The sequence below is a fragment of the Phoenix dactylifera genome, chromosome 8 (assembly GCF_051530095.1).
Source record: "Phoenix dactylifera cultivar Ajwa chromosome 8, Ajwa_hap1_PhDact_Kaust_v1.1, whole genome shotgun sequence".
In the NCBI taxonomy this organism is placed as follows: domain Eukaryota; kingdom Viridiplantae; phylum Streptophyta; class Magnoliopsida; order Arecales; family Arecaceae; genus Phoenix; species Phoenix dactylifera.
The window spans coordinates 24,806,044-24,948,703 of NC_143197.1; the positions used below are offsets into that span (position 1 = coordinate 24,806,044).

The 142,660-nt window shown below is 38.9% G+C and overlaps 10 protein-coding genes, 1 non-coding gene and 2 pseudogenes across 32 annotated transcripts; 7 read left to right on the forward strand and 6 right to left on the reverse strand.

Annotated features, from left to right (window-relative positions):
* Window positions 1-6,100: 6,100 nt before the first annotated feature.
* Window positions 6,101-8,570, forward strand: LOC103706294 (basic leucine zipper 23 pseudogene; annotated as a pseudogene). 3 transcript variants are annotated; one of them, XR_015968238.2, is made up of 2 exons: window positions 6,101-7,126; window positions 7,307-8,570. The product of XR_015968238.2 is annotated as a basic leucine zipper 23 pseudogene, transcript variant X1 (transcript). The 3 variants fall into 3 exon arrangements; XR_015968239.2 differs by having other exon boundaries at window positions 6,101-6,965; XR_016396251.1 differs by having other exon boundaries at window positions 6,101-6,732.
* Window positions 8,571-15,680: 7,110 nt separating this feature from the next.
* PPH (pheophytinase) lies at window positions 15,681-22,526 on the forward strand. 2 transcript variants are annotated; one of them, XM_008790358.5, is made up of 6 exons: window positions 15,681-15,846; window positions 16,252-17,051; window positions 17,550-17,776; window positions 18,446-18,637; window positions 18,781-18,937; window positions 22,039-22,526. In XM_008790358.5, the coding sequence occupies exons 2-6, from the start codon at window positions 16,290-16,292 to the stop codon at window positions 22,279-22,281; spliced, it is 1,581 nt and encodes a 526-aa protein (XP_008788580.3). In that variant the 5' UTR covers window positions 15,681-15,846; window positions 16,252-16,289; the 3' UTR covers window positions 22,282-22,526. The 2 variants fall into 2 exon arrangements, with proteins under 2 accessions (XP_008788580.3, XP_008788579.3); XM_008790357.5 differs by having other exon boundaries at window positions 16,271-17,051.
* A 153-nt stretch (window positions 22,527-22,679) lies between these two features.
* On the forward strand, window positions 22,680-28,605 carry LOC103706331 (uncharacterized). 2 transcript variants are annotated; one of them, XM_039124720.3, is made up of 3 exons: window positions 22,680-25,035; window positions 27,963-28,118; window positions 28,208-28,605. In XM_039124720.3, the coding sequence occupies exon 1, from the start codon at window positions 23,542-23,544 to the stop codon at window positions 24,694-24,696; it is 1,155 nt and encodes a 384-aa protein (XP_038980648.3). In that variant the 5' UTR covers window positions 22,680-23,541; the 3' UTR covers window positions 24,697-25,035; window positions 27,963-28,118; window positions 28,208-28,605. The 2 variants fall into 2 exon arrangements, with proteins under 2 accessions (XP_038980648.3, XP_089781130.1); XM_089925004.1 differs by having other exon boundaries at window positions 22,680-28,118.
* A 1,145-nt stretch (window positions 28,606-29,750) lies between these two features.
* LOC103706291 (putative E3 ubiquitin-protein ligase RHC1A) lies at window positions 29,751-34,517 on the forward strand. Of its 11 annotated transcripts, none has more exons than XM_089925009.1 (3): window positions 29,788-30,015; window positions 31,192-32,225; window positions 32,926-33,320. In XM_089925009.1, exon 2 carries the CDS (start codon window positions 31,221-31,223, stop codon window positions 32,199-32,201), a length of 981 nt encoding a protein of 326 aa, XP_089781135.1. In that variant the 5' UTR covers window positions 29,788-30,015; window positions 31,192-31,220; the 3' UTR covers window positions 32,202-32,225; window positions 32,926-33,320. The 11 variants fall into 11 exon arrangements, with proteins under 11 accessions (XP_088559304.2, XP_008788577.3, XP_008788578.3 ...); XM_089925005.1 differs by lacking the exon at window positions 32,926-33,320 and adding an exon at window positions 34,123-34,517 and having other exon boundaries at window positions 29,793-30,015; window positions 31,126-32,225; XM_089925008.1 differs by lacking the exon at window positions 32,926-33,320 and adding an exon at window positions 34,123-34,517 and having other exon boundaries at window positions 29,793-29,969; window positions 31,126-32,225.
* A 1,152-nt stretch (window positions 34,518-35,669) lies between these two features.
* GTB1 (global transcription factor group B1) lies at window positions 35,670-50,337 on the reverse strand. Its single transcript, XM_008790352.6, has 17 exons — window positions 49,866-50,337; window positions 49,678-49,770; window positions 49,432-49,564; window positions 49,242-49,332; window positions 48,918-49,071; window positions 48,703-48,841; window positions 48,337-48,598; window positions 48,033-48,221; window positions 47,818-47,928; window positions 47,318-47,704; window positions 46,957-47,067; window positions 45,990-46,769; window positions 44,249-44,390; window positions 42,995-44,172; window positions 42,666-42,875; window positions 40,925-41,411; window positions 35,670-36,791 (listed from the first exon to the last, which is right to left on the reverse strand). The coding sequence occupies exons 1-17, from the start codon at window positions 49,897-49,899 to the stop codon at window positions 35,989-35,991; spliced, it is 5,304 nt and encodes a 1,767-aa protein (XP_008788574.3). The 5' UTR covers window positions 49,900-50,337; the 3' UTR covers window positions 35,670-35,988.
* A 3,852-nt stretch (window positions 50,338-54,189) lies between these two features.
* Window positions 54,190-64,764, forward strand: CDPMEK (4-(cytidine 5'-phospho)-2-C-methyl-D-erithritol kinase). 3 transcript variants are annotated; one of them, XM_008790351.6, is made up of 11 exons: window positions 54,190-54,640; window positions 54,738-54,833; window positions 54,914-54,982; window positions 55,583-55,687; window positions 55,863-55,919; window positions 56,012-56,212; window positions 57,469-57,561; window positions 57,656-57,755; window positions 57,864-57,963; window positions 64,086-64,171; window positions 64,445-64,764. In XM_008790351.6, the coding sequence occupies exons 1-11, from the start codon at window positions 54,458-54,460 to the stop codon at window positions 64,549-64,551; spliced, it is 1,197 nt and encodes a 398-aa protein (XP_008788573.3). In that variant the 5' UTR covers window positions 54,190-54,457; the 3' UTR covers window positions 64,552-64,764. The 3 variants fall into 3 exon arrangements, with proteins under 3 accessions (XP_008788573.3, XP_089781136.1, XP_088559307.2); XM_089925010.1 differs by lacking the exon at window positions 54,738-54,833 and having other exon boundaries at window positions 54,324-54,640; XM_088703181.2 differs by lacking the exons at window positions 54,738-54,833; window positions 54,914-54,982 and having other exon boundaries at window positions 54,324-54,640.
* Window positions 64,765-71,101: 6,337 nt separating this feature from the next.
* LOC103706288 (uncharacterized) lies at window positions 71,102-72,424 on the reverse strand. Its single transcript, XM_008790350.6, has one exon. It carries the CDS (start codon window positions 72,355-72,357, stop codon window positions 71,752-71,754), a length of 606 nt encoding a protein of 201 aa, XP_008788572.1. The 5' UTR covers window positions 72,358-72,424; the 3' UTR covers window positions 71,102-71,751.
* Window positions 72,425-73,691: 1,267 nt separating this feature from the next.
* Window positions 73,692-76,886, reverse strand: LOC103706330 (putative auxin efflux carrier component 9). The gene is made up of 5 exons (XM_088703182.2): window positions 76,150-76,886; window positions 75,953-76,038; window positions 75,341-75,498; window positions 74,912-74,988; window positions 73,692-74,825 (listed from the first exon to the last, which is right to left on the reverse strand). Exons 1-5 carry the CDS (start codon window positions 76,884-76,886, stop codon window positions 74,753-74,755), a joined length of 1,131 nt encoding a protein of 376 aa, XP_088559308.1. The 3' UTR covers window positions 73,692-74,752.
* Window positions 76,887-78,512: 1,626 nt separating this feature from the next.
* LOC103706287 (uncharacterized) lies at window positions 78,513-101,948 on the reverse strand. Its single transcript, XM_089925011.1, has 8 exons — window positions 101,820-101,948; window positions 87,318-87,401; window positions 84,293-84,358; window positions 83,988-84,026; window positions 82,739-82,838; window positions 81,726-81,887; window positions 81,453-81,570; window positions 78,513-81,358 (listed from the first exon to the last, which is right to left on the reverse strand). Exons 2-7 carry the CDS (start codon window positions 87,336-87,338, stop codon window positions 81,557-81,559), a joined length of 402 nt encoding a protein of 133 aa, XP_089781137.1. The 5' UTR covers window positions 87,339-87,401; window positions 101,820-101,948; the 3' UTR covers window positions 78,513-81,358; window positions 81,453-81,556.
* A 3,823-nt stretch (window positions 101,949-105,771) lies between these two features.
* LOC103706286 (putative sugar phosphate/phosphate translocator At5g25400 pseudogene) lies at window positions 105,772-107,553 on the reverse strand (annotated as a pseudogene). Its single transcript, XR_015968241.2, has one exon. The product of XR_015968241.2 is annotated as a putative sugar phosphate/phosphate translocator At5g25400 pseudogene (transcript).
* Window positions 107,554-115,092: 7,539 nt separating this feature from the next.
* Window positions 115,093-115,164, forward strand: TRNAG-UCC (transfer RNA glycine (anticodon UCC)). Its single transcript has one exon. It is a non-coding gene; the product is annotated as a tRNA-Gly (tRNA).
* A 2,846-nt stretch (window positions 115,165-118,010) lies between these two features.
* LOC103706285 (cysteine proteinase inhibitor A-like) lies at window positions 118,011-122,130 on the forward strand. The gene is made up of 3 exons (XM_008790344.4): window positions 118,011-120,168; window positions 120,727-120,934; window positions 121,836-122,130. The coding sequence occupies exons 1-3, from the start codon at window positions 120,067-120,069 to the stop codon at window positions 121,841-121,843; spliced, it is 318 nt and encodes a 105-aa protein (XP_008788566.1). The 5' UTR covers window positions 118,011-120,066; the 3' UTR covers window positions 121,844-122,130.
* Window positions 122,131-131,277: 9,147 nt separating this feature from the next.
* Window positions 131,278-140,593, reverse strand: LOC103706283 (uncharacterized). 4 transcript variants are annotated; one of them, XM_088703200.2, is made up of 7 exons: window positions 140,218-140,593; window positions 139,259-139,374; window positions 136,599-136,671; window positions 136,094-136,187; window positions 132,539-132,652; window positions 132,377-132,428; window positions 131,278-132,141 (listed from the first exon to the last, which is right to left on the reverse strand). In XM_088703200.2, the coding sequence occupies exons 2-7, from the start codon at window positions 139,259-139,261 to the stop codon at window positions 131,638-131,640; spliced, it is 840 nt and encodes a 279-aa protein (XP_088559326.2). In that variant the 5' UTR covers window positions 139,262-139,374; window positions 140,218-140,593; the 3' UTR covers window positions 131,278-131,637. The 4 variants fall into 4 exon arrangements, with proteins under 4 accessions (XP_088559326.2, XP_088559327.2, XP_008788562.3 ...); XM_088703201.2 differs by having other exon boundaries at window positions 131,278-132,138; window positions 140,218-140,490; XM_008790340.5 differs by lacking the exon at window positions 139,259-139,374 and having other exon boundaries at window positions 140,218-140,496.
* Between the last annotated feature and the right edge of the window lie 2,067 nt (window positions 140,594-142,660).

Genomic DNA, 142,660 nt, shown 5'->3' on the forward strand with positions numbered 1-142,660 from the left:
ATTGCACTACTAATAAAGGTGAGACAAATGGTGTGAGGATTCTCCTGATAGAGCTCTCTCTTATTTGTGGTGATGTGGATTGTTGATTGGAGTGTGACGTTCATTGAGTAATTCATTCTTTCATGGTCATGGTCAATATCTTGCTTTCGGTGATTTGAGCCTGTCTGAATTTGTGATGTTGAATTCGATTTTGTGCTTGGTACGGATGTTGGACTACAACAAAATTTAAGCCAACGTTCATGTTCTGCTTTATCATATGCTTGGTGCGGATGTTGGACTACAACAAAATTTAAGGCAACGTTCATGTTCTGTTTTATCATATTTTCAATTTATGAATTATTTGGTTGGATTTACCTGAATTTTGTCTGGATCTCGCAATTTGTTTTTATATATTAGAGATAAAAGATGTTGGTTGCTTTTCTTCTATTGTCCACGTCAGATTTTTCTGGCATCATTCTTTGTGTTACCAGTTCTAAAAGTGTAGGTTAATAGTGGGTAGTTTTTCACAGACGTTGAAAAGAACGTTTGACTTAGGCGTCATCCTGCTTTTATGCGTACTGTTTCAATGTTTTTTATGGCTACTGGACATTTATTTATGTGCTATAGTTTTGTATGTCTTTAATGTACGTTATTTTTATAGCTTAACACTGCCAATGCCGGTCCCCAGCCCGGATGACAAAAAGTGGAGGGGGCTAATGATAATTTGTTTAAGTCTAATATTAGTTATTGAAGTTTGATAGCAATAATTTGTCATATTTTAGTTTTAATAGAATTTTTGTGGTGTTTTGCATCATTGGTCCCTCATAAAAATAATTTTGCAGCTTTTGTTGGACACTAAATGAAATACTTGAGTTATTAAAGTCTGATATTAGTAATATCTGTCACTGATAATTTATGCATCTCAAGCTTTGAATTTTTAAGCATTAGATTTGCAAACAAGAGGGTCGCATTTGATTCAAGATTTCTTGGCTGAACTGAAATATGCACCATTCAAAGTTCAAAACTGTCTTGTTAGATCTTGAAGGAATTATTCTGTAGCAACCATTCACATCTCTCTTTCCATGCTGATGCTATGGAGAGGTATTTTAATGTATTTGGTGAATCCGCCGTTTCGGCTATCAGAATTTCTATGTTGACCACCAACCATTGTTGTGTGATTCAAGTTGATAATGTCAAATTTGTTATTTTTGGTTCTTTGATGCTTTTGTGCGACGGTTAAAAGGTTGTCTCTCGTCTTGGATGTAGGTGAGAAGGGATGGAGAAGATAACATTTATAAAAAAAAATCATGCTAAAATATTATTATTCAAAATATGTTATAATCAAAATAAATACGAAATGAGAGCCATCTTTTCTGTTTTTCTGTTAAATTGTTGCGTGCTATTCCAGAGGCACAGTTTCTTTCAAGATAGACTAAGGCTTGGACTGCATGAATTGTGATTTCACATGAGCTAAAATAATATGTGATAGGAGGCAAAATGGATCGTCCTACTCCAGCATTGAGCTACATAATTTCGGCCGAGCAGAATTCAGAGCCGAGTAGACTAGATCTCGGTCCCGCTAAGAGTCCGGGCAACTTCGCCCTCGCCAAAGGCCGAGCTGATCTCGGTCCTGCCAACCTTGACCCTGTTGAAGATTCTGTAGATCCCCAGAACAAAAGCAATGGTTCCTCCCCAAGGCCTTGTATAGCCTGTCTCAACCGCTCTGATCGGCCTGCTCAGATGGCCGAGCGGCTAGATCATGCCACGTGGGAGATCTAGAAGTTTCTTCAGCAGATTTTTTTGGATCGCGGTGTTAAAGGCCCATCATTATGATGATGGCCGCCTCGGAGGGCGGGGCATTGATGATTGGCTCCTCGCGTACCATCAGATAACGCCTCAAGAGGGAACGTGTCCGCAACGCATTGAAGAGCTCCCTCAACCACTTTCACTTGGAATGACGTGATGGATCTTCAGAATAAATCTGAAAAAATATCTCTCGTATCCTCCGCCCGCGAGATGGATTTCCATGATTCATGCCGCTAGTTGATCATAAATCGGCCCGAGACTTTAGGTAACGGCCGAGATCCTCATCCTATAAAAAGAGGATAGGAAAAGGTCCTCGGTAAGCCATTAGAAGAAATTCAAAATACTTAAAAACCTCTCCAAAAATTTGGCTAATTTAATCATCGAAGGATCTTCATCGAAATCTCCGGCCAAGGCCTTGTGAAAACATTTCATTGTACACCCTTCGATTTTATGTTGTTATGTTCGGTAAAATTTTTAGGTCTCGTGTGAAACAAATGCACTGCAAATTTGCCCGGTCTAGGTTGTTACCCTACCTTGGTCTTTCAAATTGATTTTGAATCGTTAGATATCTTACTCAATATTTAAATTTATAGTTTTATTAATTTCTGTAAGATCCTGTTTAAGGCTTGCTTGGGACTTGTGTATGGCGTCGAAAACTTTGTGCGAATGTTAGGCCATCATATTATAGGCTTATGCTTGCGCTAGTGATCTTGACTTGCCTGTTGCTTCACTTTCTACCCCTATGCTACAAGTCTCAGCGAGCAATCACACCACATAAGAATACAAGAAAGAAAAGAATCGGCAGTATATTGATGAAGAGACATAAATTTTAGATGAGGTAGCAACTTTAATATAAAACTCTACTACTTTGTGACTCTGATGAATAATAAATATTGATATAATGGAAAATGTACAAAATTTTGAAGGGTTTGGTTTGCAATTAATGTTGACATAATAATAAGCTTACATAAATCTTTAGCATGTGCAAGATTTTGAAGGGTTTGGTTTTTCTGTTCTATTATTTATCCAATCACCTGTGAATTGAGTGGAGATCTGGATAATAATCTTTAGCAATTTTTCTTTACCAAAATGATAAATTAAGCTGGTAATTTTCTCTCCTCCTCAGTCCACAAAGATCTTCCTATGTACCATATCAATTTCTGACTGTCACATCGGTGGAGTACTTGACGCTATGCATAAGAAAATTGTACAGCTTAACTAGAACAGAAAAACCATTAGCATGCCCCAACCAACCAAGTGATTTATTCCTATACGTTCGTTTGGTTGAAGATAATCTAATTAAAAAAAAATAAATTTTATATTAGATTATTATATTTGGTACGAAAAGAGGATGGGTAAAATGGTAAAATAAATGATAGATTCTATGAAGTTTAATATTACTAGAAGGATAGTATTTTTGTTTCCACATTAAATTATTGAGTGAAGATAATCGGAAATCGTTGTTGCTTGATGGAAATATTTCCACTCTTTTCATATCTTAATGTACAAATATGCTAAATCCAAATTTTTGTTTCTTATATAATAATTTAATTTCCTCCAAACTAATCAATTAATGGTGTCATTGTGTTTAAATATATTTACTTAACAAGAAATTGAGACTATTACAATTTATTTATAATAAAAAATATATGTTCTAATAATTTATTTAAAAGTAATTTATTAATTTATATAAATATATTTTGCTATACTGATAGCTTTTATGTAAGTGGGTCATAAATGACTAACGAATGGATAAAAAAAATATAATTATTTGAATTATTTATTTAAAATATTGCTGAAAATTTGACAATATTTTATTTTAAGTTATTGGAATGGACAACTCATACAAATCTAGTATGGATACATCCAATATTGTCAGAATACATAGAACCCTGTAATTGCACTAGAATAGTCCTCTTGATCACCCATCCAATATTTTCTGTGTGTTCTGCCCTAAATGAAGTTGCTTAATCAGTTGCGTTGTTCGTTTTCCGGTAAACATGGACTGTTTGGAAGCTGTCAAAATTTTTAATCATCCTCCATATGTCTCCGGCTTAGACACCCATCCAATAACAGGGAATGAATTTCCCTCTAGAATGAGTCCCGAAGTATTGTCATGGCAAACCTCAAGTCCTTCGAGGCTCCTCTCAACTCTTCCCCAAGGACTAAGACATCGTACAGGTGGCAGCTACGTGCACCGATGAATTCCAAGCCTCTAATGACAAAAGCTACTCCTCCTTTTGCTCCTTTGTTCTTCACACTATGATCAAAATTGATCTTAAGCAAAAATTCATCATGGAATTCTTTTCCTTTGCATCATTTCCGACCAATGGCCCTTTATCCACTGAGTCATACAGGCACATACTTTGCATCGCAAAGTGCGCTTTGGTCAACCAGCCTCTGAGCACCAGGGAAACTACCTAGAGGTTATTGTAGACCTTAAGCCATTATATTTATGCAAGGACCGTCCATCTCTATGAGGTCGGTTAATGGTCCAACGAGCACAGTAAGTCACCATGGGGCCCCTTCCGAAGTCTTCAGACATCCTGGGCTCTGATCCTAGTGCTGAATGTTGAATATTTCTATCATGGACAGGTCTACATCATCTTTCTGGATGTTGACTGTTGGATATTTTCAAAATAAAAGAACAAAATAAAAGGAATAATTATTTTAAACCATCGACGTACAGCCAACCGTTGTGAGCATTTTTTTTTCGAAAACTTTAAAAAAAAATGTTTAAATTTTAAAATTTAAAACTTAATTTATTTTTACTTTTAAAGTCTTAAAAAAAGTGGCAGTGCCACGTGTTTTGAAACAAAAAATTTTAATTTAATTTTTTCTTGATTCTATGTGGGTTCAACGCCATGATTCACATCTAGGTTGAGGAGTCACGAACATAACCAAGATGTTCTGATTATTGTATCAAAATTGAAATCAATGGTTTAAGAAACTAAAAATGAGATATTAAAAGTTTTGACCCTTTTTTTTTTAGCAAAATATCTCATGGTATCAGTTAAAACTTGATCAGTATATTAGTTCGGACCTTTCTTCTTTCTTTTACAATCTTAACTGAGCTTTTTACTAACTGATTTAAAATTAGTAAATAATAGTAACTAATATTGGTTTTAATATTTATGTGTCTATTCTTTTCTAACTTCTACGTCTTTCTACCCATATAAGTCTAGATCTTTGTTCATCTTGACATCTATCACCAACCTAAATGACTAATATTTCAGTTTTAATAATTCTTGTGAAAAGAAAAGGAAAGAATAGAAGTTTCATTCATTCTAATATCGTATCCATGGATATCTCAAGTTAATATTATTCTGTCTCAACCAACATAACTAAAAACAACATTTTATACAAGTACCAATCATAGTATTCATAATATTTTATACAAATACTGATCATAATATTCCTTTGATGTAAGACTAGGATCGTGCATTCTAACATATATAATGTGTAATTTGTTTTCGGACAATTTTGATGTTTATGCAAGAATTTTCCAAAATGCATTATTTTTGTCTGTAAACATTTTAAACTATATAGATCATATTCAACAATCGAGATCTCATTTCCATCCAAAGAAAAAAAAAAAGAAAACAAAAAAAGATTTCATTTTGCTACTCTAGTTAATGAATTTGACAATTAATGCAAAGCCTTTTCTTTATACTCCAATCATGTTATTTAATTACTAAAGTATATAATTGAAAACTAAAAATATACTTTGTTAATTATAATCTACTAGTTCTAAAAACATTAAATTTGAAATCAGCAGATTTTGTTAGTAGATCCTAGCAAAGTAAAAGATTTTCTAAGAGAAAGCAAGGAGACCATCCCATACTTTAATTACCCAAGTCCAAATACTTGGGGAATTAAGATTCGAACCCAAAATATATGGTTGCAAAGAAAAGAGGTGCCATCACTAAGACAAGAACAAACTTATCTAGCAAAGTATAAGATTAAATTAAAAACTCTCTTTTTTTGGCAGCCATTTTATACAATTTCATGACCACCAAAGCATTTTATAATTTTATTTGTAGATTTTTTGGTTGTCTAAATCATATTTAACAGTTTAGACTTGCATTTTGAATAGTCCACCATTAATTTGAATACTTAAACCTTTATTAAAAACTTGATGTTAGGGTTTGTTTGGTATTGCTCATTTATTTTTAGTCTTTATTTTTAAAAAATAAATCACAAAATTAAATTTTATTTAGAGCTATTATCTTTATTTTCTATTTTTAACAATTCTTTCTATAAAATATAAAAAATTCTGTCACTATTTTCAAAAATAATAAACTCATATTTTTACGACCGTCTCCTTCTATCGTCGCCGCCATTTCCACATCCACCGTCGACATGGCAACGCCATTGCTGTCAATATTTACAAAGGGGATTAGTTTCAATCTGGAATTTTTACATATGATACATGGCCATAAATTTTTTTCTTGTTTCCACTTCTCAAAAAAAGAAATCTTTTCTTGGTTGCAGGTTTTGACCTCAACTCGAAAGCATTTTCCAATAGCTTCCGATGGGGGTAACTGTTGCTATTCCAACCATCGGTCTTCCTCAACCAAAACACTTTGTAAAAGAGGGGGGAAAAAAAAGCAGCAATGGAAAGCTGCAAATTGGCCAACTTTTCGGGGTCAGCCTTCTGAGCTACTACTATAGTATAGCCCTTTTGATGATCCCAATACTTAGAGAAGCAAACTGACCTTTTTATCCTTCACCACCTCTTAGTCCATGGCAATTGGCATTGGGCATGTTGGTCATTTTATCGCTTTCATAATGCTAGAAAGGGAATTAGATGCAAAAGCTTTGACGTGTATGCAATCTAAACAGCGATAATATAAATTACAAAATCCGACCTAATGATACTAGATTTAGTACAGACATGTTTGCTTGAAATCTATCCCTAAGAAGCTACAAATATAGTATTGACAGGTGCGGAACTTCATCTCCTCCGAATCCTCCTTTCCCTTTTCCACTTCAATCAAATCAAGCCTCCGACCTCCACCTCTCATCTCCTCTTTAACAGATTCTGTTCCCTAAGAGCAATAGAAAGACAGATGAGGAGAAAAAGTTGACTCTTTTGTCTCCTCTGTGATATTGCCCTCCACTTGGAAGCTCTTGATGGTGCCCCTATTCTGAGCCAGTCGATAAATTTTTGCGCCAAGGTCTCATTTTGATACTTGATTTCGTCTCTTCAGGGAGAATCCCCATCTGATTATCTCTCCAATCTCACAGATCCATTATTTTCGTTTAGATGTTGTGGAACCAGTAATACTGTGATGAAATTAGGGTTCTGTTCCTCTGGTTGCAGTTTGTTTTAATCCTAGTGAGTAGACCTTTCTATCTATTTTTGGATTAAGGCCTAGTTGGAGTTGAGTTGAGTCGGACCAACTTTTCTATCTATTTGTTTCTGAATCTATAGTTCTGAATTCCATAAATTTGGTATTTGTAGTTGTGAAGCTGGGTTTTAGTTAGGCCTCTAATTTGGATGAATTAATAATGACAGGAAAGGGATCGTCTTGCGGGACTTCTTGATTGATACGAGACTCTTTCGTTTGCACTTTGATTTAATATTTGTGGTTTCATGGAGATATTTCGTTTGGATTTTCATAGTTTTCTCATACGGTGAATCTCTGTTTGAGAAAAGGTGGGTTTTTTTGGGGGGGGTTCTGGGCTCACTTAAATTTGCAAGGCAACTGTTTGGTATAATTCTTCAAAAAAAGAGTGGAAAGAGTTGCCAAGATAAATTTAGTTTTCTTTTCAATCAAGCAACATATGCAGTAAGGATGGATGATGGAGAAGTAGACCTTTCAAGCCACCTCCTGTTGCCAAACCCTGAGATGACTAACAGCTTTGACGAGTACTTGAGGAACAGTAGGACATGCACCCACACCCACACCTGTAACCCTCCAGGACCTGCAGCTGCCATGCATACCCATACATGCTACCACACGCATATGCAGGTTTTTGCCACCACTGATGGAGAGAGGGGAGGAGAAGAAGAGCTGAAGACATCACGGAAGCCATTGGGGAACAGAGAGGCTGTTCGGAAGTATCGGGAAAAGAAGAAGGCCCAAGCAGCTTATTTGGAGGAGGAGGTTAAGAAATTGCGCCATGCGAACCAGCAACTCTTGAGGAGATTGCAGGGGCAAGCAGCGCTTGAGGCTGAAGTGGTTAGATTGAGAAGCCTTCTCGTGGATCTCCGAGCAAAGATTGATGCTGAATTGGGTACCTTCCCTTTCCAGAAGCAATGCAGTGGTGTTGATTTAAGGTGCAATAATGCCGCACGATGTTTTGGTGGGAATGGGGAGGTGGCTGGTTGGGAAGGGAGCTGCGGACCTGCAGTTGTGGATTGTCAGATCAATCCAAATGGGGATATCAGGCAGAACTTGGAGATTTCTGAAGCTGTGAATTCGATGGGTGTTGTGGGGAGTTTGGTATCATCTGCTTCCCAATCTGAGTGAATTGCTTAGCTGAACTTGCAAGGTTTGAGCTCCTCAGCATCTTGTTATTTCCTTGGTTCTCATATAATTTCTGAGCTATCTTTTGAACTGCTTTGTCACTGGTGTTAATAGCATCCGGAGTGAAGATTTTTCGATACTAAGTATAAGAAATGATGACAGACTTGTTATAAGAATAATGTTCCACAGAAGGCGCATGCTTCCTGCCTGTAATGTGAATTGGAAGCTTTCTATGTACATAATAATCTAATGTCTTTTTTTGGGATCGATGTACATGGTAGTCGTGTAATAAAATCTGTTTTTTAGAAATTCTGATTGCCTGAGTTGTTCAGTGGTATTATCATATGTTTAACTTTTTTGGACTTTTTAGTTCTTCAAATATAAATTGCCAACTTGTTATATCTTATAGAACTGTATTGATATTTTCTATTATCTTAGAGGCTATATGAGATATTATTTTTCATTTCAAGTGGCGGAAATCCCTATTATGTTTATCAACTACAGGGGAAATACTGAGACATAATATTGGATCTGTTTAATATCTGAGCTATATATTATGCAATCCTCTTTTGTAGCTAGAAATCTCTGTTCATAATTTTGGCTTGCAAAAGACATCCCTGTATGTCCCAAGATGATTGCTTCTAACATAATACAATATTTTGCTTTGAAGAACTTTTCCAACTTATAGGTCATATAGAATCCAAGATTGGGATCTAATTCTATAGATTTTCCCCCCTTTTGGAAGAGAATAACATGCTTTTTAGTTGAAGTCTCTAGTGTTAGGCGATGTCTGGGAACGTAACTTACACCATGGAGTTTACAATGGTTGTATGTCATTTGTTTGGCAGAATCTTCAAATGCTTTTCAGGGCACACTCTTGGCTTAACTAGATGGCGTGGAGGTTGCTGAAGGGGTTATTAACTTGAAACAATAATTTAAGTCATCCTGTGAGCAAGCTATTAAATACTTTAGAAATTCTTTCTCAAGCGTTATTTTAGAATTATGTTATTATATTGTCTTATGCAATAATTTAGGTCATCATGGGAGCAAGCTATTAAATACTTCAGAATTTTTTTTCTCCAGCATTATTTAGAATTGTGTTACTGCTCTATCCTGGTAGGCAAGGAAGGAAACAGAATATCTTTTGGTTTCCAGATGGTTAGTGTGTGGTGTAGGTTAATTTACTGTTCCAGGTTCTAGGAATCACCTTGAACTGAAGCAAAGTCCCTTTCATGGGTATTAAGTGCTAAAAGCACTCGAGGAGGGGGAGTGGGTATTGAACTAGAAGCAAGTGATCATGCAAACTCTGCTTAAAAGATGTTTCAAAGCAACACAGAATATTTGGATTAATTTGGCAACAAACAGCTTTTTTTTGTTACCATAAATCGACTAAAGATTTGTCCAAAGATTTGTACTAATATACGGCAATCTGTTGTGGAAGATCTGGTAGTAATAGACAGAGACTGGAGGATGTTAGATTTATTCTTGACATCACAAGTGGGCTTATTGGTAAGAATTGAACGATTTCGTGGCTGGATTTGTGACCATGATCTCTCAACCTTTTCAACAACAGAGTGCAGAGTACTAGAACAGAAGAATGGAAGAAAAAGGAAATATCAGCTCTAATTCTTTTCAATAATAGTTTTTTTGTCTGTAAAAATTGATACAAGCTTATAAGCATGCTCAATAAAAGTGGCCCAAGATTTAGCATTGCTCATGGACTATAGTGAAATTATATTTGCTCTTGCTATCACTGTAAGATTATTATATATCTATAGGAATGTTCAAGATGTATTTCCCCTAAGCATTGGGAGGTATTGGTCAATTAGTCAATTGTCAGGGTTCCCTATATGTATGAGATCCTGAATTGTAATAAAAGAACACTTCCAGGACTGCTCTCGTTCAGTTCCTCATATTTGGAGACATCCAATCTGACAATTTTTGTTGTCAAATCAGTATTACTATGCAAATAGTTATTATTGTTCGCATTTTACTCACTGGTAAGTTATATAAATTAGAATGTATGCTAGACCAAGCTAAGACTGTGAATTTATCTAAATCAATAGTACCATCAAAAATAATTTGATCTGATACTGTCACAAACTATACGGTTACTATTATATAAAGAATATCCGTTACCCTGTGTCTGTATAAAACATTAAATTATCTGTATATGGAAACTGAATTCAGGCAAAAGAAATTGATCAGATTCTCTTCATGATAGAAGTGTCAATCTGCTGTATCTTTGTTCTTTTTTTTTCTTTTTTTTGTTACATCAATCTGCTATATCTTTGTTCAGGTAGCAAGAGGAAACTATGTAAAGGTAATATGTGCTAAAGTGAATAAACAATTTAACTTTATTTGTTTTGTTGTGAATATTTAATACCATAATGCCAATCAAATATGCATAAAAGTATGTATATGCCATTGATATAACCAGAGAAATGAGGCCAGACCGTGTAGTTGTAATGTGATGGAAGTAATAGTTTCTTCTGTTAAAAAAGATAAATAGACTGATTGAATATTAGGTAACCCTTTAGTTCTGAGAGATCTTGTCTGCTGACAAACAACAACAGGCATATCTAAGCCACTTGCACATTTTTATAACACTCCATGTCACTTAAATTACAAGATACCGCAACTTGGCTCTGCAATGTCACACTTCACATTGTCCTTGTACTAACTTGCACAGTTTGGAGCTTCAACTGACTGAACTAATACCTAATGATGATTTAAAGGATATAGAAGCTCTACTTTCTTGGTCAGATCCCATTAAATATATAACATATTATGTTTATTTATGGATCCTGGTGAGCTGCATGCCTTGATTACAACTTGTGAAGAAGCCCAGTTTATGATTACTGCTGACAAATTCTCTTTATGAGCGCAAACCGCTTTCGCATATCATTTCAGATCTTCCATTTCTTCGCTCTGTTTGAGTTCAACTAATTTCCCCTCATCTCACTATGTCTCCATAGTTCCTTTTTTTTGAAAACATCCGGACTACGATTCTTGTATAGAAAATGAATCTTGATGGTATATGGTAGTTCGAGTACTATTTTCATCTATTCATATGTTTTTTTGTTCCTGGCATCGATATGATTATGTTGTAACACAAGCAGTTGTAGGCATGCCTTTGATTCTGTGAATGGTAGCATCTCATCTCATCCCTTGTCATCTGATGCTGAAAAATATGTAACGATGCTGGAGAAAGAACTAGTTTGTTTCTGTCAAAGCCAGCCACCACCGTCGCCACTTAACCTCCACCTCCCTTGGCGTAGAAACTGAAAGTAGCAAGAGGAATAACATACTTACATACATATTCAAAATCCTATAATAAAATACGATCGGTGACTTAAAATAATACAATTAACGTATGGGTGTTTAAAGCGGTTATAATAAAAATAACACAAACATTGTATGTTCAAAGTGTTTTATTAATGAAGTATCATGTTTGACTTGATATAACACAATTACTATATAGATGTTTAAAGTGGTTATGATAAAAATAAGGCTTAATTACTGAAAAAAATTCTATACTTAAGCATCTGTTTCAATTTTCAATTTTTGCAATTGAGTATGGGTACTTTATAAAGTGTTGCAATATTAGCTTGCCATCAACTGGCATCTCATTTTGCTATTAAAGTGCCTCCGTGGAAATGGCATGTAAAATAACAATAATGAGATGGAAATGATGTGGAATAAAGAATTGGAAATGAAAGGCTTTTGTCCACCATCTTCCTCCTACCCAAACCCCTCCCCTCCTCCTCGTCCCTCCCCTCCCAACTCCCTCTAACTCCACCTTCCCTTTTCTTTACATTCCTCCTCGTCTCCTCTCCCCAGCTGCCGACTCCCACCCTGCTCTCAGACTCCACCCACACCTCTTTGATTTTAAAAATAATCACATATTTAGAACATATTTGGATATTTGATTTGACTTAAATTAAGCATATTTTTTTCAATTTAATTATTATTTTTAGATGGTTAACTATAAAGTGGTTATTGTTGATGATTTAATCTTTTGGAGGAGCATGTAAATTAGTATTTCATTTGTAAACTTTTCAATGCAAATAAGATTTTAAAATCTAAACTAGCATTGAATATAAGATGCCTAACTAAGAACAACTAGTAACTTTCTCATCCTACTACTGCCAACTTGCCAAGGGCTCTATCAACTGACATCTTCGAGAAGTTCCATAGGACTCTACAAGCTCTATCAAGGCTTGCATAGAATTCACCTAGTTAAAAAAAAAAAGAGCAATCACGAGTTAATATGTAATGAAGAGAGAAAAGCTTTCATAGATTGTGTAAATATGAGACCATGGGGTGCTCAAGCTCGGCTATTCTCTACTTCGAATATGACATAGGGTTCTAAGGCACTTGCAACTTACTCAAATATAAAAGAAAATAACAATTATACTTTAATACTTAGGAGTTTGAATACGATTTGTATTTTGAAAATAGAAGAAATTTGAAATAGCTAGGAATTCGAAAGAGGCTAAAGTTAAAAGAATTTATTAATCAAATAAGAATAGTAAATTGTAAACTATTTGAGACTCAAATTTTAAGCGTAGCACGCATGCATCACAAGTTTTGACTATGAAAGAACTTACTCTAATACCATACTAACGCAAGCAGTGTTAGGGCGGCACCGCTAAGCGGCACCTTAGCGGATGATTGGCAAAACCAAAATAGTTCTAACTAGACCAGAAGATATAGATATTTAGGATTAAAAGAAAGAAAATAAAATTTCAAAATCTAAACTAGATATGAGATGCCTAAGTTAAGGATAACTAGTTGCTTTATAGTATCACTACTAAAGGGCCTCTTTATTACCAATGATTCTACCAGCTAATACCTTGGAGGCTCGAGGGACTCCAACTAGCTATATTGTTACTCCCTAGAATCCACTTGAGCTTGTGCAAGATCCACGACACAAAACAAAAAAGAAAAAAATGGAGCAACTATAATTTAACATGTACTCAAGAGAGAAAAGATTTCATTGGTTGTATGAAACTGCGTATATAAAGGGGGTATTTGTAGATTCCAGGGCTTTATACTAAATAAAAGTTAGGATTTCTCAAAACTCAATTCAAACTCGACGAACTTGTGAAGCAAAGTTTCTACGGCTAAATCTTACCTTAAGAGCATTAACTAGGACTCTAACAAGTATTTATAGAAGAAAGACATAAAAATTTGACTATAAATATTAGAAAATTCATCGCTAAAATAATATATTGTGCTATGATATTCTTATAATTGTCTTAAAATGTATCAGCAATCATGATAGGTCTCTTGTAAAATGACCATAACTTCTTTATTTGAGCTCTTATTAAGGTGATTCAAGGTGTATTGTGGGATAACTCGATGATGAACATGAAAGTCATTTGAGCTTCATATTAAATCTGTGCTAACCAAGATAAAAATATCTTTTGGTTAATGTGTATATATCTATATCTAGTACTACGACTTAACTTAGTATTGCCCAATTTTTATAAAAGTTATCCATATCAGACACTTCTGAGTCAAGTTTCACCTAGTGTACTTCCTCTTTCAAGAATTGGATAGGTTCGGAGGTCATCCAAGGATTCTTGTCGGTCTTGCTCCAACATAATTCTCGATGCCTCCATAGTATCTCTCTCCTTCTTGATGATAGCTGACCTATCTCTAATAAAGCCAATCGTCACTGAATTTGGTATGATATGGTTCAATATCAAGATACCACAGGGTAGTGCGTTCTTGGCTTGCATTCCTACTTATCTTGACATACTCAAACCCAAGCCAAAGACATGAATGATCTTGTGATATTTTATTACTTGAATCCTGACATGACTTGATCCTTCAATGGTTTGGTCTGAAACAAAATTTAGACCCAAAATGTTAGTAGATCTAGATATAAGTTTATTATAATCTTGATTAAACCTAATCTGATAACAGGCCCTGTGCCCTAGTTGTCATACTGCCCTGGTTAGCAACCAAAAGTTGCAGGTTTTCCTCTTTTTTTCTTAAATAAAAGATTAATTAATGTAATCATTTTTCATGCTTGATCTTTTCTTCCTTCAATATATATAAATATTAGTATATCAATATTATTCATTTTTTCTTGTTTATATGTTAGCATTATTTTCAATATATTATTGTACACTAATATTGGATGAACGAACTTGTCAATTTCTAGAAAAACCATCTTTTTATGTATTATACTCATACAATATTCTAACAACATTTTTATCCTTAGATGGCATCAAAATAGCATAACAGCAAAACCACAATTATTATTTGAGATAACTGTATTTATTTGAAAAAAAAAGATGCTATTCAAACTAAATTTACCAAATATTAATATTACTTTCAAATAACTATCCAAATAATTAAACTCACCTAATATAAGCCTACTCACCTCCGAAAACACTAATTAAATGTTTTGCATAAAATGGAGCAGTGAAGTCTAACTTTTTCTAGAAAATAAAAATAAATACTAAGATTTTGAACAGTATGGTTTACATTGCTCTTATTCAAATAAATTTTTTTTAGTAAAGAATTTTTTTTTTTGGCATGAATACCCACCTAATCTCTAATTTTGCATGAATATCCTTCCGAAATTGATATTTGCATATATACCCTTATAAAATACTTGTTTTACTATTCTATTTTTTTTATTCTTGTTTTTGCATATGTATTCACACCATCCAACGTCGTTAAAAAATTAACGATTTCAAATTAAAATGATTAAAATATTTTTAATGAGTAGATATGCAAAAAAAAAAAATATTTATAAGGCGATCATGATGGAAAACAAAAGTAATTTTAAAGTTCTATTTATTTTTAATAAAATAAATATTTTTTATTAACGGTATTAGAAGAATCGTTATATTAGGGATATTTGTATAAAAAACAATATTTTATAAGATTACAAAAATAAATATAAATTTTAAGAGAGTATTCACATAAATTTAAATTTTTTAAAAAAATATTTATGCAAAAAAAATCCAAAAAAATAACTCCAGATGCTAATTATCCAGATCCAATTTTTTTAGGAACCTACGACCCAATAGCTAGAGAAATGTGGACGCTAAGATTCGGTTGAGTATTTAATTTAAATATTACAGAGCCGGGCCCAGTCCCTGGCCGACCATTCCGCCAAAGCCTGTTCGCAAACAGACAAATGGGCGCGGGAAAAAATCAACCGCTCGCGGGTGCACGCAAAGAAATCTCCCTCCTCCCGTTGTCTTGGCTGCACGCAACGTGCACGATTAAAACTGCCCCACCTGTTCTCAGCCGCATGTAATGGTTAAAACAGCAAACATACTATCAGACAAATCAGAAGCCTCTGACATGTGGGTCCCACTGAAACTACACCTCTCTCTATCTCTCTAGCCGCTTCCTCGCTCTCCACAACGTTCCATCATGTTTTGTATATGTTTTTCTTTTTTTTTATTCTCTTTAAATTCTCCGAGCTGCTCTTGTCCCCTCGGGGGTGGCTTTTCCCTCTTTCTTTGGAAGCGAAGGTGGAAACTTTAGAAGGAGGAGAAGAAGATTAACGAATAAATCGAGTTTGATCGATCCGTCGACCTAAGAACTAGAGGTATAACTGAAACCCTCTTTTAAATTCGTTCCAAAATAATTTCTTACTACCTAGTGGTTGTTTAAGGAAAAAAAGTTCGTGTTTTTCTTTTTTTTTCCTTTTTTTTTTTGGACGACATGCTCAAAATCCGTTTTTTTCCAACAAGTTCTTATCTTTTTCTTGTATTCTAAAGTTCTAATTAGAATTCCAAGGAGCCGTGTTACTATTACTCAAGAATCGGGCATATATTTTATTCTTCTGAGGCTTTAGATTTGTTTGTATTGTTTCGGGCTTAGTGGATTCATACGACTAACTTGCCTTTTCTGTAAATTTTAAGATCCTATTTGCGGCACATAGTTCTTTGATTCTATTTGCCAGTTTAATCATCTTAGTTTAATATGAGTTTGGGTCCTTGTTGGTTGAAAGGGTAAGTTGATTCTGGCAGGGCAAGTAGCCTTCGAGAGATGGAATTGCTTTCTATTAGCTGCACCTCTGTGCCGTGCCATCACTCTGCTACTCTGAACTGGAAAGTTGTAGATAATAGCCGAAGTTTGAAGAATTCCAAGCTCTTTCCCCATAGAAAAACTGGAATTTTCTGTGTTGCAACCAAACGCTCTTGGGGTTTAGGGAGTTCTCACAAGGACAGTAATAAGGTTGAGAATCTCTATCAAAAAGAAGAGACTAGATTGTTAAGTCTGCTCGAAGGCCTCCGGAATTGTGCCGTTGCTGAGAATACAACTGAAACTTATAATTATTATGTGACGGATGGAAAAGTTGGTCTGAGGGACATTCCCAGGAAGGTCGACGAGGTCAAGAAGGTTTTAATTCCAAGTTTACCTGATGAATCTGAGGGCAATCCTGGTTCTCCAATCAGTAGTTGTTTTTGGGAATGGAAGCCAAAATTATCGGTGCATTATGAGAAATCTGGGTTGGAGAATGTTAATGCGCCAAACGTGCTCTTTCTTCCTGGTTTTGGGGTTGGGTCTTTTCACTATGAGAAGCAGTTGAGAGATCTGGGCCGTGATTATAGAGTGTGGGCATTGGATTTCCTAGGACAAGGCCTGTCATTGCCGACCGAAGATCCAGCTCCTTCTGACAAGCCAAGAGAGAATTCTGAAGAGAGCAATGCAGTGTGGGGTTTTGGAGAGGCTTCCAAGCCTTGGGCGCAAAACCTAGTCTACTCTGTTGATCTTTGGCAAGACCAAGTTAAGCATTTCATTGAACAGGTATACTTGCTAGACTCTCTATTTATGCAGGTTCTAAATTTTTTATTTAACTTACTTAGAACAAACTATTTTGAGGGTCTTTTCTTTAGTTAAAAAAGCTCTTAGCTAGATCGTGCCAGATGATCTTTAACTTTTCTCGATAAATGCATAAGGAATTGTTACTTAACTTGCTAGCTCTCATTCCTCCATTAATTAAGAGCTAATATTAGAAAATTCAAGAACTTTTTTTTAGAATATTTATTTAACCTTTTATATCTTCACGTCCGCAAATACCTAGTTTGCAAAGTAACCAATTTCGCCATCATGAAAGCTCTATACTGTACCACTGAACTCATTATCTTTGGTCCTTACATGTCTGGTTAGTGGAGTTGCATACTGATATTAAACGTGCAATAACACGGACTTGAAGCCACTTATAACTGATTCTGTATCACTCATATATGTAGTTAATCGACTTCATGGTTGAAATCAAGCTTTATATTTGATATCATTTTACAGGTTATTGGTGAACCAGTTTATGTTGTTGGGAACTCTCTAGGAGGCTTTGTTGCTATGTACTTTGCAGCAAACAACCCAGAGCTAGTAAGAGGAGTTACATTGCTCAATGCAACACCATTTTGGGGATTCCTCCCTAACCCCACTAGATCACCTAGGCTGTCCAAATTGTTTCCATGGGCTGGGACATTTCCTCTACCTTCAAGTGTGAGAAAGCTCACTGAGTTCGTGTAGGTATTAGTAACTTACTATGATCTTTTCATCATTTTATGACTGCAAATCATTGCAAGTTTCTGTTTTTTCTGCATATGTATGTATCAACATGAGTTGATTTCTCCACAGATGGTTGTGGTCAGTTCCATATTAGAATAATTTTCTAATGAAGTATATAACATAAATTTTTTGAACAATTTATTATGCTCTGGGTTCTCTAATGACTCAGGTTTGACCAGGGATTTTTTTTCCTGCCTGACTTGCTTAAGAAACAATTCTGGAAAATGGTCTCAATCATTTGTAGTATGGATTAAGTTGGTCAAGTCAATTAGAGGAACCATTTGGTGTACTCCAGCTATCTGGGCCCCAAGTGGGTCATCTTGACATCGTTCCTGATTCCATGGATGGTTTGATAATAGATCCATATCCAACCATTGGATCAGCACACCATTTTGGGTCTATATTTTTCTGGACTCCGGTGGAAACCCAAATATTTTGCAACTTTTGCAATCTTACAAATATGATTACTGTCAGTTTAGGGTAAAAGCAAAATTCATTTTCTATGCTTTTATTTGATGTTTTCTAATCATCAAGTCATATACATAGGAGAACTTATAAGCTTAAATATTTCCATTCTTTTTATATTTAAATAAGAATGAGGTGAGATGGTCTTTTCTATGATTTAGATGGCAGAAGATAAGTGAACCCAGTAGCATACTGGAGCTAATAAAGCAAGTTTACGTTGACCGTTCTACAAAGGTCGACAAAGTCTTCTCTCGCATAGTTGAAACAACACAACATCCTGCAGCAGCTGCATCATTTGCCTCAATAATGTTTGCTCCCAAGGGACAGCTATCCTTCCAGGAGGCCTTGTCGAGGTATCAGTGGAACCAAACTATTAGATGCAAGTCAAAATCTTCCATATCCATGCAGAAGAATTGTTCAAAGCTTGTAACCTTTATGCCCTTAACATACACAAGTTGCTTACTGTTTTGTCTCTAATTTTTTCTTCTGAATGTAGGTGCCAAATGCAAGACATTCCCATCTGTCTCATGTATGGCAAAGAAGACCCCTGGGTTAGGCCTGTTTGGGGCCTTAAAGTGAAAAAACAATTGCCAGAAGTACCATATTATGAGATTAGCCCGGCAGGTCACTGCCCCCATGACGAGGTTCCTGAGGTATGTACCATTTATCATTTTTGATTTTAGATCTGGAACTTTTTAATTTGGGTTGACTGCACAGAAATTTGTAATTTGATTGATTATCTTGCGAATTTGATATGCTTCTTGAGTGACAAATGGCAAAGGTTAGTCCAAAAAACTACCTTATACCTTCAAAGTCACATTGCTAAACCTGCAACATTTTCTGGATCCTGCTGAATACGTGTTACAGTAATAGCCCATAGCTAGCCACTATTTAACACCTGAAATCAACTAAATCTAGCTAGAATTATTGGATACCCCACTAAATCAAAATTCAACTGAAGGAAGCGTGATGTTTAGAGAGATTTCATAATTCATCTTTTTACAAGTTTAGGAACATTGCAGTAGCAAGTCAGCCCCCAATTCTACTGTTCTATCTGGATGTCTGGTTTAAATACTTTTGATAATGAATAAAAACTTTATGTGGTGTAACCTAACCATAATTTATTTGACTGAGAAAGTGATCTGCTATGCCTTGTAAGAAGATTTTTCTTTAGCTAGTAGTCAAACGGAGCACAAGAACTGAAGTCCTGCAAGAATGTCCTAGGATATTATTATTTTAGTACTATTACAACTTGCACTAATCTTCTAGTGATTTCCAAATAGATTGGGGTTGTTATTTTTGTGATTTGCGATGTGATTTTATTGTTGGCATTGGTGACAACATGATTTGAACCGTCTTTTTCTTTCTATTGTTTCCAATGTTGTTACACATTCACTGATGTTGGAGAGTATGTTAGTATATAATATTGGTCGCAGTTAAAACTATTGTTACTCATTTGGTGAAAGTCCAGTTTCATCCTTGGTGTTCTTTTTGTTGCCATAACATCTTACTCTTCTGAAGCAGTAGGAAACTAAGGGGCATGCAAGAAGTATAGAATAGAGAAATTTCAAAGAAAAAAAGAAATGAGAAACAAGGGATTACATTTACAACAAATTAGATAGATTCTATATGTTATTGAAAGTTCATCTGGATAGCAGATTGTCAACAATTCAAATACAGAAGTTGTTGATTCAGACTGGAAATCTACTTAGGACTACTGTTATAGATGAAAGCCTACATCACATTTCCATTCGTGTACTTAGAAATCATAAGTTTTCATTTTCAATAATATCTTATAAGTAGCAATCTTTTTAGACTCATAAATACATGCATCTGGCACTCCAGTGATCTGAAACAAATCCTCTGAGTGTACAAGATAACATTCATCAAGATTAGAATGACAAGCTAAATTTTCTATGCTCTTGTCTGTAGTATGTAGCCAAAACATGTCCAATAGACCTACAATCTGATAGGCACCAGGAATGTTCTACGCTGAGCTCCTTGTCAGGAAAATAACTTGTCTTCCATGATTCCATCTTAACGGTAACTTAAGCTCTTCTTCATCTTGGGGGGGTTTGCAGTTTTTTTTTTTTGATGGGTAATGAAAGATGAAAATGCTTTGCATATCACCACATGTGCTCCTAATGTCCCCCTTTCTTATGCAACATGTTTTTTGGTAGCAATCATAAAAGAACATGATGAGAAGGAGAATTTGGTGAAAATGCTGGAAGATGTTTGTTATGCAAACTCATGTGTCACAAAGGTTGACAATCTTCTCCTATATGCTGCTGCCAATTTAAATCAGAAGCTTTGATCAATGTTTCCAAAATTTAGTGAACTTCAATTTGAAGGTTAGATAAAAAACAGTTGGAATCCATTGTAGGACCTTTTCTTTTTTTTGTGTGTGTGTGTGAGAGAGAGAGAGAGAGGGTTTATCTAGGCTTGGTGAAGCTGTTTGTTGCACTGTGTGCATGCTATATCAGACTGGTCCATGATAACTACTGGGAGCCGGTTATAGACAGGCTGTCATCTTGTTCATGAGAAGCAAAGAAATAAAACAATCACCAACTCTCATAACTGCAGTACAGTTGGGCTTTATTCTTGAAATTTTTTTGGTATTGCTAATGAAATCATCGGATAAACCCGACAAGCACATTCAAGCTGCATTTCTGGGCATATCTAACAGTTACATGAGAGTTCTTATCGAAAAACATTCACAGTTATGGCCTACCGATTAACTTACTAGTGTACTCTTGCTCTGCCATCAGATAGGGCCTTGAAAATGGATATTGACCGTAGCTGCTAGGTAGTAGGGTATTATTTACCGCAAGAGACTCTTATGCTGCACATATGCGTACTCAGTAGATTGAATGATCACAGCATTGGAGTTCTCATGATGAAGTCATTGTTATGTGGATTGGAAAAGATATTGCATATTTTGTTTAAAGATTGGTAAGCAAACCTGTTCTTACCTTCGCATTGTAATGCTCTCATTTAACAAAAAATATAGTTGTTGAAGATTCATAATACATATTGCAGGAACATGATTTGTAGTAAGTAACAGCTGGAGCACTAAAAGTTCACTTGCACAAAGCTAATTTCTAATAAATTAGCATATGAAGGCGCTCACTACGAAGACGTAAGTTCTACTATCTAGGACATTAGACTTCCATGACATTTTTAGGTTGTCCGACCTGTATTACACTAACCGACCTGTATCAACAGATGTAAGTTCTACTATCTAGGACATTAGACTTCTATGACATTTTTAGGTTGTCCGACCTATACTACCCTAACCGACCTGTATCACCTTGTACCAACCTTGTACTGCCCAGTATTACTTGGTAAACTTTTTCTTTTTTTTTTTTTTGACTTATTTGAACTGGCAGGTGCTGACCTGTGCCAATCCTTACCATCTCCATATTGTGTGTGTTGTACAATCTGATGACTTGTGTCCATAATTTGATTTTTAGTCCTTGACGTCACTACATAAACTTTACTTTGAGCACCACTCTCTCTAAATTGAAATTACTTCTATTTGTTCACATCCAATAAATGCTAGAATATCTGCTCTTTCTTTATGCCTGGTTCTGCCAAATGAGCTGAAAGTGCTCATCTACTTTGGTATTTTTGCATTTGTGCAATAACGTAGTTTCAGTGTACTCAAGTGTTTATTCGATACTTTATAAACTTGAGTATCTAATTCATGGGAAAGAAGATGGTATGAGGAGGATGATTCTTTTGTGGCCAACAGGTTGTAAACTTTTTGTTGCGTGGGTGGATTAAGAACCTCGAGTCCCAAGGCTCTATTGCATTGCCTCTTCTTGAAGAACCTGATTATGTTCAAGATGGTATCTCTGGAGAACTGGAGTATGTCAGAGAAGGATCACGACGATCAGTTCAAGTACGGTTTTTTGGATCAAAAATTTCTGTTTGGAACCTGATAGGCTCTTTTCTGAAGTCCAGTGTTGCAAATTTTCAAATCAATCCCAGATAGAACATCTCATCATGCTCTTTAAGCCACTGAAAATTTTCTTCCTGATTGTGTATTGTTTATTCTTGATGAAGCAAAATTAGTAGGTGCGTTACATGCCTAAAATTACGGGCATGACATCAATACCTTGTTGTCTCACTGCAGTCCTCAACTGCTGTATGGATAGAGATGCACATCACCAAGAACACATTCTGCTTGCAATGCATGTTTTATCAGCTCTTCCATATTCTAAGAGTTGCTGAGAAAAAGTTTCTGCTGTGAAAATGGAATATTTGTTTAGCAACGTACTATTATTAATCTTGAATAATCCTTGATTTACTTGATAAACCAATGCAATCACTGAAAGGAGCATTCAGAAAACAGTAATTGTGAAACCATCATCTTGTAAAGCAGATATTTAGATCATGATACTTCCAAATTGCATGTAGAACTATGTCGCCCTACCGACCGTTTGAAGATCTTAAAGGTTTCCAAGTTTTATGTTAGTGAGATATCTAACCTTGAAACCCAGCTACCAGGTTTTGGGTCCACAATAACATAAAGCAAACAATGTTCATAAGGAATTATAAAATCATATTTAATGGTGAATTGTATTCTACCATGGCTATTTTTGTTATAAGTAATATTAGTAGATTAATATACATCCTTGGTGCAGCACATCATAAAGAATTTAGAAAAATTGAAAACAAAAGGTGCTGCATGTCTTTAGCATCTATAATTTATATGGATGGGGGTCTCTTTTTTTAAATAAAAATACAAGTGTGTCACGCATGCCACACTCCAAATTCTCCTAATTGAAGGGGTGAGCAAGGCTTGAGAGAAGATCTTATCAAATAAAGTGGGTGGAGGACACAATTTATTTTCATATATCGTTCGGCATTGAAGTTGTACTGATAAAATAAATAAGAGATAAAATAAAATTTCCACCCAACAAATTATGTCGTTTCTAAATTTACTTATGATATGATCTAAATAATGATGACTTTCATGGGTCATGATTTGTAAATCATGACATTTGGGTTGAGTTGGGCTGGACTAGATTATGGAATCATCTTAATATTTTGACTAATTTTTGACCTTGTTAGTCTACGGATTGGGTTCAAATAGCTCCATTTCAGACCCAACCCAACCCAATCCTCATATCCAAATTAAAAACAGACCCATTTGGATACTTAAATTCTTCCCTGAGCCTCCCACTTCGCACTGAGAATCCTCAAAACACCCTTCTTCTCCTCCTCCTTTTCTATATCTCCCATTTCTCAGATGTCTTCTCTCTTCTTCAAACGAATCCTCTCCTTCCATTACTCCGCTCCAACCATATTCTCCAGATTCTTCAGCAAATCTCTCTCCACCGACCCTCCCCCTTCCCCCTCCTCCTTCACCGTCCAATTCCTGGTCTCCTCCTGCGGCCTCTCCTTAACCTCCGCCCTCTCCGCCGCCCGCCGCCTCCACCTCGATCCTTCCTCCGCCGCCAACTCCCTCGCAGTCCTCTCCCTCCTCCGCTCCCACGGCCTCTCCCCCTCCCACATCGCCCGCATCGTCTCCGTCCGCCCCTCCCTCCTCCGATCCCGTCCCGACCTCACCCTCTCCCCCAAGCTCTCCTTCCTCTCCTCCTCCCTCCCCCCCTCCCATCTACCCCTCCTCCTCTCCTCCTCTCCCTCCCTCCTCTCCTGCAGCCTCCAATCCCACATCATCCCCGCCTTCTCCCTCCTCCGCCTCTTCCTCCCCTCCCCCGACTCCCTCCTCCTCGCCGTCCGCCGCTTCCCCCGCCTCCTCTCCTCCAACTTCCCCTCCACCGTCGCCCCCAACGTCGACCTCCTCCTCTCCCGCGGCGTCCCCGCCCCCCACATCTCCGCCCTCCTCGCCGCCCAACCCCGCGCCCTCACCCTCCCCCCTGCCCGCTTCGCCGCCGCCGTCGACTCCGCTGCCCGCTTCGGCGTCCGCCCCGAGACCGCCATGTTCGTCCACGCCGTCCGCGCGCTCAATGCCATGCGGCATTCCACCTGGGACGCCCGGCTCGCCTTCCTCCGCCGCTCCCTCGCCTGGTCCGACAAGGAGATCGCCATCGCGTTCCGCCGCGCCCCGCTGTTCGTGCTCGTGTCGCAGGAGAAGATGAGAAAGATGGTGAGGTTCTTTGTGAACGAGGTCGGGTTGACGCCCAAGGTTCTCGCCCGGCAACCGAAGCTGCTGATGTATGGGCTGGAGAAAAGGCTCTTGCCGAGGTTCAGGGTATATCGTCTGCTGGAATCCAAGGGACTGCTTAAGAAAGATGGGAATAGTAAGAGGAATAAGTTGGGGCCATGGTTGTTTGCTTGTAACGAGAACGAGTTCTTGGAGAAGTATGTGATCAGATACAGCAGAGAGGCTCCGGAAGTGAGGGATGTATACTGCAGCAAGATCGGAGTTGAGGAATCGTAGATGAAAACTTCTAAAAAAAAATGTCGAACATCTTGGATTGATTAACGCGACTTTGGAAATAAGTTCTGAAGCAAGCTGCTGGCGCAATTTTTTGCTCATGAGGGTCCCTCTTTTTTTTGTCTCTGGATTGGTTATTTGAAGATTCTTTAGTAATCCCAAATGATCATTCTAAGAAGATAAAAAGGATGCATTGAAGAAAAAATTCTATCCGAAGGGGAAAAAAGTTGTTTTTGTTTTGCTCGATTCATGGATGAAGTTCATGGGGACATGTGAGTTGTAATTCAGAAAGAGAAGGGGAACAATCGCCATCGGTTGCGAGCCTCTAGCCGGAGCCATATGGTATGTTGAGGTTCGAGATGTCAAAAGTTATTATGTCAAACACCTTCTGATTTCGTACATCATTTCCAGGAACTTCATTATGGTTTGCATTTCTCATGCTGTTTCACTCGTTTATAAACTTCTCAATAACTCTTCTTCCTTAACTTTAATCATTCTCACTTACTGTCCTATATTCTGGACATTCTTTCTTTTTATGCACTGAATTTCTTTGAAGCACAATGTACTTTGATAATTTGTGACTCATTTCATGCTTCTATTGTGAATGCATGCGCTGCTGAATTTTCTTCATAAAGATAATGATTGAGTTATGTGAGATCAGAACTAAAACTTTCATTGACTCTCCATATTCTTTTTATATGGTCAAAAAACATGCAAACAGGGAGGGAAGATAAATGTTAAGCATTAACTGGAGTATCCTTAAGTATCATTATGAAAATTGAGCTACTAACCTGTATATTCGTATTGAATTTTATCATCCTCCAAGAACAAATCTAGAACTGATTTCAAAAACTTTGTTCAGGCAGTTATTAATAGAAGCTAGACTGAATCTGTAACATGATTCATGCAGAAGATCTGAGAACTAAGCTAATGAAAGCTCAGGCCTAATAAGCTTACTATCCCTTTTTCTAATGAAGTTGGTCCATCTATTTATTGATAATTTGACTTTTAATATTATTTAGCTGACCATTATTATATGTCTAATATGTTGGTCAGTACTGGTTCATGTAGATCAACATTGGTCCATGCCAGTTTTTACTCTCGAATTCTTCCAACCAAGACACTTCCTACACATGAAGAGGTATATTTGCAAATGATCAAAAGTAATAACAATTTGTGTAGTTACCATTCAATTTTCCTTCCACCAACTCTTTCTGTCAAAATCATTTCTAGAGCATTGGAAATGGGAACTTCTGTCCTCATCAGGAAGGATTTTCTCAAGGTCATTTTTATGAGAAAAATCAACCTGCTACTGTTTGTGGGAAGCAACAGTATACTTTCTCACAGTCAGCAATATGCATGTTAAGCAACTAATATTTATAAAATGGCTCCGCTTGCATGGGAAGACTTCATCCAACTTCTCTTTCAATCTCATTAATAGTGCTCACATCTTTATTTTGATACGCTTGATTGAGTATATTGATAGCTTTTCTTTTTATATTTATTAATCCACCTTTCTTAATTATGGTTCTGCATATATGAGCATGATGGTGGCACTGTGGAAGGAGTGCACAAAACACAGTAAAAGAAGACATAACAATGATATTTGCCATTGTGTACATGGAATATAGAAAACTTCAAAGATTTTCATTGAGTTTTGCAGAGTTGAACAGTCAATTTAAGTTGTAACTAACACAATTGCTAAAAAAATAGAAAAAGTGTCACAAGAACTTACTCAAAGATTCACATCTATTCTTCATCAACGTCTTCATAAAACATATCAATCTTACTTAAATGGTTCGAGCTCCAATTTTTGGTTGTTGCTTATGTAGGGTGTGACTGGCCAAGGATAGGAAGGTTTTTCCAGCAGGAAGATTTGGGATGATAATAAAACACAGGAAGAGTTTATTGGGAAGAGCGTAGGAGTAATGTCAAGATAGGGAGACTATGCTTACAATTTAATTGGTATTCCCGCCATCAAGGCTAACTCAAGTCCAATACTGATGCATCATTAAATAGTCTCAGTTGGAGAATGAATGGCCTACCAGCAAAAGTGTGAACTACTGGTACAGGGATTTGTGATCATCTGGGAAGCATTGATGAGGGCCAAATAACTGGACATAAAAGGGACTATGAATATACAACAGAATCAGGCTTGGAGGTTGTCATTTTCTTATCCATCTTATAGAAGTAGAGGACAAAAGTGTGAACTACTGGTACAGGGATTTGTGATCATCTGGGAAGCATTGATGAGGGCCAAATAACTGGACATAAAAGGGACTGTGAATATACAGCAGAATCAGGCTTGGAGGTTGTCATTTTCTTATCCATCTTATAGAAGTAGAGGACATTTCCATATTTGGTCTTTTGCTATAATAGTTACAAGTCCGTTGAATTTGCCAGGGGCTTGTGATAGGAATCTTTTAAGATACCTATGCAAGTAGCTCCAAGTTTAATTAGGATGCAAAACTTTGATGTCAGGCTGCGAAACCAACTTGCTCATCTGAACTAACCGACATCAGAACATCATTAACCAATAACCCATGATACCTGAGCCACATTTAGCTGATGGATAATTCACAAAATATGTAAGTTTTTGGATATTGGTGATTAATTAGGTCAATTATTTTTTATTTGGTTTGACTAACGAAAGATAAGATAATTTATAATTTTTTAATCTGTCAATTATTTGGATTGTGGATGGATCCATTACTTTTATTTTTTTGATTAGAGGTGGAGTCATTACTTGGTTGACTATGTTGTTTGCAACCTTGTACAATCTTCTAATCATGATCACCACTAATCATGTGTTCAGAGAAATTCCTGAATTGTGCATTTCGTCATGTTGAGAAGTAACATGCACGCACACATTCAAGCCACTTCCTGTACTACCCATGTTTGTTATGTAATATCTTTAGATGCCACTAGTTGGCATATGGTTGCAACCAACTTTCTTCTCTTATTGTAAGCTATAAGTTCACTTTTGGATAAGGTAATGTTATGAGTACAATGATGTTTGACCAATTGAGTAGTTCACAATGGAATGGAAGATGGAAGTAGGACGGTTCAAGAACACCGTCCTGGAGCTTTGTTTTATTAACTGGCAATAATTATTTTTTAAAAAGGAAATCGATAAGTAATATCAGCAGGTAGCAGCAAGAAGAGCATTGCTGTAATGATAGTTGAGCTATGACTTCTACTTCTTTTTGGTTAAAAGATGAGCTTCTCTCTTCAAATTATTGTAACACCCTCGCATATGTGACTTTCAGAAAATTCCTGTACACCAAAGCAATTTGCAGACTCACAGGAGTTGCTAGGAAAATTGGCTCTTTAGAAATATGGAAATCATGCATGTGGAGCTTCTCATGTCATTCATACCTCTGCCTGTCATAGATCCAACATTGCTGATCCTAAATCTTTTCAAGGTAACAATGATATGAAAAGTTAATCATCCAATTCTTCACATCATTCTGCTGAAATTTAAGAATTTACAGATTTCAAATGGCTCTTACAGGTACGTTATACATGCGAATATCAATGATATCTACTGTGTGATAAATATGCCGTCTCCCCGTATATACTGATAGATAGAAGGCCCTTCAATGTCCATCTCAGCATTGGATTAGATTTGTTGCCGGCAGGGGGACTGTTGAGCCATACGAGCTCTCCGTGGTGGCTAACGAAGTGAAACCGCCCCTTGTAGTGGTATGGCACACTGATGGATAAGCTTGCAAAGACAGATTCTGCCCAAATTTCAGGCCTTAATTTTGGATTGGAGCCTTTAATCAGCCAAATGAAAAGATATAATAATCTAATTTGCCAACAACATATGCAAATTGTAAATTAGTTCAAACCAAATCAATTCATAAGTTTTACTGTAATACGAAAAGATAACCAAATAAAAAAAAATATCTGAAGAAGTTTCTGCATTATTTGTTATTTTGTATTTGAAATGGTATTGATGCAAAATATAAATTTATAGAGATAGAGATGCAAAATCGGAGACCGTAAGTGCCTGTATTGAAAAACTGGGCAAGGTTGCATGTCCGGTGTCCCACATGCCATGGCCTTATAAAATATACAAGGCCTCTCAATCTATACAACCACCTAACAAAATCGAACATAATGTAAAGCAAAGTATTTTTTTCTCTTTAGAATAAGATAACAAGAAAAGGTCTTTAACGTAAGGCAATAAGTCTTCATCTTAACCTAATTCAAACACAACCACCATCCACATCCAAAATAGACAGCTTGCCAAAGTATAAATATTTAACTGCATCATAAATGTACCAAATTCTAGAAATATCTAATAAAATCTAGAAATCCACTAGAACTCAAATGCAAGACTTCTTCCTATCGTAGGCGGTCCGAGCATGCACATCACTAAGTATCCCATGATAAATATGAACTCAGAATCCCTTCAACATACACACCTACAAAATATTTTGAATAAATGATAGCATGAATCTAATAACTATACAAGCACATAACCAATAGAAGAAAAGGTAATAAGCAGCAACAATCCACCATACAATCGTATAAACAGATAGATATAAGCGACATTGCATGAAGTTGCATAATTATACCAATAGAAGAACAGACAAGATGGATCCTTTAGAAACATTGTAGCAAATGTTATTTCAAATAGTACTTGAGATTACGAGTAAGAGCGAGATAATTGGAACACTTGGATAAAATGAGAAAGATTCTACACTTTTCATAATTTCTGATGAAAGGCAAAAATTAATTACCATATCAACAGAATTAGGAATATAATTTTATATCAAAAAAAATTATATGAATTCTAAGACAATCAATTAGGAACTCTGCATCCTTACATTGATACCATATCGGCTACGATATTGTATTAGTTTGTATCGGTACCGGACACTCACCTGTGTGGTATAGCTATGGATAAGATTTATTTCTTTAATAAAAATTAAATGAGAAAACTGAGATGTTCCACCGGATCAGACGGTCATTAATTGATCGAGGGCGACACTGCACTCCACAGAGGGAGACAAAAAGGGGCCCAGCGGGTCAGCACAGTGTGTCCACAGGTGGACACTGGAGAGCAAAAAGGTCTCGTAGTCCTTCTCGATGCTTCGTCTCAATTCCCATCTGACCATCCCCAACCTCATTATTATTCTTTCTTCCCCCAATTTCCACCCCTTTATCTCCTCCCAACCCTAATCCAAACCCTTTGATAGGGTTTGGAGCCGCGCTCCTCTACCCCGATCCTCCACGGCTCCCCGTGGAAGCGGGTCTTTTGGGTGGTAAAACGCCTTCCTTGTGCACTGATCTTTGAGAATTTAGCACTGGGTGCGTGCTTTCTAAGTGTGGTCTCAGTGAATTTCTCTATCCGTTGAGTACATTTTATGTGGTATTGATTCCTTTTTTCTCGAGTTTCTGAAGGTCTTGATGCTCTTGTTTCTCATTTCTGATGAATTTATCTTGGATTTTTGGGTAAGTAGGTGAGACAGCATGTGTGAATTTTGGGGTTTCTTTCTCGGTTGTGGATTCCTGATTCTTGAGATGCTGAATCCGTTAGCGTCTTTGCGAACTAGTTCTATATTTTATTTCTGTTGTTCTGAAACATATGAATTTGGTTTTTGCAGTAGCAGTATAAAAGAATGGGTTGTACTAGCTAGGAGGAACAAGATTAAACATAAAAGTTTCAGATTTCATTTCTGGATACAGAAGATGGTAGCATTGGCATTTTGAGTCTTGATAACATCATCCTTCACGTTTACAAAAAACGCAAAATTGATGTCTGTGTTGCCTTTTAGCTGCTAAGTTCTAATGCTTACAGTCTTGCAAATGTGCTAAATTGCAACTTGTAGTCGGGCTCCTTGTGAACTTGCACAATTTTCCGTTACTAGATATTGTTGTTATAGTCGAATGTGTGGGTTTGTTGTATTTTCCCTGTAAGCTGGTGAGAGATTATATTTGTGTTTTTGGCAGAGGTGTTGGTTGAATTTGTGCTTTCATTTTCTTTGTTCTTTTAAGATGATATTTAATTGAATTTGGACTAGGGAAATTCTTTTTCTCATGCAGAAGCCTAAATACATGTTCGGAACAGTCTTCCACCTTTTAATCTTTTGGCTCTAAATTGCTTATTCCTTTCTCTTAAAATCCTTGTGCCTTCTTGATAAGTGGTTCTGTAATAAGGCTGAGCATGTTTCTTAATCCAAAACTGCATCCATGTACCTCATCTGTCTGCATTTTTGACACAGTCCAGTCCAGTCAATATCTAAGATGTCCTATCATGCAGACTGCTTGATGCTTGTGGTCAGCTAAAAACATAATACTATACAATTGATTTTGGGCATTTTCTTTATCATGCTGCAAATGTTAATTGATAGTCTAATACTGACTTCGCCCCTCTAGTTACTCATTGTGGGATTTTTAAAAATTACCTTGTTGCTGCAGAATTTTTGTTTGGAAGGAGCAGGAGACGAAATTTGACTGGAGAACTTTGTTTTGGGGGCTCTGCAGGGTGAGCGTTGACAAAGAGAACGTGGAAAATGTCAAGTGGAAACACACATTGGTGTTATGCTTGCAGGCAAGCAGTCCGTCCTTATGGGCAGGACATGATTTGCCCTTACTGTGATGGAGGCTTTGTGCAGGAGCTGAATGATATAGATGGGGGTGTCCCCAGCCCTTTTGATTTCTTTGGACTGGAAACCAATGAACACCATGGCCGTCAGTTTGGAATTATGGAGGTCCTGTCTAACTTGATGAGGCAACGGATGTCATCAAGGAATGGTGGCGTTGATGTTCGTGGTAGGCCTGGTACGATTGCAGAACATGGGATGAGATTTGGCTCAGGTCCCTGGCTGATCTTCCATGGCCAGCTTCCTGTTCGTGTTTCTGAGAATGGAGGTATTGAGGTCCTCCTTAATGGGGCCCCAGCGATTGGGTTGAGGCGTGCCAATATGGGGGATTACTTTGTTGGTGCAGGTCTGGATGAGCTGATTGAACAGCTTGCTCGGAATGATCGGCATGGCCCGCCACCTGCTTCACAGTCAGCAATTGATGCCATGCCTACTGTGAAGATAAACCAGAGGCATCTTCGTGGTGATTCACACTGTCCAGTATGTAAGGACATATTTGAGTTGGGATCTGAAGTAAGGGAAATGCCATGTCAGCATTTATATCACTCAGATTGCATCGTTCCGTGGTTGATCCAGCACAATTCCTGCCCTGTTTGTCGCCATGAGTTGCCACCACAGGGCTCTGGTGGTAACATTCACCGTCGTTCAAGCAGTCAAAATCAAAATCCAAGCACTGGTGCTAGAGACATTGAGAATAACAGTTATTCTGCAAGTAGGGAGAATGGTGGAGAAAGTCAAGGGAGGCGAAACCCGTTCTCCTTTCTGTGGCCTTTTCGCTACTCGAACTCTAGTTCTAGTTCTCACCGGAATGAATCAGGAGGAAGCAGTTCTGCTTCTGTTCATGAAGATGTTAACCAGATGAGTTATTCTGGGTGGCCCTTTGATTATTGAAATCTATCTTCAGCTGGTTTTATGGTAATTGTCCTGTCAACGATCATAGTATACTTCTGCAGTTTCATGGTCTGTTTTCAGCTAGATTCTACTATTTTCACTGTGACATGGAATTGACGTTTTCATATGAAACCCTTGTTCTATGGTAATGAAAAACTTTAAAGGTCTTTGATGGCATATCTGTCTTAAGTGTAAATGGTGGCTTTGTTTTTCTCTTCTGCATTTGCTTCTTATTGCCTTGGTTCCATGAAATGTGGTGCATAAGTATACCTTTGTTTACCTTATTTTCCTTTTGGATGTCTAGTTGGTTCATGAGAGCCTTAGCTATGATGTTTATACATGTAACAAGGAAAAAGCCTAATAATCTTCTTATGTTTAGTTGTTGCTTCTCTGTGTGTACCTGTAGTGATTTTTCCTGGAGGAGTTGCAAAAGAAGGTATTCTTGTTTGTGCCATTCATTATTGCTCCTTTTCTTCCTTTGTTTTTGATGCAATGCAAACAGGTGTTGTATCTTGCCCACGTATTTGTGCTTTTTTTTCATCAATAAGCGCTTGTGGCCCATTACAAGTCCAGGCAAATTGAAAGACTGAGATTTGCATTATCAACACAGTGCATATTAGGACTAGATGCAGCATATTTTGCAGACTCCAATATATGGGTTAACCAGTGCCTTTCTACTACTTATTGAATTATGATTTTTTTTTTTTTTTTTGGTTAAAAATAGGAGGGGAGGAGGAGGGACCAGCCCACCCGCGTAGCAGCCCCATTACTGAGCCCCCCTTCCACTAGGAAATGTTCGATACAGGTCGCAGGTTTCGCGTGCCTTCCCCGACCCGTGGGCTCACCCCACTGGATTCACCGCCTCACGTGTGGGTACGTCACCCCAGTGCCACCTTGGTACAAGTGGAAGGAAAGCATAACCGCCAACAAGCCAGCCGAGCGTGGGGCATCCGGTCCCCTAATTTAATCGACGCCCGTGCGTTTCGAACCCGGGCAACTTGGGCGGAATTATGATTTTTTCAATCATGAATAGGAAGCTAATTTATAATATTTAGAGTGCTTTCAAGTTAAAGATGGATTTTCTTAATGAATTAAGGCTTCTTTCTGAAATGATTTTTGCAATATGTTCCTTTCACAAGTGATTGGTTCTGCCAGATGATCTTGCTGGACTTTGCTATCCCTTGTGGAAGTCTAAAAGCCAGTGAAAGATGCATTCCTTGGCTTTTTAACATAGTTTTATTATGAGATTAGTTCAAGTGATTCTTCCTATTCTCGTTTTTCTCTCATTCCTAGTCCACTGTGCTGAGACAGCCCGCTTGATGCAACAAATAATAGGTTTGAATGTTCTGCATCTTCCAGATTGCTTGTTCTCTAATAAGAATTTGCGGAGCCAGTAAAGACCATAACAAAGAGGGGATCAATATCAATAATGACGGCTAACAAGCCTTCACCTTTCTAGTTTGTGGATGTATTAATTAGTTCTCTGGATGCTTCTTTATACCAAGGCCTTTGTCTTTGCCACTGGGGCTAACCCTTCTCCAAAGAACAAGTAGATCTTTTTATTTTGGTTGTGGGGTTTCCGATGCCTTTCACTATTTTGGTCGGCTGCAGACGGGTCACTTAGGTTGCAATTTACCTCTTTTATTTTCTGCACAAGTATGGTGGATTCATGCCAGCATTCGTACGCATACAAATTTATTTGGTTTATCTTCCCATATGGCATTCCAATACAGTGAGTGTACAGCTTTTGCATTAAAATGAAGATTCTATGCAAAATCTCTCATCTTTCATTTCTATTTCTTTCATAAACTTTGATGGATTTTATCAAACTTGATTCTGTGATCCAACCCTTATAGCTTTATAGTCTAGCAAATGAATGTTTACCACTCAGGAATAATTTGAATTTACCGTTATTCTACAGGTGATTAGAGCAGTGATTCCATTTCAATCGTGTGCCAACATGGGTTATTTTTGACTGCAAATCTTGTACAACCTTGGCTGTAGGAAATTTATATTTTTTATAATTCATGTATGTGGCAGTTCTTTATTTTGTGTGACTTGGCTTGTCTCTGATACAATTGGGTGATGGGCTGCGGATGTTTGTCAGGCCTATCAAAATCTGCCACATACCCAAGTTCTGGCAATTTTCATTCTAACATCTTGTGTTCTGGTGGATTTGCTACAGCTCTTGTTGATGCAAGAACTGGCTAGTTGGAGTTTCCCAAGTCTCTCCTTTATGCTATTTAAGCTGTTTAAAAAGTTAAAATCCTCCACATAACATTTGATTTATGGTTCGACTAGAATCTCAATTTCTCATAATGGTTGTTAATGCATGTTATGACCCTGAACATTCTTTCATTCTTTTTGAATGATTCGTCATCCCATGTCATTGCGGATATGGTAAAGATGCAGGTTGATCATGCTCACCATCTCAATCATATATTCTGGATGGAGAATGGGAGCACATCTTAGGTGGATGATAGGCTTTCCCTTTTACCTACAATTAAAGTTGTTTCTTATTCATGGTTGGTTTGACCTAAATGTGATGATAACTCTGCAATAAGCTATGTTTGTGTCCTTCTTGCCGATGTTTTTTTTTGTCCAATTGTGAGCTACTGATTTAACAGAAGTACAGATTTGTGTTGCTGTGGTATATTTTGCTCTTTGAGGCTCTGCACCAGGTTTTGCCCTTGGTGCATGAACAAAAATCTTGCGGGGAGGTCAATTCCTTGTGCTGTGACTAGGCATCCGATTTGTTTGCTCTTCCAAGCTCTCACAGCTTTGGTTATTCATCTGTGAGTTGCTATGAAGCTGCAAAGCTTGAGAGGAAAGTGCGACTGGTTTTGGGTCTTTATAACCCCCTCGTTTCATGGTTCTCTATTGCACCATTCCCAAATGCCGAATAAGAACTGCAAAGCAAAAAATAGGAATTGAAGAGTGATGTGTAGTAATATTACTAAAAGATGACCTTTTTTAAGAGTAATTACGGTCCATCCACCCCTCAAATTGACTGCTATTGATTTGTTAATAGAACATATTAACCATTTTATATAAAAAAATGTTTCAAGGCATGAAAATGCAAGATTGTTTGTGCGCGTCATCCCTCGCTGGTGCACACGGTGTAAACTGTTAAGCGTGCATGACAAAGTATAATTCTATGCTTAGTTATATACCAGAAACAGGCCAAACTTGTGAGAAATTAAACATAAAATGCATCCCAACATCCAAACCCTGGATATGTGCATGCGCATGTAACTTGGCATTGCAAAGATACGGCTGCCTCAAAGTCTACTCGATTCAGATATTAATTTTCAGAATCCCAAAAGTACAGCAAGTTTCTTCAAACGCGTGCATGGTGCAGCAATCCCATCACACGTCTTTTCTGTGCTGCTATTTATTACTTCCACTTCCAGAGCTTATGCAGTGAAATTGAAACTGAAAACCACACTGAACACCATTGCTGGTATATTGCTGTTGGGTTAATAACTTGCTCCATAAGAATACTCTTGCCATGTATCTGGTTCGAAATACAGGTGGACATTCTGGACAAGACAAATGTTCTAACCAAGTTATCTACCTCTATAGGTAATATCCAGTTTCAACAAGAAACTGATAATAGGCATACAACCCCAGTTAGACTATACAAACCCAAAAATTAGAGGACAAATGGAGTGCAAGGATAAAAAGGGCATGTAGAACAAGGCAGCTTTTTTCTGCATCCACAACAGCCAGATTATAAAAATGGAGAAGGAGCCTAATCTTCCTTTCTCGCTCCATAGATGCTCCCTTACCAGCCCCCGCTCCCCCCGGACCACCCACTTGTAGCATCTGCCTGTGGAGGAACCACTCTTTTCGAGTCACCCCCACCAAAACCAGAGTCTGACCCACCTGGACCTTTAGAGGCTGCTGCATCACCACCCCAGCCACCTCTCCCACTGGCACCACTACCGCCACCACCACTAAAACTGCCACTACCACCAGAACCCCACCCAGCACCGCCGCCACCGCCACCACTGCTATTCCCAGATGTCGCCCAGCTGCCACCGCCACCACTGCCACCATTCCCAGCAGCACCCCAGCCATTGCTGGGGCTGCCACCACTATTGCCACTACCACCACCACGGCCGCCTCCTCCCCAGACACTGCCTCCACCGCTGCCAGTGTTCCCACCCTCACTCCATTCTCCACCACCGCTACCAACCCCACCCCAACCACCAGTGCCACCATCTCTTCCACCACCATTCCACCCACTACCTCCACCACTACCAGCGCCGCTATTGCTTCCCCACCCATCAGCATCGCTACCAGTGCGGTTATTACCGCCCCATCCACCTGAACCACCACTGCCTCCACCTCCCCAACCGCCAGGGAACCTTTCCCTCCCAGGTGAATTTTGAACTTTGGCACCAGGAAAGCTGTTCAAGCCATCATCTTCATCCTTTGAACCTGAGCCCCATTTTGCAGAACCAAAATCAGAACTGCCAGCAAAATTGTTACCTCTTCCACGCCCACGGCCACGCCCTGGCCGAGGAAGCCCACTAGGATGGCCATCTCGAACACCACTATTGTTTCTGGAATCAAACCTGCCACCTTTTTTGAGATAAAGAAAATATAATTAGACATCTAATTGCATGTTGAGCCACTTTTGAGGAAAAGAAATATAGACATTTGCATTGTTGAACCACTATGCAATCATATGATCACTGTCATGAAAAAAAAACCTTTATGCTAGTAAAACCCATAGAAGCTACAGCAGATAATTCGCACTACCAGTAAAGTTCTACAGAATGAAAGACAGATACAGCGGAATTTACAACATCATCCTATTCTACCACACTTTTGTGCAAAACCAAAGCTTGGACAACATCCTTCGATGAACGATATGCCTAAAAGGATCTCAAGGTAGGTCCTCTAAAACTCAGAAATGAGTTCACCTACCAAATTCCTCAATCAGTATTATATCATTGACAATTGAGTCAACATTAAAAAGATAAAGCAACATAGCGGTCAAAGAACTCCAGCTAAAATTCTATTTAGAGACTGCTTAGCAAGCATCACTAAATAGAAGGTATAATGCAACTCGGTATCTGAATTTGCTGAAACCCAAACCTCTCTCTCTCTCTGTGTCTGTGTGTGTGTAAGAGAGAGAGAGAGAGAGAGAGAGAGAGAGAGAGAGTTTTCCTTTTTCCTTTTTTTTTAAAAGGGGGAGGGGCAAGGGGAGATGGTAGAGATTAGTAGATTGAAGTTCATAATCTAGGCATTGCCAAAGTTATTGTCAAAAGTGAGAACACTCCAAATAATCTTATTTATAGTTGCTAGTCATTACCACTGTTTACAAATTTATAAACCATTATCTGTTGTAGCTCTCTAATCTAGCAAAAACCACAGCTTTGGTCTCGAGTCAAACCAGTTGTTATATCACAATGCAACAAAAATAGGATCCCTCATCCTTCCATTGGTGCCTAACTCTTAGTAGCAGAAATCTTCTACCCAGGGCCATGCATCTGGTTCAGAATCTTGAAAAAGAATTACTACTCTGGAAGGGTACAACTGACACATTGTTGGAAGAGTTCAACTCTCATCAATCTTCAAAAATGGCTACCAAAAAACTTCCAAGCATCCAAGTATCCAACGCATATTCAATTGAGATACGTATCCAACACAGATTAGAGCTAGACATGAGTGTCCAAGTAACATTAGAACAGGCACCTGTTTCCTAAACGCTTCCTTACTAAAAGTGCTTCTAAAACATCCACTTCCCTGCCCCCTCACCTCCAGTCGATTCTGCAACTAAGGTCTATCCTTTCCAAACTAGCTATTCATCAAAATGCATAATTTTTTGATCATCCATGTCATCTTTCTTGAACTTCATGGTTAAGTGTAGTCCATTTACATTTTGTCCCCTTTTCTGCAACAGGACAGAATTCAACAGAGTATTTTTCACACTGGGAATTTAGGTCGCTCATGACTTTGCAAAGCCATCTGCATCACCTTAGTGATTCACTTAAGCATGTCTTTCATGATGAAGATCCATTGAGAATGGATCAAGATAAAAGATTAAACTACTAATCAACATACAACAAGTGGTTAGATAAGTTACTACAACAAGGTATGCAAATGAGAGGGCCGGGCTCAGTCATGATGGCACCAGCCATTTTAAGATTGGAAAGGGCATAGGGTAGACATGCTTAGCAGGTTAAGGTACCCCATTATGATGATTGTGACGGTTGCAATGCTGCAGTAAATTCCGCATTTGACCTTGACGTGCATAACTACAAGACAACTTAGGCTTAAAGACATTGATAATGGATGGGAACAAATGGCTCATTTGGACAAGCAGATTGAGAGGTACAAATACATGAGGTCAATTGAGGAATAGCTCATAACAATGTTCAAAAACATGGTTTAGCTTTCAATTTCGATTGGGTTCGTGGAGTGTTGGTTTCAGCAATTTTGACGGTTTCAGAAGTTTTGCTCCTAGTTTCAGAGTCTTCATTTTTTAAAGTTTTAAAAAAAGGAAAAGAATAAAAAAAACCAAGAAAAATTAATGCACAACATTTAAGTATTCTTTATTTGTGTAGTTTTGCCAATTTTAAGCTAAAGCTAGTATTACCTATAAGTGAGATGGTGCCATCTAGTGCACTTGGTAAGTCTTAGGAGGTTGGCACCAAGGACCTGGGTTCAAGTCCTACCCTCACCCTGATTTCGGCCAGAAGCTTTTCCATCCTATTTCACAATATATATATACATGTAGATAATATGCATTACTTATAAGTGAATTCATTAAATATGCTGTATTCTGTACTGTGAATAATTATCATTTGCTTCTTGAACTTTAATTGTTCAAAAAATATTACTTATGAAGCTTTTCACTTTCTTCACCTAAAAAAAATTCACAAGTATATTAAACTTTGATATTTCTTGCATATTTTTTAGGTTAAGTGGCTACTTAATCAAATGCATGTAATTATAGTGTTTTTTTCTTTTATATAAAAAATATATTATGGCTATGAAACATCTTGCATTTAGTTCTCTATTATTTATAAAGTAATATATTAAGGGGCCTTCTCAGAGGTATCAACCCATCAAGGATTATGTTCTCCATCTTTGAAATCATTGAAAGTTGATATTTAATGGTCTATGTACTAAAATATTTTAAAAACCCACCAGAACATAACATTAGGCACCAAAAAAATGACCAGGAAACACATTTATGGGCTGTTTTGGTGAATTTCAGCTCAAACGAGTGGAAAACACCAAAACTAGTCAGTTTCAGACTTTCCGTCAAAACATGACTGGCACCCGAAACTGGGGTTCACTTTCGGTTCAGTCTCGGCCGAGCCAAAAGTCAAATTTGGCTTATAAAAATAAGCTCGTAAATTTCATGCCAAAATACTAACTATGAAAATTCTGTCAGTTGAGCTTCAATAAGTTTATTCTGGCAATTATAAGAAAGAACATAGGCATCAGCTCGATATAGTATATTTGTCTCATAATGACATGATAATATTAATCATTGCTTAGATTTTGTTAAGCTGCATCACTAGTATAGTCCTTAGCAATGCACTTCTCACATGAGAATGATATTCAAATTTTTGTGATGTATCCTACATTCTGAGTATGTTTATAGAAGAGTAACAACCAGCATGTTCTAACTTGAAATCCGCTAGATAGATTACCATTATTGTGTTTTATATATAATAGTAAACAGTTGATAGCAACAGATAGTTTAACAGATAATAGTTGCTTGATAGTTGACACTGACTGTTTAGTATTATGGCAGTGATTTAGAGGCAACTAACTACGAAGGTTCCACGATACGCCAGAAACCAAAAGAAACCTATATGGTGAAAGCTACTTAGGTTGGATTAACTCAAACCGGTATTTTGGACTGGGTTACGCCAACAGATACCTAACTTAAGTTGGACTTGGGTGCAATAATGTCAACCAAATCTCAAGTCTAGTCAGGTTTAGGTTGAGAGCATCGGTGAACTGACAACACCCAACCAAACCCAAGTTTCTAATGGTAGCACACCATGCCCAAGTCTGACTCTACGTAAAGCTCCTGACCTGATCAAAAAAAACAAACTTCACTAATATTTCTACAACTAAAGTCCCAACCAGCTCAAAATTTTCTTGGGTGGACTGACTCAACTTGACCCAGCCTATATTGTATTTGGGTCGAAAATTTTAGAGTACGGTAGGCTTCGAAATGTCAACCAAATGTCAAGAAGTGCTGGATTCAAATTGCAAGTCAGGTGATTTGTTACACCCAAACTGGATAAAAACTTTTTGAATGATAGCACATCATACCTGTGCCTAACTCATATCCTATGTAGGATTGAATACTCTCATAATCATGAGACCTCCATGGATGGAAAAAATTTGGGCACTCATATAAGTAGTTGGCAGACACCATACAAAGAACCAAAGCAAGAATCATAATTAATCGAAACTATGCTGATAATTTCAGGTAACAAACATCAAATTATTTTACACTTGAAATCAGATATCAGTGATCATGCATAAACCCAAGAGCATTAAAATTCACCAGGTTGAAAATTTAGTTTCTGGGATGAGACAGACTTCCACAGGGATGCCACTCAATCATGCATACAGAACTAGCCATCAGAGCATTACATTTTTCAAGTATCAATGCATAAATAGCTTCCTTTGTTACTTTCATGAAAGTTAATATGCACCAAATCATGGTTTCTACTCACCTATTCTTGTTCCTGGGTTAGAAGACCTTTCCCTGTCTGAACTTGTTTGGCCTCTCCAGCCATCATTACTGCCTGCTGAACCACTCCCTGCAGATCCACTTCCAACCCAGGAAGGGCTTTTCATTGGTACCATTGCAGCAACTGTTCGGAGAGACAGTCCAGCATCAGGTGGTGGTTTGTCTATGTTTTTCTGGAAATATGCCACTAGGCGATCAATGTCATCGAAATCTCTCTTCCGAAACCTAAAGCCCTTGGGATACAACCCAATATATTCATGATGTGGATTTGAACTCCTTATGTAGGACAAAATAAAAGTTCCTGGATGCTCATGAGAAATGCCAAAACAATAAACAATCCTCATTGGGTTCTCTGCTTTTTCTGCCTTTAGCAGCTCATCAATTTCTGCTTTTGTGCCCCTCCTGAATTTGCGATATGCAAGCATATTTTTCAAGTGATTTACCAATGGATCAACATATCTATCCATCACCTGGAAACAGATCAGCAATCAAATGTAAGAAAAAGAACAGATGAATCTAACAGATAAAATGCATCTACACCCACAACACAGATGAAAAAAAATAAAGGAACAAATGATCAACTATAAAAAGCAAGTATAATAACTTTCCATCTATACTCAAAGCTGAAGAGTCATTAATTAAGAAAATAGAACAGGCATTAAAAGCACTAGGACCACTACAGAAAGAAGGTATCCAAGATTTGCCTCACCTCATGTCTCAGAGGAGGAAATTCAGAGCACCTTGACACTTGCAGCCAAATTTCCACAAACAAAATACGTCTTGGATGATGACACAGTTTGCACATTATGTTATCCCTCTTATGGGAATTAAAGACATTAGAATCCAATATTTTCCACTTTTAACAGGAGAAGACTGGTCTAGACTATAGTTTCACATGATGTATATACACCCAAATGTTAAGCTTAGGTGTGGTAGTATCTGCCACTGCCACAGTATAATATTTACCTCAACATCAGTAAAGTAGGTCACTTCAGTAATTTTCTTTAAGATGTACACTTTTGATGCACGCAATGACGGTTTCTTGCCAGCATTTATATTTTTCCCCCTTATCAGAAGATTCAAATGAAATATTCACTTATCCTTGCTTAATTATTTTTTTTCCAGTATCTCATATATTTCCAGTGTAAAAAAGGAAAAATAATGAAGTTGTTCCCTTGGCATCAAGAGTTCAATTGCCTCTACTTCTTAAATGGTGACCAGGAACAAATAAAGGAATGTCTATCAACCACCGAAACCATGCTGTTACAATAAGCCACATTATATTTTTTTTCTCTTAACCTGTCTCAATCTTAATGATGCTAATGATGCAGTTTCTTAGGTTCCATTTAAGAATATAGCTAGCCTTCTGCAACTGCAGTGCATAAAGCCAGCATTTTTCTCCATGCAAGTCCAACTGACATTTATATATGTCAACAAAACATCATCTTTAAGAAAAATAAAGTTGGTCCAATCATGCAATTCAAAACAAAATATTACAGATTTGGAATTTTCTATCAAAAATAAAATGGTTGCTTAATCTACTGGTGGCAGAATTCAACTTTCATAGCAAAAAAGGAAATCTAATAAACTTAAGACAAATCTGTACTAACCAAGATAACTAGCCTTCTTATTCAATTATCCATAGATGGTATTAACTTAAAAATCAGGTTTCACAATCTTAGTATAGCATTACTGGAGTAATCTCTAGTCCATGTCATACTAACCTCATCAAGATCTTCAAAAGTGTCTTTATCAATCGTTAACGTTTTCCCCAAACGAAGCAAGCTTGTGATGTCCTTGTGATCTTTTCCACCTTCAACAATATCTTTGTGAGCATAGACTCCATCAAATATTTTCAAAGTCAAAGTCAAAAATGATGGCCCTTTAGAGCTTGGGCGGATAATGCCCTCGCCAGCTTCCTTGTCAGAGAGATACTGTTCCAATGCATAATTGAGTGCTTAGCTTTGGTAACGTATTACAGCACATTACATGTGACATATAAAAACATAAAGTGATACATGGAATTACATATCTAATGGCATAACAAACATACCTCCATTGCTTCATCAGCTGTCAAATTTTGAAAACGGGGATGAACAATCATTCTTGGCTTAAAATGCTTCTTCGCAAGTTCCTTTTCCTTGCGGGCCTTGTCTTGGTCGCTACGTAAACTAATCTCATCTTCATAATAATAAGGATCACGGTTACGTATAAAGTACAGTCTTTTCCGTAGCTCACTGGATTTGCAGGTCAAGTATACCACAAATCTATTTTTGTTTACATTCTTAATCTTGCAGGTAAGTATGTCACCTTCCTGTATTTGCAACCTCTCAGGATCATATCCATCATCAGAGATGTCATCTGCCATAATCAACCCTTTCAAACCAGAATCAAATGCACAAATAATCCGGTTGTCTTGTATATGGCGAATGGTTACCTGAACAATTCTTCCTTCTGAAATTGTATCTTCTGTTTCACCAGAAAGCATGGTAAACTCCTCCTCAGGATTTGGATCCGTGTAAGGCATCCGCCAGTCTTGAAATCCATTTAGCAACTCCATCTTTATATCATAAAGGGTTTCTCTTTTCCTAGTACCATACTGCCTGAAAAAGCTATTCGCATATTCATCAATGTCAAGCACTTTAAGCATATGTGGCCTTTCCCTTACATGTTCAATTGCCATCTCCTGTACATCATCATCCATCTCATGTGGTTCCTGCGGAGCATCCTCAGCATAAACATCCTTAGCCAAATTTTTTGCCAGATCATATGACTCTGGATGAATTCTAGTGTCATCCAAGAGGTCCATAATATGACTACTAGCAGCAGCTGCCCCACTCCGGCGTACACGCAAAAATCCTACAGCATTAATGAAAACCTTCTTTCTCAGGATTTTCCCCATTGGAATCTCTTTGCGGTTGAAAATGGACCCAGCCCTTACAAATGCTCTCTGTAGAGCAGAAGCTTTCCGTGGTCCAAGGCCAGAAACAAATTGTAGAGGAGCAAAAAGCCATTCATGGCTTGCAGCTAAATTTACATCAATACCCACTTGGTTGGTTGCATCTACCATTACCTGTTCAACCACCTCATACTTCTCATCAGAAGTAAGAAAATGTTCTAGCAGACAAAGTTTCCATGACAAAATCTCTTTTCCTGGTCCACAAAGCGTTGCAACCATTGCCAAAGGATTTTGAAGGTAACGCCCAAGAGCCACAGCACGTTTCACAATACCTGAAAGAATATAGGTATATATTAGGAAAAAGAAAAATGTCACTGAATCAACAATTCATGATAGAGCTGATCTTACCTGGCTGCCCAGGTAGTTGATCTGAAGAAACCCGAGAGTTCTCATATAGGCGAGGCAGAGATTCATCACCAAAAACAATATGAAAATTTTCTATTTCTCCACTAACATCCCTCGGATGATCTTCCACTATTTTGAAAATAACCTAATTGGCAAACCATAAAACACGTAAACGATAAGTGCTAGCAAATATAGAAGAATCATCTAGAGTCTAGACACTGTTGAAATGATAATCTAAACCCATAATAATAAATATAACAGGCATTGACTAACTTTGGATTTCATATTAACTCCAGAATATGTTGACTGTGAACATAGATGTCCTCAACATAAAAAATAATACAACATCAAGCAAAGTTTACCGTCTCGATGCCGGACCTCATATCGGTACCATTCTATTACAATGTCGGTACGTAGTTAGGTACAGTACAGTTCAGCGTACCAAATATCAGTACATGATGGTAAAGCATACTGGTTCGATACCGGTACGATATGATATGTTTGGTACAGTATGATACTGACCGGTACAACAAACCTTGGCATCAAGTAACAAATTAACCTGATTCAATTGGAGGTAGCGAAGAAGAACCACATTGTATGCCTTACAGTAAGGAAAAAGTGTTTCTTTTGACAAAATTTCCGTAGCATTTATATTAATATAAGTCAGACAATGGTAACATACGGTTACCAAGATTCTAAGAACATAATTCTTCCAAAATAGCAGAATAATACAACCTATTCTCACAGTCCATTCTCTTTAACTAATCCATCATCCCCACATAGTTTTAGGCATATAATTATCCAATTAGCATAGACCCACCAGTCTGCAGGTAAATTCACAAAGTACAGTTGAAAAGTTAAGGAACAAATGCAAAGACAATAATGCCTAGCAAACCAACTTTGATACGATCTAGTTAACTGAAACTGATCAACAAGTTACTTCATGCAAGTATAGCAATGCCACCATTTTATCAGACCTGACAACTACTCATGAGATGTAACCAACCAGTTCATGATCATCGGAGCAAAATGTTCCAATTGGAGAACATGATGCACTTCTTGCAGTCCATTCAACTGAAAAACTAAACTCAGAGAAGTCATCCCAAGATCTTCATCAGCTCCACAGGTGAAGCCAACAAAAAACCTAACCCTAATCCCAACACACACCATTTAAATAAGACAGGTAAAGTAGTCGATGCAGATTTTTTTTGGTCACTACAACGGATAAGCAAATAACGAAATGGTTGATGCATCCAATATAATTATGCATTTAAAAATTATATTTGAAATCCAAACAGCACTAATGCAGGAGTAGTGCCAATTTTGGGTGGTAAAACCTCCATTATTGGCAATTTTAAACTACTGAGCTTGGAACCGATTCAGCATCTACTATAGAATTGATCTATTGAGGACTTCCCAACTTAAATAATTAGTCTCGTGAAGAAACTCTAGCTACCTCGTTAACCATAATAAGCAGTTAACCATAGAAGAACCTCAAACATGTAACAAAATTATTCTCTTATTAAGAAAAAAAATCATAGGAGCTCATGTGACAAAAAATTTAAAAAAAAAAAACAGGATTGGTATGTTAGTAGGCTACGCTAAAAAGCAACAGAGTTCTATACGCGGACACCAACATAGAGTATATATTCGCAGCAGAGTATAGAATCCATATACCAACGCAATAATCAACTCAACAGGAAACTGCTTCAGATAGGAACTAAACCAGTTATATCTAGAGTACCTCGTAGATGTCATCCTTAAGCTGCCTACAGGACAAGTTTGCCGCTCCAACACAGACAGCATGAGGCTGGTGGTCAGTCATAAACTTCAAGACTCGTTGCTGGTCATTTTTCTTGCGTTGTTGCTCAGCGACCGCCTGGGACCGAGAACTAATGGAACCAGCATATAGCACATCCACCATTTCTCCTGCTGAATCCAACATAACAAAAGTAGTTGCTGGTTTTCCAGGCCCCCAACAGCAAGCCATAACTCTTAACTCAGATTCATCCTCAGAATCATTGTCAGCATCCTTGCGCTTAAAAGGTGCAACAGAGACTTTATTCCACAATTGCTTTCCATATTCCATAAGAAGCCAATTCTTAGCTCTTGCAGCCAGCAATGATCTAGCTTCCTTTTCCAGTGAAGGAAGAATATAGGTAAAGAATGAGTCTTCCAAAATCATTTTGCGTTGCTCATTCCAAAGCTGAGCAGACCTGCTGACACATTCACTTAGATAAACTTCTTTAGCATCATTCAATAATTTTTTCTGTACATCTTCTGATAATTTTATTGTAACTTGAAGGAGCTTCTCTTCTTCAGCTTTCTGAATAAGAAGCCACTGTGCATCCACAAACTTTGATAATGGCTTGTTTCGCAGCCACTTTACACCTGAAAGTTGGTGATAGGGATCGATAGTGACATTTCCTTCAGGTGTAGGGCTTGTTGAGACAACAGCCTTATCCATAAAAGTAGTGCGGACATGCTTCCTCACGATAGGTTCACAGCTAATCTCAACTGCTGCCTGCATAAATATATATATATAAATATATATATATATTATAATAATAATAAAAGAAATTAGTGAAGAAAAGCAAGCTCAAAAGCCATCATCCAGGGAAAACAAATAATTTGCAGAATATGGATCACGATGTATATCTATGTAGAAAGGGGGGCATCTTAACTCTAAGAACATAAAAACAGATGCATACCATGTGCCTTGCACCTTTCAGTACATCTTGTGGAGTTTCAAACATTGCACATGTAAAATTTGCAGCTATCTCTTCAGGAGTTTGCTTTCCATCTTCCAGTTCTGGTAAGCCCTACAGCAAAGAGAAAATATACATAAAATTACTTATCATTAAATAAGAACATATATATATTCAGGACATGCTGCAGTTACAGGATTGGAAGATCGCACACAGGCCCCAGTGATACACAGTGTCAGTAATATAGCAAGAGGTAGAGTGCATGCCTAAAGAATCTATAGACAATTTTGGAAAAGCACATCACCACCCCTTTATATCCCTTATACAGTCTATCCAAAAACAGTCAAAGAAAAAAAATACAAACCACTTCTTCTCGTGACAGAAGCAATCCAAACTGCTCGGATTTAACACCAAACTTGTTTGCGACCTCCCAGAGGCCAGCCTTATAACAAATGCTATATAAAGATTTCCTTTTTGGCCTTTTAAATTGTCCTTCCTCAATATCAACTTCCCCAGGAGGAAAATGCAAATTAAACTTTGCATCAACATCATCAACCTCTCTCTCCGATTGTGCATCATTAAGCGCGTCAGTGACTGATTTATAAAGTTGATCATTCAATTCCAGCCTCGTCATATCATAAACTCTTCTTTTTTCCTCTTCAAAGCGTTTACTATAATATGTCTGAAGAGCACTCTTCCGCTTCTGAAGAAGTAACCACTTTTTGTCCAAGTTATGAACAGCCCAGAGAACCTGAAAATGAAATGGAAGGGCCCCTTTAGCAACTTGATATAGAAGCAAGCCGCTGATGATGTTCATTCAAATATTCAATTATTGAGTTTGCCCATGAATAGATATCTGACTACCTTATGCCACCTCATTCTGTGTGGTGCTTCTTCACCATCTTGCGTGTTTGCATCAGAATCTTTCAATAGACTACCACATAACTCCTTCCGGTACATAGCAATGAAAGGAATCTGAACCAGCAATTGCAGAAATTTTGGTAATCAGATGCCCTTCAAGAATTTACATTCAATTGCCATATTAATGGATTTGTATTATATGCTATAGAGATTCTTACATCAAGTTTTTGCACGTGCATCATTGTCAAGACATTCCCAATGTCCTCCTTAGAAATTTCCTTGACTACTTGATCCTCCCCAGCTAATTGTGAAATACCATCACCAGTAAGCTGGTTATATATCCAGGCACTCTCTTCCTCTATACTCTTATCATCTGTAGGAGGCGGCCCTGTAATATCCTCAGATAGCTGAAAGAGAAAAGCACCCCGCAACATTAAGTTCTATTCTAAAATCAACCAAGAGGTTTGTGGCATGTTTTGCCAAATCAAATTCTGCAGATGAAAGCAGGCAATCTATCGTTACCTGAATCCTCTCAGGAATGTCAGTTTCTCGTATAATGTCATCCTTTGCTGTCATATATTTTTCTGAAATAATAAATGGCTCAAATTCATCTTCTAACCTCTTTTCACCCCACCCAGCAGACTCACCAGCACCCCTTGCAAGGCCTTGTTTTCGAAGCATCAACAGCTCATCAACATCCCCAAATATCTCATGAGCTTCCTGTAAAGCAGATGATGAAACACCCAATGCCTGTCTCGGCCTCTTTTTCTTCAGCTGCTTCCTTCTACAAGAAACACATTACCATTACTAATGGAAAATAGAGGATGAGGAATTGATGAAACTGCCAAGAAAACCAAAATTACAGATGTAAAAGAGACAATAGCATACTTTACAGGGGCACCAGTCTCATCAACTTCATCCTCATCGACAATGAAATCAGCCATTTCATCTTCCTCACCAATGACATCTGCATCTTCCTCCTCTTCCGGTTGCTCCTCTTCTTCCACAATATCCTCCAGGCGTGCCGCTGGAAAAATTCCAGTTAAAACTTAGTGACTGATGTTATATCCAAGGTCCTGATTGAGAAGAAACGAGATACTTACCATCATCATCACCAAACAATTTCTGCTTAAGTTTTTCCTCAGCAGTCCGGCCGCCTCGACTATTTCTATCAGATTCTTCTTCATCCGAAAACCCAGACAGCTCCTCCACCTTGGTATCCCTTCCTGCCTTCCTTAAGCGCCTATATGATGTATCCTGATAATGTTTTCAAGCAGTGAAAAAGCATGAGGAAAGAAACCCATAATCAATCGCAAGTATCAGAACTGCAATTCAAGTGCGCAACTAGCAAAAGTTCGACTTATTTTCCATCAAAATAAGTGGGGAAAAACTATGAATAGAGGGAACAGCAAGCTCAGAAAGCATACAGGCTTGGGCCGACGGAAGCCAGTGATGTTACTTTCCTGAATCAACTCGTAGTCATCCTCATCAAGCACATAGCCTCCTCTCTCTGACTCTCTGAATTGCAAATAGGACACATTCAAAACCTCAAGTTTTCTGCAAAAACTCGTAATTTTTTACAATACAATAACAGGAAAAAGATTAATCTGTGTTTACCTTCTCTTCCTCTTTTTCTTCTTCCTGTGCCTTTCCTCATCACTCTCTTGCTTCTCTTCCTCTTCTTCTTCCTCCTCCTCCTCGGCATCATCCACTATGAAACCATCTTTCTCGTACTCATCCTGACCCTCTTCTGCTCACAATAGGATGCCATTGGACCCAATAAAACAGCAGTAACTATCTCGCCCTAGAGTACCAAACCATAAAACCTTAATGTCACGCAAACAAACTTAGCGGAAACCCTACCTTCCTCCTCTTCCTCATCGTCGTCGTCCCTCTCATTGATACCATCGTCATCCCTGTCCAAAGCTCGTGAATCCTCTTCCTCTTCGACCTCCTCTACAAAAATTCAGAAAATGAGAAATTATTTGAAAAGAAGAGAACAAACTTCAAATCGAGAGGAAAAATAAACAAAACGAGCAAAAATTCGCAACCTTCGTCGTCGGAGACGATCGCTCTTCCACCCATCTCGAAGAGGAGCTGCAAAAAAAGAAGAAACTTTGATCTGAATCCCTAACCCTAGGCCACGAGAACAACGAAGGCGTATCAGGAAGTCGTGCCGAAGAGCCCAGGGATTATATAGAACAACCCCCACCCCCACGGTTCCCTAGATTTTGCGAGCGAGGAGGAACGGATTTAGGGTCTCTGGAGACCGGAAAACGAGAAAAATCGCAGCCCTAAGACCCGGCGGCGAGCGGCGAAATCGGCAGCGCGGAAACCAGGAAGCAAACCCTAACCCCAGATTCTTCGAGAACGAAACGATAGGTTTCGGTTTTCGGGGGAGGAAAAGAGGAGAAAACCCCTAACCCTAGATCTCCGAGACGCAACAATGGCGAAGGATCGAAACGAAAGGGCTGGAAACCAACATTAGAAGACGGCGGTGAGCGATACTGTAACTTCAGAGAAGAAATGGTAACGTATGAAATCATCGGATGTATATATTGAAAATAGTAACTACCATCTATACCCCCACAATCATCCGTTGTTTTACATAAGTGCCTCTACGCGATTGCTGAGGGGGTCCTCGTTTGTTTCGGTAGAGCTTTAGGACGTGGGTAGAGATGTAAATATGGATAAGGAAGCGGGATTGTTAAGGAAAACAGGAGGTTATTTAGAGCGACAGGGTGGAATCTTTTACACCGGAACCGTTTGGTTCGCGAGGAAAAGAGGAAAAAAAAGTGTGGTCAATAAAAAAATAATAAAATATTTTTTTGTTTAATTGAAGTTTTTAAAAAAAAAAAGTAACGAAAAAGTTGTATTTTCATGAGAATATAATTCCTATATTTCATTGGAAAGTCTTTTCCATGAGAAACATGGGAAAGTTACTTTTCCATGAGACAGAAATCACTCTATTTTTATTTTTTCCCAAAAAAGTCCTTCAGCATTAAAGAAGCATTAAAAAGACATTAAAAACCTAATTTTTATTAAGGGCATAATAGAAATTATACATAACTTTTCTAGAAAAGTGGATGGCCAACCAAACATAAGCACTTTCGAAATTTATCACTTTTCCATAGTCAACCAAACATGCCAAAAGTACTTTCCTAAACATTCTTTTTCTAGGAGGGAAAATGCTTCCCGTGAAATAAACGAGCCCATAGTATTTGGACTGAAGGATGAGCCGGTTCAGGGAGTGAGAATTAGAGCGGACCTGGAAGTGCGAACCAGATTGGGTCAGGTCAAGCCGATGGTAGATTGGGTGGTTCGGACCATTTTTGGAACCCACATGTAAAGGTGGTGTGAGCTAGTCTCGACTCTCGGGTCTCATGAGCTAAATCCATATTAGTGAAGGCTTTCTTCGCTTGGCCTCCACTTGCCACAAAAATATTAGGCTTGCCTATCTTCCAAAAACTTTAATGGTTGAATTGAAAACTTAATATTCTATCTCAAACAGGAGAAGCAGCAAAGGGTGGAGTATGTTCTTTTTCTTTTGGGAGAAAAAAGTGATTTCTCCCGCTTCATTTACTGAAAAATTAAAATGGACAAGGTAGTTACATAATATCAAACTCATCACTGGTGATTCATAGGTCATGATAAATATTAAGGGCAGGAGCTTTTAGAAACTTAGGTGATGACCCTTTTTTAAATTTAATTTTGGGAAACTATTGAAGATATAACATTTTTGCATCTGGCCCAATTTTCAGTCAAACAAGCTCCAATCCTGAAAAGCCAATACCTGCGCATGATCTGCCAATATAATATTCCAAATTTTTTGGATATATGGTGACATTTAAGCCTTCCACGCTGTTTCGCATGATTATAGTAACACTGGGTTCATTGGTCTCTTCAAATATAGCATAATTAACATTTACTATAAATTGAATTTGGGTTTTGCTGCTATCCTTTTTAAGTTTCCCTATAAACACACAATCTTGATCATAGATTCAAGAACGAAGGGTCTAAAATGGATGACTAGATAACAACCTATAGTATAGGTGACCAAAATCAGGGGTTTTGTAATTAAACCAAATTTATCTCTTCTCTGACCCCTCCGCTCTATTATGCCTCCGATCGTGCCAATGGACGCACCACCGCTGGTCATCTGTCCAAGAAGTCTATCACAGTGCCCACCATTGATTCAAAAGGATGGCAAGGTCTTTATGGTAGGACACCATGAATTGCTAGAATCCGACAAAATTCCATCTACCGGCAATACCGGTGAAGAATTCCCTGGAGGTCGTCGGGGGGTCGGGAGGCCTAGCATCAGGTGTCTCAATGTCGACAAAGATGGCGTCTTTGTGCTCCTGGATGAAGGACTAAGAAAGCTACCATAAAGGAAGTTACGTTGCCGCCGCCGCCATTGCTGAATTCTCCTTCCACCATCACCACCTTAGTCTAGCCTTACTTCTCAAACTTCCACCACCGCAGCTAGTGAAAAGGGGACAGAGCAGTAATGCACTAGGGCATGACTGGTTGCCACTTTGCCTTGCAATATACCCTTTATCAATCACTAGTTAGGATCCTTACTTAATTTCTATTAAAAAATAATATAAAAGCACCATGGCAAAACTCAGTGAATTTGTTTTGAAGGATGCTATGCCAGGCTGTGGATAATAGACAGAAAGTTGTAAAGAAAAGAACCAATACACCAAGTAAGCTCTATGAGACCTCTTGACACACAATAAACATATCTAATCACATGGATTCAGTTTGCCTGAGCCATGGAAGACTTCTAAAAACATGCATAAATAATTATATAGCCTTTCTAAGTGGGGCTAGGCTACTAAACTTAAAAAATTGTCTGCTTAAGTCTGGCCAATAATCAAGCTCTATGTTAGCTTAAGCATATAATTACTCGGCAACCCCAATAAAATGCTAGCTCTCAAGCAAGCATGGACTTGACAACCAGAAGGGCACCCTTCGTTGTACATAACTCAGCCGTATGCATTATTAATAATTGCATGTATTATAGGACTTTTGAATTTGTTGTTTCAACTTTTATTATTGCTTATAATTTTTTTTCTTAGGGAATTGGCTGCTCACACTACCCTAGCACAAGCACAGCTAGCTACATCAGAATCAAGTAAGCAACGCAAAGCAAAAGAAATATATGACTGCTGAGTCTAAAAAAACTTCCGAAGTGGTGCGCAGTGAAGGAGGCAATCCAGTCAGTAGCTTGGTTCGCCTTCCGAAGAACTTGTATGGCATTGGTATTGTTTTCTATTTTTTATTTTCAAAAATCCAAGAAGAAAATAAACTAGGTTAAACAATATGTACGACGAAACAATCCTGTTTTTCAAATTGCCTGTACAATCTATAAAGTTTCTGATAGCAACAAAAAGAGCAAAAATAAAAGAAAGGAATAACAAATATTTTTGTATGAGTGCAATCTTTAACGTCAATCTACATGTAGTATTTCACTAAGGCGACAATGTCAAACATGCCTCGGTGACTTTAACTTAAATTGCCCAAGCACGTATACTTAGAGCAACTTGATCTACTACAGTAGTTAACATCATTCTCCTCACTACTTACCCTCTATTTCTCCTTGTCATTGATCATTATACAACGATGATAATTGATAATGGTAGTCAATTATATAAATTACAATGATAAAAATTATCTAGATTTAAAACCTATTTTACAATATAATACCGATCTCTGTGATATACCCTTGCATGAGGTGTACATATAAAGTATGCATGCTCGTCAAAGTTTTAAGCATTTTTTATTTTCTCTGCATTTCAACAATTTTTGTTTCAATTCAAGCTCTTTCTATAACACTTGTCATTATTTTTGTTAAAATATTTTTAAAAAATAATTATATTTATTATATCTTAGAATATTTATTATTTATCTTTCAGTAAACAAACATATGTAATGCACATGGTAGAATATAACCATTTGAATCACTGTAAAATAACATTAATATTTCCAGGAACTACAATCTGCCAAAATTTTCAACTATTTATTGAAAATTATTCTTGCTGTCACAAAATTTGATTTTTAAAATATTTTTTATTGAATGTCCATAATTGATATATAATAGCATAATAAATCCTTTTCCAGATTATTATAATATTGTTTTTTTTTAGGTACAATAGCGGCTCATATATGAATGCGGCCTAAAAAATCAAAAAATAAAAAAAAGCACATAATAGCTCAGGCATGGAAGCATGATCCAACCATATAAATCTCGCAAAGTGATGGACAGTAAAAAAAGATATTTCAGTCGACAATACCATTTATCTTTATGTACAACTTAGCAGCGTATTTTTAATTTTATATTTATTCGGCTACCGTAGCTGAATTTCTCTCGAGACGAATGCGGTCCGTTTTCATGCAGCTCTGACGAAATTCGCCGACAGGATTGTTTCAAAACATGCTACGGTAGACCGGGCAGGGTAGTCAGCTACCGTCTGTAAAATAATATATATATTTTCCCCACACTCAAAGAAGGAAGTTTTTTCAAAGGATGCGTCTGAATTTGGACACCCCAGCCTTCTAATTCCCAAGCCCTTCCTCCGCGCACCCCCATGCTTCCATCTGCTTCCGTTCCAAAGACCCCAACAACTCCTCTTTTCCAATGATGGCTTCTTCCCACCTCCTCGCCCACCATTTCTGGCTCTCTCACGCCAATGGATTTAAACCCCCAAAACTCTCCAAGAACGGGCCATGCTACTTCCACCCAAAGACCGCCTTCAGGGGAAGCCCATCATCTCATAGAATCAAGGCTTCGGGTCCAACATCTGGCAGGAGACAAATGGAGGTAACAAAATTAATAGCTGTCCTCCAAGTTTTCTTCATCATTTTTTTTTCTCGTTTAATCGGTGTAGTATTTTTTCGGTGGGTTGTTTGGATTTTAGATTGTATATGATCCTGATGAGAGGGTAAATAAATTGGCCGATGAGGTGGATAAGAACGCCGGCCTCTCAAGGCTCTCTCTCTTTTCGCCTTGTAAGGTAATTAATTATCTTTCAGAAGGCAAAGATTTGTTTTTTAGTTGAAATTTGAGCTGATTACTGTGGTTTATGGGGCGCAGGTTAACGTGTTTTTGAGGATAACTGGGAAGAGAGAAGACGGGTTTCATGAATTGGCATCTCTATTTCATGTAAGTTTATCTGATGTTCATGGTGGATAGGAATAGAATTTTGGAGGTCTTAATGGAAATAGTAGCTGGATTTTGCTTGAACTTTAACTTGTGGTAGCTGTGATCACGAGCAAAGAGGGTGAGCCTAATGTTGCTCCATCCTGAGCTCTGGAGGTCATGGATTCAAAACACGGAAACAACCTCTCTGCAAGTGGGGTTAAGGCTGCGTATGCGCTGGACTGCCTTTTTTTTTGTGATCACAAGCAAACTGTGAATTTTAGTTTTGCGTAATCAATTGGTTCCTTACTTGCAAAACTGCAATATAATAATTGGTATGTTTAGTGCTTGTCCACTGTCCTCAGAGAGTACCATGTCAATGCCTGCAGTTGACCATAATATCATGGTTCTAGGTTGTAGGTGGCGAAAAACCAAACCTGTGTTTACCTAGTGAAGTTCTCGGTACATAATGATGCCCTATAATTTCTCGGGTTATTAGGAAATCGGCTCTAGGTCTTGGCGGCCATCTGGTTTTGGCTTTAATTTTTTTGCTTATGTTTCTTTCTTGTTGTTATTATGATGTACCTTTTCCTACTTATCTCATGTTGCATGCCCAACATTCAGGTAATTAGTTTAGGAGATACAATCAAGTTCTCGTTATCTCCGACTAAGACCAGAGATCGGCTGTCAACTAATGTGCCTGGTGTTCCGCTTGATGACAAGAATTTGGTATGTCAGATAGCAAATGTTGTTTGCTTTGCTTACTTCTCATGTATGGTGTATAATACTGTTGGTCTGGTTTCACTGCTTCTTTGTTTGGACCTCCTTTTTTTATTTAGTGTTTCTTGATGGAAATGTAAAACATTCTACTTCTTACATAGGCTCTTTATCTTACACTTTGCAGATAATCAAAGCACTTAACCTTTACAGAAAGAAAACCGGCACCGATAACTTCTTCTGGGTAAGTTTTTATTAGATAAAATGCTCTACACAAATATAAATTTGCAATCAGATGGCATTCAGGTTTGGTGTCTCTTTGTACTATGCATGTAGATTCATCTCGATAAAAAGGTTCCAACTGGTGCTGGTCTTGGTGGTGGAAGCAGTAATGCTGCAACTGCACTATGGGCAGCCAATCAATTTAGTGGTTGTGTTGCTACTGAAAAGGAGCTTCAAGAATGGTCTGGTGAAATTGGCTCAGATGTTCCTTTCTTTTTCTCAAATGGAGCAGCATACTGTACTGGTCGGGGTGAGGTAGGCTTATGACAAAGCACATTTAAAAGGGTCATTTCATTTTTCCAAATGTTCTGCTTCACTCGCAATGTCCAGTGCCTTAAATCAGTCAATGGTGGACAATCTCTCTCTTTCTTCTTTTTTTTTTGTGAAAACAATGCTTTTGAAATACCAAATATGCTATTTTAATCTTTATTGTTGTGGTTGTTCAACCAGTTTGTTGTGATACTTGAAAAAAGAGAGTATATGATTAACATTAGATGCCTTAATTTCAATTAGATAATGTTTTCTTCTGTGCATGATTTCCTTGGTGTGTTTCATTTTCTGCTGTGTCAAATGTCAATCAAACTGCAAATATACCTGATTTCATGTTTTCCATGCATCCCACTCCTTTAACTTTTCATTCTTGGTAGTCCTTCCAATACTCATACCTTTTAAAATGTCTTTGTTGTGACTAGCATTACCATCAATTATGGAAAACTCTTTCTTTTCTTCTCTTAACACATGCCAGAGCATTGCAGATAGAGCTAGTCCAACCATGACAGATTGTTCACTTATTATGGAATAAAACCTCGAATGCATCTCCTTACATATAATCCCAGTTGTTGTTAAAAATACTGCTTTAAGATTCATGTCAATAACCTTTTTCATGATGCACTCCTTAAATGCAGAGTTGATACTAATATTTTACAATTTTTGTGCCAGAGGCTCTTTAGCAATTCTAGATACCTCTAGACAGGGAAACTCTCCCTCCAGATTAGGTGTGTATTGCTTATTGGATGTACTATCAAACATTCAGATGCTAGATATCTGCATCTGTATTAAAGTTAACAAAGAAAAAAAAAACTTACCCTATTGATCTATGAAAACTTTATGTTCCGTAATTTAAAATAACCCGCAAAGTGGTGTGCTATTTTAGTGGGTCTTTGTGACAGCAGATCCTTTTAGTAGGTTTTGACTGTAGTACCATGGCAATAGTTCAATCACATATTCATATTAGCATACAAGTGGATTGAAGAAGTAGCATTGATAAATTATTTCCTTTAGCTTTTAGTCACACATGATGATATGTATTCTTTTATGTGAAAATTATGACATCCACCAATGCATATGTTGTTACTTGCATCTAAATCCAGAGCTCTTCAACTTGTTTTCACTTTTTTCCATTTGGAAAAAGGTAAATGCAGATGCATTATTTTTATATTGACTATGAGAGAATGAGAGTTTACTCTCAAAAGTAGAATTTTGATCCTCTTTGGAATTTTATCTCTTGTCAGGTTGTTCAAGATATTCCAAATCCATTGCCCTCGGACTTGCCTATGGTTCTTATAAAGCCGCAGGAAGCGTGCTCAACTGCTGAAGTTTATAAGGTAATAGAGAGCAGTTTCAACTAAGTAATCACTATCTTCTTATCTGTATTTGCATAAAGTTCTTCCTACCAAGCTCCAATTTCAATTGGTGCAGCGACTTCGGCTAGACCAAACTAGTTCAGTTGATCCATTGACATTGCTTAGGGAAGTCACCCAGAATGGCATATGTCAAGATGTTTGTATAAATGATCTAGGTATTCCTCAGCATTTTAGAGAGATATAAATGTTTTCATTTTTCACTTTTTGGTGATGTTTGATGATTTATCAGTCAATCAATATTTTTATTTGTTTATACTTCTCAGAGCCTCCTGCATTTGAAGTCCTGCCATCTCTTAAAAAGTTGAAAAAACGAGTGCTTGCAGCTGGTTGTGGAGAGTATCGTGCTGTTTTCATGTCAGGAAGGTAAAAAGATTACCATGCCAGCTTCCACATTCATATTTCAATTATACGGAATGTATGCAAATATGCAAATACTTCTTGTTGAGAAAATGTACATCTGTACATGCTCGTGCATACAAACTTCTCGTTAAATTTTTAGTTGTGGAATTTACAACTTTTTTGTCATATATGCTTATCATACCAACTAAGTGGCACCCTTAATGAGAAATGGGGCGGCAAAGAATTTGCATAAGGGCCTTCTTGATTAGCATCTTGCTCTTCTAATATAAAGGATTTGTTTCTCTTCTCCAACAATAAAAGCCTTTATAACTCATGGCAGTTGTAAGCACAATCATGTCTTGAACTCAACATATAATATTGAGTTTTGATTCCTAGGAGAGAGCTTCAAACTCTATGCTTTCTGAATTATGATTTTATAGAATTGGATATTGGCCATTGGTTGAGAGAAATCCTCATAGTTTTTAAGTTGTTCATGTTAACTTTGTCCCTAGTTTATATTGTTGGAACTTTTAAGATGTTATAGTGGAATAGAGAAAACCGTTATTATAGTAGATCCTTACTTTTGGGTCCATGGTCACCATTCAGTACCTTTTTCCATTTATTGAACCATAATTGTGATAGGCTGACATTTTAAAGCTTAAATTTAGCAAATAATGTGATTAACTCGTTGGGCAAAATTATCATTTGTCCCCATTAAATGATTACCCTATAATTATAATAGAATTGGTTTGCGCATAATAGAGGTTTGCATTCCTTTTATCATCTTCGTTCTCCTTTTCTTTTTACTACATACATATGTCACCTTTCCACCTCTTTATTTTTCATCTTACATCTATCTTTTTCTTTCTAAATTTCCCTATTCTTCAGTATGTTGAATGCTAAAACTTTTGCCTTTAAATGATCTTATAATGAACCAAGGTCCGCCGTACCGGTACCGGTCGGCGTACCGGTAGCGGCCTGGATCGGTACGTACCGGTCCCATACCGGTCCGAATCGGTCCGTACCGATCCAAACCGGTTCTTCAACAATAAACTACCGGTACCGGATTCCATGTTGATCCGGTACCGGTCTCAGGCCGCACCGGTACGTACCGGTACGGCTGACCATGTGATGAACCATATTCTTTAGTTATAGGTTGGTGTCAGAGCAAGTGAAGAGATCTTATTGAAGATCAAACCCTTCCTTTCTTTATATAGGTTTATTGTTTCACTAGATTTTTCTCTTCATCAAATATGAGATGAGCGTGCTTGGATCTATCTATTGGTCCTTTAAGGCATGATAGTGATGGAAATGTAAGGTCCATCTTTCATGCCTCGATATTGTTATCTACAATGTAATCAATAGGCTATCCAACTATTTCATATTCGAATAATGTTAGATCAAGATCCGCAATCTCGGTACTGGGTATCATATCGGTATCTTATCGGTTCGGTACGGTACGATGCAAGACACCTCTGTATCGAAATAGCTCTCTAACCATTTTTCTCAGTTTTTGTTTCGGTATGTCTCGGTACGGACCGGTACGCACCTCAGTATGTCTCGATACAGGTTAGTACATCTCGGTACGGGGCGATACACCTCAGCATGGCTGTACGGAGCTTGTATTGACTTGAAGGTAAGTTTTGTATTAGTTTTCCTCCAGTATGGTACGGTACGTCCCGTACCGGATGGTACAGGCGGTACGGCAGACCCTATGTTAGATCAAACATCAGAAGGCATCAAGAATCAAATGTGACTGAGTTATGATTTAAACGGTTATCTCAGAGCTGTAGGAGTTGGTTTCAGTGGTTTCTACGTAAATTTTTGAACCTACTTTTCAGATTTATGTCCTCAAAGTTCAGTTCAAGTCAAAGTGTTGTAGAAAGTTCTCCTAGAGCTGATTAATTATTTGGATGGCCTAGATCCCTATTTATTACTTATCTCATATAAAATACCAATGCTACCTATGTTGAAGGTTGAAAATCATACTTACTATTATTTTGGTACGTGCCTGTTCAAGTTACTGTGCAGTCTACTGGTGCATCCTTGACACTAGGATCACTTTATAGAAATTTAAAATAGAAATTGTGCAGAATAAGGATAAAAATTAACATCTGAACCACTAGATAAGCTAAACTAGTTAAGAAAGCAGTGATAGTATGATTTTATGAAGTGCTTAGGAAGGGGGTTCCGGTTCAAGATTCCTAGAAAGTTCCAAAGCAGTCCATCACCTTAGGTATAAGATTCCAGCTACTAAGTTTAGAACCAACTAGTTGCATTCTGGCCATAATTATTTCATGATTCTTAGCTACTAAGTTTTTCTAAAGACGTCAATGGAACAACAGGCTTTTTTTTTGCTAAAACAAGAGAGTATCTACAAACCATTGTTGAAGAACGTTACAGGAAAATATCATTATACATATCTACCAATTTTTCAGGATTTTACAAATCTGTCATTGGGGATCAGCTTATCGGATTATTTGTTTTCCATGTGGGGCATGTCAGAGTTGTACAAAAGATGAGCAAAATACAGAAACATATTAAAACCAAAAGTACTATAGACTCCTATTAGGAATGAATTCTTTGTGTGGAGAGTCCAAGTCTGGAAGATGTAGGATCTTCCTTCACAAGCTAATATTAGCTTCAACAACAAGGGGAGGGTCAGTTTATAGTCTTGACAAACTTTTTTACGTTTATAGTCTTTACCACGATTACTTCTGTTACAAGATATATGCATTCAGATATCAAGGTTGGGATCCTCACATTTACAAGTTGGAAATTTGAAAAACTAATAATGGCCTCAAACAGTCAGTGCGTGTCTAATTCTACGAGTTTAGGTCAATTACTATGAAGAATGGGTATTGCCAGTCCCATATTGATCATATGATGATATTCATCAAAAGTCACTGGTCAAGGGTTACAATACTTGCAGTTTATGTTGATAAAATCCTGGTTGTGGGCATGGTGAAAGGAAATTAGAAGTAAGCAATATGTTAAGCCTTTGATATTATGAATATGGACAAGTCTATGTAGATACCATTTTATGAATGAGAAACAAGGATTTGGTAGAGGAGACACAAGAGTGATATACATACATACATACATACATACACATATATATATATAATATAATATAATATATACATTCACATTGCATTCATGAAATGCAGCAGTACTCTATTGGAATTCTTGACATAGCTATTTCTGAATCTTGATTCATGAAATGCAGCAGTACTCTATTGGAATTCTTGACATAGCTATTTCTGAATCTTGATGCATGAAATGTAGCAGTACTCTATTGGGATTCTTGACATAGCTATTTCTGAATCTTGATTTAGCACTAGTGCTGTTGACATGGTCATTTTGTAATTGTTGCATAATATCCTGATGATGACCACCATTGTTCAAAAAATAGTTATGTCAGCATCTTTAGGCCTAAGTGCATTATCATGTAAATACCTTCTTGTTAAAGTTTTGAAGGCAGTCTTTTAAAATATCTCCTGCTGTTCTAACCTTATGACAAAGCTTAGCTGAATTGCAATGGGGTCAATAAGCTTGTCAGACATTGATATTTGTTGTTAAGAGTTGGTCTTTCTTCAAGATTCACTTGTGAGGACTTGTCCAATTTGTATTATCATCCTCACTCTTATAGTTGATATTCAATAGAAAAAGTTTAAAATGGATCCTAACTTGGTCAGTTCTCATATTGATATCAGTGATCTCAACCAATAAAGTGTTCTAGATTTGTTCTTCCTTGGAACTTTCTCAAATGCATATAATGGTTACATTACTTTTCTGACTACTGGCTTGGTCATTCACGCATCTGGCCATAATTGAAGGCAAACAATTTAACAGTTTATCTATCTTGTGCAAAAGAAAGTTACAAGATTATTATTTTTTTTGTATAGCCTCTTCAAGAGGAAGGTGGTTTTGAAATGTCAGCATCTCCCAGATTTAACCCGACTAGTTCATGATAATTTTTTATCCCCTGTTCACAGTGATCATCAGCAGGATGAAACTTTTGGTGATCAGAGAAGCTTTTATCCCCTGTTCAAAGTGATCATCAGCAGGATCAAGCTTTTGGCAAAAACCATATTGAGCTTTGCCTAGATTTATGATATTTGAATTTAAATACTTAAAGATGATTCTTTTGATTAGATGTATTTCTAGATCTATTTTTTTCTAACCCAAAAAAGGAAAAGAAGTTGCAGGCATTACAAGGTAAATAACAATCTATCTACAAATTTTGAGTGGAATATGGTGAGAAGAGTCCTTGAGTTAGAAAAGGATGAAAAGCATGAAATTTATGAATTGCCTCATTGAACAAAGATATATTTTCTTGAGGATAATAACCGACTTAGAATCAAAGGTTGTGAGGAGTGACATCATTGATAACTACAGAATAAACAAAGAAGTCAAACCTGGAGTGAATGACCTTGAAAGCCATTATGCAGAAGTGGAAGGATACAACCACAAAGAAAATGGAAGATAGTATGTCTTGGGATTGGAGACTACCAATAAGGATCTAGTCTCCCAAATTTCAGGTGGTGTATAACTTCATTGGTTGCCATAAATAGAACATTCGAAAGATAAGGAAGGTGATATGGCCTTACGGTTTGCCAACAGATGGTACTTCAGGGATTGTTAAAGACAAACGGGTGACATAGGTACAAGGACACACCGAAGACAAAGCAGTCTCCATAAGACTGCGACCAGCATCAACAGGTATATGGACTTGCAAAGATGATGTCTGTATATACCAATGATTGGATAAAATATTAAATTTTGCCTTAACAAAAGGAAGACCTCAAGTGCTGTTATATGAGACATTGAATGGATCAATAAAAACTTGAGATTGATGAAGTTAAGAATCATCATTCAAACATTCAGATTAAAAAAGCAAATTTTCATAATTCTTTATCTTGGATGATATTTTTTTTCCTTTTTTCGAATTATATTGATAAAGAATGCAAGAAGTGGATTCAAAAGCCTATTTTTCTGATTGTTGGAATGATTAATTACACATAGATAAAAATTTAAATCATTAAAATGCAAATTATCAAAATGCATCAAAGACAGCTTGGAGAATATAACTATTTTCTGGTGTCCTAACTTGATGGCAAAATTGAGGCTTGTCAAGAAAAGAGCTTGATGAAGTGCCTAATGACGATGCCCTCAAAATTATCGACAAAGCATCCTTTACCTTCTCCAATTCTTTGATGACTGTCCCTTTCCTAGTTGTTGTAAATGATATTATTGGTAGTTTCTTTGTCTCTTACTTTTAATTTCCTCAATAACCTTAGCTGAAACTGGTTAAGGTCTTTGGGGATGAAGCACCGTACAATGCATGTCTATATTGGTTTGCTTACCAACAAATCTAAATTCCCCTTATTGTTGGGCAGTAAAGGGAATTATCATGTGTTTGCGACTCTAGGCTGCAAGAGCGAAGCCAGTGGGTTACACATGTTCCCATGGTTGCCATGAGCCCATGACAGCCAAGGACTTGAAACAAGATTGTTGATTCGACGGCATTTGATCGTAGTTCTTTCCCCAAATTACCTAACTATCAAATGTTAAAATCTGTACACCAAGGGATCTCTACTGGACGCTGGTCTTGTCATCTTCTTTCTGCCAAAATCAACTTCAATTAGGAGAGGGATGGTTCTATGAGTCTTTTCAATATCTAACATTTTAATTAGAAAATCCTTACCTGATAGATTCTTTATATCAACTCAGAACAGGTTTTCTTATCTACAGGACAAGCAGGATTTTACATTTTTCAGGAACCATTAATTTAGCTCTTTTTAGTGAAGAAGCATCTGATTCACCATCGTCTTAGGTTGTGGCTAATGCCACTTCTAGAGCCCAAAGAGGCTTGAGTAACTTGTACCACCAACCTTCCAGGGTAGCCTGGCTTTTGTGGGATCAGATTTCAAGACCTCCGTTTTGGTTTTCCTTTGGTCTGGTTTTGTGGAAAAACTTACTATGATGTTAAATTGTCAATGCAGGCATTAAATAATTATATCCATGTATGTTTTTAAGATCCAAGAATGTATATCCAACCTCAATCCTTATATCAATATATTATATCTTCTTTTTCATTACTGCTGCAATAATTGATGATGTTTTATGGTTATTTCATGCAGTGGAAGCACCATTGTTGGTGTTGGTTCGCCCGAGCCTCCATCTTTTATCTATGATGACGATGATTACAACGATGTGTTTGTATCAGGTACATGACCAACCTGCCATGCCTACCTTTTAGCCTTGTCCTAGTTATGGTTGCTTATTTAGTAAGTCAATGTCTTTAGTTAATTTTTTTTCCATTGAGGTCTTAACCTACGCTGCCATACTCCATAGTCACTCCACAGTATTTGCTAAGCTTCTAGCACCATAGCCACTTCTTGTGTGATGCACCAATCATCTTGGAGCTAATCTTTCACATGAATTAATTGTTCTACATGCATGTCTGAATCTTTCGGCATCTTTCTATGATTCATTGCAGAGGCTTGCTTCCTCACCCGTCAAGAGAGCCAGTGGTATACTGCACCCACTTCATCAACAGCTTCTTTTGGTACAGATTTACCCTCTGGAGCTGCATCCGTTGAGTAGTTATTAAACTTGTGCACCTTTTCTCCCCCAACCATTGCTCAGCTGCAAATTTTTGTGAACTCTGCAACTTTATGTACCAGAGATGCTGTCAAGATGCTTCATAGAGGATTATAACAAGATCTCTTTTATGCCTCATTCAGTGGTCTAAGAACCTGCTAAAAGAAACAGAATGTGATGGCTAAGATCCAACTTGATTAGTTGGTTTTTCTTTAAGTTTGTATTGAATATATATAAGATATACAAAAGTGATTATAGGAGAAAAATTAGGAGAAAATTATAGCAGCAATTTAAATTTAAAATTTGAATTTGAGTAGAGAGAAAATAGAAAAGAAATAATGAGAAGATTACAACAATAGTTTGAATTCAAAAATTGAATTTATATTCAAAAATTGAATTTAAATTCAAAAATTGAATTTGAATGGAGAGAATTTAAAGTATGTTATTATTTCTCCTCAAGCTGAGCATTCGGTTGAATGTGAAGCTTGGATCATAAAAATTGAACGCAGTTGGAGTGAAGATCTTTGGTGAAAATGTCAGCAACTTGGTATGTAGAAGAGATGAATTTGACATTCAAAAGTTTATGACCTACCAATTCTTGAATATAGTGATAGTCGATTTAGAGATATTCAGTTCTTGCATAGAAAATTGGATTGAAGATGAGAGAGATGACAGAAATATTATCACATCATATTAAAGGAACAGAGTGGAGAGGAATATGTAATTCATGCATGAGAGAACATAACCATTGTTGTTCAGCAGCAGTTTGGGCAAGGCATCGATATTCCTCTTCAGTTTGCTTATTAGAACTTTGAGAAATAGGGTTGGGTCTGAAAAAAACACAAAACCCACTTGTAGAGCATCTATCAATAGGGTTGCTAGCCCAATCTGTATCCAAGTAAGCAACAAGATTTAATGGACCTGGTTGTAGTTGAAGCCCAAAAGTGATGGCGCTTGTGAGAAATCGAAGTATGTGTTTGATTACTACCGTATGAGCCTTCATTGGATGTTGTAAAAATTAACAGATCTGATTGACGGAGAAAGCAATATCTCGTCATGTTAAGGTTACATATTGGAGAGCTCAAACAATCCTATAAAATGAAGGATCATCAAGAGGAGGGCCATCCATGCGGCCCAACTTTTCAATAGAGGAAGGACTTGAGCATGGTTTGCATTCAAGCATGTTGGTGCATTGTAACAAGTTTAGGATGTATTTGGATTGATGCAGAAAAATTCCATCACTCGACCAATCTACTTGAATGCCAAGAAAGTATGATCATGAGCCTATATCCTTCATCTTAAATGAATTAGTAAGTTCAATAATGAGCTTGCGAAGAGCAATATTATTATTGTTAGTGAGGATGATATCATTAACGTAAAAGAGAAAATATAATGTAATGCTGCCATAATGATATATAAATAATAAAGGATCTAATTGTGAAATAATAAATCCCAACTTCATAAGTTTTGAGGCAAACTTTGCATACCAAGTATAAAGAGCTTTTTAGAGTCCATAATATGATTTGCGCATATGACAAACATGAGTGGATTTTGATAGATCAATATAATCAGGAGGTTGACACATAAATATCGTTTCTTGAAAGTCACCGTGTAAAAAGGCACACTCTACGTCAAGTTGATGGAGTGGCCAATTATGAGTCAAAGCTATTGTGAGAATAATTCTGACTGTAGTATGCTCAACAACGAGACTGAATGTCTCAATAAAATTAACTTCAGGTTGTTGGTGAAAGTCTTTGGCAATCAAGCGAGCTTTGTATTTATTGATGGATCTATCTAGGTTGCATTTAATTTGAAACACCCACTTGCAACTAACAATGTTTGTATTGGGCTGAAAAGGAACAAGAGTCCAAGTTTACTGATTATGAAGAGATGTAAATTCGAGATCCATAGCATGTCTCCACTCCGGACTTTTTGAGGCTTGTGTGTAACATATTGGTTCAATAGGATAGGGCATAGTAAGAGCGGTTAGGAGAAGGTGGCGGGTATGGGATAATATTTTGCATTTGGATATACCTGATTGAGATCGGGATGTCATGGGATGGGTATGTTGTAGTGGGTTGGTTGGTTGGTTAGTATAAAAGGAAAGTTTGGTTGGGGGGGGGGGGGGGGGGGTAGTGGCGGTGGAGGAGATTTGGAGGAGGGAAGGTGAGAGGTGATCTTATATTGAGGTGGTGGAATGGGTTCAATTGGGATGCTTATGTTGTCATGTGCTGTAGTGGTTGAGTTGGATGTTGTTGCCACGAGAGAATTCTAAGATTGACATACTATACCTACAGAGTAATTTGAGAATGTATAGTTATTAGTAGTCCAAATAATGTCGGTAAAAGTAGGGAGTTAAGGTAACCACGTAGAAAGGGAGACAAGAGTAGTGGAATTGTGAGAGGTTGATTGAGATGGTGATATAGTTGAAAAAGGAAAGATATGTTCATCAAAAGTGACATGACATGAGAACTTTTCCCGCTTCAGGAGAATAGTCCTAAATCAAGACATCCATATCCTTTGTGAATAGTCCTATATCCTAAGAAACAACATTTAGTGGATCGATATTCTAGTTTATTGGACTTATATGGTCGAAGCCAAGGAAAACATAAACAACCGAAAGCTCGTAAATTGGAATAGTTCGAAGATTTTTAAAAAAATCTCGCATGGCAAAATTTTGCGATGAGAAATTATAGGCATTCGATTTATTACATATACTATAGCAGAAAATGTTTCTAACCAGAATTTTGAAGGAAGAGATGCATGAGTAAGAAGTGTAAGTCTGGTTTTAACAACGTGACAATGTTTTCTTTCGACAACACCATTTTGTTCCAGAGTGTAGGGATAAGAAAATTGGTGCATTATGCCATGTAAAGACAAAAAATGCTTAAGAATGTTGCTTTTGAATTCACCATTCTCATCGAAATGGAAGATTTTAATTTTAGTATTAAACAACTTTTCAACTTGTGTTTTAAAAGAGAAAAAAATTTCAAAGAAATCAGATTTGTAATACATGGGAAACAATCATGAATAATGTGAAAAAACATCAACAAATAACACATAATAAGAAAAGTTTGAGCATGAAAGAGTAGGGGAAGGTCCCCAAACATGACAATGTATTATTTCTAGAGGACACTGAGAAGCTAAAATAGATAATAAAAATGACAATTTTCTGTTTTTTTCCTAATTGGCAAGATGAACATAGAGTTTGTCTTGGTTTATTTGAAATTAAAAGAGAGAAAAAAAATAGAGAATTAGATAACATGAAATGGATAGCTGAGAAGATGATGCCAGAGATCAGTGGAGATGTGACGGCTCACATGGGCTATTAGTGAGTATTAGTGAGTGATCATGTATATCTTTTGTTAAGAAATAAAAATAATAAAGTCCATTCTCAGTCATCCCGCAGTACAATGTCGCTCTCGTATCCTGGTCCTTGACAACAAAACTAGATTCATCAAACATGAAATAACAGTTATTATCATGAGAGAAATGATTTACAAATAAGAGATTTATTGAGGCTTTAGGACAATGAAGAATATTAGACAAGTGAAATTTAGTTTTATGGCTAGTTATAGAAGCTGAACCAACATGAGAGATAGACAAATCTTGTCTGTTGCAACTTGGACACTGTTAGAATCGTCATATTTTGATGAGAGATAACTTGTTAAGGCCGACAGTGATATAGTGAGTAGCACCAGTGTCAGAATACCAAGTAATGTCGTCAGTGAGTGAGGGAGCGGTCGCCATAGTTGCAAGTTTCTCTAGAGAATGGCGATCTTGATAGGCATAGTTCATATGATGATTGCAATCGATGGCAATATGTCCAACCTTATTGCAGAATTGATAGGTTGGGTGAGTAGATTGAGAAGAACGACCATATGAAGAAAAGAAATGAGTAGGCTTATCAGTAGAGGGGAGGATGCCATCACTTGAAGGATATTGGAACGTTGGCGTTTGGTATGATGCCGATTATTCTTACAGTGAGTAGAACCACAACCTAAATTGAATGTTTTGGTAGGTCTTGAGGCAATAAATGCAGTAGTAGAATGTATGGAGGCTTCTTCCGTAAGACTAATTTCCTCACAGATTAATAAGGTATGGAGTTCAAGAGAAAGAGGATAGGTATAAGCACGAACTCGAATTGAAGAAGAAAATGGGCCATAAGATGGAGGAAGTCCATCTAGGATGTAGACGAGCAAATCATCATCACTTACTGGCGATCCACATGCAACTAGTTTGTCAGCAAGAATTTTGAATTGCTGGAGATAATTTTGCATTGAGGATGATCTCTTTTTAATATGATGAAGCTGCTGTTTCATAGTCATGATATGAGAAAGAGCAAGAAAGGCAAAGTGGCGAGAGAGAGCATCCCAAGCTTGCTTAGTTGAGGTGATGCTAACTATATAAGGAAGCGCTGATTCAGATAATGTAGCATTGATCCAAGAAAGCAGCATCTAATTACGTTCATACCATGAAGTATAGGTTGGATGCATTGGAGAAGATGGTGAAAAAAAGCCGTCAATGAAGGACATAAGCTTGTATCCTCGTAAAATTGGTTCAAAGAGAGATTTCCAAACGAGATAGTTGCTGCCATCAAGCTTGATTGGGACTAGATTTGAGATATTGGAGATTACAAGGGATGTAGCTAGTGAGGATTCAAGTTCGGGTGAAGAATGTAATATTGCTGACATTGTTGGGATGAAAATTTCTAATATGAGAAGAAGGACTGGGTTTGCAGGAGGAAGATAGTGATGCCATGATGGGTTCTGATACCAGGAAAGAAACAGAATATGATGGCTAAAATCTAACTTGATTAGTTGGTTTTTTTTTGAGTTTGTATTGAATATATATAGAATATACAAGAGTGATTATAGGAGAAAAATTAGAAAAAAATACAGTAATTGAATTTGAATTTGAATAGAGAGAAAATAGAAAAGAAATAATGAGAAAATTACAATAATAGTTTGAATTCAAAAATTAAATTTAAATTTAAAAATTGAATTTGAATAGAGAGAATTTAAGATATGTTATTACCCACAAGTTTGACACCTTTGAATGTATGGTCATGGGGATGTCATTAAGAAATGAATGAATGCAAGAGAGCTATTTTCTTTTCTCGCCCCTTAAATAATAATAATAATAAAACATCATGCAGCAGATATGCTTCTCGTTTTCGTGTAATATTGCCACTGAAACGTTGATACAACTCCTGCGCCTATCCCTCCCTCCCTCTTGTGCTTCCTCTCATGCAGCTTTGATATTTACCATAGACAATTCAAGATTGGCTAGGTATGGATTAAATATATTCATATTGTTTCGATGTGGTAATTGTATATAAACTGAAGTGAAAGAAGTATTAGAACCACGCCCTACGGTTTGTGTTTTACAGGCTTTGGTACAAACCTAGTGAATTCTGAAGTGATTCCTCCGTCCTTTAGGAAAAGATAGCAATTCCGAACTGAGGAGTTTTTAGAATCCCATTTCCATTTCAATACATCAGGTTTGTCTTCAAAATTTACTGTGCTCGTAATAGATTTAAGTTACCTTTGCAGTGATTTTCCATGCTACTGATGTGAACTTGAGATGTTTTGAGTCTGTTAGGCTGGGCAATCGGTTATCAAACAATAGGCTCTGGTGGAGTATTTATCTCCTGTCCATTAGAACTCATGTCGTTTTTTTATCAATTCGGTCTATTGCATCTTGACATGGGGAGGTAGATGACATCCAATATATTGGGATGGAACGGGATTTAATGGAGAGCAGTTTGCCGTTCCATGAACTTTTTGTGTTTCGATTCATTAAAAAAATTATAAAGAGTGACAGAAAAGATGGGCCACAAAGTTTTGGGATTTGAGTTATAATTCTACTAGTTTTATTATTAAATAGTTTATAACTATTATGTATTTTAAAATTTTAATTTATTATGATTGATCTTAGCATGCATATTTTGCTCTTTTTTTTTTTTCTAATTACGTATATTGACAAGCAAAAAGTTTAAATGGACTATTGGTTGGGTGTCAAATGAACTAAGCTGCTCGAGCTCAGCTTATGAAGAGCTCAAATTAAGCTCAATTTGAGTTTAAACAAACCAAATTTGGATTGGAAAAAGTTGCCTCAAAGTTAATGTAAAATGGTGCTAAAAATTGAAATTGGATCCTCTTTAACCACTAAAGATATTCTGTGCAATCACTCAATATCTATAAATTGAAAAACAATTAACAAACCGACAAAGGTTGTATCTTTGGTGCGAAAGAAGAATTCCTCTTTATACAAAAGCAATAGTCGCTTCAAAATCTATGCAGACGGATGAAACATGTTTGGACTGCTTTGCGATATATGCGGGGTGCAATGTAACAGTAATATTATGAAAGAAGATGAATTATTCTTTTATACAAAAAATACAACCTAACACTTGACAAACAAATAAGATAGATCATATATATTAGTCTCCTTCTTTTCTTTTTTCTTTTTTTTTCTCTTTTTGGAGTGCACACGATTTTTTTTTTTTTTTTTTTAATTTAAGTTTTAAGCTGCACCAAAGAATCCAACATAAGTTGCATTATATCCAGCAACTAGCATTTAGCCCCACATGATGTAGGGGCGACCAATCTGTAAAAAATTTTATATACAAGGTTGCATGTTACTGTATGGCGAAAGAAAGCAATACACAGAGAATAATCATGTAAACATCCGGAAGAATCAGAGAAACCACAAGGAAACCATGGGAAGTCCAAGCGAGCACGTACAACGCAAACCGCGTAGATCAACGTATAAAATACCCAGCTCGGGTTGTGTATTTGGCGCGAAAGCGATGGATTTTCTTTCGCGACATCGTCCCTTGGATCGCACCTTAAACAGATCTCAAAGCACTCCAAACGAGATAAGGGAGGTGAATCTTTCTTTCCCGCGAAAGATACAACCCCAAGCTAGCTAAGATATGCCCACCGACGACCAAGTCCATGGCAGTATTTGTCGGAGTATGCTTCCCAGGCCACCAGAATCTAATTAGATTTTCTCGAATGCTTGAACCCGCCGTCATGGACAATGGTCGATCCAAAAAGAAACAAACAGGCAAAAAAAAGAAAATTCCGGCAGTTAATTCACAAGTGGTCACCATTGATCACTCTTATTTTCTTACTTAAGCTTACAACTACGAGAAATTAAAAAAAAAAACACAGAAAAGGGGCTAAGAAGCCTGAATCAAGAAAAATCTGAAATTCCGATTTTGCCCTTACCGCCGCCGCCATCCGCTCCACCCTCCTCCACCTCCTCCGCCTTTCCCGACCCCAGATCCGCCGCCGCGCACCGGAAAGATCCGAACTTGGGGTTCGCCTCGGCCGTTCCCACGCTCCTCGCGTCGAAGGAGAACGAGAACCCCCCTAGCGCCGACCCGCCTGATTCCTCCTCCTCCTCCTCGTCGTCGTCGTCCTCCTCCGCAGCTGCCGGGGAGGACCGCGTCTCCAGAGCCGGCGGGGACGTTCGCCGCCTCTTCGCCTTCAGAGAAGACTCCCCCGACCCCAGATCCGAAGCCAAGCGGCGGAAAGACCCGAACTTGGGGGTCGTCTCGATCGGCGCCACGCTCCTCGCGTCGAAGGAGAACGAGAACCCCCCTCGCTCCGATTCCCCTAATTCCTCGCCCTCCGCGGCCGGAGAAGACAGCGTCTCCAGAGTCGCCGAGAAAGTCCGCCGCCTCTTCGCCAGCCGAGCTCCTTCTCTATTCTCAGCCTCCTCCAGAGGGGGCCCCTCGGAGGCGCCGCCTGCGACGGCGGCGAGGGGTGGCAGGATTTCCTCCGCCTTCGCCGCCATCTCGGGGATCGGGAACAGAGAAAGGGTGAAAGAGTAGCGTTGGTGGGGGTTTGATATTATTTTGGGCCGCGTTTACTTCAAAGTCCTTTAGATTTTACCGGTTGACGGTGACGTCCAAGAATTTATGGGCAAAACATAATTTATGGTTAAACCAGGTCCACCAGCTCAGCAGTGGACCAGCCCATCCACAAACGGATAGAGGAAGGAAAAAAAAAAAAGCAACACGCGTCACATTTAGGCGTCCTGTGCGTGTCGTTTGTGGTATATGGTGCACCGCCGAGTTGGTGGGCTGGTCCAACCAAAAATTTCATCAAAGGTACACTCTACTTATAAACTACTGTGTGTGAAAAAAATTCTACTCTTACTGTGAGCTAAGTTAACGTCACTTCAACGGTTTAAAAAGGACTTTCAGTTCCCTGTAATATATGACACACAGAGGTCATGATGAGCATTGAGAAAAAGAAAAGGCCTGCATGCACTAAATTGCAAAATATCTAGCAGACATTCTGATACGATAAAGCCATTTCAAAGGTGTCCTTTCCCTTTATTTGTTTGTTTATTTAGAGTAATGTTTTGGGTGTTGAATCCTAGACATTTAAGGGCAAGTGGGCTAACAATTGTTGGCTAAGTTGAATCTAAACAGAAGAAACATAAATCCTTTCGGCTGAAAAACACTTTGGGCTCGTTTGGTTCGCAGAAAGTATTTTTTCTTCTAAAAATATAATTTATGGAAAACAAATTTTTAGAAAGAGCATACCTAGAAAAGTATTTTTGGCATATTTGGTTAATCATAGAAAAGTGACAAATTTTAAAAGTGGTTATATTTGGTTGACCATCCACTTTTTTGAAAAAGTTATGCATAATTTCTATTATACCCTTAATAAAAATTAGGTCTTTAATGCCTCTTTAATGCTTCTTTAATGCTGAAGGGTTTTTTTGGAAAAAATAAAAAATGGAGTGATTCCCGTCTCATGGAAAGTAACTTTTTTATGTTTCTCATGAGAAAGTCTTTCCCATGAAATATGGGAATTATATTTCCATGAGAATACAACTTTTCCGTCCCTTTCCTTTGAAAACTCCAACCAAACAAGAGCCATATTATTACTTCACCGTTGACCACATTTTCCCCCTTCTTTTTCCGCGAATCAAACGAGCCCAAAGTTATTACACTTGTTAACCAGTCCATGCTTGTATCAGATATGACAATAGAATTCATCAAAGGAAACAATATGAAAATCTAAATTTATTACTCATGCGAATTCGCAATTAGGGAGTCCTTGACAGTGGAATAGCGTAGAAGATTAAATTCAAACTCCTCTAGAATAATTGTTGCTTTTCGAATTATACGAGTGAAACAAATTAGTGGCATAGATTCATTCAAACCAAAATTCAAAATTATTCAATCTTCCGTGGTTTTCCATTCACAACTATAGTCCTTCAATTCATATATGTTAATTGGCACTTAATCGGCTAACATGTCATTGATCTACCAAAAGTGAAGCAAGAGCCTGCATTATAAGCTATGCAAAATCTTTTACCCCGTGGATAGCGAATAAAAGTAAGATGTTATTTGAGGGCGCCAACTGCAATCTAGATTTGATTTGAGAAACTGATATCTGCAATTACAAACGTTCGAACTGATTGAAATTAAAGCTTTAAAAACTCAACCTTTCACCATGGTATGGACAATCCACAAACTAAAGAAGGTATATGGAATTTTGAAGCATGACTGAGATCGAGTTCTTGAATAAACCACTGGTAATAAATTCCTAGCCAACATCACAAGAACATAACCATGTTTGGTTGTTAATTGATGAGTAAGATGAGAAAAAACCAGAATAACAGAAAAGGAGCGTCTCAAATCAGAACTGAATGGATAGATAGCCTGAATACCGCACTGTCACACTTCCTGCATCCATAAAAGGTGGAGGCATCTATATGTTGGACTCTCATATAAGATATTATCAGTGAACCATGATTTAGACACAGGATTTAACAAGTTTTTCATAGCCAAGAGAAATGTAACAATTGTACATAACCATGCCTCATTATACTTTGGGACTTCACATACTACTCAAAAAATTATTTTTTTTAAAAAAAAATACATAAAAAAGTATATTGTGTATGTTGTAATAATACAATAGATTTATGAAATGAAATAAAAGATAAAACTTACTATAAGTACAATGTTCATGCTTATAATTTTCCCTAGATTATCATCAAAACCTTTTATTTTTCTTTATATCCTTTTAACAACCAATATAACCCTAACAAAAGATCTCGAATCTAGATAAGAGTTTTAAATAAGAAAAAATTAATGGGTCATGTCTTGACTCTAAGAAACACCAAAATTAACCTCAGGATTGTTGCAAGGTGGTGATGAGTTTCTCTCTCTTCACTTCCATAACCCTAATATCATGTAATAGAGGATTGTGATAGGAACAGATGATAATATCCCGAGAATAACCCTGCATTATGAAACAGAAAATTATAAATTGCAAGTGTAGGACAATGATAACAATGAACTATGAAGCTAAGAGTTTCAAGCTCCAACGCAGTGCTCATGACTTCTGGATGCACATTGTACTCCTTGGCGTAAACAAATGAAAGAACTGCAAGGGGAAGAGCAGCCTGTAATTTTAAGGACACAAAATCAGAAAAAGACCATATCTTAAGAATGCACAATATTATACACATACAAGTCAAGCAAGAACATCAAAACATGCATGCTGTCAATCATTCATGAGTTATTGAGTTCTCATGACACCAGACTATGGAATCCAATAGTGTTCCATAACAAGTTGCCAAAAAATTTGTCCTTTAGCAGTTTCAGAATACATGTTCATTTGCCCCAAGCCAAAATTGCATGCCTAAGGCATCTTTTACCATTAAATTATAAAATTTTTGGCCAGAGAAAGCTAGGGAAGCAAAAATATAGGATGTTAACGGAGGAATTGTCGATAAAAGTACTTAATCTAAATACCTGGATAATAGCTACTCGTAGAAGCAGACCTTGTAGTCCAACAGAAAGTGAAGTTGCAATCATGATAGAAGGACCAACAAGGAATTTGACAACCATGGCAAAGGCTGCAACAGAATAGCCACATGATATAAATCTTGTCTGTCTAGCCATAAATGTGCCTGTATATCCACAAGAATTCTGTGTTAAATTTTTAAATTATTTTTATGTAAATGATCATCACCATAGTGTAAGCGCATTTAGGCAACTTTGTAGAAGAAATATAAGTTAGAAAACATAACATTCAGTTCGGACGATGGAGCTTCCCCATTCTATACTTGTTATACAGATGCAATCCATGCTGCTAGTCTATTTGAATTGAAATGAAATAATTATTTAGTGAATGTTCATGAGTCAATTCAATCGGTATCGCAAAAATATTCCAATGAACTTCCTAAATCAATTCAACCAAAAGCTGCTTAGAAACTCATTTCGAGAGAAGAGCAAACAAAATGAACATAAAATGCATCTCCAGTATCAGCATGAATGGCTGAATTGAAATGTTTATTAACAAAAAAAAAGGGAGAAAAAAAGTTATTAGACATTCATGGCAAGAATGGTCATGAGGATACATACCGATGCTGAACATGCTCAATCCGATGGCCGTGCTAGATAGTATTGTTACCGAGTCATGAATAATTTTAGGCATTCTGATTCCAAACCTACAGCCAAAAAAAAAAAAAAAAAACAAGAAAAAAGATTGTAAACTAGAAGAAAATAAGATTCAAAATTTTCAGGATGAGCATCAAAGTTGATGAGTTACATTCGCATACCCGAAAGCGATGAAAGACCAGATGAGGCCAAGAAAGCTGGCGTGAGTGTTTGGGATCCTACAAAGCTTCCTCCCAGCCACCGTAAGGATACGCCACATCGACGGCGGGGATGGTGGCGGCTTCGTCTCCCCTTCTCCTCCTTCCACCGACCCATTGGCGGCAGCAATAGCAGCCTCTTTCTCCGAGACCGGTAGGGTCGTCGGGACCGAAGCATTCGTTTGGCATCCTTCCGTTGCAGCGCAGCGGGCGGCCATGTACTCGTAAAGGAAGATGACAAGATTGTACCATACGGCGGCTTGGAGGACGACGATCTGAACCATGAGGGAATCGGTCTGAGGTCCATACATGCCGCGGAGGAGGGGGATGCCCATGATGACAGTGTTAGGGAGCGTGGCGAGGGAGAAGATGGTGATGACCCAGGGGAGGGAGGAGGAGGAGCCGCCGGAGGCGGGGCGGCGGCGGAGGCGGGCCCAGATGAAGAGGATGGTGAGGAGGAGAAGCTTTTGGAAGGAGTCGGCGGCGAGGAAGCGGGGGTTCATGGCGTAGGGGTCGTTGGAGGAGAGGAGTTGGAAGGTGAGGAGCGGGATGGCGAAGACGGAGACAAAGCGGTTTATGCCGGCGCATTGGTCGGGGGTGAGGGCGTGCCACCACCGGGCGGCGGCGTAGCCAAGGGTCATGGCGGCGTAGAGTGGCGCCATCGCCTCGACCACACGGTCGAGGCTCGAGGTAGCGATCATCTCCTCCTCCTCCTCCTTCCTCTAATCACACCGCCGGCCAGTCGGGGTGTTTAAGCAGGGCCGGAGATAAATATGGTCGCCGGAGACGTGGTTTTTTTCTTTTTTTATTTAAACGGATATAACGGTCGCGATGGACACCTGAGTTTATTTGGTCAGCAGGCGGGCGCCGTAATCCCTGCCGTTATGAGGCCTCCCGGTTAAACCGTTATTGACCGTTTAATGCTCGCAAAGGTAATTATTTGACCAGGTCTGCTTTGGACTGGTTAGTGATCAATGAATTATCTGAGAATAAATGTAATGATTGTTACCGTTATGATTATTATAACAAGAATAACAATCCGTACCTCAAAAATTGCAATATTATTTGCCAAAATTATTGTCCACCAATCCTTTTCAAACCTTGTGTACAAACATTTTGAGTCTTAACATATTATCTTATTTTAGCGCACAAGCATCACAATGGGATGGCAACCATATAATGATTATTATTTGAATTTTCATTATGAGCAAAACTTGGAGCCCCTAATAATAGCCTTCAAAGCATTGCAACAATCTTTTTTTTCTTTTTCTTTTTTCGAGGACCATCGTTTAGATTTTGAGATTACCGGCATAGCAACATTTAATACTACTAATATTGGGCATGTACAATGGACGAATTGCGCGGCTGGAGATGATCTTTCAAAGAAGAGTCGGAGCCACAACCAAAGACACTTTCAATACATCCAGCAATTATATTTTGTTATCAGCATCGAGCCTCCATATAAGCATCAACGAACCATCTGCATACCAGTTCTTTAGCGTGATGACCATTCCTTCCTGGAGAACACCTTGTTTATACTTAATTTTAATCAATCCTATTGATTGTTTCTCTTACTTGTGAGTTAATACTTTCCTTCTTGCTTTTATCGGTATATATTTCACATCATGTATCAGATATCGTGAAGTCCTCAAGTTGAGGTAGAGTCAAATCCTGTCTCCTGAAAAGACCGAACTCATTGACTGATTGCTCGATCCAGCACGCCAGCGACCCAACTAGCAATGGTTTAGTTTCTCAGGAAATAACATGGAAAGGAAATAACATGCAAAGTTCGGTGTTTTCATTTAGTATTAGAATAGATAGATTTTTGGAATATATGTTTATTTTCATATGTGAATGTTCTGGTTATTGATTGATGTTTCTTCTTTTATAGTTGTTGAATATTAGACCCCTTCTTAAATTTCAGCAGAGTTGTGTTAACGTTGAAAACCAGAACTGACATTGGATAAAAGTTATGGAGTCTTTGCTTTCATGTAATGTACATATATATTAATGTTATAATTGGGGATTAATTGATGTCCATTGCATGTTTAGCCATTATTAAGCTATAAAAAACATTATAGTATGAGAAAGACAACTGCTATTTAACATTTTCACTCTCCAACTGAACAAAATAATATTTTTGAACTCCAAATTTCTATGCCAACTTACAAAGTTATTTTTTAATTTGTTCAGCTGCCTTATGGTATGCCCATTTTTCTCAGAAACATATTTAACTCCTATTCATAACCGAGAAAAACATAGTTTAAGCTTAATTTGATGTGCCATAGAGATCATTAGTGAAGAAAGAGCCTGCATCTTTAACAATGAAAGATAATAAGGAATTATTCATTCTAACTCTTTGATAAAAACTGAAGTAGGCCTGTATTAAATATACATTACAATTCCTTCAGACGGTCAAACATACATTATCCTTTTGTTTTTTCAGAAGAATACATTCTTCTTTTGTTAATACGGGGGTCTGCTTCATGTAAGTCTGGATGCATAGGCACGGCTGAGAAACTGGAATCTGCAACTGTTTAACTACTGTGAAGTTTTTGAGAAATCAACTGTTGCCCCTTGATAAAAGTACCTGGCATTTCAACCACCTCCCATTTGTTTGCTAGATTTCAACTGATTGTAGCTGTCTAATGGCTTCTAGCATTTACCGGACTGGAATCAGAAGTATGTTTTCTGATTTCCTTTGATTTGGTTCTGGGCATAATCGAAAATATCAGCTGATGTCTTGCAGAGAAAAGGAATAAACCAAAACTTGTGCCTCCTTTTTGCAAGAAGGAGAAGCCATGGAACAAACCATCATAGTTGCTCTGCTCTTGTTGACATGCTGAAGAGCCTGTGGCAATTTTAAACCATTGACCATGCTTGTCTTAGAGTAATCTGAAGTTTTTGAGCTGTAAAATTCTGAACAAGAAGTATAGACAAGCAACAAATTGAGCTGCTAATAAAGATAAAACAGAAAATAAAGTTATTTAATTCTACTTACCTGTACATACAATAGCTATATGTAGAAGCAAGCTTTGCACACGCTCATACATATTACTCCTGGATGTATTCGATTGTAACCAAAGAGAGTAGATGGTGGTTGTCCGGATGTTGAGAGGGGGAAAGTCTTGCAAAACTTAGCAAAACATTTAGAATTAATCTAGTCTTAATCGTAACTGATCACCTACATGCCTTGTGCTCTACAAGAGGGTCCGACTTCGTCACCTTTGCAAGGCTAAGATGGTGCTCATCATTTGCAAAGGCATCCCCAATTCACCATCCATGATTACATCTGAAATTCCATGTCTGCACATCCTCTGCTCTCCAATGTAACCCGGGGCCATGCACGAGCATTTATGGAAGCAGGTGTTTTAAACCATAAGGAGTTCGAATCTGTAACTCGGCCAGTACAAATAGTTAGTTGAGAAGTTTTGCTCTCTGCGCATAAGAATCGAGATCCGAGGACCGCAACGTTATGGATATGGATGGGGCGGACATCATCCCCAGCCACCCGTAACCACGTATATCTAGTTCTATATTAATTATTTGTTGAATAAATACTTATATAAAATTAAAAAAATTAAATAATATTTTTTGACTAGCTACTTCATAGATTGTTACAAATGATCTAAGAGCGAATCATATCCATGACTTATATGGATTAAAGAATATTGTAGTATGGATATATTTAAACTGACCACAAGTTGATCGTGATGTTTGTGATTGAATTTGAATGGATTTGGATTCTTAGCCTGACAAGAATGCCAGAGCTTAAACGGAGGAGTATGTGATGACCGGTGCAGTGTGTATTTAGTTTCATATCGATTATTCGCTGAATAAATCTTAAGCACTTATACAGAATCAAGAAATCCAAAAAATACCTTTTGGCTAGCCATTTTGGATAAAATCCTAAATTATTAGCACTCTTTGCGATGTGCCAACTCCTGCTCTGGTCAATGGTGACTTTTGGGAAAGTATGTGATGACCTGGATAGGTGTGTATTTAATCTCATATCGATTATTTGCAGAATAGATTTTAGATACTTATACAGGATCAAATAATCCAAATAATATCTTCCAGCTAGCCATTTTGGATAAAGTCCTAAATTTTAGCACCTCTTTGCAATGTGTCTAACTCTTGCTTTGGTCGATGATGACTTTTTAATGTCATGAGATGAGTTTCCTCTGCCAAGTGGAGGCTGGAGCACCACGATGCCCTGTCACAATTCTTCTCCTGCCAATATTTTATGTACAAACACTAAATTAGCAAACAATCCTCTTGATCCCCCTAAAGAAAGCAGGGTTGGTGCCCCAAAAGTTCTTCCCACGTTAAACATATACACACCAGTAGAACACACCTCTCTACTCCATATTTAAGTGTCTAAAGATTAAATGCCCAAATTTGTCAAGTTTTTAATCATGATTAGTGAAAAACGTGCACAATATGTTTAAGAAAGAATTTAAGTTAATCAAAGATCAAGCCTACAATTCTATTATCACTTGCATGTCTGAAAAATTTCCTTTACAGTGCATGCACATGCAGATAACGTAAACCAATAGACGGGTTGTACCGCAAAAAAAAAAAAAAAAAAAAAAAAAAAGACAAGGGAAATTAATAGAATGTAAATATTGAATATGTAATAAGCTATATTTACACAGGTATATAAGCAAAAAATCTTAACAAATTTCTTCAACAGTATGATCATACATGTAGCTGTCAGCTATCCTTAAAACCTCCACCAATGAAATTTTATAATTTAGTAATTAAGATATGGAGTAGCAATTTTCTGAAAAAACGATATGGAGCAGAAAGATAGTGCATTTTTTTCTGCTTGTGGTTTAACGTGGGTTATGCTACAAGAGCATTAATTCATAGAAAGATGAAAAATTGTTCAAAAAAAACTACCACAGAAGAAATTTAATCAGCGCAAGACCTTTAAAAGAAATGTCCAAAAGTTTTGTTGTCTAGCAAGCAGTGTCTCTTGATTTTCTCTGACCATTAATACAGCTCAACTGTTGGCCTGCTGGATCATGCACCGAGCATCCTTCAGGATGCTCAAAGAGTAGATTAACAGTGATGAGCATGTCTATCTATAAGGTAAAATGATGATTTAGTGAATTCTGATGTACTTCGGGCAGCATGTACTTTAGACTGTCATTGGAACCACTTGGAGCAGTCGAACAGGTCATAAAAAGAAATGCTGAGTGAATACAATGTAAACATTAATAAATGTATCAAATAAACAATAAGAAAGGGCAATGTTTTACCTCAAGCTCTTTGGAGGTTCCTCTATTTATGAAGACCCAAAAGATGCCTCAGTGAACTCAAGTATACATCCTGACCATTTGTAGCTTATGCTTATTTAATGAAATCAAGCTATATAACCTGCACAGAAGCAGATCATTAGCATAAAGAGTAAAATCACAATAAAGACTAATGATGGCATTACTCCATATAGCAACTCCAGAGCATGAATCAATTTTTTTTGGCAGCGTATTGAGATTAAATTGTATATTCAACTATGGGGGAAAAAGAATCACCTTGTCCTCGTGGTCTTCTAGCTCGATCAGCAAGCAAAGTGGCAAGATACGCAAGTCTTTGTATTTCATCAAAATTCCTTTGTCTCATTGCCTCTTTTTCAAATATAGCATCCGATAGTACCACTGCTGAAGCCCCTCCTCCAATGTATCCCTCTATTGAATCTGTAAATGAGCAAAGTGCAATTTAACATATGAAGAAATAAGCTAAATTAGCTACAGCATATTCCACATTAAAACTGCAAAGTTTTCTTTTAGATACATTGCATGATAGTAGAAGTTGGCTATATTCCAAATACAATTGAACAATACACTAAAAGAGCTAATAATTATGTGAGTGTTCCCTGTGGAAATAATGTCTGCCCATAGATGCATATCATAGTAGGAATTGGATAACCTCACATTAATAAGTATATACAGCAAAACAAATTGTAATATAGATTTAAGAATGACTACCATGAGACTATGCAGCCTGTGGGCTTTAGCTTCGTATGCTTCTGGTTTTGTCATTTTCAAGCAGTAGCTGTGTTAACTATGACTACCATGCATGCATTATATGGTTGGATGAAACCATAAATATGAGCATATGTCAGATATCTGGTTTCAAAGTCAACCTAATACTTGTAATTGAGAAATTAAAGGCATGCAGAATAACTTCTTTAAAAAATGAAAATGCAACATCACCCATACATCTAGAGGATGAGCACCTAAGCTTCAGAACTACAATCAAAATTACTGATACAAAATATGCCTTAGTCAGAGGTATTCAGCCTTTTTCTCCTTAGTTTTTGGGTTTGAATAAAAGGTGGCTTCAGATATTGGCCTGTTATTTGGAGCACTTAAAGTTAGCTTCTACTAAGGTTAAATGACCAGAAAATAGAAGGCCTTGAAAGTAGTCAACAAATTTCCACGCTGATAAAAGTTTGCTTATAAATGGATGATTGATTTTGATGTAACTTTCCAATATAATGAATATTAGAAATTTAGAGTAAGTCCATGCAGTTAAAGTTGTCAACCTGTTGCAATGCCTTGGGAAGCAACCATTGGAATATGAGGAAATGGTTTTTTGAGAGCTGATATGTATTTATATCCGCCTAACATCGAGACTGGATAAACCTACAAAACTAAAATATGAATCAGCTGATATGGACTGCTGAAAAACTGCATATATTTTAAACCAGATTTCAATTCGTGCACACCTATAAATGCAAAATGTCATCATACATCACATTAGTTGCACCAATATAGATTATAAAGGAGCCTTCAATCATTTAGTATGTGATCCAGGAGAAAATGCCAGTCAACATCAGTGGTACATAATAGATTTAGTAACAAAGAAGAATAGCATGTTTCAACCCAACCATACAAATTAAACCCAAATTCATCCCAGAGACAGGTAAACAATCTATCTGTCTACACTCCACATGCACTTAAGATGCATCGATTATAACATCCATAAAATTTATGTGCAAAATAGATTCAGGGTTTGAATTTGGGAAGCCATCAGAGGAGAGGGGATTAGCTTTAGAGGGCTATTCTTGTCCTTTCTCCCTCTTTAAGGTAGCCTCCTAAAGCTTAATGAAGAGGGGAAAAAGCAGGGAAAAGGTTGATTTCTCCGCAGGCAAGCCTCATCTATTCATTTGTGCTCCAATAAGAGACTGAGATAGTTTTCCCTTCCATTATTTGGAGTAGGAAAACATATATTTTCTACAACCATTTTATGTTAGAGAAACAAAACTACCGTTTCTATTAATGAAAATTAGAACCTTGGTGCTTTTCATCAATTAGAAATTATCAGAAGAAAGATTGGAGAAACAAGAATTGAAACAAATAAATCTTATGGTACCAAAATTAATTGCTTAGTAACTCATTACTATGAAGAGTAACATCAGATTATCAATAGAAAATTGAAGAAAGAAACAAAAAGAGAAAAGAAACTTTTAGTGGCTCGTGTCATAATGGCTTGTCATTAGTTCAAGGAATTATAAATAAGAACACCAAGCTATATTTGAATGGTGGAATATAGATACACTGATGCAGAAAAAATTCTAGAATCTGGTGCAAAATGAAAATGGAAATAAATATACCACAAGGTGGTTAAAATTGAATTTTTCAGTTTGTTTGTTTTTTCCGGGGGAGGGTGTTTATTTGTGTGTGCGTGTGTGTACACATATATATATGTAAGCACATGCACATACATTTTGTTTGGAGTCTTTGGACACTAGTGTATTATTTGGCATACTAAAAGTAAGTTATGAGGCTAACCTTGACAATTCTTGCACCAGCATTATATGCAAACAACACCTGCAAGTTGTAACAGGATTTATATAATTCACTGTATAAAATGAGGGATCAGCTTCCAGAGAGAGAATGAAAATAAAACGTTCTAAAACTTGGAGATGTGGATAGTTTCAAAACAACTGCGATAAACATGTGAAAAGAAAAGAGTTCAGGTTAAATAGACACAAAAAATTAAAAGAAAATGATCTGGACAAAACCACCATTTATATCGAGAACAAAAAATTGTTGGAGACCATGCATGGTTATATTAACATGAAAAATATACTTACTTCTGTTGGTGTCATGACTCCTGGAATATAAAGAACTTCATTATCTTGAATATCAACTAATATTTCCTAGAAAACAAGCCATTACAATTTATTGTCATTGCAACAATCTATAAACGATTATTATTTAAAAAAAGTAATTTGTACACTTTGCCTGGGCAATACGCCTTAGAACTATTACTGGTATACGATTAAATTATTAAACATACAGGTTAGTTCGCTCTAATTGCTATTGAAATAAAAAACTAATGTGCTACCACAAATAGTTCATATAAAGTGTGATAAGGCCATCAGCACTGAGTTAGGCCTAAATCCTGTCTTAGAAACTGTTGAAAATGCATTTCCTTTTTTATGAAAGAGAAACTTAACACAATTCTCTTCAGCCAATAGAAAATCAAAATTGATGAAACATTTTTAATCACTAATACTGGAAATGGATGCAGCAGAATGAAAAAGGAAATAATGCAACTGAACAAAGGACACATTTCTTTCTTATCCTCTTCCTGCTTTCTATTACTATACTCTTATGCCACTCTCTACTTCCATTCCATATAGCATCTTATATATTATTGCATAATACTTCATTATATGCTTGTTAAATATTTTTCTCTTTTATTGATTACCAGGTTCAAATCTGATCATGTCAAATTTAAATCAACAAGAACTTAAATCCTATATCCAAAGCCAAAGCTGACACAATAAGCATGAACAAAACTGAACTGTTCGTGAATAATAAAGTCAAGATGGACTACTAGGTACCATTTATACTATACATTATATTGGGCTAATTTGGTTTTTATCCACCCAAGTTTTTAATGCAATCTGCAGCATCATGTTGATGCCAAAAGTTCAAATTTTCTTTTAAACAACCATATATAATAATATCAACTATATGGCAAAAACAAGTGGAACATTTTGTTTACTTATTTAATGCAGTCCATCCTTAAATGTTACCATTGGTTGCACAGAGAGCTGTCATTCAATTGGTTAGATATCAAATGTCCATAATCTAGTATAAGACACCTTTGAAGAAAGTCAAAATAGAATAGTGAACCCCGTGAGAGACCATGTTAAGTGGCAAGGTAGGAAGTTTGCACAGTATCGAGAACAGATCTTAATTATCTGATATCTGGTTCCAAGGAAGACATCCGTTATAACATTAAGATCCTAAAGTTGTGTTCTGCTGCACTCCTTTTCGTCATAATTGACATCTGCCCAGAGAAGCCAGATGATATCTGCCAGGGAATCTTGTATGTTTAGTATTCAGACTATAACAGAGTGCCATCAAAATTCAGTACTGATGCATCTAGTTGTCCAGCATATAATTATATTCTTAGTCATTGCAGGGCCATGCTCAGCCCACTGCTTAGTCACAAATTCACAAGGTCTCATTCAGCTATTCTGAAGCGAGAGAGTGGGAGCTGATTTGTTTGCTAATTTGAAACAGTAGCTCCTCTGTTTACCCAACAAAGAAAACAAAACAAAAAAAGAAACATAAGCAGCTCCTCTAGTGCTACCAAGCACCAGATCACATAGGTAAATGCTGACTTATGCCACAGCTTCATATACTTGCTAGTACCACTTATCAAAAAAAAAAAAAAAGTCAAACTACAGACTAGGCTGCTTAATCCTTCACATTGTAGGATGAGGATGGAACAAAGAAAGATGCACGAAGTTCCTGAAACCAAATCTGAGAAACTTGGATGCTCTTTGTGATGCAGCACCCTCGAGTTTAGGGCTGTGTGTAAGAAATGGTAGGCCAAAGGAAGGAGGATCTGATAGGACTTTATTGAAAGTAGGTGTTTGCCATCCTGAACAGGAAAGATGACAGATCTGAACTCTTTCCTATTAAAGGGAAAAGGAGAGGAGGATTAGCTCTCCAAAGTTTTAATCGTTGAAATATAACATGATTGGTATTAAAGTTTTAAAGGTTTCTACACAGATTTTTCAGACTGAAGAACATTAATGTATCTATCATAAATTAAGGGCGTAATGCAATAATTCCAGCAGTTATAGAGAAATGTAGCAGTAAATGACAAAGAAAAAGAGGAAAATGGGGAGAAGGAGGGAGAGGGAGGGAGGGAGGGGGGGAGAAGGAGGGAGAGAGAGGGAGAGGAGAAGAAGAAATAGCAGAGAAATAAGAAAACAGCAGTACCAGGCCTCAGCTTTATTTTCTATTGAGAAACAACACAAAGAACTTCGAAAACTGCCAGCAATAGCTCACTTATATAGATTAATAACCAACTATAAGATTAACCATATGAATCCAATTAGGACTTCAGAAAACAAGAAAAATAAGCACACACTGGTCACTGTTACTGTAGCATGAACCGTGAACTTCCAAAAAAAAGCTTCCCTATTTGGAGCTTTGCTGCACCTCGGTTTGTACCAAAGGCTTGGGTATGGACCCAATTTCCCGTTTTAGTCAATGGTCACTGAAACAGGTTCTTACTATGTGCAAAACAAAGGAGCTAACGGCATTTATTTGAGCCCCTCTCATTGCTGGAAGCAATTACGGGTGCCCTTGAAGTACTTCCATGCCAATGAAATTATTTCTTGCTGCACTATTAACTATTTACAGGGTTTCAAAACGGTCAGAAGTCCTATTATTGTTCAGATTAAGTCCACGTCAAGTCCAAATTAGGTATGGTTTTGTAGGTCTTAGTGACAATCCTAGTTTCCTTATAGTGTTTAATTAAATTTAGCCAAGTAAGGAGGCATAATTCTCCAGTTTATTGGAAACAGCAAAAAAAAAAGATGACTCATGACACTAAGCAAAACAGTGACTGCATCACTTCTACAAGGGGTACAGAAGATTCATATGAATTTATAAGAGGACCTTTTTATAGTGAAAGGACATATAAATAAATTCAATACAAAAAGATTAAATGGTTTTGTAAAGGGGAAAAACAATAAAATCTAAAGCACTTTGAACTCACCCTGACTGTACAAGGACTCACGAGAAATTGGGCATTAAATGGTTTTGTAAAGGAGAAAAACAATAAAATCTTAAGCACTTTAAACTCACCATGACTGTACAAGGACTCATGAGAAACTGGGCTCCAGCTTTTGCTGCTTTTCTAGCATCCTCAGCATTTAAGACGGTCCCAACCTACATAATCATTTGTGCAGTTGGATGAACATTTAAAAACATTTAAAAAGATGCTACATAATAACCTTAACATCTGATCTACTATATACATACATTACATACATTCATATAGAGATAAGTATACATGCACACATATATATTGGTAATAAAAGTATCTGACTGCATTCTGTTTCCAATATGAGTTGGCTACATGGAAGACAAACTAATAATCAACGCAATCCTTTCCCAGATATTAATGATAAGTAATATTAGATCTTCTAAGAAAAAAATATTTATCAAAGAACTGATATTTGATCATACCAATACTACATCTTCATAAGGTCTCATGGGTTTTGAGACTTCTGAGTTTCACATCATTAAAAAGAAATTCCTGGAAAGCTTTCCACAAAATGTTGGCGTGGGTTCTCATGAGCTTCGTGCCTTTTCATTTATTTTGATGCTTAAGCTTCAATTTTGCTTTGAACACTTGAACACCTTTTAGAACTCTGTTGGTGCTGTAGCGCTAATATGTTTTATGGATATGTATTCTTGGACCCATCTCCCCTTATTTTCTTTTGCTTCTTTAAAAAGGAAAATTCTTCCAATTGCCCATCTTGATCATTGATCACCATGAACTCGAAAGGTACCATTTTTCACGATTACCACTCACACATAGTCTTTATGAGATTCCTTTGCTTTCTGCTGCCATCCAGTCCTTTCTTAAACAATAAATATACCAAGAGGCTATCAATATTCCATTGCCGAGGAGATTAATGTTCCTTAGGTAAGATTTGGGATTTTCTCAGTCCCAATTGGCAAGTTATCTGCTTTGCAAATGGATTGGCGACATAGGCTCGCTAGGATATTCATCAAGCTTGATCAGTGGGTCATTGGTTAACTCAGGTAATGTTCTATAAATTATGTGGACACTTGCTCAGGTTGTCAAATTCAACCTTTTTGGTTGTAATAAGTGGCTTATTTACAAGAATGATGCAATCAATTCAGTATTCCTGTGCTGGCCTCTCTTATCAACCCTGTGTCTTGCATTACATCAGATCTGGATACTCCCTAAGGCTCCTCATTCCTAGAAGGTTGGTTAATATCATATTTATCAATATATCTACACACACTGTGTCACGCCCCGGACCCGGATCCGTGACACGGCCGTGCTATTGCCGACTATCGCCCACAGTAGCACGCAGCCTCATACAGGGGTAACAGGTAGCCAAAAGGATTCAAACTTTCATATATTAAAATATTTGCAGTACAACCTTGAAGTTCGATACCAAAAATACAGAACTTCTATGCTATTCAAATGTACAAAAGTATATAAGCTTCTCCAAAAATAACGAAGCTCTGTAACAAAATAAAAATATATCTGATGGCGATCACTGGTGAGGATCTGAAAGAAAACGAAGCATAAACAGACGTGAGCTACACGGCTCAGTAAGTAATCCTGCATAATCCTACCGGATCAACTAGTAGGCTAAACATGTATATCAGGGTTTGAGAAGCTGACATGCATATTTATCTAATAATCATCATGGCATAACATGTATGCAAATTAAACAAAGCAGTAGTGCAAGTCACAAAAATTTTCATAAGATATGCATATGAAACCGTGCCCCCGGCATGCCGTGGTCCATTCTCTCGGATGCTACTGCGAAGTCAGTCTCGGCCACTGGCGGGGCCAGCTCAGTTATTATTCAGCCACTGGCGGGGCAGGCTCAGTTACTATTCAGCCACTGGCGGGGCAGGCTCAGTCACTCTCAGTAGCATCTTTGAGCCCATTATAGTGCCTCTTGGCTAGATAGTATTTCGTTATACTAACTTGCTTGCATGATTAAAATATCAGCATAATCATGGTGCATACATGGCCATAGTTTATTAGATCAGGCAAGTTACTTATCCATCATAACATATCATGCATGAATAACACTTTAAAAACTTAACAAACATAGTACTCATATGATTCGTAATAAGATTAAATTAGATTACTTATTTTTCATAACATAACATTCATGAAGTATGTACTTGAATAACACTTAGAAAAAAAATATTAATATCATGACATGATCCAACGTAGGATTAGAACAGGTTACTTACGATAAGTTGTTATCAATTCTTTGAGTCCGGACGACGAGTCTTTAATTCCTAGAACCATTTTATAAGACTCACATTATCCTCTATTTATCATAAATTTTAGCCCAATTAAAGTAAATTTGAGTCTACCAGGCCTAATTGGGCCTCTAAGGGAAAGGTTGGGCCTGATTTGTGGTTAAGTCCACTTTTTCTAGCCAATTTGGCCTTCTGCCAATTTAATTGGGCCTGGTATGGGCTTGATTTAGGGCTAATTGGGCTTGCTGGGGTCAACATGTTATGAACATGGTTCGGACCCAGCTGAATTGGGTTTAATTGGGTTCGGATTTAGCCCAATTTGCTTAATTTGGGTTCATTCAGGCTTGGTCGGATTCAGACCCAACACCAATTAGGCCTAATTGACCCATTCAATCTGATTGGGCTTGGATCGACCCTTCATTTGGGCTCACCCAATCGATTTGAACCATTTGGGCCTAACGGGTTTCGGACCCGGACTCGGATCCGACCCGCTAGGCAGACCCATTAAGGGTCCTTCTGGGGGCTTCCAGAGGCTTCGGCCTCTTCGTTCGACCCCCCCTTCTCCTCTCTCCGGTCTCCATCATCCCGATCTCCCTTTCCCCCGGTTCCCTTTGGTCTTCCGGCTCACCCCCTTCCTTCGCCGGCGGTCGGAGAGATGGAGGGCCCTCCGATCCACCGGCCGAAGCAGGGCTCCTCCCTCGGGGCAGCGGCGGCGGGAGGCCGGTCTCCTTTCTTCCCTTCTCCGAAGTGATGCCGGAGAAGAGGGGGAAGGCCGGGAGGTGATGTCGAGGCCGGGCCTTCTCCGGGGGTCTTCACCGGTTCCGACCACGGCTAGGTAAGGCCGTGGTCCGGGGTAAGTACTTAATTTTTTTTTCTTCTTCCTCTTCTGTTTTCTTCTTCTTCCTTTTTCCCCTTTTTCTTGTGGAAGTCGCGCCACCACCTCTCGGTCGGCGGAGAGGTGGGGCTCGGCCTTGGCTGGCGGCCTTGAGGCCGCGTTGGTCGCCGGCACGGCAGACCCGGCGGCCCTTGGCTGCCCCTCAGCCCTAGGGCAGCCATGGTCGGGGCCTGTCACCTGCAGGCCGAGTCCGGCTGGGCTCGGCCCGGGTGGCGTTGGGCTCGGCTTAGGCCGTTCTCAGGCCGGCCTGCGGCCTGTAGGTCCAGCCCGCAGCCCGTGGGTCCGGCCCACGGCCCTCCTCCTATCTCTCTCTCCCGTGCCGGTCTCCTCCCCTCTGTTTCATCAGTGAAACAGAGGGGAGAATACCCCACAGAGGGGTACCTCCATCCTGTCCTTGCCTAGAGACCTACTTACTGAGCCTTACCTTTTTGTGGTCGGTTGAAGCTGTGGGGTATCACCTCGGTTCACAGTCCCTCCTTCCTCTCCTGGGGCTGCGGGTACCTTCTACCTCCAGCTCCTGGGCCTAGCTTCCTGGTACAGCAATTCCAGGGGGTTAGAGGTTAGGGAGGGTAGATGCAAGATTTCGGGGGGGTTTGCAGGCTTTGGGCTATAAAAGCTTGGCTTAGGATTTGACCCCAAGGAGAGGTGGCATTCTCTCCTTCCTCAGTGCCCCGGGAGCCACCATCTGCCCCTCCCTTCAGGCCAGCTAAGGGTTCAGCTGCCGAGGAGGAGGAGGTGGCGGGCTCTGGTTGTGCATGCTTGTGGGGGTCTCTTCGTTGGCCATCTGGTGGTCCTGTCTTTTCAGCCATCGGGGAAGATGGCATTCTGTTCTTCCTGGGCCTGTAAGGCTGTTAACCCCTCACCCTGGCCCAATCCCTTCAACTGGGCCCTACAGTATTGGGCTCGGTCTGTATTGGGTCCGGACATTACATCCTTCCCCCCTTAAATAAATTTCGTCCTCGAAATTAAGCATACCTCGATTCTCGAAGAGCTGAGGGTAGCATTGTCGCATCTCTTCCTCCAATTCCCAGGTAGCTTCCCTTTCAGTGTGGTTGGTCCACTGGGCTTTAACGTAGGGAATGGTGCGCCTTCGGAGGATTTGCTCTTTTCTGTCTATGATGCGCAGGGGAGTCTCCTCATAGGTTAAATCTTTATTTAATTGCAGAGGCTCATGTGGCACCACATGGCTAAGATCCGGGACGTACCTCCGCAGTAGTGAGACATGGAAGACGTCGTGTACGCCTGATAGCTTCGGGGGTAGGGCCAATTTGTAGGCAACGTTGCCTATCCTGGCAAGAATCTCGAATGGGCCGATGTAGCGAGGACTTAGCTTGCTGTGTCTTCCGAATCGGGTGATACCCTTCGATGGAGAAATTTTTAGGAAGACAAAGTTTCCCTCCAAAAATTTCAAGGCCCTTCTTCCTCTGTCAGCCCATCTTTTCTGTCTGTCTTGGGCAGCCTGAAGCCTTTGCTTAATCAGGAGCACTTTGTCTCTAGTGTGTTGGACCAGTTCGGGGCCCAACATTTTTCGCTCCCCGACATCATCCCAATGTAAGGGGGATCGGCATTTTCTCCCATAGAGAGCTTCATATGGAGCCATCTGGATGCTGGAATGGTAACTATTGTTATAAGCAAATTCCACCAGTGGTATATGACTATCCCAATTTCCACCTAAGTCCACAGTGCATGCCCTCAACATGTCTTCCAGAGTTTGGATTGTCCGCTCTGATTGGCCGTCAGTCTGGGGGTGGTATGCTGTACTGAGCCTCAGTCCGGTACCCATAGCCTTCTGAAAGCTTCCCCAGAATCTGGATACGAATCGGGGGTCGCGATCGGAGATGATGCTCACTGGCACTCCGTGCAGGCGTACAATCTCGTCGATGTATAATTTGGCCAGCTTGTCCAAAGGGGTTCCAATTCTGAAAGGTAGGAAATGAGCCGATTTTGTGAGGCGATCAACAATCACCCATACTGCATCATTCTTTCTTACCGTTTTGGGGAGTCCTGTAACAAAATCCATCGTGATGTGCTCCCACTTCCATTCTGGGATTTCTATTGGTTCCAGTAGCCCTGCTGGCCTCTGGTGCTCTGCTTTTACTAGCTGACAGGTCAAACATCGGGCCACAAACTCAGCTATCTCTCTCTTCATCCCCTTCCACCAGTAATGTTCTCGAAGGTCCCGGTACATTTTAGTACTGCCTGGGTGAATAGAGAAACGGGATTGGTGGGCCTCTTCCATGATTTCCCTTTTTAGGTCAACATCTGCCGGAACACACAATCGGTGGCCAAACCTCAGGGTGCCATCTAGGTGGATTTGGAGCTCGGGTCGTAACCCCTTCTCCACTTTATCCTTAAGCTGACAGGTATGCTCATCAGACTGCTGGGCAACTTTTATTCTGTCAATCAATGTGGGTTGTATACTCAAAGTGGCCAGTAGACTTCTTGCAGTTCGAGTAACCACCTCAACCTGCAGTTTATCGAGATCCTTCCGAATCTGTGGTTGAGTGGTGAGTAATGCGGCGGAGCCCACTACTGACTTCCTACTTAGGGCATCAGCCACCACGTTGGCCTTTCCTGGGTGGTACTTAATACTCAGGTCATAATCCTTCAGGAGTTCCAACCACCTTCTTTGCCTCATATTCAATTCCTTCTGGGTGAATATATACTTTAGGCTCTTGTGGTCCGTGTACACCTCACAGTGTTCGCCATACAAATAATGTCTCCAAAGCTTCAAGGCGAACACCACTGCGGCCAGCTCCAAGTCATGTGCCGGGTAATTCTGTTCATAGGGTTTCAGCTGTCTTGAGGCATAGGCTACCACCTTGCCATCTTGCATCAGCACACAGCCTAGCCCGTTCTTGGAAGCATCACTATAGATGGTAAATTCTCCAGTTAAGGACAGCAATGTTAAAATTGGGGCAGAAACTAACCTTTGTTTAAGCTCCTGAAAGCTTCTCTCACACTTGTCGTCCCAGATAAACTTGGCCCGTTTCTTAGTCAATTGGGTCAAGGGAGTAGCTATTTTGGAGAATCCTTCTACAAATCGCCGGTAATACCCGGCTAATCCCAAAAAGCTTCTAATTTCTTTGGCGTTGGTAGGACGAGGCCAATCCACCACCGCTTCTATCTTCTTGAGGTCCACTGATACTCCTTCCTTGGAGACCACATGGCCGAGAAACGCCACACTATCCAGCCAGAACTCACATTTGTTCAGCTTGGCGTACAGCCTTTTCTCTCGAAGGGTTTGTAGCACCACCCTCAAATGGTCTTCATGCTCCTTTCTGCTCCTTGAGTAGATTAGGATGTTGTCGATAAAAACTATCACAAACTGATCCAAGTATTGCCTAAAGACTCTATTCATCAAGTCCATAAATGCAGCCGGAGCATTGGTCAGTCCAAAAGGCATAACCAGAAATTCATAGTGCCCATACCTGGTTCGAAATGCAGTTTTTGGCACATCATTAGCTTTAATCTTCAACTGATGGTAACCAGACCGCAAATCTATCTTGGAGAAGACTTGGGCGCCCTGCAGCTGATCAAACAGGTCATCGATCCGGTGTAGGGGATATTTGTTCTTTATGGTTATCTTGTTCAATTCCCGGTAATCGATGCATAGCCGCATACTCCCGTCTTTCTTTTTCACAAACAGGACAGGAGCTCCCCATGGCGACGCACTGGGCTGGATGAATTTTTTGTCCAGGAGTTCTTGTAGTTGTATCTTCAATTCTCTTAACTCAGCAGGGGCCATCCGATAAGGAGCCTTGGAGACTGGTCCCTCTCCTGGTGCAAGGTCGATAGTGAATTCAATCTCTCGGTCTGGGGGTAATCCCGGTAATTCCTCCGGAAAGACATCCGAATATTCTCTGACTACTGGAATATCTTCCAGTTTGATCTCTTTTTGAGTATTCGTTACACAGGCCAGATAGGCCATACACCCCTTTTTCAGAGCCTTTCCAGCTTTTAAAGCGGAAATGAAGTGCAGTGTAGGAGCACCCTGAAGGGGTATGTCGCCCTGAAAGAAAAATTCTTGCTCCCCAGGTATCCGAAATACCACCCTTTTATGGTAACAATCAATGTGGGCGTGATACTGTGACATCCAGTCCATGCCCAAGATAATATCAAAGTCTTGCATGTCAAGCTGTAGAAGATTTGTCTCTAATTCTTTTTTTCCTATCTGAATTATGCAATCTCTATATTTAGTGTCAACAATTACGGTTTTCTGAAGGGGTGTAGCAACATGCCATGGTTCCACTAATTTCTCAGATGTGCTATGTAATTGTCTGGAAAAGCTAACTGACACGAAAGAATGCGTAGAACCAGAATCAAATAGAATGAGGGCAGGGGCCGAGTTGACTGGAAGTGTACCTGTCACCACCTGATCGCTAGCACTGGCATCCTGATGGGTCAGTGCGAAAACCCGAGGGTTACCCCTCGACCTCTGGTCCTCCGGTGCAGTATGCCTGGGCTCATCCCTTTTTCGGCTAGGGCAGTCGCGGGCAATGTGTCCTGTCTGCCCGCAAGAATAACAACCCCCGGTCTTCTTCAAGCAGGTACCATTGTGGTTTCCGCTACAGGTGGGGCAGCCTCTGCTCTGTCTCTTCTTGGACACAGACCCCTTGCTGCCTCCGGACCCACTGCTCCATGCTCCCGACGACCGAGTCCTCTTCAGGTCCTCCCTCTCTCTCCCGGACCGTATCAGGTCAGCCTCAACCTTCAAGGCTCGGTCCAGTACATCCTTGTAGCTTGAGAACAGATGGGAGGATATTCGGGACCGAATTCTGTACCTCAACCCCTGCTCGAACCTGTTTACCTTACTTCTCTCCTCCTCCATGAACTGGGGGCAGAATCGTCCCAGCTCGTTGAATTTATTAGCGTACTCCAGAACGGACATCTGGTCGGTTTGGGTCAGCGTCAAGAATTCATTCTGCTTCGCCTGGTGGACTGAGTCCGGAAAATATTGGTTGTAAAACAGCCTCTTGAAGTCCCTCCAGGTGAGTCCGTCAACGGCATAAGCCGTCTCCATGGCCGTCCACCAGTACTCGGCGTTCCCTGTCAGCATAGAGGTCGCCAGTCGGACTGTCACCTCATCAGGAAAATGGAGGGCTCGGAACATCTTCTCCATCTCCCGGATCCATGTCTCTGCCGCCATGGGGTCAGGCCCACCCTCAAAGGTTGGGGGGTTCAGTCGGCGGAACCTCTCATAGCAGGAGTCTGCTGATGGCATAGCGGCCAGCTGCATCATCTGTTGCTGTTGCAGCACTTGTGCCATAAGCTGATATACTCCGGCTAGGCCTGCCTGACCTGCTGCAGACCGTGGAGTATCCGGGGGAACTGACTGCTCGCTGGGCTCCGGGGAGGGTGGTCTCCTGTCGTCGTCCATGTCTTTCAAATGATTGCCTAGCAGTCAAAATTTTTGAAGTGAGATTATGATAAACTAGCATATTATAACATTTTCCATGACGGTGACATTCTTAACTACCCCTTTCCTCAGGCATTTTATGGTTATTCTATTGTTTACCCTAAGGCTCTGATACCACAAGATGTCACGCCCCGGACCCGGATCCGTGACACGGCCGTGCTATTGCCGACTATCGCCCACAGTAGCACGCAGCCTCATACAGGGGTAACAGGTAGCCAAAAGGATTCAAACTTTCATATATTAAAATATTTGCAGTACAACCTTGAAGTTCGATACCAAAAATACAGAACTTCTATGCTATTCAAATGTACAAAAGTATATAAGCTTCTCCAAAAATAACGAAGCTCTGTAACAAAATAAAAATATATCTGATGGCGATCACTGGTGAAGATCTGAAAAAAAACGAAGCATAAACAGACGTGAGCTACACGGCTCAGTAAGTAATCCTGCATAATCCTACCGGATCAACTAGTAGGCTAAACATGTATATCAGGGTTTGAGAAGCTGACATGCATATTTATCTAATAATCATCATGGCATAATATGTATGCAAATTAAACAAAGCAGTAGTGCAAGTCACAAAAATTTTCATAAGATATGCATATGAAACCGTGCCCCCGGCATGCCGTGGTCCATTCTCTCGGATGCTACTGCGAAGTCAGTCTCGGCCACTGGCGGGGCTAGCTCAGTTATTATTCAGCCACTGGCGGGGCAGGCTCAGTTACTATTCAGCCACTGGCGGGGCAGGCTCAGTCACTCTCAGTAGCATCTTTGAGCCCATTATAGTGCCTCTTGGCTAGATAGTATTTCGTTATACTAACTTGCTTGCATGATTAAAATATCAGCATAATCATGGTGCATACATGGCCATAGTTTATTAGATCAGGCAAGTTACTTATCCATCATAACATATCATGCATGAATAACACTTTAAAAACTTAACAAACATAGTACTCATATGATTCGTAATAAGATTAAATTAGATTACTTATTTTTCATAACATAACATTCATGAAGTATGTACTTGAATAACACTTAGAAAAAAATATTAATATCATGACATGATCCAACGTAGGATTAGAACAGATTACTTATGATAAGTTATTATCAATTCTTTGAGTCTGGACGACGAGTCTTTAATTCCTAGAACCATTTTATAAGACTCACATTATCCTCTATTTATCATAAATTTTAGCCCAATTAAAGTAAATTTGAGTCTACCAGGCCTAATTGGGCCTCTAAGGGAAAGGTTGGGCCTGATTTGTGGTTAAGTCCACTTTTCCTAGCCAATTTGGCCTTCTGCCAATTTAATTGGGCCTGGTATGGGCTTGATTTAGGGCTAATTGGGCTTGCTGGGGTCAACATGTTATGAACATGGTTCGGACCCAGCTGAATTGGGTTTAATTGGGTTCGGATTTAGCCCAATTTGCTTAATTTGGGTTCATTCAGGCTTGGTCGGATTCAGACCCAACACCAATTAGGCCTAATTGACCCATTCAATCTGATTGGGCTTGGATCGACCCTTCATTTGGGCTCACCCAATCGATTTGAACCATTTGGGCCTAACGGGTTTCGGACCCGGACTCGGATCCGACCCGCTAGGCAGACCCGTTAAGGGTCCTTCTGGGGGCTTCCAGAGGCTTCGGCCTCTTCGTTCGCCCCCCCCCCTTCTCCTCTCTCCGGTCTCCATCATCCCGATCTCCCTTTCCCCCGGTTCCCTTTGGTCTTCCGGCTCACCCCCTTCCTTCGCCGGCGGTCGGAGAGATGGCGGGCCCTCCGATCCACCGGCCGAAGCGGGGCTCCTCCCTCGGGGCAGCGGCGGCGGGAGGCCGGTCTCCTTTCTCCCCTTCTCCGAAGTGATGCCGGAGAAGAGGGGGAAGGCCGGGAGGTGATGTCGAGGCCGGGCCTTCTCCGGGGGTCTTCACCGGTTCCGACCACGGCTAGGTAAGGCCGTGGTCCGGGGTAAGTACTTATTTTTTTTTTTTTCTTCTTCCTCTTCTGTTTTCTTCTTCTCCCTTTTTCCCCTTTTTCTTGTGGAAGTCGCGCCACCACCTCTCGGTCGGCGGAGAGGTGGGGCTCGGCCTTGGCTGGCGGCCTTGAGGCCGCGTTGGTCGCCGGCACGGCAGACCCGGCGGCCCTTGGCTGCCCCTCAGCCCTAGGGCAGCCATGGCCGGGGCCTGTCACCTGCAGGCCGAGTCCGGCTGGGCTCGGCCCGGGTGGCGTTGGGCTCGGCTTGGGCCGTTCTCAGGCCGGCCCGCGGCCTGTAGGTCCAGCCCGCAGCCCGTGGGTCCGGCCCGCGGCCCTCCTCCTGTCTCTCTCTCCCGTGCCGGTCTCCTCCTCTCTGTGCCGGTCTCCTCCCCTCTGTTTCATCAGTGAAACAGAGGAGAGAATACCCCACAGAGGGGTACCTCCACCCTGTCCTTGCCTAGAGACCTACTTACTGAGCCTTACCTTTTTGTGGTCGGTTGAAGCTGTGGGGTATCACCTCGGTTCACAGTCCCTCCTTCCTCTCCTGGGGCTGCGGGTACCTTCTACCTCCAGCTCCTGGGCCTAGCTTCCTGGTACAGCAATTCCAGGGGGTTAGAGGTTAGGGAGGGTAGATGCAAGGTTTCGGAGGGGTTTGCAGGCTTTGGGCTATAAAAGCTTGGCTTAGGATTTGACCCCAAGGAGAGGTGGCATTCTCTCCTTCCTCAGTGCCCCGGGAGCCACCATCTGCCCCTCCCTTCAGGCCAGCTCAGGGTTCAGCTGCCAAGGAGGAGGAGGCGGCGGGCTCTGGTTGTGCATGCTTGTGGGGGTCTCTTCGTTGGCCATCTGGTGGTCCTGTCTTTTCAGCCATCGGGGAAGATGGCATTCTGTTCTTCCTGGGCCTGCAAGGCTGTTAACCCCTCACTCTGGCCCAATCCCCCTACAGTATTGGGCCCGGTCTGTATTGGGCCCGGACATTACACACTGTGCTTTGTTCTGAAAATATTCTGCATATGGTCCAAACTTGCTTCAGATTTCCAACAGAATCTTGCACCCACAATCAGGATCACAACAGAATCTTGCTTCAGTTTTCCAACAGAATATTTGTTTCAAGATCTTCTGTATATGCAGGGATCTCTGCTTCCCCATTCCACCACCTTACCCCAAACTAGGTAAATAAGATAGTATCCTTGCAAGCTTTAGAGACATACACCCAATGTTCCTCATCTCGGTACCGGGCCCTGTACCGGTGCCACACTAGCATAGTGCCGGTTCGGTATGGCACGAAATTTTTTTGGGATATCGAGTGTCGATACGCCACCCGTACCGGATACCGGTACCGAACCGGTACGGTATGCCCCGTACACTCGTACAACCTAGTTCAGGCTGGTACATCATACCTTGTATAGACCAAAATGACAGTTTCAAAGATTCTTCAGATAGATATCAACAAGCTTTGATGTCCTCGAAAAAGCTTGGGAAGCAACTAAGGAATTGAAAATAAATATAGAACCATGTAAACTAGCTTGGAGTAGCACTTAAAAATGATCAAAAAGAAGCTCAAGACAAGGCTTATAAAAATTGATGAAAAAGATGAACGAAAAACTTTCCAAATGTATTATTTAAAAAGAAATAAAAACTTCACAAGAAATGGGTGATAAGGTGAAAAGAACCTCTGGGGATGGTTTCAAATTACCAACTAAAAAAGCTTTCTTGACCAATTGGGCTTCCTTGAACATGGTCTACAAGTGACTCAAGGTTTCTCTGGAATTCTGGAAAATATTTGACACCAGTGATGCTTATGCCAATAAACTCTAGCTGTGTTTTGGTGAGAGCATAAAAAAAATGTGATGAATATCTAAGAGAACATTTAAAATTCTGTCATTTGTCTTGTGACAGGCTCTAGTACTATGCTTTCATGAGAGTAATAGTTTGGAAGAAGAATGCTATAGCATCTTATAGTATAAACAATAGCCAAATACATGTACGCATACTATAGTGGTGCACTTAATAAGTACAATACTTCAAATTGCATGTTGTATCTAATAATAGGTAACAACACTTGTCAGATACTTCTAGAAGACATGTTTTGATTTATTTCTGAAGTATCTTAATTTTCTTTTTTCTTTAAAAAAAAAAAAAGAAACTTCCCAAATAAACCAGAGCTACTTCCTCGATACTTTTAAGGATGAGAGGAAGGGCTTTCTTTTTTACTTTTTGTATGAATGTTGACCTATTAATGATGAATGATTTGTTTGGAGCTTGTGATATCAATATAATAAATATATATGTTCATAATCATATGCTAACAAAATTGTATATTCGTATAATGCTTTTCAAGATTTTCCATCTTCAGTCTATCCTATAGCATCGTATCTATAGCTTGTGTCCATATGCATGCACTTTAGTGGTCATAATGACAATAAGTGTAGCACAATAGAACAAATATGTGTGGTGCTACTAGTAGTTGTATATATGCATTAAAAGTAACACCTATTAGCTTCAATAAATTGTTTGACCTAGTATCTCACAAGATAGGAACTGAGATAGATTTTTAAAGCTAACCTCCAAGAAAAGGTTTATTGGAGTGGCAAAACTCATAGTGGGTTATGGCTTTACATTCCTGTGTGCAAAGCAAGTTTTTAAAAGCTAGAGACAATATCTACACCAGTCACTAGCCGATACATGCTATTGCACATGCAAATGCTATTGCAGGCACCAACATGCAGCTGGCACAATTGGTACAATCAAATATGAACAAGTATCACACACTCTTCTGTGCTAGATGACATCTTTAATTCTTGGTAAAAGAGTGCACATGTCACAAAGAAAACTCCTTTGCATAAAGAAAGGGCGACGCAATGCATAAGGCTTCTGCCACTGCAGGTCTAGGAAGGGTCAAATGTATGCAGCCTTACTCTTGCATGCAGAAGGACTGTTTCCGTATTTCGAATCCGTGAAACCAAAGTTACGATGGAGGAACCTCATTGTTGCACCAAGGCCTGCCCTCAAAAGGCTCCTTTGCATGGAAATCATATGTCCTCTTTCCCCATTAAAGAAATTAAACAACTTACTAATCTCATCCTCTAGTAAACTTTGCTTCAATGCATGGATAAAACATATTTTCAATTATTATTTATCTACTTATGACTAGAAAGTCGAAATCATTCTAGCCAACGTAGCGAAGCTAGATAATATATTGAACAAGCAAAAGTCATCCATCATAAGTCCTTCCAAGACTTGATACTAGTCCCTTTGGCAACTTACATCTAACACCCTTCAGGAACCAACTTCTAATGAGCAGCACATCAAGAACAATAAGGCAACTACAATAGGACAAATTTCTTATCTAAGAAAATGAATCATTTTATGAGTGATTGTATATCATGTAAGCATAAAAAAGTACCAGTTGTTTTCCAAACATTAGGTAATCAAACTGAAAGCACGTGGAGGAGTGGAAGGGTATTGATGCATGTAGGTGGATCTCTCAAAAAAATGTTATATGAAGGAAGTTCTTAGGAAGCAAGTGCCGAAGTTAGTTCAGGAGAGATTCCAAAGTAGGTGTGGCACCGTATGTAAGAGTTTCCAGCTCCTAAGTTCCAACATTTAAAAGAAAAACATATAATGGTATAAAACTAGCTATCCTTTTTTGGAAGATCCATCATTACCCAATAGATGCCGAAGAATATCAAACTTAATTAGGTTCAACAAGGCCAATAAACAGATAAATTGTACGGTATCATGAGGTGTTTTAACAGACAGAAAGCAAAAATAACATGTAGAAAAGAGTTAAAAAAAACACGCACACATTTGGCAGATGAATTCATTTTTCCCACTAAATGGCTATTCAATGAATTCACTTTCTTGTCCTATACACCCTGCAAATAAGTACTTTCCGGATAAGGACTGAGATATTATAGACATATATTTACTTTCATCATGTATGGTTCCGATCAGGTTATAAACAAGATAACATAAAAAATAAGATGGACATATTCTGTGACGAGGACACTTGAAATGTCTCAATGATTGAGGTACCTACTCCTATAACTGATGAAGGATGATCTTTCTGAAGTCCCTTTATCACCTGCAAGAAGAAAACACATGAGATCACGGGCTGGTTGCCAATTAGAAGCACTGCATCGACATCAACTGCATGGACCAACCTCCAACACACCTGGAGTGCTCATCACAATCTCCAGCTACACATTTAAAAACGACAGGCATATTAGTAATCCCAAAAATCTCTGACCAAAATAAGAAAAAAAGAAACTTTTTTGTATCGAAAAATAAACAAATTGTGCAATGAGACTCACAACAGAGATGCCACCGCTCAGGGCAGCACAAGCAGCTTCCATTGCCAGCTTGCCACTACAAAATAACTCAACTGGCATAAATTTTGTGTTCACCGTGTATGACAAAGGTCGCATATAAAATTAGCTCTCTAAAGCTTCATTGTAAAGAAAATTTTTTAACAATAATCACAGAGTAATTTAATTTCCCACATCAAGTCACAAAAAAGAGAAAATGACATCAAAATTCGATGAGAACAAACCAAAACTTAAATCTTGGATCCCAAAACTAATGGCTTTCATTGGAAAAGGGAGGAAATCAGATTTGGTACCAGTAATTTTAACGTGATTTCGTTTCACACATCAATTTAAGTGCAGAGAACTTAACCTTGGATTCCTCCTCTCAAAAACCGGAAAAAAAAGAGGAAAAGAATAGAGGGGAGAATTGTCGTTACTCTGAGGCGCGGAGGCACGCGATGACCCGGGATCTCTCAATCTCGATTAGGGCCCTTGGAAGGGGAGAGACAGAGGGAGCGGAAGCACGAGCGGAGGCCGAAGGACGTCGGAGATGGAGAGGAGGAGGAGGAGGAGGACGATGGAAGCGGGAGAAGCCCGCCAGAGCCATTTGAGAGAACACTGACCCCTTGGGTCCGTTCTTCTCGCGGATAGCTTTTATTTGGCCCGCGCTGACAGGAACCGTCCGATCGGCGTCACGCAACTAATCCTGACCGTCGATTTGATCACAAAACTGAAGTACTCAAAACTGAATTTTCACATCAAAACATTGTGTATTTGCATGCAATTGGTAGCCACGAGGATCTATGGTTAGAGAAGAGGAGATTATCCGGTGTACTCCAAAATTTATTATTTTTTATTTTTTTTTAGATGTATTCGTATTCGATATATATGATGCATCTGCTTCAGTAAAAAAAAACATCCATCATGTATTATAGGCAAGACTATATTGTAAATAAAATTTTTATCGAGAAGAAATAAATTTTTTATTTTGGTATAGATCTAAATCACACCTTGAGTCGCTTTCTAATTACTTTGATTATTAGGATATGTTTAGTGCCACTTAAAAAAAATTACTTTGCTTTTAAATGGACATACTTGTTAAATAAAAACAAGTATTTGGTAAAAGTATTCAGGAACTGTTTTTATAAAAACAAAATGTGGAGAGTGTCGATGGTGCAATTGATAAAGTTATCAAGAGTTGTTATAAATAATCTAATCTATACATAACTTTGAAGAAGCTAGAAAATTTAATTCATCATTTTTTTTGTCAGAAAATATTTAATTTAAGAGAAGAAGCAAAACAAAAATATATTTTTGGATTGTGTTTGGATGCTAAAGAGCAGCCACCCTGCACAACTTTAACTGGCATTTGGTTGAAAAGATGATAGTTAAGTGATTAAGAGCCCTTTTCCTTTCCTCGACAGAAATGCCCACATGTAATGCATGGAAAATGGCTTAAGTCTCGCTCCTTACATACAAGTATCAACATATATATATTTTTTTTTTGCAACTGCTTGGGCAACTTCTTTTTTTTTTCCCCTAACAATATGTGGGATTGAATTCTAATCTAAATCTGAGAAAGCACATACAAAGAAATACGTGATATTGTTCTTTGACAAATAGCATGGAAATTTTACCCCTCCTGCGTACCGCTACCATTCCCAATTTGATAGTATGATATAATAGATAGGAAAAATAATGACAAGATTATGAATATGAAGGCAATTTAGACCCAAAAAAATTAGATCATCATTGGCATAGAATGAGGTTGCCTATTAGTTGACCTTAGGGCCATGCCATGCATACACCCCTTTTAACCCTGTGACCATTATTGCCACATAAATAGGAGAGTTCAAATGCATATTGTAGTACAATCTTATCAGTAGATTTCTGAGGAGCAATTTTTCATTATGTTGTGGAAGAAAATATAAGTGATGGGAAGTAGTTCACTAAAGAGTCCTTTCAAATGGATCCAAGATATGGGGGCATCAAGTTTTGCCACTGGTCCTTGTGCATTTGTGTCAGAATACTGGTCACAAATGCAACAAATGGTGGAGACCCACACCAGTATGTGCATTTTGGTGAACTGAAACTGTTACTTGCTGACCTTTATTGTTCGAAAAATAAAAAGGCAATCTTAAGATCTAGTGCTTACTTGGCATGCATCAAATGCATCAATAGTGTCAATTTACTCTACCATCATTTGGAACAAGTCCTCCCCCATAGAGCAATCATGGTTTACAACTGCACGCATTTACTTAAAACCACAGCCCCACGCCAAGCCCTTGTACATTTTATTGACCAAATATGTCCTTACTTTGCAACAAGATTTACCATTTCGGTACCGAAGCCATACCAGTGCCATACTAGCACAGTATCAATACAGTACAGTATGGTACAAAATTTTTTTGATGTACTGAATATCGGTACGCCAACCATATCAGATTCCGATACCAAACCAGTATGATACGCATCATGCCGTCCGATTCAGACCGGCATGGCATACCATATTTTGCAATCCCGAAGAGAGAGAGAGAGAGAGAGAAATCATTCGGAGGAAACAAAAACAGATGTCAGGTGATGTAACATTGGTCCACCTCATTATTTTTTTGCCTCCCATTGTCAGACCACAATCATTCACCTAGATCACTCTCAATTTAGACTACAGTTGTTGCTCAACATTTTTTTTCAGTTCATACTATATATATCAACTCAATTCTCGCAATAGACCGATTTTCTTGAGGTCTGCCACATGACTCATGAACCCCTTTACCCGTCTCTAGCTCTCACATGCACATCAAGTGTACAATACTTGTGTTACTCATAACTAATCTTCCTAATTGAGAGATAGGCAAGGGTTGTATCTTTAGCATGAAAAAAAATTCACCTTCCTCCGCACAAATCTACCATTGGATCATGCAATAGTTGCTTTGAGATCTATGTAAGAGAATATATGAAGATATCCGGAGTACTTTTTGAGATCTACGTAGGAAGTGATCCAATGGTCAACAGCAGGAAATATACAACCCGAACTTGCCTACACAATATTTCTTTTAAGGTGGACTAATTTTTTATAATGCTGGAGTTCTCATGTGCAGCATAATCTTCTGATATGAATATCTGTTCAGCCATAAGTTTTTGGTTGTATCATCACGCAAAATCTACAAACATCATGCATATATTTTACACCATACACATCACTTTCACCTTCAACAACAAATATCCAAAATTGCCAATGCCATGTCTCAGAAAGACAATATAAACGAAGAAAAGCAAATGAGAGAAACGGAGAGTAAACTAAACAAACTGAATATCAGCTGCAAGAGGCAAAATATCATATGGAACAAATATTAAATTCCTCATACATTTTTTTTTTATAGCGGAGAACGGAACGTTTCAAATTCTGAGAGAAGAAAATGATTCCTTCACGTCTGTAACCAGTGGAAGCAATTTGCATGTAAACTATGCAACATTTGTCACAAACTCATTCAAATATAATCATTTTGGAACACAAAAACATAGCATAGTATAAACTGCACCTGTGACAAAGTATACTACATATCAAATGTGAAGTCGACAGTGCATTAGCATACACATGTACCATAGAAAGATAGATCCAACTTCGATTCAAATATGATCAACATCAATCAGATAAAAGAATAGCATTCGAAACAAACACAGGTAGATAAGAATCTGAACTAAATATATATCGTTGTACCACTAATTAAAACATCAAGTTTTAATTTCCTCTAAAAGGAAGAGGAAAGCTCCTACGATGGCCCAACAAATAAATTTCCATAAAAAAGGGAAAAAAAGACGGATAATAAAAATGCAACTAAAGAACAGAGTTCAATGATAATCCATCATCTCCCCTTCCAATTGCAAAAGCAGCGTCCAAACCATACATTCCAGCTCCGTATCGAATCCATGTGATCAAGATGATAGATCTAGACATACACAGATCAGCAATCCTCCATCTGCATCAATCTCCAACAGATCAAGCAGATTCGAAGCCCTAATCCAATTCATCCCGCATATAAATATAAAAAAAAAAGGAACGCAAAAAAGGCTATTTTTTTTTAGCTTTTTTTCAAGAAATAATTCTTCCCCTCTGTAACCTAAACAGAGAGATAAGCAAGCTATGGAAGAAATCAGATGAGATCAGATTGATGGAGAATTGAGAGAAACCGAGGACGAAAGCAGAGAGATCAAGCCTGGGAGTCGTTCTTCCGGTCGCCATCCCTCTCCACGAGGAGCTGGGCGTTCTCTTCGTCAGCCTGCGTGATCTTCTTCTGGGCCTCCTTGGCCTTGAGCGCCTGCAGCTTGACGTGGTTGTAGTACGCGACTCCAAGGAAGGCAATGCCGTAGCCGATGAGGTTGACGGTGGTGACGGTGTCTCGAATGACCGACCACGAAAAGGCGATGAGGAGCCAGTCCTTGACTACGCCGGCGACGTTCATGGTGAGGGCGGAGGTCTTGCCGACGAGGAGGAAGACGGCGAGGTTGAGCGCGAAGGCGCAGAAGGAGTTGCTACCGAAGATGAGGAAGTCGGGGCGGAAGGAGGAGGTGGCGCGGAGGACGGGGAACTCGACGACGAACCAGGGGATGAGGAGGAAGCCGAGGCAGCAGGGGGCGACGTAGTAGAGGGAGGTGATGGGGTTCAAAGAGATGCCTTTGGAGGTGAGGAGGATCTGGATGAGGACGAGGCGGGTAGCTTCGAAGGCGACGGCGGCGAGCTGGAGCATGACGCCCCAGGCGTTGAAGCGGGCCTCGCCGTAGGCGGCGATGGCGACGCCGAAGGAGATGGAGAGCATGTTGAGCAGGGTGTCGCTCTTAAAGTTCTCTTTCTTGAAGAGGACTCCGATCGAATAGACGGCGACGGGCATGAGGGCTTTGAGCATCTGGATGAAGGAGACGGAGAGGTAGATGTAGGCGGAGTTGGAGAACCAGAGGGAGAAGGCGTAGAGGGCACCGATGGGGACGACGGAGCCGACGTAGAGGTCGCGGGTCATGGCAGGGGAGGTGGGTGGCTCCACGAGGCGGAGGCCGCGGACGAGGATGATGGCGAGGGTGGAGCAGAAGGCCATATGGACCATGGTGAGGGAGATGGGGAAGGGCCAGTTGTACATCTTCGGATCGAGGATATACTTGTTGAAGACGATCACGGTAAAGCTGAGGAAGATCCAGACCGCGACGTAGAAGTAGGAGAGGAGGACCTTCCTCACCAGCCCCTCGCTCATCCCTCCTCCTCCTCCTCCTCCGCCGCCGCCGCCGCCGCCGCCCTCCCGTCCCATTTCTCCTCCGCCGCCGCCGCCGACGCTAGCTCCTCCGGCCGCAGCCGCTGTTTCTCTGTCGATCGATCTAGGGATCGGATCGGATCGGCTCCTTGGGTCAGATCGAAACCCTGATGGGATCGGAAGCGAAGCAGACGGGGGGGATAAGAAGAGGCGGAGAACAAGTGAAAGGCGAAGCGGGGTGGGTCACTAGATCTAAGAACTTGGGGAGGCAAGACCACCGCGTTGGAGATTTGGCGGGGTGGGACCGAGGGACTCCCGGGATTCGCTGCAAGGAACCATTTAAATCTTATTCCGTACTTCTACTTTAGTATCCTTACACGTGCGCCAAAAAAAATTTTCGCTGGAATGAGCTGGGTTCCTTGAACGCGCTTAACGGAGTGTTCGATGGTTCGGTGCGATGTCCCTCGTACATCACGTAATGGACGACTAGTGATGTGTCGGGAAACTGATGGTCCGCTAGGCATTGGTTGTGATCCAGGACTCCCGAGTCCAAATTCTCGCTTCCTGGGCACCCGGGCACCCAATTTTGAACACGGATTTCACGTGGGACCCACCTTACGTTGACAGATGCCACTAGTTAAAATGAAGAAGGGACACGTGGTGTCCAAAAACGTTATGACAACTGCTTTTTTTTTTTTTCTTTAATATCCTGCCGACCCGGGGATCGGATGAGCTCCAAAAGTAGATACCATGAGTTATTTCTCGATGATGGACGGTAGTGATATAATGTTAGATTTGGCTTTTTAATCTGAAACGTCCATTTGATAGATCCGCAGCGAATAGAAAGAGTCTTGCTAGTGGTATGGTTTTGGGAGAGAGAAAGGCGAGGCTTGTTTCCACACGGGTTGGAGTTTGACGAGGACCAAGTCGCTTGACGTTTGTTACATGTTTTTTTTTTATTATTATTTGACTTCAAGCAGGGAACTAACATTTTTTTTAAAACTTAAATTAGGATTAAAAAAACTAATTTTTAGGCACATTTGGATGGCTTTCGATTGAATCTTTCGTGCGAAAGAGCGGTTGATCTTTTCTTTTTCCACAACATAAACTATTGAATCGTGTTCCATACAAATCTTAAAGCAATTTAATTATTTTTTTAATTATTTGCATAGATCTCGAAGTGGCTGTTGGGCAATTTAAAGATGGATTTTTGCGAAGAAAGTTAAATTTTTTTTGGATGTGTATGATACAATCTCATCTTATTGGGAATAGTGCATTACTTAAATATTATGCATTAACTTTTGACATCTAAACTTACATTTGGGAGACTTTTATTATTGGAGGAACTTAGGGTTCGATTTTAATTTTAATGGACCTTTTCGAATGTTGCACGACTGGTTGGTTTGAAGTCAAGTAATTTGAAATAATTTAAGATTAAACGTAAGAGAATGTGACAACCAATTTCTATGGGAATGACTTATTCTTCGCCAACATCCTTTTAATAATCTAGAAAACTATAAGCCCATGCAATGTAGTTGTGACTAAACATCAGATAAATGAGATGTGTATGATTAGCTCAACAGAAAGGGAGGGGATGATTTTTGTTCGGTTTTTACTGGAAGCATTTCTTTTGTTTATTCTTTTCAAGACATAATCTAGGGAAAAGAGTACTTGAGATGATTGGTAGAAAGAGTGCAATTTTCATGTTTATATACTTCAAAACATGATAACTTCAAATACATAGAGGTATACTTGACTTAGGATTGTATTAAGGATCCATCTGCTTAGAAAACTTGTATTTCCACTTAGATAATTTCTTTTATTTATTTGTTCATTCAATAAAAATTTATTTTGAAAAGTTTGTTCTACTTGCTGAAAAAATATTTTTCTTTTCGCGGAAAAAATCAATTTTTCTCTCTAAGATTTTCTTTTGACCAGACAAATGATTATGCTTCTTTTGACATAAAGATAGCTTGTATATATAGAATTACTTTGAAAGTTTCCTTCATAGTGTAGAAATAGAATCATTGCACTAGAAGATAATTTAATACGCCGAGATTGGATGAAAGAGATGGAAAATGTAGTCCTCCTACTTAATAGCGACCCACAAAGATAAGAAAAGGGCAATAAATCACCCCATTGGAAACATCCCATGCTTCTTTCATACTATTTAGAAAAGAGCCATAATTGTAATCTAATGCTTCTAAGGCAACTTATTCTCCTCAAGCTTCCAATATATAACCCAACTGCTAAAAGAGCCATAATTTTTACCTTTCAACTTGATTCCTCTTTCATAGACCATCTATTTCAAGCACTGATACTAGAAAACTTGCAAAGAAAAAAAAATTAATGCTAATAATAGATACAAATTCCATTCATGGATAACATGTACAAGAAATAACAGCAAGAAGGTCAAGTATCTTTCTTTCGAGAAATCTTTTTTTAATGGACGCACTAGCACTTAGGTATGAATATGTCACGCCAAATTTTGTTTCATAGACTTCCAAGAGTTTGGTGAGTGCTCAAGATTTAGTCCTACGTTGATTAAGTTTGTGCTATCATAAATCAAATCAATATCTAATTATTATCTTTTTTGAAATAAGTACATAATTTATATATTCTGAAACAAATTTTATATCAAGGGAGGCATATCCAAAGCACTTAAAGCATTTACATCACTTAATCAAGTATACAGGAAAAAACTTATTAGTATCTACCAGACTTTTATACTCTCATAACTCGAGACGTGTGCTCACGTCCAACTTGCAGACTTAAAAATTCATGGCTCAGTCCTTATGAAAATTCATGGCTCAAAGCTCGAAGGAAAGTTAGAGTAATTAATTTGGCTCTAGTTAATAGAATAGCTCAAATTTGTCGAAGTGAGTGATGACTGCACGTCACGTTCTTATCACATTTGAAGCTGGTTTTCTCGCATTGGCTAAGCAAAGATAAAGCCTTGTGGAACGCAAGGCATGGCTTCTACAGCTTGGTGGCCAACTTCTACTTGTAAATCTTTGAAGAAAGTAAACATTGTCTTACTTTCATGGTACGTTTTAGAATGTAATAATATTGGGCTTAAAAGCCATTGGATACTACTCTCTCCCGGTGGAAGCTGACAAGAAACTAGAATAAAAATAACTAAGGTCCCAGATTATCATTATTAAAATAAATAACTTTAGGGAATTAAGAATGTTAAATCATTTTCTAAAATAAAAAATAAGTTACATTTACTTAGGACTCATTTGGTTCGCGGAAAACATTTTTCGTCCTACGAATATGATTCCTGGAAAACAAATTCTTAGGAAAAGGATGCCTAGAAAAGTACTTTTGGCATGTTTGGTTGACCATGAGGAAGTGACAATTTTTCAAATTGCTTATGTTTGGTTGGCCATCCACTTTTCTAAGAAAGTTATGTATAATTCCTATTATATTCTTAATAAAAATTAGATTTTTAATGCCTCTTTAATGCTTCTTTAATACTGAAGGGACTTTTTGGGAAAAAATAAAAATGGAGTGATTCTCGCCTTTTCCCATGTTTCTCATGAGAAAGTTTTTCCTATGAAATGTAGGAATCATATTCCCATGGGAATATAACTTTCCTTTCTCTCTCCTTTGAAAACTCCAACCAAACAAGAGGCATCCCATTATCTTCCCGTTAACCACACTTTTCCCCCTTCTTTTCCCGCGAACCAAATGAGCCCTTTAGTGATTCCACAGAAAATTAGAGGATCATTTTGGATGCAAATATCAATACAAGAGGACTTCGTGTAGCCAAATTTTTATTGAGTATAAACAAACAACAACGGCATACAACTTAATTTCTTTTTAATAGGTCATCTATTTTTAGTACTCCAATTAATATTAGGTAAAATTAGAAATAAATATTAGTGTTAGGAATAAATATAGATTCCATTTATGAACAATATTCTGCGAGGAAAATATTTATAGGATAGAAAAGGCACAAAGCTCATAATATTCAACATCATCCTAGCCTCTTAAGGAAATAAATTTATTGGAGAATGGACTAAAATTTAAGAAAGGACTTATTCCTGGGGATGTCAATTTTTGGTTGATGGACATCCAAGAACATTGTAGGAGAGTTTGAACTTAGTTGTAGCTTAGTTAAGGTTCTTGCCACAACATGATCTTTTTTTCATAAAAAAGAAACAATTTTATATCAATAGAGACATATCCAATAGCCAAGGCTTATTTTTCATGAGGGCATCAGAAGCATCTGCCTTAGTTGATTATATATAGGAAAAAACTTGCAAATACCTACTAAACATCTAATTTCACAATTGTTTATATCCAGCTTGCAAATATAAAAATTCATGGTTCTAACATATGACCGAATTAATAGATATACCTAAATTTTACAATTAGATGTCATATTCATGTCTCATGTAAAGATGGTTTATTACATAATACTGCTAAATATTAACCTTTGCATGGCTACTATAATTTGATGACCACTTGCTACATGCCCATGTTTAAATAAATAAATAAGATGCTATATTAGAAATGTTATAATGTTGGCCTTACCAGTCACATGATCTCCCCTTCTCTCCCTTTAGAGAGTTGATAAGAGACTATACTAAAATAAAAATAACTAAAATTCTACATTATTACTTCAAAAATAAAGCAATAAAAGATGTCCATATTACATGGTATTCTTGAGTTTTTTTTTTCTTTTGGTATATATAATCTTACAAATATAGCTTATCACATATTTATGCATATATACCTTAAATTCATCCTATTTTTGCACAAATGCTTCTACTATTAGTTTTTTGGCCAGCGGTCTTACAAATAATTATTTTGAGTTCCATTTGCATTATTACCCTTTTGCATCATGCCTATGAAAAATTTAACATTCAATTTATACTAAAAAGTGTGTGCTGTATTTTATATGATTTTATCAAGTATATTAATGCAAACATAATGAAATTATGTAATATTTAAAATAGCAATTCATTAACACCATCTATCAAAATATAATGGAAGCAGTATTCATGCAAGAATAAAATGATTTGAGAAGTATACATGCAAATAGGATAATTTTCAATGTATAAAAATGCAATAAATTATATTTACAATGATATATATTATAAATTTTAAGATTAAGAACTTAAACTATACTTGATCAGGTTGGCTCAATAGATAATTTCTAGATGGCTATTTAGTTGCAACCATCTAATCATACAAGAATGATGTTAATTGTTAGAATCATTGTAGAACATTGTGCCAAACTTAGTTGGCCTTACTAAATTTCATCGGCCTCCTATTCTATATAAAGACTGCTCATGTACATTGTAAACCTAGATAGAAATATAATTCTCTTCCTTCGTTATTCCTCTTCAACTTTAATGTCGGCATGAGAGAGCTTTATATGGATAAATACATAACTATATTATTTCATCAACAAGTGTTTACTTATGCCACATTCTTTTCATTTTAGTAGCATTACTTATGCCACTTCTTTAACATTAAAGGTGGAAGGTATGACCCGCATCACTACACGCGATGGATGCCGAGCCAAGAGTCCCAATAATTACCCAAAAGTAGTACAAGCAGAATAGCTGGCCTTCTTTTTTCTTTTTTTTGGTACACAAATAGCTGGCCTTTTTTTTCTTTTTTTTGGTACACAAATAGCTGGCCTTTGGGATCCATTTGGTATCTAGTGTCTTTTCTGAACAGTTTCCGGCATTCATTTGCAGAGGGAGGAGGCCTCCAGTAGTTACTTCAAATAGTAGAAGTAGGTAACCACATGAATGATTTTACTTGCATTATCCCACAATCCAATTGAAAATCTTAATTATTTGTGTATGTCGCAATCCAATCATTGTTCCAATTGACCGATCAGAAATTTTAAAACACATCTAATTTGCAACTGAAATCGAAATCAAAATAAATTAGAATGAAAATCAGAATAGTCGTATTCTCAGTAGAATAAAATTTGAATATTAAAGAAGGGTATGAATTGAATTTGAAGAATTGAAGCATTTCCATTTTTGTTTGGAATTGAAATGGAAATGCTTCATATGAAAATCTTAATTGTTTGTGTATCGCAATCCAATCCTTGCTCCAATTGACTGATCAGAAAATTTAAAGCACATCTAATTTGCAGCTGAAATCGAAATCAAAATAAATTAGAACGAGAATCAGAATAGTTCTGAATAGAATATTGAAGAAGAGTAGGAATTGAATTTGAAGAATTGAAGCATTTCCATTCCTGTTTGGAATTGAAATAGAAACCTAACTTTCTCCAACCAAATAGTTGGAATGGAAGATAATGTCCATCCAAAAAAGTTAGGTATACTAAGAATGCGGAGGTAGCTGCCATGGCGTGTGGAAAAGAGAAAAAAAAGGTAGGAGTTAGGTGTTGTGGAGCACTAAAATTGTGGAAATGGCCAAGTTAGTCATCAATATCCAGCTTGTGTTGAAGGGGTCTTGTGGAACTCAAGCTAAAGACAAGTGGTGGGTTTGTCGGAGTAGGAATCGTCAACTACGGGTGGCGCCGGATATTATACGACGATGCCCATGTGAATCAGAGAATAATTCCAAGACTACACTTTGGCATCTCTTCCAAGTGTGACCATATGGCACTCTTTAATGAAGATATGAACGCACAACTAGAAAAATTTCCCTACTAATTGATGCCACTAAGATGATGATCCATGGATCAATATTAAAGAGGTGGAAAGATCATTGTTGAGTATGTTTCTAGCTGTGTTATGCCGTTCGATTGCTCGATGGGAAGTAAATTATTCGCTGCTTTGCGTGTCGGTGAATGAATGATACGTTTGCATCCTTGAAGGGCCATGATAGACACATTTGTAGGTTAAAATTTAGATCAAGATGAAAGTTTTTCAAATTTTTAGCCTAATGTACTGTTTATTGATTATGACAAGAACTTTGTTCATATGCTATGCATGCAATGCATGTGAAATTGCAAATGAGTTGCGCTGGTGCTGAGACCAATTTGGCTCTGATGTGATTGAAGATCCGATCATTCTCTTTTTATAGGTTGGCTATTTTTAATTTGCCTTTAAAGGTAGATTTTGGGTATTTTTATTGGGTTTAGATGAGTCCATTTAGATCTGTTCGTCTCTGACATAGTCTAAATTTATGTCGCATTTGGAACCCTGTTGTTTTGTTTTAACTTGAAGTACGGTTGGCTCTAAGTGAAGATTGTTCCTATCAGCTTGATTCACTTTCGCATCAATAAGATTTAGGATCCATTTGGTTATTGATTGGAATTAGAATTAGAAAGAATTGGAATGAAAACCAGAATCGGAATTGAATAAAAGAGGAGAGTTTGGTTGGGTTTTGAGAATTGGGGCATACTGATTCCCCATGGAATTAGAATCGAAATAGGATTTTCTCCAACCAAATAGTTGGAACGGAAGTTACTCATTTTCATTCTCATTCCAAAGCCCAACTTCCCCAAGCCAAACATGCCCATAGAGTTGTCTATAATTTATATTTAATTCATACCATGATATTGTACCTAAAGTTAGAAGATAAGTATCATTAATATCTATGATGATAGCTAACAAAGCATGCATGTACCTATCATTTGCAGAGCCAGGCCCACCTAATTATTTCCTCTCCTAGGAAATAGCTGGGAGGTAGTTTTAGTGCCATTCTATGTGCCATGATGAGGGGAGCCACAAACATGTAAAAGTTCAAGCTCAGAAGCTCATAAGGTGCATCAACTTCAAAGAATCTAGAAATGTATATTTACTAGTTGCATCACCAATACGAAGCGTTTGTAGTCCAACGGTTAGGATAATTGCCTTCCAAGCAATAGACCCGGGTTCGACTCCCGGCAGACGCAAGTCAGAAGCTTTATTTTTAATTAGCTCTTTTTTTTGCCCGGGTAAAAGACCAATTGGGACAGGTCCAACCTGACTCCAAAGTTCTCAATCAAACTAACTTGCATTTATTTGGTTACTACCAGCATGACTTTGTTTTCAAAATTTTTATATGTTTGATTATTTTCTTTCCTTTTTTTTTTCTTTTTCACGTTATTGTTATCTATGACAGATTGAAATGTCATGCAAGTATGCTTATATTACACTTGTAATGCAAGGTGCACCAAAAATCTCCATCCTCGGACAAATTATATTTATTTGTTTTATACATGCATTATTGCTTGCAAAATGATGCTCGTGTTACGCCTATTTGGATAACCATGCGGCCGTTTGGAAGATATCTGTTTATCTCTACGGACCAAGTTCTTTACTTCGTTCTATCCAAAGCGGATTCTGGAGATAATCAATGGTGGTAGTCTTATTTAGACTATCTCTTGTGGATTGTGTGGAAGAGTAGGAATGAGTTCTCGTTTCAAAATTAACTCTGATGATGGCTCGTTCCAGCCGAAGCTGTGGTGGTTCATGGCTAGGATTGGAAGCATTATGTCTATTTCTTGGATTAACGAGGAAACTACCTCATTACATCGAGATGTTCGGAACATCAAAGCAGCTATAGAATATCTTTAGAACTTCTCTAACAATTCAAGACCTCACCTAGAATGACTAGCCGGAAAGTATTATAAAATTTTTTTGATTCTGTATAAGTACTTAAGATCTACCAACTGAATAATCGATGTGGAACTAAATAACGGCTGCACGGATTCTCATAGCTTCTCTCGCAACTGCATTTTTAGGGACTAAATAATCGAAAGATCTTGCCAGAGAGACTGCTATGAGTTTTCTTCTAACTATTTAACCGCTTGCCGATGGCCGATGCTCTTTATTCGGCTTTGAATTTTGTTCCCACACAACTAAAAAAAAAACACGGAAAGAGAAAAAGAACTTTCGACAAAAAATAGAGGAAAAAAAAAGACTTGTTTTTATTGGAAATTTAAAGAATAATTTCACCACTTGCCGGATATATTCTTGAACAACAGTATACGGTACCGGGCCAAGTAGTTTCTTTGAGAATGGCCCGGCAATAATCCAGTAACCAATAACATCCTGGAATTTTGCCATGGCTCAAATCCCGCATAAACAAGGAAGAAGAAAATCATAAAACCATACTTCCTCTCTCATTTCTTCCAGTCAGTCACACACACTCCTACTTTCTCTCCCAACCCCAGCCAAAGTTTATCCTGAGAGCTCTTCAACTTTACCAGCCCAACAATACATGATATTTGGCTCAATTAAAACAAATGCACCCATCTGAAATTCATCTTGGCATTCCTCCATTTGTGGGCAGATCAAAAGATCAAAGCTTCAGGCTTATCAAAGAAAAATTCCCAGAACAAATTTAAAGGGATAGGAATTTAATTACTTAGCTCATGCTGGACGTATGACCATGATCAAGTCGGTCCTCTCATCAGTTCGTATATATCACGTAGCAACAGACTTCCAAAAAGCTTATGTTCTCAAATTAATAATCTCATAAGAGATTTCCAATGGGGATTCAGAGAATACAAGAAACATTTGTATCTTAAAGTATGGGATTCATTCTATCAAGATAAGCAGGATGGTGGCCTTCGTATCCAAGAATTTACTTCTCTAATAACTTCTCATGTTTTGATAGATATTTTATGTTATCACGAAGATCTTGTAAAAGGATACGTATCCATGATCCTTGGGTTCCTCCTTTACCAAATTTCAAAGCCAGTTCAGATGACATTCCACAAACAATTTCTGAGGTCACCAATCTCATCAACCCTTCTACAAATCAATGGCAAGTGGATCGTGCAATTGGATACGTTCATTGTTAATTTTGCATATAAAGTGATTCAATATGGCATGTATGTTGCATCTTATTTGCACTCTCTAGCATGTGATTTACTATAATATTTGATATAGATGATTAAAAACTCGACTCCTCGGTTAAAAATACAAACATTGCTTATTAAGACTCTTTCTCTTGGAGTTGAGATTCACAAAAGTATCCCTACTTTCGATCCTAGTTGTCGCATGTAAAATAATTCAACAGAAATTTATAAGCACCTAAGTTTTTGAGTTTGATTTTCTCGAATAGTGTGATTTTCTTCCAACTCTTAGTTTGCACTCCAGGAGCTTCTCGATCTTTCAAGGATTGGATTTCTTCATGGTTATCACCCTGTGACTCAACACAAAGAAATGATCATTCTCTTTTCATTTTGGAGGTTACATGAATCGAGTTCTCATTTAGATCGATAGATGAATTCTCATATAGATAGTTGGCCAATCTCCAATAGTCATGCATTTAGAAAATCTATGATTCGAAATCTAATGCATAGTATGTAGCCCGTCATATAGGGTGGACAAAATGCAATAGCTTTATATGATATATATATGCAAATATAGCTTATTTATATTTAGTTTCTAAAAATCATATATACTCCTCGAAACATTTTTTTTGCATGGATGTCTCCGCCGTTAGATTTTTTGTTGATGATGTTAGTAACCATTTCAAATATAAAATAAATATATTATCCCTTTGATTGAATCTTAAAAATGTATGTAAAAATATAGCTCTTTTCAATACAAACTAAATGTTAAATCTTTTTTAGGAGCACTAATATAAAAGGGTAATAGTGTCATATGATACTCAACGTAGTTATTTTAAAATTGTTAGTCAAAAATCTAATATAAAGGGAATCCATGTAAAATTAAGATGATTTTGAGGTATATAGTCAAAAAATAATTTTTAGAGAACAAATATACAACAAGCTATATTTGCAAGGATCCATATGCAAAAATTCAATATGTGGCTAGAGTAGCAAATCTTATTGAATCCACTGCAGCAATAATTGTGAGAAACTTTAGTCGTAATAATGTTATTAGCCACTTTCTCTCCACCTTGCTCTATGAAGAAGTTGAAGCATAAGCTTTCAAAAAAGAGATATTATTGTTATAATGGATGAATATATCTAATACCATTTTTGAAAGAGAAGTATTGTCCATTGTTTAGCTTTTATTTACGAGATCTAACAATCCTCTTTAGCAAATTTCTCATATTATCACAATTTGGAAAAGTCTCCAATATTTATGTCATTTTTTAATCTCTTACACTCTTCGTGCAACCAATAATTGTGCCTATCTATTAGCTAAATATGCTAAGAGAAATGCTTGTAACTCGTTCCTGGACTCTCTTCTATCCCCATCTTTTAGTCTCTATAATTGTAAAGGAGAAGAACTGGTTTGTTGTGCCGATAAGTTTTAATAAAATGAAACTAGCATAAGAGGGCCTTTTAGCAAAAAATAATTAAGATATATTTTTTGATATTTATATTATATGAATATTATTTGAAGTTGAATACATGATTTTTTGTAGCACATGCAAAGCATTTAAAAGTTATGTGGCAGCTAGATCTCTTGGCACAATGTTAATAAAAAACTAAATGTATCTTTTAGTTTTTAAGGAAAAAACTACAACATATATTCGCCTTTAACAATGCAAAGGTCCTAAAACGGCATCTAATTTGAGTCAAGTTTTTTTATTTATTTATCTTAAGGGTATTTATTTAATTTTTAGAAAGATGATAGGAATGCTACTCTATCATCTAAGTTTGGATCAAGGAGATTCGAGCATCAAGAAGAAAGGTGCTAAGCAATTGAAAAAAACAGCTCATGTTGGTAGGAGTGATGAAGTGAAATTTCTTCCTCAAAATATAAACTTACATATAGTGAAAAAGGCTTTGCTCTAGATCCCCCAGACTTTAGTAAGTCAAATCAGAAAGGGGCCTTTTAAAATATTATTGTGCCTTGTATTAAAGATTTTATCAGTAACTGTCATGACTCTAGCTTGTTCATCACTACAACTAAACAAGTAAGAATTATTTATGCTAATCTTGCTGAAAGAGTTAAAAAATTATATCTCAACCTTGGCCTTTTGCCTATTTCTACATCAAAGGCAATTGGGAGTTCTCTTTTTTTTTCTCTTTTTTTTCTCTTTTTCTGCTAGGAATCTCTCTCCACTGGTGCATTACATTATTCCTTGTTCTCCACATACGACCACTTGAAGACTTTTCTTGTCATCTAACTTAACCTACTTTATCTTATAAAAACAAACATTAGAAATAATTTTAAGATTACCAAGGGAACAATCATTTGTAAAGGCGGCAACAGTTTAGATCGGTCGAATGAAGTCAACTACGTATAAAATCTCAATATATACTTCCTCCAGCCAAATTCTCCAATGGATCGACATTTATGACATGAAATGACCCGTTTGACCTAAATTAATTTATTTTGCCAAGTTCAATCCTTACCGGATCCAATTTAACATATCAAATCTAATCCTTATCGGTTCATTTCTTGAAATAATTCAAGTCTTCTAGGCATTACCTGGATCATACTTAACCCACCTTGACCCGGATACTCCATCACTTGATGATTCAAGTCTTTCTAGAACTAAAGACTAATCCTCCCTTATCCCTCGCCCCAAAACCTTGCTTAGCCCACGGAATTTGATCTCCGAACTACGCAGCTCCTGAAAACTCCCCTCTCAGTTATGAGCCAGTGTACAATCCGGTTCAAGAAGAGCAAATGCGGCGAAACGAACCGGATGTTACACCGGTTTGTAAAGTGCAGGGGAATTCAGCGGGGACAGAGTAATCTCTGCTAAAGATTGCCGAAAAGTCAACGGTCGGAAAGAAGTTTCCCAAGGGAGGGAATGGAGAAGTTATAAAAGGAAGACCATGAGGCCATATGCATCTCAGGAAAGCATTTGATCTTGCTCTCTTTGTTGCTTCTTGTTGGTGTTGGTTTATTCTGCGGGTAAATAATTTCCGATCGCCATGGCCGCCTTGGGAGGAGTTCGTGATGCAAAGGAGATCGAGAACAGTGTCGAGATCGAAGAGCTCGCTCGCTTCGCTGTCGAAGAGTACGACAAGAAAGCGGTGAGGATAGGAGCAATCTCTATTTGTTCTTCATATCCTCTCTTTGTTCTATTAGATTTATGCTTGATTTTTACCCTTATCCGGGTTTAAGTTTTATATTATTGGACTTTCGTTGTTCAATCTCTGTTCTGTTATTTCTAGCAAGATTAGAATCAGGAGGAGGAGGAAGATTTAGAATAAGTATTATGCTGGTAAAGAAACTTCTGCATGGGAAGGCTGGAATAAGTTATTCTTGCCGTAAAGCCCTCATTTTTCCTGCCTCCATTTCCTTTTTGAAAAAAAAAAGACACCTCACCTAGAATTATTCGAAACTTTTCACGGACCAAAAATATTAGCTTGGGGAATAATCGTTCCATGACGAATAACTATTCCGCAATGAATAATTATTCCTATGCCAAAGTTTTTTCTTGAATCCCACACCACACACAGTCTACAGCAATCTATTTTAGCCACCTTCTTTTGCGCTTGTTGCACCTTCTATATATACTAGAGTTATCCGTAAAAATGTTAAATGTTGTATTTTAATTTTCCTGGATTTATTTGGTGTTTTTGGTGCAGAATGCTCTTCTTGAGTTTGTTCGAGTAGTGAAGGTGAAAGAGCAAGTTGTAGCTGGAATTGTTTACTACATAACTATTGAGGTAATTGATGGAGGGAAGAAAAAGCTATATGAGGCTAAGGTCTGGGTCAAACCCTGGATGAAGTTTAAGGAGCTTCAGGAGTTTAGTCCATTAGGTGGCTGCTCTTCGGAGGGCGAAACTCCAAAAGGTAATTCTGATCACAGTTGCAAACAATTTTGTATTTTCTTGACTCCATAAGTAGGTTTGCACTATTCTTTGAGAGAATTTGGGTGATTAACTTCATTAGGATTCCAAGTCAGAAACTCAGCTACGCCCTTACTGGTTTTTTATTGCATATTTTCAGTTCCCCACCACTTTGTTCTGAATTGGTGCATCTTTTTGTCCTTCATTTAGTCTGCTTATTTAAGATCAATTTTTGCATCTATGCATGTCTTCATGCTTATATAATTTGTTTGAGTGTTGAGTTTCAAGACTATAAATCTAATATACCATCACAGTTACTAATTGGGGTTCTAGGAGAACCAAACTTTTGCTTCATGTTTTGCCCCTTTAGAAAGCACTAAAGAGCATAAGAGCTTCGACACTGGAGCAGTTTCCAGGAGGAAGAAATAAAACTGTAATTGATCTTTTTATGAGAAAAATTTGTTTGTGAAATCGATACTATCAGATGCCATATGCCATCATTCCCACACCAAGAATGCATCAAACTGTCATGTAAATGACTTAGAACCGCATGTGCCACTTTATTGGCAGCTACTTGTTTTACCATGTTGAGAACGATATGGTCATAATGAGATTGGTCATGTCCTAGATGGGCATGAACCTTGATGGCTGATGGTGCCGACGCATGATCCTGTCATACAAGATGCAGCAGTTCATGCTGTAAAATCCATTAGAAGAATGTCCAACTCTCCGATCTCGTATGAACTATTTGAGGCCCTTTCACCTTGGCTTTTGTAGCCCTTATGTCTTCCTATTCTTTCATCATTCATTTCCTTTACTAGGTATCTCAAAGTTATAATTACGAGTAACTTTCAAGTGCTGACAGAGTGACAATCTATCCATCCTCTCATTTTCTCCTCTTTCAGAAGACTGAAAATTCTGCCAAGTTTGATCTGCTGCTTAAAGTTGAAAGAGGACAGAATGTAGAGAAGTTCATGGTGCAAGTAGATGAGACTTTTGAATCAGATGAGGCAGCAGGATTCAGACTCTGGTATTTACTAAGGTATACATGTATGATGGATTACCCAATAAAATGTTCTACATTGGTCTGCAAGACCTATCTAACTCCCCTGCCATAAAAGGGGTGGATGCTATTATTCTGTTTGTAATTCAAGTGTTGTGAATATTATTCTGTTTATAAGACCTAATTTGTGTTGCTTAGTTCTGCATTTGTTAATGAGTCTCCACTGCATCACCTTCCTAGAGGCGCTTTCTTTGGTCGTCGCAGAATTTGCCATTCATGCGGTTAACGGATTCACTACTGCAATTGGATGAATGCTAATGACATACCAATTCAATAAGATAACTCGTTCTGATGGGCATTCTGAACTTTGCGACTCCGAGTTCAGAGGAGTGGGACTTGTTCCCTGCAACCGATACAGTATGACATGTTGCTGCTTCCCTCAGAAGATCCATCCTGCTGGAGCTAACCATTTACTCAGAAAATATTTGAACAAGAAAGGTGGAGTTCTTGTGTGCTAAGAAAACAGAAGGATGAAAAGCCCAAACTAAGGTGGCTATAATGAGGCAGATGGAGCCCTCAAAATCTTTATCAGTTGAATCTGTGGTAACCTGCACATTGGATGCATGATGATGGACACATTTGGTCCAAATCATCCCCACAATAGGTAACTAGTAGAGGAGAGGAGAGGTCATCTCAGCTTGGCACCTCACCTTCTTAAGATCTACTGCCACCATCCTAAATCATACGCACAACCAAAACAATCAGCTAATTAGAACTGTGTGCGCGTGTGTGTGTGTGAGAGAGAGGTGATACATTTTAAATCATTCGTCTTAATCTACCCGCATACTACGGCCATCATGAAGATGATGGCTGGCGGGGGCGCAGTTGCTCCACGACATTCGCTGTCTTTTAGGTAAGTGCACTGCCTTTCGGACTTCTCATGTGTACAGAGAAGCCAACAGTGTCGCGGACTGGGTGACATCTATGCGGCCTATCACTCCGAAGGTGTTATCTGGGAGAACCACGACTCTGTTCCATCTTCTTTGCATTTTTAACTTCATTATGACTTTATGGGCCACACTCATATCAGTTGTGTGTGAGTCACCGATGTACACCAAAAAAAAAAAAGAAAAAAAAGAAAAGAGAAAAAGAGGAAGGTGATGGCCGGCAAGATATTGCTCCCGGTAGAAACTTTGTCCTACAACAAGGCTTGTATCACCAGGTATAAGCATCGATTGTCTACTCAAAATAAAATTATGATGATGGTTTTTTGTGACATGATGCACAAACATAAATTTACACGCAAACTATGTAGCTATGTGCTAACCCGAGGAGACCTAATAGAAATATCTACATGAATATGGAAAATTGTAATCTTGGGACGCACCTTCTTGTCATGATTATTAACATGTATCAGGCCTTCTTAGTCTTAAAATGGTTTTTACGAGAAGGAGGTCTTGTAGTAGCATTATGATATAATCACAAAGGTGAAGATTCTTTTAGTTGGCACCACTTAAGAATGAGTGAGAAGCAATGGAGAAAGAGGGAAAGGCATGGCGGTAGGCGCGTAATGTTATTGCAGCACAGCCGAACTGGAGAAAGATCGTCAAGAGGTTGAGTTCTAGCCCTCCGAAAGAAGTTATTGCAGCATCCTCTGCTCGCCATGATCACTTACTGAGCTTAGAGATGCGAAAGAAAGAGAAAAACTGAATCAGACCTCTATTGGTTCACTTGAGGATAAAATGGCCAACCAAGCTCACATTTAAAGCCTTATTAGGCAACAAGGTCTTCTTGTTCTCCACAGGGGAAGCATGTGAGTGGTTTCAGGTCAGGGCGGGGTCACCTCTGCAGGTAGATTAGGTTGATCCCAATGATCTGGGACACTTGGTGGCCTTTGCTTTGTCCAATGGTGATAGGGGTGTCCCAGAAAAACTAATGAATAAATAGGCCTTCATGGTGCAAAAGAGGCTACCAACCAACCAGGAACATCCACAAGAATGAAAAGGGATGATAATTTATGAAACACATTTGGTATGTTTAGTACACATCAATGATTGAAAAAATAAGTTGGGGACTTCTAATTATGAAAAGGGACATCAATTTTTCTTCGCGAATTAATGTTGGGAGAATTGTACACTCAAGTTGGGAAAACATGTATTGAATAAGAGGTTTTTTTTTTGATACAACGGTTCCTCACGCTATATGTGCATGGGTGCACCCATAAAAGTTATAAAAAAGAAGAAGACGAAGGAGGAAGGGGGTGGACTCAAAACTCTCCTATAGGAGTTCTTCAAAGTGGTGTGCTGTGAAAGATGCGACCCAATCCGCTATACTGTTTGCCTTCCGAAATACATGAGTAGCTCAGAAAGCCACAAGCTCACACATGTCACGCAGAAGCGGGTACCAGACATCCTGTCTGTTTCTATCAACACTTTGCTGAAATCAACTAGTCACCATTGTTGCATCTCCTTTGAGGTGGATGCACTCTGCTCCCAGCACGATTCTGGCATAAGTAACACCCTCCCAAGCTGCTCTCAACTTTATGCCACAAACAAACTCACCAAATATATGTTGTCCCCCGACTGCCACCAGCTTGGAATTGTGATCCCTGATCACAAAGCCCATTCCAGTATTACCTCCCTCCTCAGAGATATTTCCATCAAAGTTGGCCTTGAGAAAGCCAGGGGATGGGGGTTCCTGGGAAACTAGGATAGTCCTGGGAGCTACATGAGCTAGATGGGAACCCCAGGTGTCCCTACCCAACTTAGGTGCGACCGTAGCAATATCACCAATGAACTTCACTGCATGGCGTAAAGCACTATCACCACTTTCCTCAAATGCACTGTCCTGCTCTCAAATATCTGGTCGTTCTTGTCTAATTAAATGTGATGGGCTATATAGGTGCATCTCTAACCCCCCCCCCCCCCCCCCCACTCTGGGGAGCTCAGATTCTGTCAGAATTCTTTCAGCCGACTCAGGAAGTCCTCAATAGACGTCACTCCCCACGATGGATCAGCAACACATCCTAGACCTGACTGCTTGAAGGCATCCAAAGAGTTCATGGCTGATGGTCTTCTCCATTCCGAGGCACTTTGCATATGCTAAAACGACCTGCACCCTCTCTTGGCCAATACACATTTAGTTGACAGACAACCCCATGCCACCTTTCAGAGGAACAAGGCAACTCGGTGGTGGATACACATTCTCCAGATCCACCCATCATCAATTCGTCGGATTGGCTCCTCATTGATCATGGTCTGTAGCTCCCAAGCCCTGACCCTGCTCCCCCACGAAGCACATCACACCCTCTTGTCCACAGTCTCTATAATGGGCAATGGCACGACTAGGATCCTCTCCGCTAGCTACACCCCAAAAGCTCGGCAAACTATATCCCCATCCCATCTCCTCTCCTCGGGCACAAAGAGATGACATACTCTCCTCCTTGCCAAGCGACCCGGGTCAAATATGGTAGGCCACCGTCCAAGGAGCTACTCTGACACCCAGTTGTCCTCCAGGATCTCAATATTTCAACTGTCACCAATAGCCCATCTGATCATCGGCATCACCAACGGAACCCAAGCGCAGATCTCTCGCCGTATGAAGGAATACCGACGTCCAGTATAAAAAGAAGGCCCTATCATCCCCTCCCCATACTTTGAATAAGGGTCTTTGCAAGAATATATGTTCTATTGACCCAAAATTTAACAAAAAAAATTTCTTCAACCCACTCAAATCCGATCTCTCAAAAAGAATTTTGAAAAAAAATATAAAAGAATTTCGAAAGTAGGATTGCAGACCCCTTTTTTTCAATAATTCTATGATAGGATTGATTAACATGCTTTTATTTACATTAATAAGATCCGCCTTCCACAATTCGTACAGGATTTCTTTTCTAGGTGGAAGAGGCTACCAGGAAAACTAGCAACAGGCACGAGCAATGCATGTTTTAGAGAAAGAAAAAAAAAAAAGGTAAATGTGTGTGTGTAAATATTAAAAAGAAAAGTTGAAGGATTTTTTTTACATCATAAAATTTTGAAACATGTAGATCTTGATTAGAGGGAAAGAAAAACTTGTCTCTCTAATCAAGAATAGTAATAGACATATATAATGCATGTTTGGTACTGTTAGGGGAAAAAATGAACCACCCCACAAATACAATTAAAGCACCCAAATCCGACAGTGAGCCGAGCTCATAGGCCGAGCCGAGCTCCGAAGGCCAGGCCGAGCCGAGCTCATAGGCCGAGCACAGAAGGCTGCCGAGCACAGAAGGCTGCCGAGCACAGAAGGCTGCCGAGCTCAGAAAGCCGAGCACAGCAGGCCGAGCACAGCAGGCCGAGACCAGAAGGCTGCCGAGCACAGAAGGCTGCCTAGCTCAGAAGGCCGAGCATAGAAGGCCGAGACCAGAAGGCCGAGCACAGAAGGCCGAGCACAGCAGGCCGAGACCAGAAGGCCGAGCTCAGAAGGCCGAGCTCAGAAGGCGGCCGAGCAAAGAAGGCTGCCGAGCTCAGAAGGCCGAGCACAGCAGGCCAAGACCAGAAGGCTGCCGAGCACAGAAGGCTGCCGAGCTCAGAAGGCCGAGCACAGCAGGCCGAGCACAGAAGGCCGAGCACAGAAGGCCGAGCACAGCAGGCCGAGACCAGAAGGCCGAGCTCAGAAGGCCGAGCACAGCAGGCCGAGCATAGAAGGCTGCCGAGCACAGAAGGCCGAGCACAGCAGGCCGAGACCAGAAGGCTGAGCTGACCTCAGAAGGCCGACCTCGTCGTCTATATGCTGCGGCCATGCCCTGCAGCAGCCTCACCGCACCATGCTTTACTTGCCGGCCACGCCACGACATATTAATCAGGAACCATACCCTGCTATGACTGTCAACGCCTCACCATTCCCAAGAATGTACTGCACTGCGCGCCACAAGCAAGCTCTGACTACGCGCCATCTCCTCCCATGATGGAAACGGGCCATCCACGGCAACTCATTACTTCACACGCCCACGTCCAATCGTGACTGTAACCCATTAACTCGCTCAGTCACATCACAGGTAACCCTGCCACTCTCCCTATAAAAAGGGAGGCTTCTTCCTCCCAAAGGGGGGTTTTTTCGGACTTCTACATACAGTCCCTCTCCTTCTCCAAAATTAAGCCCCCCTCTGATTTAAGCATCGGAGGGCCGGCGCCGGAAAAGCCCGTCCACCGGCTTCTTGCAGGTCCCCCGGAGGACGCCGCTCGCCGACGGATCGCCGTCCGCCAGTGTTCGCCGGAGCTCCTCCTCCTCGGTTCGCGGCCGCCCCCGGGTCCAATTTCCAGCAACAGTTGGCGCTAGAGGAAGGGCCCGAGTCGCGGCCATGAAACTAAAGGGCAGAGGAGTCTTTAACGCCTCTCAGCATCATGCTCCAAGTCCCAAACGCTCAGTCCAGAATTTACCACCAAGATCTCCGGTAGATCAAGTTCCACAAGTCCAACTCGAACACTTCGATGCGCTAGTGCAGCAAGTCCAAGCGCTAGCCATTGTAGCCCAAAGCCTGCAACAAGTGGAGGCCCCTCCTGTGCCGCCTCCACGGGATCATGTTAAGCAGAGGAAGAAACTTTCTCCCGAGCCATCTCGAATCAGGCATGGCTTCCGCTGCAACGACGTATGTGGGGGCAACCAGTGAGAAGTAGTAGTCCAAGTCTCACGTCAACGAGTTGGGGGGAAAGAGAAATAAAAGCTGAGGTCTGGAGAAGGAGAGTTATGGAGCTTTAAAATGGGATTGTAAGTAGGGGTGGCAAAATATGACCCGACCCGCCAATCCGACCCGTGTTCGACCCGCCATAAACAGGTTTGGGTTTAGCCTAAATAGGTTCGGATCGTAAACAGGTCGACCCGTTTAACCTGTTTATTAATTGGGTCGGATACGGGTTTTAGATGTCTGACCCATTTAAACCGTTTAACCCGTTTAACTGTTGGGCAGGTTAAACAGGTCTAAACAGGTTAAACGGGTTAAACAGGTTAAACAGGTCTAAACAAGTTAAACGGGTCTAAACAGATCTAAACAGGTCGGGTTGGGCAGGTTAAACAGGTTGGGTTGGACAGATTAAACAGGTCTAAACAGGTTAAACTGGTCAGGTTGGGTAAACAGGTTAAACAGGTCGGATCGGGTTGGGTAAACAGGTTACCTGTTTATTAAACAGGTTAAACGGGTCGGGTCGGGTTACCTGTTTAATAAACAGGTCAGGTTCAGGTTTGTAATTCCTGACCCGTTTAATAAACAGGTCGGGTTCAGATTTATAGTTTTCTGACCCGACCTGTATTTGACCCGACCTGTTTATGCATGACCTGACCCGATTGCCACCCCTAATTGTAAGCCTCTGTGACAAAGGGTACAGCCCCATTAAATCCCATTGTCCTTCCAAGTCTTCTGTCTTCCGGCAGCAAGCAAGAAACCAGCATATACTCCCTCCTCACGGGCGTGAGTCCTTAGGACGGCGCCCGCGACGTTGCTCCCCTTCAGAGCGACGCCATCACAGAAGCCCCCGCCAAGCTCATACAGGCCGAGCTCATGAAGACCGAGCTCATGCAGGCTGCTGAGCTCAGAAGGTTGCCGAGCTCATCCAGAAGGCCAAGCTCAGCAGGCCGCCGAGCTTAGAAGCCCGAGCGCAGAACACCTCCTAAAAAATCGAGCCAAAGAAGGCCGGTGCTGAACCAAGTCCTGAGGGACTTCGAAGCTCGAGAGCCATCAAAATATCTCCAAAAGGTACAGGACGCCACTTTGGCTTCAAATAATTTCAATATTTTATCTATTTTCAGGTCGGAGAATCCAAAAAACGACCTACGGGTATCTCTATCTCCAACGTCGCCCCGCTCCGAATAAGGGCGCACGATCGCCAACGAATGAAGTCCATCTCCTGTATGTCTCCAAGATCGGGTTCCCGACTAAGCTCGAATCTCCCAATTAAAGGATTAACGTCATGCTACATCAACTATCGAGCTCGGCTCGATCTCCATCAACTAATCGAGCTCGGCTCGATCTCCATCAACTATCGAGCTCGGCTCGATCTCCATCAACTAATCGAGCTCGGCTCGATCTCCATCAACTAATCGAGCTCGGCTCGATCTCCATCAACTATCGAGCTCGGCTCGATTTTGGCTCGATCGCCAACAGACAAGGCCAAAGAAGGCCGCTGAGTCAACCTGGAGCACTTAACTCCAACTGCATTAGAGGTACACCCTACTTGGCACGTACATCTCTATACATATTTGGCTATATTACAGGATGATCGACGACTGGCCTACTTCCTTCGCTCAAGCCAAAAAGCAGTTCGAACTCGGAAGTCGGGGATAGTGTTAGGGGAAAAAATGAACCACCCCACAAATACAATTAAAGCACCCAAATCCGACAGTGAGCCGAGCTCATAGGCCGAGCCGAGCTCCGAAGGCCGAGCTGAGCTCCGAAGGCCGAGCCGAGCTCAGAAGGCCGAGCATAGAAGGCTGCCGAGCACAGAAGGCTGCCGAGCTCAGAAGGCTGCCGAGCTCAGAAGGCTGCCGAGCTCAGAAGGCCGAGCACAGCAGGCCGAGACCAGAAGGCTGCCGAGCACAGAAGGCTGCCTAGCTCAGAAGGCCGAGCATAGAAGGCCGAGCACAGAAGGCCGAGCTCAGAAGGCCGAGCACAGCAGGCCGAGACCAGAAGGCCGAGCTCAGAAGGCTGCCGAGTACAGAAGGCTGCCGAGCTCAGAAGGCCGAGCACAGCAGGCCAAGACCAGAAGGCTGCCGAGCACAGAAGGCTGCCGAGCTCAGAAGGCCGAGCACAGAAGGCCGAGCACAGCAGGCCGAGCACAGAAGGCCGAGCACAGCAGGCCGAGCACAGAAGGCCGAGCACAGCAGGCCGAGACCAGAAGGCTGAGCTGACCTCAGAAGGCCGACCTCGTCGTCTATATGCTGCGGCCATGCCCTGCAGCAGCCTCACCGCACTATGCTTTACTTGCCGGCCACGCCACGACATATTAATCAGGAACCATACCCTGCTACGACTGTCAACGCCTCACCATTCCCAAGAATGTACTGCACTGCGCGCCACAAGCAAGCTCTGACTATGCGCCATCTCCTACCATGATGGGAACGGGCCATCCACGGCAACTCATTACTTCACACGCCCACGTCCAATCGTGACGGTAACCCATTAACTCGCCCAGTCACATCATAGGTAACCCTGCCACTCTTCCTATAAAAAGGGAGGCTTCTTCCTCCCAAAGGGGGGTTTTTCGGACTTCTACATACAGTCCCTCTCCTTCTCCAAAATTAAGCCCCCCTCTGACTTAAGCATCGGAGGGCCGGCGCCGGAAAAGCCCGGCCACCGGCTTCTTGCAGGTCCCCCGGAGGACGCCGCTCGCCGACGGATCGCCGTCCGCCAGTGTTCGCCGGAGCTCCTCCTCCTCGGTTCGCGGCCGCCTCCGGATCCAATTTCCAGCAACAGGTACGACTAATGATAATCAAAGTAACATAACGAATTAATTATACTGTATTAATTTCTATCTTCTGATTGAAATAAATGTACAAATTTGGTTTTCTCAGGTTGACTTGTGTCACTAGTCTCAAATCCACTGGCATTGTTTTTCGCTCTAGCGGCCATGAATGGTGATTCATACCAAGTTGGCTCACGCCAATGGCTGTTCATGAAATTCGCTGCTTGCCTTGTAATGGCCATTCTGAAGCACATTACGTACCCTGTTATCCGAAAATAATCACCAGTGAAGTGGGCAAACCTGCTCCATTTCACCACTGAAATGGTTGCCCAATAAGAGCATGGCCTTACTTTCAACCAAGTGGTTCCGAGTCCGAAACGCACGGGCGTCAATTTAATTGATGTACTCACACGAGGTATTCGTACCGGAGCCCAGAGGGATAACCGAGCCGGACCCACGGATGAAGAGGGTATGAGTAAAACCGGCCGGAGTGCCCAATACACGGTCATTTCGGCCCGTATCGAATATTCTCCTGACAGAATGGAGGCTGCTATGCAAAGGTGGGCTCGTCCCTTCCTCCCCCCTTCCTCTTTTTGTCTAGCAAAAGAAAACCTGCTTAATTTCTTGTTGGGTTCCCATTTTTCACTAAAAGTAAAGGTTTTGCACAAATACAGTATATGAATATACTGTGTCAGCTGACAGAAGTTGCAACACGCATAACGCTTTCCTTTCACGATCCAGCTTTTGGAAATCCATGCATTAAGGGCTCTGGGGAAGTAGCAGGGTGAAGTCCACCCATTTTGCACATATTAGATAAGTATGTCCCCCACACACCTCCAAAAATAACCACAATAAAAAGTTCATCAGAATATGAGAGGTAAAACAAGCCAACTGCAACCCAGTTGCACCTTCAACCATCAAGATTAGGTGAACAACCTAAATTAATTCAAATAAAACTGACACTACCTGATTTAATAGCTGCCTCTGTACACATTGATAAGGTTTCTGCAGCACCTGAATCAAGCATGTGGATCAGAACATCTAAGTAGAATGAATTGTTCCTGTGACAAACATTAGTTACTAAAATATTCCAACACACTTCTAACATTTCCACCCCAAAGTGTGCTTGCAGTTTATACATCGCCCATTCTGTTCCCTGAGCTCTTCAAGGAGTTCTGATTGTCTAAAGAGGAGGGAGGGACGGCTGCCATCCTCTATATTAGAGTCGGGTCTACCTATCAATTAGTTTGGAAGATAAGATCTATATGCTGATCAACCTTCTTCATTATCATAATCCTCTTCCTCTTCATCTAATCTTCGGTTTGATAATGCAAACTGAATGGGATCGATGGCCATCTGATCCATATCAGCAAGCGGCCAACCTGAGTACTCATGCTTCATTTCATGATTTATCTCAGGGGATGTTGCTGTGGTTGTAATGGTAGCCGAGGCTGAGGCTGTGGCTGTGGCCGCAGACATATCTCCATTCTCATCCAAGTCCAAATTCAAGTCAAAGTTCCGGACAACGGCACCTGTATTACTACTGCTAACTGTGGTTTCCTTCGATTCCCTTGCACTCAAGCTGTCATCCATTGTTTCGGATTTCATATGAGGTGGTCTGTCACTGTGTTGAGGCGAGGTGCCAGGGTCATCTTCATATTTATCATAATGAGCACTATCCCTATCGATGCCACGAGCACCTCGGGCACCACGTCCTCTCCCACGTCCCCGCCCCCGTCCTCTGCCACTGCTGCTGTGGCCGGCTGCCTCATGCTGCTGTGAGAAAGTTTTAACTAGATGAGATACCGCTTTATAAGAAATGAGATGCAGACGAGATCAGCGTGCAGGATAAGCATGCAAATGAAGTTTGCCAAAATCAAAGCACTAAGCCATATGAAAAGCTTGCACAAAGTTGACAACTAAAATGTGGAAGATCCATGAGAAGTGTAGATACTTATTGTAAAGCAGCAAAAGAAGGGTGCTTATTTAACATTATAGACGGGGGACTTACAGCTCTCCGCTTCAACTCCTCTTCGCTATCATTGTCATCATCTGCAGCTTTCCTGGACGAAAGTGCCATACATAGTCGCTTATCAATATGATAGTAATAATACAATATTATATTTGTTCGACTGCAACTAATATTTAATATTATTAAATAAATACTACGAACCTTCTCTTGGCAGACCTGTCGTCACCACCAGCATCGGAACTACCCATGTCTGGAACTTTGCTCACTATATCCTTCAGGAAGTCAAACACATTAAAACTGTGTACACACTGCTTCCTGAAACAATTAAATAATATGTGTATATGAGATTTAAGAGTTAAAAGCATTCCATGCAAAAAGAGAGCTACATATTCAGGGCATAGTATAACCAGTATGTCATCAAGTAGAAAAGTTCTCGTAATCAAATTATAAAAAAATAAATGACTAAGGGAAAGTTCTTGTAAAATTCACCTATCACAATCACAATCTAGCCTTCTCCCAATGGTCTAGGGTCAACTTTATAGATCCTCATTCACCAAGAATTTCTATCTAGGGCCACCTCTGATTTCATTCCAGGTTTCCCCATGTACCTCCTCACAACCTCCAACCATGTTAATTTAGATCTTCTTATGTTCATACGACCTTAATAATATATATATATATATATATATATATATACACACACATACATATATATATATATATATACACACACATACATATATATATATATATATATATATATATATATATATATATATATATATATATATATATATATATATATATTGTAGGAGACCTAGTATCATAGATTGTTAGTGAGTTTCATGTAGTTTAAGTGATAGGTCATGACAGAGTTTTCTTTGTTAATATACATAGATCCAACCTATTATCAAGCTTTTACTAATGAACTTTTTGTTGGCTTGTAGCTCATTCACCAGATGCCAATGTTAGTTTAAGCTTAAGTTAGTTCACTAACTTCAGTACCCAGAAGCTTAAGTGTCATTGACATCAATGCCATTCAAATGAGACCTAATACAGAAATGTGACCTGCAGAGAATTAGACATCATTGCCTACTGTTAGGATAAGAGGATGATATAATTGAGAAATTAATGAGTTAATGTCCCAATTGGATGCACCATTGCTTTTTCCTAATCAAATTAGAAATCTGGATTAGCTTGCCTACCGGCTAGAATTTTTAGTAACTTCAAAGTGCTTGAGTCCCAATTGGAGGCACCACTATATTTTCCTAATCAAGTTAGGTATGTAGATTAGCTTGCTTACCTTTCAAGGCTACAATTTCCAGTAACTTCAAAGTGCATGGCTTTCCAATCACACCATAGACCAGGGCCAACAAAGCGCACTGATAAAGCAGACATATTTTGGGATAGATGAACCTACCAACCTAAGCCGCCTGGTTCAGGGCATACTGACCTGAACCTGCATGATATCGGGTTGGTAAGGCAGTTCGGGTCGGTAAGGGACCTGAATCAGGAAAAACTGTCAGGTTAGGCTCGGTTCAAGATGGTTCAAGCCCCTTACCACCCCAACAATAGACAGGAGAGAGAAGGTTCGAGCTCCTCACTGCCACAATAATAGAGGCAAGATGGAGATGGCCTTCCCTCCCCTACCTTCACTCTGTTAAGTGGTTTTAGAGTGGAAAATTCAGGGAAGAGAGATTTTTTGCCGATTTTGAGCCCAAATCAAACAAAATCAGTATAATCCCCTCTCTTCCCTTCATTCTTCTCCCTTTTTTATTTTGATGTCTAAAATAGGCCAAAAATTGGTAAAATTGGGGAAATCATGCCAAAATTTGTAGTAATCCTGGTAGGTTTCTATATTAATACGAATTAAAATTAATTTTTTAGGTATTTTGAAACTTAGAGTGCAAATATAGGACATGATTCCTACTTCAGGCATCAAACGCAGTACAAAATGATACTAGGAATAGGACCCAATAATAATGAAATATGATAGAATTATTCAATTACAAAAATATAGAAATTTGGCTAAAATTTGATACTGCCTCCAGTAGAAAATTTATAGAGAAATATGGTGAAAATCTCTGATATTTGTCCGTAGAAATCACTACCCGTGAATTCGCTTGTTGATTAGACCAATACCTCTCTAGTAGATGTTGCTTGTAAATCAAGCAGCAACAATTAGAGAGAGGTAGAGAGAGGTGCAACCATAAGTCTAGGAGATAGACAATAACTAAACTTTCAGATGTCATGTCAATATACATATATATATATATATATATATATATATATATATATATATATATAGGGATAATGTAGCCCAAGGTCTGCCGAACCAATATTGGAACCCGTACCGAAACACGATACGCAGAGGCAAGCCGGTTCTGAACCAGCATGTAATTTTTTTAAAAATATTTCTTAGGTTTGATTTATTGGTAATTATTTTTTTCAACTTTTTCAATAATTTCAAGTATAATTTAATGCTTCTTGATGGTTTTTGATATTTAGTAATATGCATATAAATTCTAATGGTCCATTGGACCCGACAACTAAGAACAAGCTAAAGGTGTCAAAGTAAGGTATGTCGTACCGGCCCAAACCAGACGGTACAGGGCGTATCATACCATACTGGTATCTGGTATGGATGGCATACCGAAAAAAATCTTGTACCATACCAATACTATACTAATATGGCACCGGTACAGGGTTCGGTACCAAGACAGTGAACCTTGTGTCAAAGGCTCAAGGCGCACTAAGGCACCAAAATATCTAGCAACCTAAGCACAAGGGCAGCAGCAGAATTAGGAGGAGGAGGAGGAGGAGGAGGAGGAGGAGGAGAACTAGGAGAAGGAGGAGGAGGAGAAAAGTGTCAAGGGCATCCTTGTTTCTGATGGACTGCATACAGAATGAGAAGAAGAAGTCGATGACAAAGAAAAGAACATAAAGAAGGAGGAAGAAGAGGTGGAAGAGGAAAAAAAAAGAAAAAAGGATGGAGATTTACCACTGAAAGACCTCTGCACAAATTCCTTCTTTCTTTCCCTTGTTTTTGCCCCTTTCCTTCCCCTAAATACATCAACAAGTGTGCATCAATGGCTGGATGTTAATCTAGATGCCCACATCTTCTAGGAATTGCTAGGCATGTCTTAGTATGTGCCCACGCTTCAGAAAAGGTCTGCACCTTTAGCACCTTTCTGGCGCCCAATTATAGGGGCCTTGTCTCATAAGAAGCAAGGTGCTAGGGGTGGGCTTGCCCTGTGCCTTGGGCCTAGGCATGCCTATAAAAACACTGGAACCGGCTTCTCATTTATTAAACAGGTTGCACTTCCCAGCCCAGGGCCAGCCAACAAGCAACCATATGTAGCTCATGCTAGGATTAGGGTGGCTTTCTAGACTACCGAGTTAGCCCCAGTAAAATGTCTGCCTAGAAGGTCATGTCACTAAGAAAACTAGAAGACAACTTAAATATAATGAAGTAAACTGTTTTATCTTTTTTAAGGAAAAAAATAACATAAACTGACTCTTAACTTATGTTATTTAACATTGTTTTAAACTTTTTTACCTTTTAAATTTTTATAGATTTTTCGATTCATAGATAAAAATAATTATGTACATTTGTAGCATCTCACATATATGTAATGCCAAATTCAACAAAATTCCAAAATCCAGACTTAGTACCATGATTACCAAATCCATAAACCATGCATAAGAGAGAGCACAAAGATTCATAATTAACTAAACAAATTAAATGTCACTTACAAATGCAAAGAACTCATTGTCTTCATTCCTCTCTGAAGAGTTATGGCATATGTTCTGTCACAAAGATCTTGTAGAAACAATTCCAATGCTTTAGCTGCAAAGTTATTATTCATGAGAACCAAATCACACATCTAAATAGTTAAGCTTAGAACAAACATATCATACAAAGAGGTAACCTCAAAGCAAAAATTAATATGGATGGATGGATGGAAAGATGTATACACACTTGCATGTCTATTTGCATGGGTATGGACATGTCTGCAATTATTTCTATCCATCTATACTGTACATGGATGTTTGTGCATTGTGTTTACGTTGCACAATTAATACCTCTAAGTGCTATTGTTCAAATGTTCGTCTTGACATATGGGGAAAAAATAGCAATAGTATTTATGAAACTTCTAAAGGCGAAAAATTACTACTAGAAAAATTGGTTACGTAATGGAAAGTATTCGGACATTCAGTAATCTTTAATTATGGCAGTCAAATGATCAGAAGAACTCACATACTAAAACAGGTACCGCCAATGCAATCTTCCCAACATCTTCATCTGCTTGCATAATCTTTTTTATTCGAGACTGCCAACAAATACACTATGTCAGACCACATGGCTCATGATTGATTGATCAATGCAAAAAAAAAAAAAAACAAATTATCTACAAAAGGCATCATATAATAACAAAGTAATAGTATCATGAAACTTAACAAAAAAAAGTGTTGTCTAAAAACCCACCAAGAACACTAAAGTGCTAATTAAAAGCCTTTATAAAGGACAAGAACCCAATTTATTCACATCATAAACTGACCAAAAAGCTGTCACTGGATTCAGTTGTAAATCAGCTTATACTGTTAGATGCCAGTAATACCAGGATGCTCTATTATCATCAACCTCAGTGATTTATCATGAATGTGTGCATATAAGGAGAGGATGGCAGTGAACAAGGATATAAACTGGCTGCATGAATGCTTCTAAAAAGAAAATTGATCATAAACCTTAATCTACATGTTCATGTAATATGTGTTGAGGCCTAATCATAACCATCAAGCCACATCCCAACTGTTCAATGACAACCTTATGACTCCACATTCACCAATGATTGTATCCATGTTAACTGACGCCTTCCCGTCATTTTCGTAATCATTCAACAAAAAATTAGAGAACATCTTCGCAATAGAATCTCCTCGAATCTTCACTATACATGCTCATACAATCTCAATCAGTACTCCATTTCTTTTTCTTTAAAAAATAGTAAATTTACAAATTGTAGGGAAAGGAAGGACATATGAAAATTAGGAGAAAAGAAAATGAGACCAGTGCAGGGCCAATTGAGATAGACAAAGATCCTAATTCATGCTTGGAAAATGATCACTTGGGCAGGCAAAGGGTAGCGTTATCACTCTATTCAAATGCAAGTATCATTGTTCACTTTGTGTCCCATTTAGCCACATAATGGAAGTAATGGAAGCCAGAGGAAAATCTTTCTGCTATGCAGTAAATATAACTTGCATGCTACAAAAGTTTTAATCCCACTATCCCATATGATCAAATTGGATTGGACTCACTTGCTGGTTTATCTAAGAAATCTAATTGATAAGGGACTTTGCTATAATAGGATAGGGTGTTTGAGCTAGGAAGCGGGGCGCCAGGAACGGAGGGGGGGGGGATCCGAAAAAGGCACAGAAAACATATTACTTAGAGGCATCAAAGAACAATGCAAGGGGGCGACACATGGCTGAGATTTGACATTAAAGGCATGGAGAGTAGGTGGGATCCCAGTTCTGCCCAGCATGAAAGATTGTGTGTTTTAACATAACTGCCCATGAAAGATTTTATCAATGTGAATTGATAAAATTCCAAAATGGGCAAACCTAACAAACTCAAGCCCATGCTTTAAAATTTAGTATTTGCTATCTCATTTGACATGATGTGATTAAGCTTCATGACCAATAAAAGGTTAAGCACGAAGTTTCTTGCATACATACGGTAATAAATAGTCAGTAGTTAAAGTCATATTGTCAATTAATCTGCATGTAGGAAGAACAGATGCATGCATCTTATATTGTTATGCACTTTAGCTCTAAGTAGTCGACATCGAGAGTGTATATAACTAACAGATAAAAGTCATTACAGGATGTCTTGGGCCAATCATGGGTGTAGGTATACAACGTGAAACAGATTGTGAATATAAATTTACCTAAATCATTGTATAGAAATTAAAACTACGGAAACCATTACATGTATGTCTGCATGTGATATACATGTATGCATGTAATATATGCATATAAATGAATGCACGCATAAGCACACATGTACCAATGGGAAATTTAATATTTGCTTCATGCATGAACAAATTCCATGTCAAATAAAGTATTATCCAGAAAATTCCACCTATATGTAGTGATAGATTTCTTTTTCTTCTTTCATGCATTTAGGAAGGGTAATAATCACGACATAGTTACACAAATTTGTTTGCACGTAAATTAATGTTATGTAATTATCACTGCACATCATGCATCAAAAACTGTATTTTAAGATCCAAGACATTCAGGTAAAGATTCAGAGCACAAAAAGTTGAAGAAGCAGCAGTTATAACATCAATATTATGAAAGCATCAAATACATGGTTAATCAAGAATTCGACTTTAGTTCAAATGCATTCAGGGTGATTGGAGTTGGATTCTAGATGGCAAAACAATGTTGAAACACTAGAAAAGCTCAAACTACTATGATTCTATAAGGCTGTCATCCTTGGAGCTAACTTCAAAAACAAAGCTCGATGAAAATTGGGTTGAGTGGCAGATTGGCTTAAAATTTCCTTTCAGGGTTCAATAATGGATCCAACTTGTTTTGCAACAGAATCAGCATGAGTCATCAGGGTTTGGTAAAGATGTTCAGGCTGGAATGGTGAAGCATAATTCTTCACCATGTAATGGTCTAGAACTAACATTAAAGTTTCTTTCTTTCTTTTTCATTAGAAGATACTCAAAAGGTGTATGAACAGAGAAATGATGCCATTTTAGAAATAATAAGAGGTAGATGCTTTTGGAAGAGAATTTTCAAAGCATTCTTGTGCAGTTGATTCTTGCACACTTTAATTGCCCATGTTCTTCTACTATTCTTCTTTTATATTCTTCTTTTGCCATCTCTGAAGCAGTGAATTTATACCATTGGTACTAGTGTTTAGCGCGTCCAATGCAAGTGAAAGGAAGCACTGGCAGCTTATCAGGCAGAAGGCTTCAGGGTCCAGGTTCACGTGTTGAACATGAAGACTTTGACATTATCTATAGAAAAGATAAAGTTGTAATAACAAACTCAAAAAGCCTCAAGGTTTTATATAAAACAGTAAAGAGAAAGGATCAAAGAGCTTAGACAAAGTAACAAGCATAACGAGAAAGATATTCTCATGTAGTCATGCTTGATTTATATACTTGGGTCTATGGTTCCACTACTGGATCATGAACTTATCCTGTGCCAGAACCACCAAAGTTTAATCGTTTAACTCAATAAGTTATACACACTCCCTTCACTTAATCGTTTCAACCCAAAGAAGCTTTCTAATCTAGTAATTTCAAGGTGCCTCTCCCTCCAAGTATCTAAGCTATCATGGTTAACTCCTTTTGTTCCACCATCCAAACCTCTCACTTGTTCGTTTTTTCCAGACACTTGACATCGCTATAAAAAATCAAAATCCACCAAAAACAGGGCACCTTAAGCATGCCTCTTTATAGCAATAATATAGGAAGTTAAAAATCCCAACTTGAGAAGCAGCATGTCAAAGAAAATTAGCACTGGAAGTGCATTGCCTACTTTCCTCAAAATCAAAAGCAAATTTTGCAGACTCTTTTTATAGCAATCAAACCCTTAATAATAGATTCTAGTACCCTAAGGCAAGCATAGAACAAATATACAAATTACCAATAATTCAATCATCAACAACGCTCCCGTGGGACGACCTAGGTTCAAAAACATGACCTCGAACTCACTTTTCTCAACAATAACCAGGGGAAGAAGTCAACCCTAATCCCCTCCTCAAAGAACCACAAGGCGCCACCCGGATAGCACAGCCTCATAAAAAGCCCTAAATCGCAATATCCAATACCACAAAAGAAGCATCAAGAACTCACCGCGGGAAAACGAGTGTCGAGCTTCTTCCTCATAGTTCCAAATCACGGCCAAAAAACGAACAACGGTTCCTCCTTGAATCCTCCAAAAGCCCGATATGAATGAAATTTGGGGGCAGAGGCGATGAAACCAAGAAAAAGAAGCAAACTTCTGGAATCTATCGGGGTTTTCTCCTCCACGGCAAAGGGGAGAAAGAAGAAATTTCGGAATAGACGGAAGGGGGGTCTTTGTGTTTGAGAAAAAGAAATAGAGTTCTTGGGGCTTGGCTTCTTCTCTTTCCTGGTTGGTCGGTCGGCCAATGGCGTCAGCTTAAACCGCTGGAGTCGGGCGAAGAGCGGAGAGAAAGAGCCCGTGCCCTTCCACGTATTTACGTGCGGTTTTCGAGCGTTTGGCTGGGTAACGAGTCTTATCGAGTCCGGAGATGGGGTCAAAACGGTTCGTGCCTTGCTCGCGCCGGGTTTGAGCTCGAGTCGTTCATGAACAAACCATGTTGTCGACGCTGACCCAAGTTGAACGGATGGGCTACCCAATCCTAAGGTTTCCATAAAACAAATTCTTCAGCCACCACTCGATATTCAGCATTATAATGTAAATAATGATCTATTAATTGTTCAAATTTGTTCAGACCAAGGTTTGAATGACACCATCATCGTATATGTAGCAGGCTAACCAAGAGAGTTCCTTATAAAAACTCAAGATCTTTCCGATGCATAACTAATTTGGGATAAAATATATCTGCACAGACTTTTACATACTTCCTTTGTTTTGGCCTTAGCGCTCCAATCATAAGCATTGCAATTGACCTAATGATCATTCTAAAAAAAGATCGATGCTACAGTATCCTCTAGTTCACATGATACTATTTATAACGATAAAAAAACTTTCTTAAAAAAGCTAGCTAGAAGGTATTATTTGAATTTCCTAGTCCTATATAAATATTCAACATCTTTCTAGTGCACGACGAATATGGGACTAAACACACACCTGTGTGGATCCCCAGTAGCTTGTGTTTAATCTTAATATGATTATGCGCTCGAGAGATCTTGGATAGTTAAGATCAAGAAATATAAATAATATCTTTCGACTAGTATTTTTGTATGAGGTCACAAGTAATTACAAATGGTATCAAAGAGAATTTGATCCATAATCCATATGAACTAGAGAACACTACAACATAGTCCCTTTTGAGACTAATTATAGGCTTTTGGTGGTGCTTGTCATTGTGTTTGACTGGATTTGGACTTTTAGCCTCGCAAGGATACTCGAGCTTAAACGATAGATTATGTGAAGGGCTCATATGGGTGCGCATTTCATCTTGCATCAGTTGTGTGTTGGAAGATCTTGGATGTTTATATAGAGCCAAGGATTCTATATAATACTTTTTGGTTGAGGTTCTGGATTGTTACAATTGGTATCCTAGTGGACATGACCTATGGCTTATGCTGACTAGGGACACTACAGTTTGAGTTACGAATGGAAATAGAGCGGGTATGGGTTGGGTAGGTCAATACTTGTATCTGCCCAATAATTGGAAACCACGTACAGAACACGGCGGGTTAGGTAGATGTGATTGGGCAGGTTATAGCTGGTCAAGTTAGGTAAAGATGCAATTTTTTTAATATAAATCAAATAAATAAAAAGAATATAAAAGTAAACCTCTATATTTTACATAATATTAAATTGAATAAAAGATATAGAATGGAAAATAAACCAAAAATTCAATAATAATAGAAATATAACGAAAAAAATATTCTTTTTAGAAAGTCAAATATGTGAGGGGATGATGGATAACCGGATGAGCCACTCTAGAGAATGGTGGGTGGGGAGAGAAATTTAGTAAAAGGTTTAATAGAGCTACATAGTATCGGCTCGATTTTGGGTTGAGCATTATGGTTATCCACATCTACTTCAAATCCACTATGGGTTTAAGAATCAAAACCCTCCCCACCGCCGACTTAAAATAGGTCAAGTAAAACCTGCTCTATAAGGGTTGAGTTGGGTTGGGTACCTAATGGGGTGGCTTAAATTATCACCCCTAATTAGAGCCAATCATGGGTTGGGCATGGACACAAAAAGGTCAAATTTTGAACAGGCCCGACTTGAAGCCCGATTAGAAATGAATAGATAGTTTAGACTCGAGACCCGGCATGCGATCTCTACCCTTCATAGACTCTTTTGGAGCTGATTATTGGCCAATCTTGGTATTTGCAATTAGATTTGGATCCTTGTGAAGATGTCGGAGCTTAACATGGAGAGAGTATATAAGAAGCTATGCAGACATATATTTAGTCCTCTATCTGTTGCGTGCCAAATATATAGTGCCGGGTGACATTTTGTAACTAGCTATTTTTGAATAAGATACTAGATTATTGTGTATTCTTTATTACCTTCACATCTTATTATAATAATGTTGTTTCTGAATTTTGATTGATGTTTAGGTATGAG

Bases quoted from the DNA above. Each gene is read 5' to 3' on its own strand.
- LOC103706331 (XM_089925004.1), top strand. From the start codon at position 23,542: ATGTCTTCTCTCTTCTTCAAACGAATCCTCTCCTTCCATTACTCCGCT.
- LOC103706288 (XM_008790350.6), bottom strand. From the start codon at position 72,357: ATGGCGGCGAAGGCGGAGGAAATCCTGCCACCCCTCGCCGCCGTCGCA.
- LOC103706283 (XM_008790340.5), bottom strand. From the start codon at position 140,250: ATGAGGAAGAAGCTCGACACTCGTTTTCCCGCG. The intron at 136,672-140,217 runs GTGAGTTCTTGA...ATTTGTTGGCAG, and splicing joins TCGACACTCGTTTTCCCGCG to TCTCGAATAAAAAAGATTAT. The intron at 132,429-132,538 runs GTTCGTAGTATT...ACTTTCGTCCAG, and splicing joins GACAGGTCTGCCAAGAGAAG to GAAAGCTGCAGATGATGACA.
- LOC103706291 (XM_088703178.2), top strand. From the start codon at position 31,221: ATGTCAAGTGGAAACACACATTGGTGTTATGCTTGCAGGCAAGCAGTC.
- CDPMEK (XM_008790351.6), top strand. From the start codon at position 54,458: ATGATGGCTTCTTCCCACCTCCTCGCCCACCATTTCTGGCTCTCTCAC. The intron at 54,834-54,913 runs GTAATTAATTAT...TATGGGGCGCAG, and splicing joins CTCTCTTTTCGCCTTGTAAG to GTTAACGTGTTTTTGAGGAT. The intron at 56,213-57,468 runs GTAGGCTTATGA...ATCTCTTGTCAG, and splicing joins ACTGTACTGGTCGGGGTGAG to GTTGTTCAAGATATTCCAAA.
- PPH (XM_008790358.5), top strand. From the start codon at position 16,290: ATGGAATTGCTTTCTATTAGCTGCACCTCTGTGCCGTGCCATCACTCT. The intron at 18,638-18,780 runs GTATCAGTGGAA...TTCTGAATGTAG, and splicing joins TTCCAGGAGGCCTTGTCGAG to GTGCCAAATGCAAGACATTC. The intron at 18,938-22,038 runs GTATGTACCATT...TGTGGCCAACAG, and splicing joins CCCATGACGAGGTTCCTGAG to GTTGTAAACTTTTTGTTGCG.
- LOC103706330 (XM_088703182.2), bottom strand. From the start codon at position 76,886: ATGATCGCTACCTCGAGCCTCGACCGTGTGGTCGAGGCGATGGCGCCA. The intron at 75,499-75,952 runs GTATGTATCCTC...GTGGATATACAG, and splicing joins ATTGAGCATGTTCAGCATCG to GCACATTTATGGCTAGACAG. The intron at 74,989-75,340 runs GTATTTAGATTA...TTAAAATTACAG, and splicing joins TACGAGTAGCTATTATCCAG to GCTGCTCTTCCCCTTGCAGT.
- LOC103706287 (XM_089925011.1), bottom strand. From the start codon at position 87,338: ATGAGTCCTTGTACAGTCATG. The intron at 84,027-84,292 runs GTAAGTATATTT...TACAACTTGCAG, and splicing joins GAGTCATGACACCAACAGAA to GTGTTGTTTGCATATAATGC. The intron at 81,888-82,738 runs GTTGACAACTTT...GCTCATTTACAG, and splicing joins TTCCCAAGGCATTGCAACAG to ATTCAATAGAGGGATACATT.
- LOC103706285 (XM_008790344.4), top strand. From the start codon at position 120,067: ATGGCCGCCTTGGGAGGAGTTCGTGATGCAAAGGAGATCGAGAACAGT. The intron at 120,169-120,726 runs GTGAGGATAGGA...TTTTTGGTGCAG, and splicing joins AAGAGTACGACAAGAAAGCG to AATGCTCTTCTTGAGTTTGT.
- GTB1 (XM_008790352.6), bottom strand. From the start codon at position 49,899: ATGGGTGGAAGAGCGATCGTCTCCGACGACGAAG. The intron at 49,771-49,865 runs GTTGCGAATTTT...GAATTTTTGTAG, and splicing joins GATCGTCTCCGACGACGAAG to AGGAGGTCGAAGAGGAAGAG. The intron at 47,929-48,032 runs GTAAGAATCTCT...TTGCTGGTTCAG, and splicing joins TGCACGTGCAAAAACTTGAT to ATTCCTTTCATTGCTATGTA.